At 46.1% G+C, this 138439-nt stretch overlaps 15 protein-coding genes and 1 long non-coding RNA gene across 20 annotated transcripts in view; 9 read left to right on the forward strand and 7 right to left on the reverse strand.

The window, feature by feature from the left end:
* Positions 1-3200, forward strand: part of plekhh2 (pleckstrin homology domain containing, family H (with MyTH4 domain) member 2) — an 18421-nt gene extending 15221 nt beyond the window's left edge. For 2 of the 3 annotated variants that reach the window (XM_062463857.1, XM_062463858.1), the window contains exons 25-30: positions 99-240; positions 365-510; positions 719-848; positions 1767-1853; positions 1995-2144; positions 2316-3200. In XM_062463857.1, the coding sequence (XP_062319841.1) occupies positions 99-240; positions 365-510; positions 719-848; positions 1767-1853; positions 1995-2144; positions 2316-2501 (841 nt within the window). In that variant the 3' untranslated portion in view covers positions 2502-3200. Of the gene's footprint in view, positions 1-98; positions 241-364; positions 511-718; positions 849-1766; positions 1854-1994; positions 2145-2315 lie in introns of those variants that run through there. The other variant, XR_009930639.1, reaches the window with a different exon arrangement.
* A 2155-nt stretch (positions 3201-5355) lies between these two features.
* Positions 5356-8173, reverse strand: epcam (epithelial cell adhesion molecule). The gene is made up of 9 exons (XM_062463859.1): positions 7798-8173; positions 7167-7271; positions 6790-7054; positions 6612-6677; positions 6449-6512; positions 6260-6358; positions 5955-6152; positions 5786-5830; positions 5356-5667 (listed from the first exon to the last, which is right to left on the reverse strand). Exons 1-9 carry the CDS (start codon positions 7856-7858, stop codon positions 5632-5634), a joined length of 939 nt encoding a protein of 312 aa, XP_062319843.1. The 5' UTR covers positions 7859-8173; the 3' UTR covers positions 5356-5631.
* Positions 8174-10607: 2434 nt separating this feature from the next.
* On the forward strand, positions 10608-23420 carry LOC134022777 (mucin-like protein). Its single transcript, XM_062464526.1, has 16 exons — positions 10608-10742; positions 13491-13546; positions 13630-15714; positions 16000-16122; positions 18638-18771; positions 19022-19189; positions 19296-19475; positions 19877-20477; positions 20578-20727; positions 21006-21220; positions 21401-21476; positions 21673-21960; positions 22169-22402; positions 22565-22717; positions 22867-23045; positions 23244-23420. The coding sequence occupies exons 1-16, from the start codon at positions 10738-10740 to the stop codon at positions 23418-23420; spliced, it is 4824 nt and encodes a 1607-aa protein (XP_062320510.1). The 5' UTR covers positions 10608-10737.
* LOC134022388 (fibrillin-3-like) lies at positions 23219-26393 on the forward strand. Its single transcript, XM_062463869.1, has 9 exons — positions 23219-23412; positions 23661-23780; positions 23901-24020; positions 24218-24238; positions 24344-24411; positions 24503-24695; positions 24901-25023; positions 25134-25302; positions 25920-26393. The coding sequence occupies exons 2-9, from the start codon at positions 23699-23701 to the stop codon at positions 26068-26070; spliced, it is 927 nt and encodes a 308-aa protein (XP_062319853.1). The 5' UTR covers positions 23219-23412; positions 23661-23698; the 3' UTR covers positions 26071-26393.
* A 4532-nt stretch (positions 26394-30925) lies between these two features.
* On the forward strand, positions 30926-34886 carry calm2a (calmodulin 2a (phosphorylase kinase, delta)). Its single transcript, XM_062463872.1, has 6 exons — positions 30926-31057; positions 32092-32122; positions 33528-33671; positions 33764-33870; positions 33971-34106; positions 34209-34886. Exons 1-6 carry the CDS (start codon positions 31055-31057, stop codon positions 34235-34237), a joined length of 450 nt encoding a protein of 149 aa, XP_062319856.1. The 5' UTR covers positions 30926-31054; the 3' UTR covers positions 34238-34886.
* A 1684-nt stretch (positions 34887-36570) lies between these two features.
* stpg4 (sperm-tail PG-rich repeat containing 4) lies at positions 36571-41080 on the forward strand. Its single transcript, XM_062464634.1, has 7 exons — positions 36571-36811; positions 36997-37053; positions 37226-37480; positions 37797-37861; positions 38087-38132; positions 40558-40662; positions 40834-41080. The coding sequence occupies exons 1-7, from the start codon at positions 36737-36739 to the stop codon at positions 40942-40944; spliced, it is 714 nt and encodes a 237-aa protein (XP_062320618.1). The 5' UTR covers positions 36571-36736; the 3' UTR covers positions 40945-41080.
* A 5992-nt stretch (positions 41081-47072) lies between these two features.
* Positions 47073-73570, reverse strand: ttc7a (tetratricopeptide repeat domain 7A). The gene is given in 26 exon segments (XM_062463874.1): positions 47073-47317; positions 53759-53961; positions 55342-55420; positions 55468-55523; positions 55797-55906; positions 56187-56303; positions 60023-60039; positions 60042-60185; positions 60346-60418; positions 60570-60627; positions 61145-61259; positions 62719-62741; positions 62744-62822; positions 63829-63875; positions 63878-63911; positions 64377-64514; positions 65574-65637; positions 66364-66533; positions 66657-66735; positions 67231-67353; positions 67503-67548; positions 67551-67634; positions 69833-70001; positions 70167-70330; positions 71546-71729; positions 73166-73570. Coding segments are annotated over 26 exon segments (2652 nt in total). The 5' UTR covers positions 73223-73570; the 3' UTR covers positions 47073-47098.
* On the forward strand, positions 73461-75761 carry mcfd2 (multiple coagulation factor deficiency 2, ER cargo receptor complex subunit). The gene is made up of 4 exons (XM_062463871.1): positions 73461-73483; positions 73935-74119; positions 74400-74559; positions 74725-75761. Exons 2-4 carry the CDS (start codon positions 73950-73952, stop codon positions 74854-74856), a joined length of 462 nt encoding a protein of 153 aa, XP_062319855.1. The 5' UTR covers positions 73461-73483; positions 73935-73949; the 3' UTR covers positions 74857-75761.
* On the reverse strand, positions 75757-77618 carry prop1 (PROP paired-like homeobox 1). Its single transcript, XM_062463870.1, has 3 exons — positions 77511-77618; positions 76590-76819; positions 75757-76400 (listed from the first exon to the last, which is right to left on the reverse strand). The coding sequence occupies exons 1-3, from the start codon at positions 77602-77604 to the stop codon at positions 76011-76013; spliced, it is 714 nt and encodes a 237-aa protein (XP_062319854.1). The 5' UTR covers positions 77605-77618; the 3' UTR covers positions 75757-76010.
* Positions 77619-88579: 10961 nt separating this feature from the next.
* Positions 88580-90481, reverse strand: LOC134022382 (uncharacterized). The gene is made up of 2 exons (XR_009930640.1): positions 90099-90481; positions 88580-89963 (listed from the first exon to the last, which is right to left on the reverse strand). It is a non-coding gene; the product is annotated as an uncharacterized LOC134022382 (long non-coding RNA).
* A 21-nt stretch (positions 90482-90502) lies between these two features.
* socs5b (suppressor of cytokine signaling 5b) lies at positions 90503-101111 on the reverse strand. The gene is made up of 2 exons (XM_062463861.1): positions 100720-101111; positions 90503-95665 (listed from the first exon to the last, which is right to left on the reverse strand). Exon 2 carries the CDS (start codon positions 95646-95648, stop codon positions 93966-93968), a length of 1683 nt encoding a protein of 560 aa, XP_062319845.1. The 5' UTR covers positions 95649-95665; positions 100720-101111; the 3' UTR covers positions 90503-93965.
* Positions 101112-104243: 3132 nt separating this feature from the next.
* LOC134022383 (GTP cyclohydrolase 1-like) lies at positions 104244-107053 on the forward strand. The gene is made up of 5 exons (XM_062463862.1): positions 104244-104883; positions 105242-105351; positions 105492-105579; positions 105806-105890; positions 106280-107053. The coding sequence occupies exons 1-5, from the start codon at positions 104610-104612 to the stop codon at positions 106407-106409; spliced, it is 687 nt and encodes a 228-aa protein (XP_062319846.1). The 5' UTR covers positions 104244-104609; the 3' UTR covers positions 106410-107053.
* A 605-nt stretch (positions 107054-107658) lies between these two features.
* On the reverse strand, positions 107659-115516 carry LOC134022384 (rho-related GTP-binding protein RhoQ). Its single transcript, XM_062463863.1, has 5 exons — positions 114908-115516; positions 114454-114512; positions 110284-110448; positions 109296-109391; positions 107659-109130 (listed from the first exon to the last, which is right to left on the reverse strand). The coding sequence occupies exons 1-5, from the start codon at positions 115047-115049 to the stop codon at positions 108969-108971; spliced, it is 624 nt and encodes a 207-aa protein (XP_062319847.1). The 5' UTR covers positions 115050-115516; the 3' UTR covers positions 107659-108968.
* A 6625-nt stretch (positions 115517-122141) lies between these two features.
* On the forward strand, positions 122142-124917 carry tmem254 (transmembrane protein 254). The gene is made up of 4 exons (XM_062463866.1): positions 122142-122289; positions 123291-123394; positions 123784-123843; positions 124097-124917. Exons 1-4 carry the CDS (start codon positions 122203-122205, stop codon positions 124215-124217), a joined length of 372 nt encoding a protein of 123 aa, XP_062319850.1. The 5' UTR covers positions 122142-122202; the 3' UTR covers positions 124218-124917.
* A 1401-nt stretch (positions 124918-126318) lies between these two features.
* Positions 126319-132412, reverse strand: LOC134022385 (L-threonine ammonia-lyase). 2 transcript variants are annotated; one of them, XM_062463864.1, is made up of 12 exons: positions 132121-132412; positions 131560-131662; positions 129731-130076; positions 129412-129528; positions 129006-129247; positions 128667-128832; positions 128422-128521; positions 128262-128337; positions 127894-128019; positions 127520-127687; positions 126948-127005; positions 126319-126501 (listed from the first exon to the last, which is right to left on the reverse strand). In XM_062463864.1, exons 1-12 carry the CDS (start codon positions 132182-132184, stop codon positions 126403-126405), a joined length of 1665 nt encoding a protein of 554 aa, XP_062319848.1. In that variant the 5' UTR covers positions 132185-132412; the 3' UTR covers positions 126319-126402. The 2 variants fall into 2 exon arrangements, with proteins under 2 accessions (XP_062319848.1, XP_062319849.1); XM_062463865.1 differs by lacking the exon at positions 131560-131662 and having other exon boundaries at positions 132121-132411.
* Positions 132413-134670: 2258 nt separating this feature from the next.
* The window catches only part of LOC134022392 (placenta-specific protein 9-like), a 4478-nt gene continuing 709 nt past the window's right edge, over positions 134671-138439 (forward strand). For both annotated transcript variants that reach the window (XR_009930641.1, XM_062463873.1), the window contains exons 1-3: positions 134671-134908; positions 135011-135099; positions 138227-138321. Coding sequence is in view for 1 of the 2 variants with exons in the window: in XM_062463873.1 (XP_062319857.1) it covers positions 135036-135099; positions 138227-138321 (159 nt within the window). In the remaining variant the exon portion in view is untranslated. The remainder of the gene's footprint in view (positions 134909-135010; positions 135100-138226; positions 138322-138439) is intronic.

The raw sequence follows: 138439 nt of genomic DNA on the forward strand, positions 1-138439 counted from the left end.
GGAAGTCCTCATGGCCCACACAGTGCATTCCTACTATGGCCCTGTTTGGTTCTTGCCTGACTGTCTCTTTGTCTGCCTGTCTCGCTGCCTGGGTGCAGACTGTATTTCTCTCTCCAGGTGAGGGGGGAGTCGGAGAGGGAGAGACTCCTCCTGGCCTTCCAGGCCAACGAGGCCATCGTTGCTGGACACTTTCCTGTCAACAAGGAGCTGGCTCTAGAGATGTCTGCCCTGCTTGCACAGGTCTACCAGAGAACATGGACTCTTTTCTCTTATGAGTTTAATTGTGTTGGGTGGTCCTGTGAAGTCAGTTTGTTACGGAGTCGTTATTCCTCAAGATACCTTTTCTCTTTGTTGTGTCACTGAGGTGGAATTTGGAGACTTTGAGCGTCCCTTCTCCACCCCGACCAACCCCAGCTCAGCCAAGACAAAGTCTACTCAGACTCTCAAACAGGTTCTTGAGCGGTTCTACCCCAGACATTACCGTAGGACCTCCACAGAGGATCAGCTCAGGTAAAACATGTTGACATGGTGACTTTCACTTTAATGTTGACACATACAGTATTTCCCACCATTGTGATAATCTAACCAATCATTTTTGGGCTTCCCACACATTTCCCACACATTTCCCACAACCTCTCTCCCTCGCTCCCTCCTTCCCTCCCTCCCTCTCTCTCTCTTTCTCACTCCGTCCCTCTCCCTCTCTCCCTCCGTCCATCAGACAGCTGCGCCAGCGCCTGTCAACCCGCTGGGCCTCCCTCAGGGGTCGGAGTTCATCTGAGTGTGTTAGGATCTACCTGACTGTGGCCAGGAAGTGGCCCTTCTTTGGAGCCAAGCTATTCGAGGCAGAGGTGTGTGTGCGTTTGTGCATGTGTGAATGCAAGTTAATGGTTACATTTTCTCCCATCACAACAACAAGCAACTCTCTCTCTCTGCCAGCTGAGTGGTGTTTAGAGCCATGGCAGCACACAAGGCTGGGGGCTATGTCCCAATGCTCCACTGATCACAGCCATACAGGCTTTTCCCCTAGTGCCTTGTTCACTATGGGCGTTATCAGACTGACCTTGACCCTCAACAAATCCCCAGAAAAGCAAGGTACTGTAGGTCTCCACCATGCACCCGTGCCCTAACGCTAGGCTGTTCTCTGATTGCTCTAGTGAGTCAGTGGCCCTGGGCTGATTATATAAGTGCCTGTACAAACTCTCTCTCTCTCTCTCTCTCTCTCTCTCTCTCTCTCTCTCTCTCTCTCTCTCTCTCTCTCTCTTCTCTCTCTGTCTTTCAATATCACTGTATTTCTCTCTCTATCTCTCCATCTCTCCTTTTCCATTGTTCCCTTGGCCTTCCTCCCTTTCTCCTCCTCTCTCTCATTCCCTCGTCCCCTCTCATTTTGGAGTCTGTCTTCCTCCACTTTCTGTTCTCTCCCCGTGCTGTGTCTCTCCTCTGACCCCCCTCTCACCCCTCCCTCCCTCCCCACAAACCCCTCACATGTCCTGGCAAAGACATCAACTGCACCTACCCAGTCCCGAGGTCTCTCTGCTTCCTGCTGTATCTTGTTTTGACAGAGACTTCCTGGATAGAGGAGGAGTCTGGCTGGATATCACCTCAGGATGTGAAAAGACGTGACCTCTCTCTCTCTCTCTCTCTCTCTCTCTCTCTCTCTCTCTCTCTCTCTCTCTCTCTCTCTCTCTCTCTCATTGTCTGTCTGTCTCTCTCTCTCTCTCTCTCTCTCTCTCTCTCCATCTCTTTATTCCTGCCTCTGTACTCCACAGTCCATCAGCCCATATCCAGAGCAGGGAGCCAGGGTGTGGCTGGCTGTGCATGAGGATGGTATCAGCGTGCTGGAGCACAACTCTATTGTAAGTGTTTCTGTCTGGACCACAGATCCATGTGATACAACCTCATAGCTGCCTGGGGGTTCTGCTTGAGCTCAACAAGACTTGTCACGCATCATGTCTGTTGACCTGTCTGTCAACCTGTCTGTCTGTCTGTCTGTGTAGAAACTACTGGTGTCCCACTCCTATAAGAACTTGATGACGTTTGGAGGCTGTAGGCAGGACTTCATGCTGGTGGTGGGTCAGAGTATCGGCAGCAACGCTACCAAAGACAAGCCCACAGAGAAGCACCTGTTTACCATGGCTACTTCCAAGGTGTGTGTTTGAGCTGACCAACATACAGTTTTACACACTTTCAGGTTTAGGTTACATGTAAAGACTCAAACACAGTTTCACATTATTTCCCTATTCTCTATTTTAGAGGCTCAGTCTCATTTTGTGCTCATCAATATTTGCATATTTATGTGAAGTGCTTCTGTTTGGCAGATCAGAGAGATTACCCTCCTCATTGCCAGCTACATTAACAGTGCCCATCAGCAGAAAGCCGCCGCCCACCATCTCTCTGCCCCAGCCTTACTGGTGGCTCAGCCTGTCAATCTCAAAAGCAAGGAGCTCAGGAGCAAATCACCTCCAGCAATGGGCCGACCCAGTAAGGCTCCTACTCTGCTGTGAGCACCCCCCCCCCCCTTCAGGCTGGATGGACAGCTACACCTGACATGACTGGGGCTGTTCAAAATACATGGTACTGGGCGTATTCCATTCTAGAAGTTTCTTCCCCTGTATTCTCTTTACATAGGATGTATGGATAGGGTGGTGGCTGACAACTTCCTGGAATGGAAAGCAACCTTGGTCACATGACTAGGAACTGACAAACTCCAGTGTAATGATTTATATCACTGTGCCGTAACCTGTGAGAAATTACCTTTTGACTCACACAGATACCAAATATCTACCAAAGTCAAATACCAATACCAAAGAGAAATGTCAGATTTATTTATTAAATACCTTGCGCTTCAGGCTCCACGATCCTCTGTAGTTTAAATTAATCTATGTGTTTTTTTAAATGTTTTTTTATGTTTTAAAATGCTTCTAAAGTTGCTAGCCAGATGCCATTCACAAAGTTGACGTGCCTTTAAATAGCTTTTTATGTTCTACGATTACAAAAAGGTTGGGTATGTAACTTTATTTTAAAAAGCTCCTAAAATGACTGCTGTGCTCCCCCTTAAGGAAGTCGAGTATGAGTATTTACTAGAGAGTTGGGCCTGTTTATCTTGCACATTAATGGGCAGAGATAAATGAAAGCATTGTTCTGAGTATTGGTTCACTTGGGTGTGTTGGGAAAGACGTTGGTATTAAAGAGCTGGTCAGGCACTGCTTCTTCTTGGTTACTGAATACCCTGGGGGCACTGAACCATTTCCAGTATGAAAATTAGATTTTTACAGTGAGGATAGCTAGAAGGCTTTGTTTCAGGGGAGAGAGGAGAGGGGTGGAGCAGGGGGGAAAGAGGGAGACAGAACATGTGACAAAAGCGTAGGTGGCATGTTTGGGCAAGAGACAGGAAGGTTGGGTGTGTGGAGGAGGGATTTGACCTGGATTAAAGGATGATACCACCACATTACCCTTTACCTAAGAATGAGTCATGTTATACTGGTAGTTCTCAAATATATTTAAGAACGGTTTTAGAAGTGTTAGGTATTGTATTTGGTACTGTATTTATTTTGAATTATATTGTATTGAAAGACCTTCATGTAAACATATTTGCAGTTTTCATTAACATATGTTTAATTAAATGACTTTGGAAAACTTAAACCCTTTTTAGTTCTGTTCTAAACAGACTTAAAGAAAATCCCAATGAAGAAAAGACAGTTGTAACGTTGTCATCTTTCAGATATGTTCACACAGGAATCTTGTCTTAGATTTTTTTACGGTTACACAAGCGGACAAGGAGACAGATGACTCGACCTAACCAAAAGGAACAACAACATTAACACAAAAATAATGCATCCCTTAATATCTACCTTTACTCACAACATTACTGACATACTTACCTGTCCTCCTGTGCTGATTGGTTACTTTGTGACTGACGTTCTGAAACCATGCATAGAAACGATGGAGGTATGAAACTCCGGGGACTGACACACCTAGTTCCAGGTATGGTGAGGGGGGAAGGGATGACACACTACACCTGCCCAAACAAGTCTGAGCCAGAGGGGTTTTACGAAGGGTGGCGTAATAGAGCATAGCATTGGTTTGTGTCATTTCATTTCAGTTCAGGTAAAACCGACGCAACAACAAGAAACGTAAGGCACTGAGTGAAAGAAAAACATCATTCGAATTTTGGAATTCGATAAGAATCAATTTACTGCTTCACTCACTAGTTTCTGGTCTTCAAAAGAACAAATATACAGCATTCCAGAAACAGGAGTTTGAAAAAGCAGTGTTCAATCGTCTTCTTGATGATAAAATAACATGTACACGACTGTATAAAATACAACTGGGGATGCTTCTTGAGTCTTCCTCTTGGTTCTTCAGTTGATAAATTGCCTTTGGGGTTCTCTCTCACACTTAAAATAACTATCATTCCATCAGCTTATCTCCTTTGACCTCCATTTTGTAGTAAACACTGGTTACTATCCAGTTGAGGTGAGCCTACAGGGTAGAAGCAGCATAGCTCAGTAGGGAACACAGCACAGACGTAAACCTGAGAAACAGGTTGGACATGAAAGTTTCAGCCGCCTTGTGAAAGTTTCCGCTTCCAAACAGGTGTTGTCATGGTACCAACACAAGTCTAGTCAACTGGACAGAAAACCCTATGGCTCGTAACTACTTGATTTGTTTCTTGCGTTAGCAATGAGATATATACAATACAACTCAATAAATATTCATAAGTTAAAATGGAAAAGCAAACATGCAGAAATGCCAAAACCTTATGTTCAGAATACAGGGCATTTTCGCAAAAACCCACGAGGTGAAATCAGCATTCAGATTGCACAAAACTTACCTTTGTAACTTACAAATAGACACTCCCAGCCAGTTTGACTTATGTGACTTATGGGACAGAGACCTCAAGTGTTAGTGGAAACTAAATAAAACACTCCCTAGAGTGCATAGTATTGTTGTAGTGTTAAACACAGGTTATCAGAAGTATAGATCCAACACTGATGGGTCAACAATCTCTGGGCTTCCCGTTTCTAGACATCTGTGGGAAACTGTTTTACTAAGGCTTGAAAAAGTATAAATATATCCCTTCAAAACAGAAGTGCAAGTTAAGAATCGCATTGTACGAGACAGTCACAAAAGAAATGTGTCCCATATTGGCTGACCTAGCAAAGTCATCTTGGCTTCATCACACTATGCATAGTTCACCAGTTTTGTGTTACCCCACCCACCCAGATTCGACACAGTACTTTTCCATCAACACAACCCTAACCAAAAAGATCTGTCATTTTCAAGGGCAATCATCCATTGGTTGTGCAACTCACCATCAGGGACCAATCAAGTGACTGAATAAAAATAAGGACATGCTTATTTTAAAACAACTTTTATTAAAAATAATCCAACAGAACAAAGAAACTGTACAATCCAAGACTCAATCTAGTTGATGACTAGTAAAATGTAAGCGATATTTCAGCATTAAAAAGACATGCACAGGATCAACCATTTATAAATAAATCTGCTGGTTGGTAACCGTATCAATTTTAAAAATGGCATACACCATACAAATAAGCAAGCATCAAAAAGCAATATACAAGAAGCAAATCAATTTCATTTTCCAGCAAAGAACCTGCTTGCACAGCTTGGTTAGTTAGTCGTCTGAATGGCATCCATCTCCCTATGCTGAAAAACAAAAAGGCAGCAAATGTCAGCAAAACTGGTTTACACCTCAAACAGTGACTCATTTCCAGAAAAAAAAAAAAAGGATTAATGAATGACGTCCATGTGTCTGAACACTCACATCAGCCTTGCTGTACTTCTGCTGCTCCCGTCTCCTGGCAAAGAACTGGAGGAAAGGAAGAAACCATCAGGATCATGACAACACATCTAGAAACACTGGACCCAACTAGAAACGTGTGTATACACACACACAAAATGACCCAGGTTCAAAACCAGTCAACTCCACTCACCAGGACCAGCAGACCGGCGAGCACGGCCAGGATGACCACCACGATGACGGCAATGACTCCCGCGGTCAGCCTCTTCATGGTGAAGGTGGGGGCCTCCTCATCCACGTAGTACACCAGGATGTTCTCCATCTCCAGCTTCTGGCCATTCACCACTGGCTCAAACTTGGTCTGATCCTTGAACAGAGGCAGGACCTTCACCTGGAAGTGGGAAAGACAAAAATGGTGAACACACTCCTCCACAACCTTGAGGGCAAATGGTGAAACAGTGATTGCGCGGGGTAAGATGGCGGCTGCGTTGTACGTACATCCTTCTCCATGTAGTAAGCCAAGCCAGACATGTCTGTGCCACGCTCTCCCTTCTTCTTTTTCACATCGACCACAATCAGACGCGCCTCTGGGTCATACTAAGACAAATGTTTTTAGTATACACACACGCTAAAAACAATGCAGAATAATATGGGGTAGATAAGGAAATCTTTTTTGATATGACTCACCTTAATCTCCTCCACAAGGTTCTTATCAAACTTGTAGCGATTCTGGATGGCTGTGCCAATGGCACTACACAGGGAAGATGTCATTAGATGTAAAGTATTTACAAACAAACTGGCATAGATGTAAAAGGGTATGGTTTTGACCATTGACAGCTGTAGTACATGCCTCTTTAGCTGTTCTTTGTCGACGCTAGTGGACACTTCCTTGTGCTTCAGCTGCAGACGAATCCAACTGAGGAAATGAATAACAAGGGTTTTATTTGAAGTGATGGCAAAATTCAAACGTGTCATCTGGCCAAAGCCACAGATCGATTAACGAAGTTCTGAGAAAGTACACTACTCACTAGGTCTCAACCAGCTTCTCACACTTAATGTCCTTGTCCCCCTTGTCACTTCTGCGGACACCAGCACTGTTGACACACCAACAGTCCTCGGTGCCATTACACTGCTTTGCCTTGAACTTCCCATCATTCTCACATTCTGGATCATAAATGCCATCATTATCCACAAAGGCAGTCTCAACAGGCTTTCCTCCAATTCCAGTTCGGGTGGAAAGGCCTTTCCTGGATCTGTACATCTCCGCCTTCATCAGGAAGCACTTTGGAATCACTAACGAGACAAAAAAGACACCACCGTTTAACAGCAACTAACCTAGGCACTATATACATTGCTTAAGGTTAATCTTCTGTTTGGTACCTCCATAGTAGAGTACCATACTTACATTTGTCACATGTCAGAGGTTGCTTCACATCATCACCAAAGATAATGGTGCACTGGCATGGGGGTCCATCACAGGTTGCCCACTTCAGACTTTCACATGATTCGGCTGTAAATGTGAAATTGTACAGTTAGACATCTTTACAGTGCTTGAATCGCAAAGAGCCTTTCATGGGACAGGAGTGTCGTCCGACTAACAGGTGTATTCAACAGGGCGTTGGTTACACCAAATACCGAGATCAACCAACTGGGAGCCAATCCTCTCCTATACCCAACCCCCACTCCCGCTTTTCTAACAAGGAAATTTGCCTAGCGAACAATAAAACCGACAGTTGTTGCATGGCAGATAACTGATTTATCATGATTACACACACGGTAATATAATGGATTCAAAACCATTTAGTCGTGTTTTTGTTTCATTGGCAATTAAAGGCGGTGGCTTGCATATGACTTCCTCAAAAATGCCCTCTAAAATATACCACAATCAATACTAAGCCAAACAGTATCACGAAAGTGCAAAAATTGGTCTAAAGTAGAATGAAACATGGCCCATTAGCGTTTCAATCGAAAATAGTGTGACTTAAGGAACATTAAATATTTTCTAAACATATATTTATATATTTTTTTAAACTTACGACATTGCGCATACGCTCCAACTGCGTAAGCCACGAGAAGAGCAGCAATCCAAAGCTTCATAGTTAAAAGTAGGGTTAACCTTAATATCAACGATTAAAAGAAAATCTTCGTTGGCTTTGTGTCCGTTCAGCACAAAGCACCGATTAGAATGAACACCTGAGTTTCACCGCCTTCCTTTTTCTTCCCTCAGGTGCGGTCTCGTCCAACCAGTTTCGAGAGACTCAAATGAGATCTCGTTCACTAACCAAGGAGTGTAACGAATAGGTGAGCAATAGGCCTACGGTTGCTGCTGTTAAGGCTGCTTACTTAAAATGTTAATTATTGACCAATTCGAATATGACTGGTTTGCTGTTTTTCCTAAACTGAAAGCAAATCATAGGCCTACCAATTATATCTGATCGGGTAGAGAATCAGTTCCTTTACGTCATTCTACTTTAAGCGGTGGGGGAGGGGTGTATAGCGATTTCCTTAGACTCACCTTTTTTCCGCCAATGGCCATATTTGGACTTCAGGGTGGGGTGTGTTAAAAAGCAAAAAACAACAACGTACTGTTTGTAAAACACCACGACCGAAACTCCAAAACAGAGAATGACTGATTGTGTGAGTCAAAGGTTTGCAGTTTACGTGTGTCATTCGGTAAATTCCACAGCTCATTCTAAAATGTATATCACATCGATATGATAAATAGCTCCCCGTGAACTATAGCCTACGTTTACAAGCTAACATTGTAATTAGCTACACTGTAATGCTATGTAAGGCATTCAAATAAGCTCAGACTGAATGCCATCTGAGAACCAACTAGACTCAGAGGAAAACTAACCATGAGATCAACTGTCAGATCAATAGTTTGTTTACCAATATCAAAAGGGGTCGACTCTAAGGGCCATCCTCCCATTTGATGGTTACATTTGGTCCACCATTGTTAATTGCAAAAGTACACCAACCACATACTCTACAGCCCCAGAAGATACACTATCGATCAATTCACAAGAGGACATAGGCTTTAAGTCGCAGGTAGCAGACTGATTTAATTACCCAATAGGAGTCAATAAACCTCCCTTATCTCATATGAAATATTACATTATCTCAGACATAGGTGTTTACTAGACAATATAATCTTTATGATATGCCATAAAGCATGGATTGTTTGGATATGCACTACCCTGTTTCACCAGTGGAGGGGGCTGACAGCCCAGACAGGTCATTGTCTGGGCTGACAGCCCAGACAGGTCATTGTCTGGGCTGTATTTATTAACTAGAAAGCCTCTACTTTGTCACTGCACTGCTTGTTAGTCTAAGTACAAGGAATCGCAATTCAATAGTTAGAGTTTAACTGGATTAATAGCACGATAAAGAGGTTGAGCCATGTGATGGAATTATTTCATATATTCCATTAGGTTTTGAAAAGTAATGTTTAACCATATACTACTTCATTGTATTCTGTTATAAAGGTTTATTGAAGTTAGTGATATACTGTGCCATCACTTGTGGAAAGTGTTTCCTGAGTCGGAAGGACGGGAGGTTGATCTCAGGGGAAGAGTGTCAGAAATATTAATATATCAAGTATTGCACAGTCAGTCGGTGAAGAAGTTAAGAAAGCTTTATCAACCCTGGTTGAAACACAATAGCAGAATCTTCGGTCCTGGTGTCGTAAAAGCTCCTCCTTATACTGTAGGTGTCAAGCAAATGGTCACCAGACCTCGGGTCTCCATCTAGCCCTTGTCAAACAGTATCTCCTTAAAACAAACAAACCCCCAACATCTTCTAGTGTAATGCTCACCCTTCCCCCAGGGTAATAAGGAAAGGGGGCTCTCTTATCTGCAGACAAGGAATGCTGAACACAGTATAATTTTTATACAGAATAAAGAGTTTCATCTTTAACTTTTCTGATAAAGAGATAGCCAACATATGTCACCTCTGACCTGTGCAGACAGTGGACATTGTGGTGACATGTTTAGATTAATAATGGAAACAGATGTGAAGTTGGTCACTTGAGATAGTGATCAATCCATTGTGGGGGCATCAGAACTTGTGAGATGCTGTTTGGGCGTACACTACTTCTGATCCCATCTGATTCATGGCCAGATGTTTTTGTGTTATTGTCTTATGTTTGTGTGTTGAAGATGGTTGTTTCTGTGTTCAATTGTTTGTTCGATAATAAATACGTATTTGAAAGATATCTAACCAGTTTTGATTACGCATTGATTGGTCCAATTACCACAACTAATTGTTCCTTTCTGAAACCATAGTGAATAACTGACTACTATTGAGCGACCATATCAATCTGGCAATCCAGATTTTAATTTATATTTGTTGATCTAGATCTGGACTGTTCATCAAAATCTAAATAATTGCCAACCATAATTATTAAATGGGTTGAGGAAAAACCTTGTAAGTGCACTTAGTGCAGTAGAGTTAGGATAGTTTAGTTATTAAGATGTCCTATGTTTTATAGTTCTTTCCTCACAAATACATAACATGTATTTTTGTTTGCTGTTTGTTTTCTGTTTGTTTTTAGTAGTCATACAGTAATCAGTGTGTAGAATCACCCTTTAGTTGACTAAGTACTAGTGCTGCAACACACAGATTAATCAGTCTCTTGTCTGTTTTTAACAGTGAGGAGGACAAACCATGTCCCCAGGACATCGTCCGGGTATTGTGCGAAGGAAGATACATAATAGACATAAATATGGGTGTTCCCCTTCTCAGCGGATTAAGGTGTCACAAAACTGTAGGTATGGTCGGTGGACCATAGTGTCCCCAAGGAGAGACAACAGAAGCAGGCGGCGAAGCTGGTACTGCCTGGCTTAGGACAGCTGGAACCTTCACACAGCGGGACAGCGAGACAGGAAGAGAAGGATCTGGAGACAGACACAGTGAGGAACCCTCACCCCCAGCCCCAATGAAAGCCCCCTAGACCTCAGAGAAGACTGGGAAATATGCGGTGAGTTATAAAAAACAGGACTTATGAGATCTGACTACCTTTCATTGGCTTTTTGGTCACACTCCAGTGTCTCAAGTTGACTATATGCTGGACTGTGATTGACTATGAGATATCACGGTGGAACAGTGTGTTATCGTCAACGTCAGTTCTTTATGATATCATTTGATTTAGACATTTTTCTTTCTTCTTCATTTCATTTCAATCAAACTTTATTTAAATGATGAACACAGTGACTGTGGGGGACTGTATTGACACATTAGCCTCAAGATGGAAAAACAGAATAGAAACGTGTACTGTAAATCCCTTTTCATTCTACAAGTTTCCTCCCCTTTAGTCTTCATTAGTCTAATTTGTGGAATATGTTTGGTTTTCATCAAACTCATGTTGTTTTCACAAACATTTGGTTAAATATCGGAGTGACTGATGTATTTTAAAGCTCTCTAAGTGCACTTACACAAGACTATGTGAGATCCATTCCTCTGCTATGGTCTAATCTAAATCATGACCATGTGACTAAACAATCAGGATACAATCACAACCTACATTACACACGATGATGGAATGTGATCGAATATTACCAAGGGTTTCAAATAAAATTACATTGCATTTGTATTAGGGGTGGGGGAAAAAATCCATTCACATTTGAATCGCGATTCAGTCTTATAGCGATTCACAAATGTAAAAAATCGATTTTTCAATTTTTTTGTAATGTTAGTATTATTTTTGATCATTTTTGTAATATATAAAAAAAAATGGTGATAAAAGATCGCAAAAAATCGTGAATCGATTTTTAATCGATTCATGACCCCAAGAATCGAATCGTGAGGTACCAAAAGATTCCCACCCCTAATTTGTATGGACCTTTTCTTAAATCTTTTTAACAACCAATGTCATGGCTTCAACATTACTCAAAGATTAACGGTGACATCCAACATAAAACCTCAGAGAATGCAACACAAAACTCATACATAACTGTTAGTATTAGTAGCAAGTATTAGTAGTATTAGTAGCAATTGTTGTCAGAGAGACAGAGGAGTTCACCTCCAGTTACCACACTAGGGTAGAGAAGGCTCACGGGAAGCCATGGCATTTAAAGGAGACGGGCTCTACCACAATGATTCACCAACCCCCACACCTATTGCACATGCACAGCCCTACCTCTCCACACACATAGACAATGGCTAGGCCTGGCCTGGAGGTAGGATTAACATTTAGCATGGAACCTCAACATGGGCGTTGCTAGACCCTTTTTACTGGGGCGCGTGCCCCAGTATAAATCTCAAATTTAAGTTTTAACAATTTACTCTATTAGTCAGTGCATTAATTTAGATTGATAATCCCAGAAAAAAAGAAATGCAGTATCCCAATCAATGCTTGTAAAATCAAAGCAGTTGAACCGAAAACACAAACTGATGCATGCCCGCAGAATTCCATATCCATGCGTTCTTCTGGGCTTGCTATAATAGCCACTGCAGCGCTCACACAGAAGTCCAGGTGTTGGCAAGTCAGAATTGAGGTAGGCTAAGAAAACATTCAGAAACTAAAGACGTTTCTAAATAATAGGCCTACCGATCATTTTATTTAGACTCAAACATAACAATATTACCATCCATCCATCATCTTCCGCTTATCCGGGGGTCGGGTCACGGGGGCAGCAACCTAAGCAGGGAGGCCCAGACTTTCCTCTCCCCGGCCACTTCCACCAGCTCTTCCTGGGGGACCCCGAGGCGTTCCCAGGCCAGCCGAGAGACATAGTCCCTCCAGCGTGTCCTGGGTCTTCCCCGGGGCCTCTTCCCAGTGGGACGTGCCCAGAACACCTCACCAGGGAGGCGTCCAGGAGGCATCCTTATCAAATGCCCGAGCCACCTCAACTGGCCCCTCTCGACGCGGAGGAGCAGCGGTTCTACTCTGAGCCCCTCCCGGATGACCGAGCTTCTCACCCTATCTCTAAGGGAGAGCCCGGACACCCTGCGGAGAGAACTCATTTCGGCCGCTTGTATTCGTGATCTCGTTCTTTCGGTCACTACCCACAACAACAATATTACATGAAGCTCAAAAACGTTATTTTCGCTCCAATTAATGCGAGAAAATGGGCATGTGCTCACATTTACTATTGATGTCCTGGCAAAGCTGATATCAATGCTGATATACTATATATATTGGGTGTCTAAAACTCACAGCATGTGGTAACTTTTATAAAAGTTGTTGTTTACCATGTCATCTTTGGATCATCTTTGGCATATCCAAACAGCATATAGTGAAGGATTGCTGTGTTAAACTTTAACATTCAAATTCTAATAATATATATTTCTTACTGTTAATAATTTAATTGAGTTCAAACTCAGTCATTCATAACTGACCTAAAATGGGAACTGATTCAATAAGGTATATGTTAAGGTAACTGTAACAGTAGACCCCTGGCAACTGTTAATGATTGAATTGAGTTCAAACTCAATCATTCATAACTGACCTAAAATGGGAACTGACTCAATAAGGTATATGTTAAGGTAACTGTAACAGTAGACCCCTGGCCATTGTTAAGTATGGGAGTGGGTTACGGAACCAGAGAAGATTGTAGATCCTAGAGATTGTACTCCAGAGGAGTAACAATAAGTACTGTAGAATAACATGAAGGACTTTTAAGACGTACCTACTTTCCCATGCAGTGACTGTAACTGTGCCTTGACTGTAACATATCCTTAACAGAAGTGTGTGTGTGTGTGTTTTTGCACTTTTCTTCTCTCAAAGGTTACCACTGCTATGGCTGGGGTGTTTGTGTGCAGTGCTGGGACATGGCTCTGCATGTGAGTCGACCAAAAATAAAACGGCAACCTTCTTTAACTCGAATTCAAGTATCTCAGTTTGATAACCGACTCTTTCCTTGTAGTTACGGACCCCCTTGAATGTGCGTCGCGTGGCAGCCCCTGTCACGTCAACGCAGACTGCCACAAGATCAAGGACAACACCTTCATGTGCGTGTGCCGCATCGGCTACAATGGCGACGGGCTGCAGTGCACAGACATCGACGAGTGCGCCATGGGTCTGCACGGCTGCCACGGCAACGCCCGCTGCAACAACACGCTGGGGAGCTACAGCTGCGTCTGCGTGGAGGGCTACCACGGAGACGGCGTCAAGTGTCAGGACATCAACGAGTGCCAGACGGAGAACGGGGGCTGCCACGGCAACGCCGTCTGCACCAACCGGGATGGCGGGCGCAGCTGCCAGTGCAGAGGAGGCTTCACGGGGAACGGTTTCCAGTGTGCCGACATAGATGAGTGCACACAGCGGGGCATATGCCACTGGAACGCCACCTGTGCCAACAACCCTGGCTCCTATGTGTGCACCTGCAACAACGGCTACAAAGGCAACGGGAACTACCTGTGTCTGGACATAGACGAGTGTTCGGAGACTCCCGGGGTGTGTTCAGCCTCGCTTGGCTACAGGGGCTGTAAGAACCTTCCGGGCAGCTACCACTGCATCTGCAGCAGTGGTTACCAGAGCAACGGACAGACGTGTCAGGACATTGACGAGTGTGCGGACAACACCTGCAGCCTGTTTGCAAGCTGTGTGAACACCGTCGGCTCCTTCCAGTGTACCTGTTCTCCTGGATTCCTAGGGAACGGACAGACCTGTGTTGATGTTAACGAGTGTAACAGGCAGGATGCTTGTCACCCCAACGCGGTGTGTATCAACTTGTTAGGCAGCTATGAGTGCTCGTGTCGAGGCGGTTTCCTCGGAAATGGGAGGACCTGCACGGACATCAACGAGTGCCTCGCGCCCGCCATCTGCCCGGCGTCCGCCGAGTGCGTGAACACGGGCGGATCGTACTACTGCGACTGTGGCACGGGATACGTCTTCAACGCCTCCGAGTGCATCGACCTGGACGAGTGTGCCGTCGGCCGCTGCAGTCCGTACGCCGCCTGCGCCAACTTCCCGGGCTCCTTCTCCTGCGAGTGCCGCCCGGGGTACACAGGCAACGGCATCAACTGCGCGGACGTGGACGAATGCTCCTTGGCGCAGCAGTGCCACTCCAATGCCCTCTGCCTCAACCTGCCTGGCACGTACAACTGCAGCTGCCAGCGGGGCTACAGTGGAGACGGCATGACGCAGTGCAGCGACGTGAACGAGTGTTTTGCGGACAACGGCGGCTGCAGGAACGGAGCCACCTGCGCTAACAGCAGGGGCTCCTTCTCCTGTCTCTGTCCGGCAGGCTTCACCTTGATCAACCGGACCACGTGCCGAGACGTCAACGAGTGCGAGCAGATGCAGAACCCCTGCAGGGTGAACGAGATGTGCGTCAACACGGAGGGGGCGTTCCAGTGCCTGTGCAAGGTCGGCTTTGCCCGGCCCACGCCGACCATGGACTGCGCGGATGTGGACGAGTGCAAGGCGGGCAAGCCGTGCCACGTCAACGCCACCTGTCTGAACGTGGTCGGCTCGCACGTGTGCACGTGCAAGCTGGGCTTCACCGGGAACGGCACCAAGTGCGAGGATGTGGACGAGTGCGCGGCCGTCGGCACGTGCCACAGAAGGGCGATCTGTGCCAATGTGCCAGGGGACTTCTCCTGCACGTGCCAGCCGGGTTTCAGGGGGGATGGCTTCTCGTGCCAGGATGTCAACGAGTGTGACCTCTCCAATGCCACCTGTCCCTCCTTCTCCGAGTGTGTCAACTCCCCCGGAGCCTACGTCTGTTCCTGTCTGAATGGGACAGTGGCGAGGAACCGGACCTGTGTGTCACCCAGCCCCATGTGCTTTCCCACATGCCACCCTCATGGGCTGTGCCACCTCTCACCCGTCGGGTATCAGTGTGTGTGTGACACAGGCTTCGAGGGGGATGGGCTTACATGCTCGGACATAGATGAATGCCAGCAGAAAGTGTGCCCTCAGAATGATACAGACTGTGTGAATAAACCAGGGTCCTACGCCTGTGTCTGCAAACCTGGCTACGAACAGAACGGCACCATGTGTGTTGGTGAGTTAGTCACGACAAGATCTTGTCAGCGTTGACTCACTGAGAGCGAATGCTAACTTCACATTACACTATGCTTATTAAGCTCATTTGATAGTTAGATCCTTCATGTTCATACTGGTATTTCTCATCATCTCATGTTGACATGATGTAGGATTTATATACGAGTTAGATCCACTTGATTAGGATCCCCATTGTTGGATCCTGTGACTACACAGTGATTCATTGTATTTCTTGGCCTTTTCTCTCTCTGGCTCCATCCCTTCATCCCTCTTTCCCTTCTCCCAGACGTGAACGAGTGTGAGACAGGAGAAGATGAGTGCAGTGAGTTTGCCCAGTGTGTGAACACGGTGGGGGGTCACCTCTGCTTCTGTCTGAGTGGCTTCACGGGCAATGGCAGGAACTGCTCTGGTGAGAACCTTACCTTTAACATTCACATACATCCACATCCTCCAGGAATGTTGTACCGCGTTTTGTGTGGACTGTCTTTGTCTGAGTTTTGTTTTAGCCGTCCTTTGGGCCTGTTTCCCTGACACTGTGCCATTTTGGATGACTTATAGACATTGATGAATGCCAGTACAAAAACGGAGGATGCCACCCTGTTGCCAGCTGCTTAAACACACCAGGATCCTTCAACTGTACGTGCCCGCCGGGCACTCAGGGCACAGGCTTTACGTGCATGGATGTGGACGAGTGTGCCTTTAACTCCACCCAGCCCCACAACTGCAGTCGGCTCGCCCAATGTCGAAACACCAACGGGTCTTACCTGTGCCAGTGCCAAAATGGTTACCAAGGAAACGGCTTTGTCTGTGAGGATGTCGATGAGTGCCAGTCGCCTGGCTCGTGTGCGGCGAACATGACGTGCCACAACAGCCCCGGCTCGTACGCCTGTACCTGCATCCTCGGCCTGGCGTATGACGAGGGCGTGTGCGTGAGCAAGAAGATTTGCTTCAACGCCAGCCGTGCGTGCCACCCTAACGCCATTTGCCACCCCTCCAATGGATCCTACTACTGTCAATGTCAGGACGGCTACCATGGTAACGGGACGGTTTGCTGGGACACAGATGAGTGTGCGAGCAGCCCATTGGTGACAGGGCTTTCACAATGCTCGGAGTACTCCGACTGCCTCAACACCCAGGGCTCCTACTACTGCAACTGCTGGGACGGTTACCATGGAAACGGGACCCACTGCCAGGACGTTGACGAATGCGCGGTGGGGAATTTTACCTGTCCTGACAACAGCACCTGCACCAACATAAATGGAAGCTACCACTGTCCCTGTAACCGGGGTTACCATGCCAACAACTCCCTGTGTTTGGACATAGATGAGTGTTTGGTAAGCCCAGCCAAGTGCCCTAACATCTCAGACTGCCAGAACACGGCCGGTTCCTTCATCTGTGCCTGCTGGGACGGATTCCGGAGCAGGAACAATGAATGTGAGGATGTGGATGAATGCCTGTTCAACTCCAGCTGCCCACAGAACAGTATGTGTGTCAACACCTACGGTAGCTACCGCTGTCCCTGCAAGGTGGGATTCTCTGCTAGGAACGGCCAGTGTGAGGACATCAATGAGTGCTCTACGTCTCAACTGGGCCCTCTTTGCACCAACGGGACCTGTGTCAACTCCATCGGCTCCTTCTACTGTGTGTGTAACCCCGGGTTCTGGAGCAACAACACGGAGTGTGTGGATGTGGACGAGTGTTCGTTGAACTCCTCCTCGCCGACGTCTTCTAACTCCTCCCACTGTCAGCCTCACTCCACCTGTGTCAACTTCCCGGGCTCGTACCGCTGTCCCTGTGACAGGGGGTTCGTGCCGAGTGGAGCAGAGTGCCAGGATGTGAATGAGTGTATATCCCCGGGTGACAGCCCGTGCCCAGACCACTCCACGTGTAACAACACGCTGGGTTCCTTCCTGTGCCCGTGCTTGCCCGGGTACCACCCCAAGGGACTGGGCTGTGGAGACATAGACGAGTGTCTGGACAATACCGCTTGCCGTGCCGACCAGGTGTGCACTAACCTGCCCGGAGCGTACCATTGCTCCTGCAGAGGGGGGTACCACGAGGAGGGCGGGGCGTGTGTGGACACTGACGAGTGTACGAACAGTTCGGCGGTGTGTGACCCCCTGGCACGCTGTTGGAACACCCCGGGCTCCTTCTCGTGTCACTGCCCTCTGGGCCACGCGGGCAATGGCTCCTGGTGCGAGGATGTGGACGAGTGCTCCGTCCTGACCTCTCCCTGCCACCCTCGAGCCCGCTGCCACAACACCCCCGGGTCCTTTGTGTGTGTGTGTAACCCAGGCTTAGTGGGCATCGGGCCTCTGTGTGTGGACTTGGATGAGTGCCAACAGGACAACGGAGGGTGCCACCCCGAGGCCACGTGCTCCAACTCTGTGGGAGGGTACCAGTGTCAGTGTGGCAGCAACTGGGTTGCCACCGTTGGCAGAGGGCAGGGGCGAATGGGGTGTGTGGACCAGGATGAGTGTGTGTTGCCTTCGGCATGCCCTGTTGACACCGTGTGTAGGAACCTGGCAGGTTCCTTCAACTGCTCCTGTTCCTCTAACAGCACTGTCTGTAGGGAGCTGGCTAACAAGGGTGGGCTACTCCTTCACTCCTCAATTCAGTTCAGTTCCAAACACATTATTTTTGTCCCAGAGCGGCAATTTGCAGAGGCATGCATAGTGAACTACTAGTGAACAGCACTGACAGCTACTGATATCTAACTTTCCCTAACTGTATTGAGTGAGTGAGTGAGTGAACTGTTACTTCATGCACTACTGTACTCTACACATTAGTATACGACAGAAACTCGTTGACACAGGGTATAGAGTAGCATTTTTGTTTTGCATCTTGGTCTATGTATGGCTGTGTTAGAGCCTGCTGCTGTGACCTAATACTGCTGTGTGACTGAATGTTTGTTCTGTCCACAGAGAGTGATCTTTACCCGTTTGGACCAGAGGTGGGAGACTGGGGAGTGAAGGTCGCCATAGCAGATGGGAACTCTCCCTACATCACCCCGCCTATTGGCTTCCCTTTCATGGGCAAGCTGTATGACAGGGTCTTTGTAAGTGTCCACCAGCAGGACCCAATATATACACCACAATATAGTATATATACTGTATAATTATACACAACAATGGGCTCATGAAATACTATCTCATTCATTTTTCTCCTGCTCTCTCTGACTCTGTCTCTTTCTTTCTCTCTCTCTCTCTCTCTCTCTCTCTCTCTCTCTCTCTCTCTCTCTCTCTCTCTCTCTCTCTCTCTCTCTCTCTCTCTCTCTCTCTCTCTCTCTCTCTCTCTCTGATGGTCAGTTCTCAGATAATGGACTCATCCAGTTCCAAATGGCCTCCGAGAACGAGCAGCTCCTTCTGCCTGTCCCCTTCCCTGAGGGATTTCGCGGCAACGAGAGCCGCTCCATGCTGGCGGTATTCTGGGACGATGTTGACCTTACTCTAGGCAAAGGCAAGCTGCTCTACCAGGTGAGGGGTCAGGGAGAAGGCAAGGTGGAGGGATATTAACTATGACATTGGCTATTTTTATTTGGGTATTAACCTATTCCTCTGTTTTTGTCTGTCTTTGCCTCAGGACTACAGTACACTGAATATGTCAGACATCTACTCCCAGATTGTTTTCAACCGCACAGCGGAAGACGTGAGCCTGTTTGAGGAGCAGAGAAACAGACCTGCCTACATCCCTACCTGGATCCTAAAGATCACCTGGGATCATGTCATGTCTGTGTCTTACCAGAAGATCAATGATTCTGAGGTGAGGGCTCTAGTAGATTGCGTGCTCTGGTTCAAAGACAGATCAAATCTTTTCTTCCAGCAATGATCACTGGCTTCCTCTTCCCCTCCGACAGGGCGGCAGCAATGTCCTTCTCAAGGCTTTTGGTCAAAAACAAGGACACCTGCGTGTCTTTCTTACTGTTAGAAAATTAGGTTAAGGAGGGGGTGGACCTGAACTGGGCTTGGTGTTGTTTGTGTCTGTCCTAGTTCAACAGCTTTTGTTAGCTGTAACGGGAGTCCCTCAAGTGTTAAGAGGAAGAATACACCGGCTTCCTTACTTCTGCCTGTGAAAAAGGAAGAACCTTTTGTCTTTGTGGTGACACCTTGTGCTTTGTGGCGACACCCTGTGCGTTGTGGTAACACCTTGTGTACGTTTTGCAGACCAACACCTTTCAGTGCATCCTGACCACGGATGGCGAGCGCTCCTTTGCCCTGCTGCGTTTCGGGGAGATGCAGTGGGGTCCTGGACAGAGGCTGGTCCAAAGCGCTCTCACTGGCTACACAGACGGGGGGAAGCAATTCCGCAACGAGGTCCCGTCCCCCCCAGACAACCTGTTCGGCCCGGGGGGGCGCTACAGACCCCAGACAGTGATGGGCAACGTGGGCAAGCTAGGACAGCTGGTGTACGACTTGACGGGGCACAAGGGGAACAACATGGACCCTAAGCTGAAGTGCCAGTTGTGGGCCCTGAAGGAGCCCGACCCGGCCCTGTGGAGCGCGAGGGTATCGGCCTGCCCGTGTACCCGCTCGCAGGCTCAGGAGGACCTGGCGTTCGGGCCGGAGACGCTGCCCGATCAGCTGACTGCCCAGGTGAGGCAGCTCCGGGAGCTGCGCTGGGGGGGCGTTGGGGGCCAAGTGTTCCAGTCGATCCTGTCCAACCGCTACGGCTCCGGGAAGAGGTGCGTTTACGACCTCCAGGGGCCGCTGCAAGGCGGGTACAGCGAGAGATACTTCACTGGGGCCTCTCCACAGACACACATGGGTAATGGAGCCATATTGCTGTGTTATTCATTGTCACATTCCGGAGGGTGCATCTGCTGTTCCCGGAACGGACTAAGACACGTGTTCTGTTGTTTTTGCAGATGAAGACCTGCTTCCGTTCCAGTGGTGTTGCATCCAGTCCCCCCTCTGTCACCTCTACCTCGCCAAGAGACCCCTGGACCGTTGCCAGGGTTACGGCTGGCTCAGCCCCGACCGCAGCATCCTAGCTAAGAAGGCAACAGAGGGCATAGGTGAGAACTTTCCAAACATCACCTCTAAAAGACTTACGCTAAATAACCCTTGAGACTATTTATAAAACTCTATATATAGTAACCCTAACCTATAACCATAATCCTGATTTAGCCTATTCAATACACAGGACACCTTGTTACTTGAAATATTCCTATCACTTATGCAGTCTTACAATTCATAGTCTGTGCCTGTACACATACAAATACTGCATGGCGCTCAATGGAGTGTGTTCTGCATGAATCTGACATCCCTCATCCTGTATGTGTTGGCCCTGCAGGCATGGTGTACGGTACCCTCCACTTCATCACCTTCGATGGGACAGAGTACTCCTTCAAGGCCCTGGGGGAGTTTGTTTTGACACGAATCTCCTCCAGCAAGGGCTCCAACATCTTCACCCTGCAGGGGGAGACAGGTCTGCTGTACACCCAGGGACAAGCCAGACAGGTCCCCGCACTTGTGCGCTTGGCTGCCTTTCACCAGGGCATCGGAAAGGTTAGTGTGTGTGTGAGTGTGTGTCTGATTGTGAATGTGTATGTGTGCAGGGGGGGGGGGGGGGGGGGGCAGGGCTGTGGAGGCAGGAGTGTGTCTGTTAAATATTTGATTTCCAAAAATGTCTCATTCCCCTCCTGACCATGTGTGTGTGTGTGTGTGTGTGCATGTGTGTATGTTCAGGTTGAGTGGAGAGTTGCACAGTCAGGAGATGGGCTGAAGGTCCTGGTGGATGATGCGGAAGTCCCCGTCTCTATTGGTATGAAAGAAACATGACATCCAGGCTCCTTGCCTTGACACAAAACAGGATTGTATCACTCTGGCATAAGCAGCTATAATTCTTTTCTTAACATGATATCATTAACATCATTTAAATCTCAGATCGCAATACACACATGCCAATGGTTTACTTCTACCGAATGCGGCTCTAACAGCGCCCCCTACTGCCTGCACAGGTGTAGTCCACATGGGCGAGGAGGGCTTCGCCGTGCGATGCATCTCAGTCAGTCGCTGCGCTGCGGTGTATGCGGGGGGTCTGCATGTGGTGGTGTGGCTGGGGGTGGGGGGACAGCTGTCCGCCCTGGTGGAGGTTCCCCAGACCTTCTACAACCGCACCGTGGGCCTGATGGGCCTGTGGAGCTCCAACCGCACGGACGACTTCCTCATGTCCAACGGGAGGCTCCTCCCGTCGCCTGACAACAACCCACCGTCGGAGGCGAACCTGCGTGTGTTTGGGATGTCCTGTGAGTGACCTGTTACAGCACTCCCTGTCTGGTCACAGAAAAACCTCAAACAAATAAAGCCTCAAACAAAGGTCTTTTTGTCAATAGAAAAACGAAAAAATGACTTCGAAATGAACAGGATGAATGTGTCTGATTCTTCTATCCCATTCTATTCCACTTCTATTCCCTGGTATCCCTGGCTCAATCCCTTTCCCTCGTGTTTCCTCAGGGGTCGTCCCCGTCCCAGAGAGCCTGCTGTTCTCCATCCCTCCCCTGGTCCCGTTCCTGCCAGCCTCCACAGAGCAGGTGCTGGCAGTGAGCCCTGACAGGCTGAAGGAGCAGCGGAGAAGCTGCCAGGGCAGCATGCAGTGTGTCCACGACACCCTGGCATCGGACAACCCAGACCTGGGTCTGGAGAGCCTGCAGGCTGAGCAGCAGTACCACAACCTGGCTCTTGTGTTTGGTGAGCAAAACCTCCTCTCACATGAGCAGAAGAAAGGTTTATTGGTATCACAGGCAATGACATACATACACTCGAGTATTATATATTTTGATGTGTTGAACAATTAAATATGCTGTAGTTATGATATGTTTGTGATGTGTCGGTCTTCTGTGGTGTGTATAGGGAACATGCCACCCATTGTGACAGAGCCCACCGTGATCCGCTGCAAGGTCAACTCCACTGTCAACATGAAGATAGTCGCTCAAGATGCCAACAGAGACCCTGTGTCCTTTTCCCTGCTCTTCCCCAGACCACCCCAAGCCTCTATAGGGACTGGTGAGACGCACACTCACGTACACAAACGTGCATTCAAGCCCATGATCTCTCCCCCTCTCCCCCTCGCTCTCTGTCCTCCTTACGTTCTAACACAGCGTAGTCGACCATCTCTTCATAGATGACCTCTTCCCCTGTGTCCTGGGCTGCAGGTGACGGCTACCTCACCTGGACTCCCCTCAACATCCAGCCCGTGGTCCTCACCATCCGGGTCAGCGACGGCATGTTCAGCTCCTACTTCGCCCCCATCCTGCAGGTGTGCAACTGCCTCAACGGAGGCACCTGCCAGTACAGTAGCATCACAGAGAACCATCTGTTTGGGAAATACCAGGTGAAAACGACAGTCCAATACTGTCATAACAGTAAAAACAGGCAGAGAATGTCACAACAGTCCCACAATAACATTTTGTATATCCTATTTCTTTTCTATTTTTTGGCTATATGCACATCAATTATATTCTGCAACTACTACTATAGTTAACGTCTTTGTGTTGTGGTATCCTAGGTTGTGGGGTGTCTGTGCCCTAAGGGCTTCAGTGGGAAGTTCTGTGGGGATATTGTGGATGTGTGTCGAGGAAATCCATGTTTCCCAGGGGTGGAGTGCCTGTCCCAGCCTGGGCCTGAGCAGTTCACCTGTGGAGAATGCCCCCCTCCCTCTGTCTACCAAGACAAACAAGGATACAAATGCTTTGTGAACGGTCAGTGAGTTTTGTGCTTTGGGTGAATGGGCTTTGGGTGAATGGGCTTTGGGTGAATGGGTTTTGGGTGAACGGGTTTTGGGTGAATGGGTTTTGGGTGAACGGGTTTTGCTTGCTGAATGGATTTGAAATAATAAAAGACATATTAGTTTTCAAATTACAGTGAAGTCAAACTCTTGGTTTAATTTAGTACTATTGAGGATCTGTTCACATTGTTATTCTTGAATGCTTTTATTTCACCTTCCCAGACTTCTGCCTCCCACCTTTCCCCTTCCCCTGCCACAAGATGGCCGACTGCACCAGCAAAGGGTACAGCTACAGCTGCAAGTGTAAGCCAGGCTACACAGGGGACGGACTTAACTGTACAGGTATAACACCACAACCTGAACTACAACCACACACTCTTCTGAACACGTCAATATGTATGAACCACACCACAACTGTATAGAGGGTCTCAATCACGGCGGCAAACCTCTTGTTGACTGTAGACATTGATGAGTGCCTGGACCCATCGGCCTGCCCCAGCGCCAAATATGAGTGTGTGAACACGGTCGGGTCAGTCAGATGCTCCTGCCGCTACCAGAGCACCCCGGAATCAGACAGATGTGGTAGATACACTGCACCGTCACCTGGGCTAATCTAGCCCTCGCTGTGTCACACACACACACAATATTCACACTAAACACACTAAACGTACATGCATGATCCACACATTCCGGATTCATTATTTGGGGTGTAGTTGAATTTTTGGGGGGATACATACGAATAAACACATATTATATTCAATATGTTTCTATCATTTCAGGTGACTCTGCTAATCCACCAGGTGAGGACTCCATGTTGGCCCTGCAGTGCTCTCAGCATGACCACGAATGACATGGCTGCTCTGCTGTCACCATGTTGACCTTGTCGTTGATGTTGTCATTGACAGGGTCTAATGTCTTCACCGTGTCCATGGGCTGGAAGACCCAGAGGGCTGGAGCAGATGGACTCAACCAGGTGAGAGAGAGCGTGTGTGCCCTCTAAAATAAGGAGCTTGAGCCACTCCTATTAATCACTGTCAGTGATTAATGTCTGACCCACTCGGCAGTTGGAGAAGATTCTGGCCATGGGCTTCCAGAACAAGTTCTACAACGCCAGTATGAAGGCTCCGGGGCCAGGGCCGGTGGATGGTCTGAAGGAGTTCAGGATCAACGTGTCCAGCGACACACCACACTGGTACATCAGAGACTACCTGACCCGCGTCAGCAGCTACTATGACATCAAAACAGCAGACGTCGGAGGTAGACCCCCACAGTCAACGCACAACAGCCGCACACAACCATACACACAGGATAGATGACTTAAACAACAGGAAGTTGATGTCTATGTGCAACAGACCCCCTGGTTTACAACCCATGTAAACAGTATGGTGTGAAGATGGTAATGTCCTCACTTTCCTACTGGCATGGCTTCTCTCTCTCTCTCCATCTCGTCTGTCTCTCGCAGACCTGGATGAGTGTCAGGCGAAGGAGGCGGTGTGCGAGTTCCCTGCTCTCTGTGCCAACACCTACGGAGGGTACAGGTGCATGTGCAACGGAACCACTGACGTGGATAAGACTTGCGTTTTTGGTCCGTCTCAACGCGAACAGTACACGTCCACACGCACACATATCCACATCCACATCCACACAGAGAAGGCTTGATATTTTGATGTGTGCGTGTGTTTTTTTTTTATCCAGATCAGAGTGGTGGGAACAGTAGTGGAGTCCCTGAGGCTCTGCGAGCAGAAGATAAGAAGCCCCTAATCCTGGGCCTGGTCCTGGGCATTGGCATCCCACTGCTCCTCCTCCTCCTCCTGGCAGCCCTGGCCTGCTTCTGCTGTTCCCGCAAGAAGACCATCACTGGAGAGTGAGTACCAGCTCATTCATGCACAAACTACATTAACAGTCATGCACTGCAGATGGACCGGAAGGATGTAGGTTCTAAACTCCTACTGTCCGCCGAAGAGAGCTTGACAATGGGACCAAATGACTAACAACAGGAAACGGTACATGTTCACCCCCACATCAGTGTGATGCATGACGTCACCAATGAGTGACCTCTGCTGCTAAACAGAAGTCCATCTGGCATGTGTGTATGCGGGAGTGCGTGTGTTCGCAAGTGTGTGTGCTTGTGTGTGGGCCCCAGTGGGTCTCTATAGGTTGCAGATGTACAGCATCGGGACCAGGTGTTAGTCATCCAGGGAGACTTAATCCCCCTTATCCCCCCCACCCCCCTTAATGTTCACCCTATGGAGAGAATACCATGGGATTAGGCTCTCCGAATGAAAGGATTTTAGAATATCAGTTGCCTTAAGGATACGGTTTAACGCAATGCCCAGTATATACTTGTGTGTGGATGTGTTTGGATTATATCCTGTATGACATAATAGCATGTTTCAGTCTCCACCTATTGAATGTTGTTTATTGTGTTAGATCTCTCTTGTTGTACGTCTCTGATTGGGGTGCTGTTGTTTTTCTACCCAGGATTCCCCACTTGTTGCCTCTCAATTATGCCCAGGAGCAGTTCAACCCTCCTCCGTTCAACTACAACGACCCAGCACTGCACTACAACAGCCACTGCAGCCCACGCATCATAGACAACCTCGCATTCCAGAAACACTATCGCCGCCGATAACACACAGAGGGAACATGTCTTTGAACACACACAAATGTGCATACACACATGGAAATGCACACATGCACACACTTATAGAACTTATTATTTTAAATTGAATAATGTCTTGTGTTTTTATAATAATGAAAATATATATTTAAAAATTTAAGAGTTTGCCTGTGTAGCTGGTCATTGTTGGATGATGCTATACAGTATATATTATATACATTTAACTGTAACTAACTAACTATTTAATATGAGGGACCGGTAATGTCAAATGTGTTCCATCATTCTGACGGTGCAAAAACTAGCAATGAAAAGTAAATCACTACAGCAATGTTAATAACTGAGTCTGTGCTCCTCCTATATATCCTAGAACCATAATAATTATATTATTATATAATGATAAACAATGATGTACTAAAAATGTATTTAACTGCATTTGTGAAGCACATTGTATTATACAGAGTAAAGTCACTATTTTGTGAATGCAATCAATAAATGTGACACTAAAAGATGATTATATTAACCATTTCAATAGAGGAGAACAATTTCTGCCATTTATGTTTGAATTCATGGTATTATGTGGATATATGGTTACTGTGCCATGCATAAAGCTATCAGTAAGATAGCAGCATTTGGGGTACTTCATCATGTTATTTCACCAGGTGCTGTGATACCCTATTTGGCCACTGAGTGTCAGCAGGGAGTCATTTATGCCAGTTTCAAGGTATGATCAAGTAGACTGTTTGTGAGTGGGTTAAGCGGTGCAGCGCACAGCAGACACCTGCTCTGCAGCCCTCATCCCAGAGTGGCCACAGGATGCGGAGTTGTGCCGGTGCTCCCTGCAAGATGAGATCATTTGGGTGCAGCACAGCCTTGCAGGTCCCCAGCACTGCAGAGAGCAAGGACCACACTCCAGGCAGGGTCAAGGGCAGGAAACTGCAATGCACTCTCTCTGAAACCTACTTCCTGGTTGTGGATAGCACACACACATACACACGAACATGCATGGGTTACCTCTGCAGTGCCTCACTTCTGATTATTTTCATCCTGTAGAAAATGATAAACATGGCAAGCGAAAGATTTTGTTGTAATGCTACAGTTACACTGAGCCTTCTTAGGACAGTTGTCAAAGTGGTGGATAAATGACTCAGCAAGCAACACTTCTGACACCTGCAGCAGAAATGCTGATACACAGAGCAGACCTCGTAAACAGAATTAATGAAATTGAATGTGACAACAAAGGGATGAATGGGAGATGAGAAAAATTACTAGAGAGCTTTGGTGTAATTCTTCTGGAAGATTCTCTCAGGCATGGTTTCCTGTGGTTCTGAGGGCTGCAGTGTTTGAACTAGAGTTCCACACTGACTGCAGCAGACACCTGGAGGCAAGCCAGAGAATGAGGGAGGGAGGGAGGGACGAGAAGAGAGAAAGAGAGAGAGGGAGAGAGGCAGAGAGAGAGAGAGAGAGAGAGAGAGAGAGAGAGAGAGAGAGAGAGAGAAAGAGAGAGAGAGAGAGAGAGAGAGAGAGAGAGAGAGAGAGAGAGAGAGAGAGAGAGAGAGAGAGAGAGAGAGAGAGAGAGAGAGAGAGAGAGAGAGAGATAGGCCAGGAGAGTGCTAAAGTTCTATTTGACAGATAGTAAGTGCCGGAGTCCTTCTGATCCCCCTCCGATAAAAGAACTGATGACTCCGGCTACAAAGATACACACAGGCAGGAGGCAGGCAGGAGGCAGGCAGAGGCAAACAGAGAGAGACAGGATTGAAACAACCGAGCCTGCTCACAGTATATCCATTTCATTATAACATGATTGAAATAGCTTGGGAATACTGGCCATGTAAATCCTCTGATCCGATTGGAAGCCATTAATCAGAATCAGAATGTCATTGGAGTCATCATTGGAGTGATGTAATTTTGATAAACATAACCAATGTTCAGTTACAGGTAGAGATGCCAAGGTTATTGGTTTCAGCCAGTTGGTGGACCTTACACTGTTAATGCTTTTATCCCATCCTCCTAAAACCATAAAAGGCTGCCTGTCATAATCACTGGGAGTGCAAAGCTCATTCTTAACTTTGACTAGAGCAGACCTTTGGCCACCTTATGTAGAGAATATCACTGGCAATCAGGAAGTCTCCAAACAGATTGCTCATATCTATGACAAAATGGCTTGCAGTCATAAAAAATACATGTCGACTGTATTGTATCATGAAACCACACCTACCCATAATGGCTACCACACACACACAAACACACACACACACACACACCACTAAAAGCCTTTTTTTCTCAAACTAATTCGCATCCATACCAAACACACAGCACATCTCGTCCATGAAAGAGGATCCTCCCGTCTGGCGTGAGGCTGCCAGGTGCATTACAAAGCCTCATCCATTAATGATGACAATGTCTTCCAGTTACACAGGTAAACATCCTCTCATATTTGTCACCTGCTCTTACCTCTAGGAAGTCATTCCATGCCACTTATACCTGTAAAGTAGTTCCTAATTTTCTGCTACAAGCTTTACTTAAAAACCACAACATACATATAGTCTGATTGTGGCCCAGCCGCTCCTAAGCCTGACCTTTGGCCCTCCATGACACAAACCAAAGGTAGAGTGATCAGAGAACATTCTGAGATGAGAAAGGGGCAAAAATGTGTCATTCTGTAATTCTCTGGGGCAGCGACATATTAACATGTCTAGTACCATTCAGAAGTGGGGATAAAACAAATCAACTTAAAAGAGGTGTGTGCGGCATTGAACATGCTCAGATAAACACATACACTCAAACAATGAACTCAACACTTAAACAAGGACATTCAATCATGAAAGAGTACATGTAACATATCATTTATCAAAATATAGTTTGACATGTTGGGACCAAATCCCTCTAGACTTCCATCTTGGAGATTGGTTTCAGGTTTTATAGACCACCGCATTTTTCTAGGGTTCCAGTCAGACCTATCTATATTAACCTCTAACCTACATTCACCTTTGACCTGGAACAAGTCCCCTGAGACCTGGAGAGCATCTAAGGTCATGACATCAACCATCTTGTTGATTCTGCAATTGAATGAGCGCATCACAAAAATTGAATTGGATGTACCCACAAGTGGGGTTCAATTTGAACTCCAGAACATTCCACAAGGTACTTGATGATGCGATGCCATGTTTACTGTAGTGCAGTAACTTTTGTTATTGTTGTAGTGCAATCTAAATACCATATACTCCATACAAACACAAAAGTAATTACGCCATCCTACATTCGCTCATACACACCAGCTTATCTCGCTCTTGTGACAGGTTTAGGTTTTTGTGCGTCTCCTCCAGTGTTACATAATCTGCAGAGTGAATAAAATCCTGTTGCTGAAAAACAGATTTTAGTGAATAGACTCCAGTGTGTTTGAGATTAGATGGGAAAGCCAGAGTGAAATTGAGCTGCTCACATGATCACACAACACTTCCACAATCAAGGCTCTGTAACCAGAACACAACTTAAAATACAACCTTTATTTGGTGTTTTCTGTTCTGTATGGTGTTGTTGAAATATGATATGGGGTTTGTCCCATTTCTTTTTGGCATCATCATACATGTGTGTTACAGAACACAACAACCAATAGAAAATACTCACTTTTATTTGTCAATAATATCGTGCTATGCTTTTAAAAATACATTACATTTAGTCATTTAGCAGACGCTCTTATCCAGAGCGACTTACAGTAAGTACAGGGAAATTCCCCCCGAGGCAAGTAGGGTGAAGTGCCTTGCCCAAGGACACAACATAATTTGGCATGGCCGGGAATCGAACTGGCAACCTTCTGATTACTAGCCCGATTCCCTCACCGCTCAGCCACCTGACTCCCAAAATACTACACAGAACTTCTGACACCTGATAAAGAGACACTAAAACTGGAAAGTCATGACATTCCGTTTCATTCTCTGTGCTTTTTGCCTCCTCCTCACACTAACAGTTTCCATACTGCCCTTGTGTCTTGTATGGGACAGGGCCAGAGACAGGTGGCCAATGGGGGAGACAGGAGAGCAGTCGAGCATAAGAAATCGGGTTATCAGATACTCCCATCCACACCACCGCTGCAATTAGACCTGAGAATCTACCGTCATCTGACAGCATTGGTGCTGCCGACCCGGTCACGTCTACTGAACACACAAACATCTCCCCACTATTGTGTTTTGCCAGACCTAATAATTTGTGTGTGTGTCACATAAATACTTCCATTGCGTGTATTGCATAAAACGATAGAAGAAATGGTTTAGGGTCTTTCTTACAATGCCTTTTTGTGTAATTATGAACATAAAAGGGAGCATGCGATACATGAAAATTGAGCTAATTATATATAATAGTAGATTTTATAAAATAAAATTATTGATGTCTTATATAAATGCATGCCCATTGCTACTGGGTGGCTATCGAAGTAATCTTATTTTGTATCCAAAAAGATTATGCCTAATGTCCATAGAACACATCAGAACAAGAACTCTCGTCCAATGCCAGTTGGCAATTCCGATTTCTATGGACTAGAATGCAGCGGCAGCGCAGACCAAGGGAGTGACGCATTGCAGGTACAAACACACCAATCAGAGACAGCTATTTCACCCAACTACGTCTTGTGCCGCGCAAGACCTATCGCACACTAGCAGAAATTATATATCCGCAGTTATCTAGTTCTCCTGCTACGTGCAGTTTTTAATTTAAATACGAAATTAACTCTCATTTGTAGGAAATAAAGTAACTTTTTATTAATTTAGTATGCCATAACATGTACCATTTATTCAAAATATGTAATTTTTGTCTATTATTTTAATTGAGGAAAAAGGAAGTTGGCGGAGGGATAACACACGGAGGAGGAGTTATAGTGCAGCCGTTAAAGGCGCGTCAAGTACTTCGTCGGTGCATTCAGCCAGTTGCCATTTGGGGTTATAGTTCTGTCACAGTGTGTTTTGCGGAGTGTCGATCGTAATCCCGTTGCTACATTTTCATCGAAATGGTGAGTGATTCATTTGCACCTGTTATTAGAGATATCATCTTTTTGCAACGAGACAGTTTATACTAGGGAACTGTAAACTTGACTAAGCCAGTAAGATGACATGGTACTTTAGCCATGCTGAAATGAGCTCCCCTGGCACTACGCGGGCGCGGACTCCTAGCAACACAAACCGTAAAGATTGTGTACGCTACTCGCTTAGCGAGTTTTGCAAATCAGACCACACCTTGTAATGCTAGCGAGCTTTAAGCAGTTGGGAACGGTCATGTGCTGGGGACTGTTGCTCGCAATCTAGAAGATCTAGCTAGCTAGGTATATTCACCGTTGTCTCTTAAATTGCATGGTAGTGTCTGCCGTGATGCCATACAGCCACGCTGTATTACTATCGAGACGATAGAAACTTTCCAATCTAGTCTCGGTCGAGGTATTATTGCTAGCTTTGATATTTGTTGGATATTTGCCACTAAAGTATAAACGCAGACGCCAGAAGGTTAGCTAGCTACTGAACAATACCGCAGTACATTTTATTCGGAATACTACGGAAGTCAACTGGTAGGCTGCAGTACTCAACAGATTGAAGTTGCCGTTTTCGTTGCTATCTCATTGCCTAGTACAGTAGCTAGCTTGCATTCGTTTACCGCCATATTCAGGGTCAACTAACGCTCGCTAGCTCATCGTTATGACTTTGTAGCCGATGTGACATTCCTCAGTGATTTCAAATAAGATGGCTAAGTAAATGTTCTTGACAATCTTGCATATGACTGTAATGCTATACTTATGAGTCCCTGACGTTCATTGCGACCCAAACAATGACCAACTGTAGTAAGACAGCAGACCGCATAATTATCAATCTAAAGGCTCTAAAGATGTCTTGATGATAGCAAACCTACTGAAATGTCCGTTAAACAGCTGCCCAGTTTTGTCTGTGGATAATCCGATTTCTTGTAAAGAACTACCTGAAATGGTTTTGTAAAAGACTGAACAATATACTGTAAGTAGTTTAATCAACCCTAACCCCTTGTCTCCCTCTCCCCTAGGCTGATCAGTTGACAGAAGAGCAGATTGCCGGTAAGACATCGTTGCATTGAGCTCCTCAGCCTCCTACGCTGGCACGTGGCCGGCCTTATGGATCCCGCACCCCTCTCGCATTGGATTTATATTTTCGCCTTTTAAGGCTTCCATTGGGACAGCCTCTGGCCATAAAACTGGGACGAATGGCCAGGATGTTACCTGCCTGTTCTAACACTAAAGGACTCCCTCATGGAAACGCTTTGCATTTTTATGATTGCAATGATCGAATCATCTAGTGAGGAGTTCTATTGGTCTTTTGAATAACTTGGTTTCCTGACAGCCTGGCCTGATGCGACCTTTGCCCTGGGTGTGGCCTTGTCGTAAAATGTGTTTATTAGCAAAGTCTAATTGTAGTTCTGATATGATTTATTTGGCACTTAATCTAAAGATGGGTGCCAAATGACAGTTGGGCAGGTTGTAGTTTAATATTTGTGGTTCACTTCAAAAGTTAATGAGGGCATGGCATTTTCAATTTAATGTGATTGGGTTGCTGCCAACAGTTTCAATTTGGGTGTAGTTGGTATTCAGCTTTCAAATTGCTGACTGCTACCTAGACTGTTCTTTAGTGGCAGATTGTACGTTCCTTAGCATCCACTGTTTGCTGACAACAAGCAGCTCTAGGAGAGCGTTTGTTATGACCAACAGTCACATTTCCACTCCACCCTTGATGGCAATTTTTCCCCATGTGTTTTTCCCCCGTAAGTGTAGCGGTCACTTCCCACAGTTGTGGGTAAAGACACTTGTCACTATGGTCATTTGGGTTATGGGTTCTTGACTAGCAAAAGGGATTTCCTGACTTGGGCAGGGTATAATTTGCCAAGCAGCCCCCCTCTTTTAATGAAAGGAAGTTCCCTTGCACGGCTAATGACCCAGGCCCAACTGGAGGCCTTGTTGGGTCTCTCCTGATGTCTACAAGCTGCTGCATGCCACTACTCATTGCAGATGGGTCCATCATTTTACTCAAGGGCCCCTGGCCACCTACTCACACAGCAGCTTGTCATTCATTCTGCTGTCTGACTTTTCCTCTGTCCCATTTACTGTCCACAGATTCTATCCTTGTTTATACAAAAAACAGAGCACTTATTAAATGTGGACTGACTTGTCACTACAGATGGGTTTGTCACAGGAACATGGGTGATTTAACAGCATTAGGGTCATGAGTTTTGTAATGCATCGGGGGCGTTAGCTTGATGTGAATGCCACGTGGGCTTGGGACAGGAGCATTCTGATTTGATTGCAGGACCTTGTTATTCCATCCTCATGGCTCCTCTACAGTCTAGTTCTGTGGTGCTTATACTGGTGTTGATTAGACTCACGGGCATTGTGCGGTTTGGTCCTCAAAAGGTGTCAAGTGACTCATTCAAACCTCCCTAAAGTTGACTCTCCCGCATCTTCTCTGCAGAGTTCAAAGAGGCGTTCTCGCTCTTTGACAAGGACGGCGATGGAACCATCACCACCAAAGAGCTGGGCACCGTCATGCGCTCGCTGGGTCAGAACCCCACGGAGGCCGAGCTGCAGGACATGATCAACGAGGTGGACGCCGACGGTGAGCAGGGCTTCACGATGACACGATGTCGTTATTAGAAGATGGGTCATCTACAGGCTCTTCTAACCCGTGCCCCTCCCCCCTCCCTGCAGGTAACGGAACGATAGACTTCCCCGAGTTCCTGACCATGATGGCCAGGAAGATGAAGGACACGGACAGCGAGGAGGAGATCAGAGAAGCGTTCCGTGTCTTTGACAAGGTACCGCACCCCACCCCCCTCCCTTTCTGCTGGTCCCCTCTGAGGTGTGCTCATTTTGGCAGCTGGCCGCTCACTTAACGCCCACACGGGTCCTCTGCAGGATGGCAACGGTTACATCAGCGCTGCCGAGCTGCGTCACGTGATGACAAACCTCGGGGAGAAGCTGACAGATGAGGAGGTGGATGAGATGATCAGAGAAGCAGATATCGATGGAGACGGCCAGGTTAACTACGAAGGTTGGTAGAGGTTTCTAATGGGGATTTGCAAATCACGGTGGCCAGTTTTTTGAGATTGTGTGAGATCATACTGACCTCTGCTTGTTCTCTCTTCCCTTGCAGAGTTCGTACAAATGATGACGGCGAAGTGAAGGCCTTGTACAGATTTTTCTTATAAATAATTTGCCTTTTTTTTTTCTTGTAATTTATCTGTAAAATCTTAATAGCCCCCCCACCCTTCGTCTTTCTCCTGCTGTCCAAAGGAACTGCATGTAAACTGCATAGGCTCTTGAGTCCCCATGTCCCTTTTGCTGTCATCGTGTTTTTGGAGTGACGGGAGCTCGTACTACCAGATGCCCGTCGCGGCCCAGGGGCTGGAGAGCTTAGAACCCTCCCCGTCATGACGGCTCAGCCCCCTCGACGCGTGGCGACATTGGAGACCTGTCAGCTGGTGGTCACTCGACAACACCGTTGGCATGGAAAAGATGTGGAGAAGTTAACTCTGCATGGACTACGGACAAAGTATATATGGAAATCTCTTGGCATTGCACTACTGCAAAAAAAAAACGAAAACGAAAAAAAAAGAAATATTATGACACGGGTGTATCTTCTAGGTACTCGTACAACTTTTTGTATCTGCTGTTCTATACCAGAAAACAACTTTTGTTTTAATCTTACTATGCTTTTTAATGTTTTACTCACATTTCTTTTTTCCTTTTTTTTATGGCCTTCGGTCATGCCTCAAATAATCCATTCCAAGTTGTATATTTGTTTTCCAATAAAATTTACAATTTACCCAGATTTGGAAGATTTGTCTTGTTTTTCTCTGCTATGACGGCCCACTCAGTGTAATGGATCCCATTTTTTTAAATTGAGAATCTTCCTTTTGATAACATGCCATGCTCTGCTTGTAAACAAATCCTCATGAAAGATGTTTACCTAACTCAAGTGACCCTGTAAAATTCCCAAGCACTGAAGTTCATCAGCCAATGCCTCCTAGCTTTCAGCTTAACCCGGATCAAATCTATTACTGTCATTGAAATAAAAGCACTGAGTGGGATCAAAGGTTTCTATTTTGAAGTGCTCATGATAGGACTTGACATTAGATTCCCTCTCTTCTGTCCAGCCCCTGTGTCACCTGGTACATATCTGATCATATTGGCTCAGCACCAGAAAGTTTGCTGTCTTGGCGTAAGCCCCATTCAGTACAGGTGTCAGGTTATTGTACATCATTGACGTAAATGGTATTGTACCCACTTAGTTTCTCTTCATTTCTAAGTATTTGAGTTAGTTACAGTATCTTGCAGAGACACTTATTTTGATGAATGATGAAATAAAGCTAACTGTTGACCACCTTCATGCCTCATGTTCCTTTGTGTGCCAACCGCCTGACCTGCCGTCAAACTGGCAAGTCATTCAGGAACAGGGCCCAGTCAGCAGACTAGAAGAATGACTGTATTGTATTCCTGTCTCTGGTAGTTCTTTGTGTCAGTACTATCAGATGGCACATTTACATTGCACAGCGATGCAAGGCTAGAAAGTATGCCAGACAAAAGGATAGCAGTGAGTGGCATAAATTTACATTCAGATGTCAGTGAAACTATTCTGATAGAAGTCATTTACAACTCTGTTGTTTTATCTGATTTTAGATGATTCTCGGGCCCCCCATCAGTGTCAAAAACGGACAAAAGTAGACTGATGTCAGAAATTGTCATCATGACATAACTAAATCACTGTTTTCTCTGCAAGTATCTGCTTAAACAGAAGAGGGCACACAGGAGCACCTCTTTGACAGTGTAAACAACCTCAATTCCTTCCTCCAAAGATTGTAGTTCCCATGTAGCCTAGCAACATGGCAGAACCTTCAGGACTGCTCCCAGAGAGAGATCTCAGTGGGCTCTGGATGATGGTCTTTAGTTCCAGTTCACAGTGTGTGCGCTTAACAGCACCTATCTACATCACTCAGCTGCCTTCTGAGGGAAGAAGAACCCATAGAAGCAACTAATATGCCACTAGAGACAGGAACTTGAGGGAGGTGTGCTTTCTGTAGGCCCATTTCAGAGGATCACTCAGAAAATAGTGTAATGTATGGTATAGGGCAACTGGTTAGCATACATGGTTTTGTGTATGATTTTATGGGATGACACATTTATAAGTAGTGTATGATGCAACAAAAAACATCTTCTGATTTAGATGTTAGATAGTTGGAGGTTGGGGATAAAGGAAGAATATCACTGTAGAATTTGTGGTGGCGTGTTATGTAGTCAGCTGTGAGCTGCATGTCTCACAAATTATGACCAATAGATAGCCATGCCATAATTCAAAACACCATGACATCTTTCCATTGTGATATATGAATAGGGATTTTGACACAATTGTGAATTCTAAACATACACTGTATGTCATCATAAAGGAACCTACAACTGTTGGACTATAAAACATTGTGATTATCTCCTAACTGACCACCTAGGTTCAACCTGAATCTGACCAAAGGCTAAATATAGACCTACACACTGGATGCTTGCTGAAAAATTGATCAATTGTGAGGTTGCTAGTGGAAACAGTCACAGGCCAATAGAGTGTGTCTGTAACTGGAGCTCTGGGTCCAAACAGTAGACGTTCCAAACAGACGACTGCTAGAGTGTAGGAAAATGGCCCCAGGGAAAACTAAAGACATATCCAAAGGTAGCAAAATAACAAAAGAAGATGATAGATCTGACCAAAAGGTAAGTGACTGTTCAATTTGTGTCATCATCATACACAAACTTGACATTTCTCTGTACTCCTTCTCAATGTAAGTGTGGACAGACAAGACAGTATTGCCCACTGTTGTAGCCTTAATTTTGAAAAGCAAATATTGCTGCACCATCTCCATGGTCAACACGTCACACCCATGTCTTTTTATGTGTAGGGCAATGTCAAACCAGACCTGTGTGACCGAGGAGGCTGGTGGATGGGAACGCTTAAAGTAAGTAGATCAAAACAAAGCCTCACAATCTCAAAATGGTGCTTTCAAACACAAACACTTTCGAAATATCTTTTTATCGTCAAGCTGGATCCAGTTCCATAGTAATCGCTGATATTGCAGCCAATGGCTTGGGCCCACTTTCTTTTCCTTTTTTGACCCGTCTCCCCTCCAGGACACGCCCATCCCAGGTAGCTACCACATCCGGGACTTCCTTGAGGAGGCAAGTCTGAACCCGGTGGGGAAGACGTATGGCTTCAAGGCTCGGGGCAGGGAGATTCAGCTGCTGTATGTGCGTAAGGGAGACCTGCTGCTGCCTGGTGCCTACAGCTTCACAGACTCCATCCAGGAAGCGCTCCTTCGCAAGACCAGCTACTCCTTCAAGAACTGCCCTCGCCCCCTTAACTACACCCTGGGCATTAGGGACAAGGTGGGGTAAAACAGGGGCTGGCAGGATGCTCAGGGGTAGTGTTGAGGGAGGAGGTGAACGTGGAGGGGGAGAAGGGTAAAAGGAAGCGTGTATGGAATGCTCGACACATCCATAATGTATGAGTGTATTATTGTTTGAATGTCACATTAATTTTTCCAAAAATATCAGATACTTGAAACTATTTGTTTCTGAATGTTTTGCAATAAACCCAAATAAGGTTAGACAAAAACTTATGATATGTAAGAAAATGTTGCCAAGTAATATTTGGATTGTGCTACTTTATCCTGGGTCTTAATCTGAAATGCGTCTATTCTAGGAGATAGACCTTTCACCTTGTCACTACAATGTGATAGACAAGCCAGTGCCCAAGACACCTTGCAAGTAAGATTCAGTCCAACAATACATTTTGTACATTTACATGTCTGTCAGTACATTCCCAGTATCCATCGCACACAGTTAAATCATCTGTTGAATCACAGCAAGATGGCATCCTCTGAATCATAACTTCAGCTCTCTGAATCATCCTCTTCACCTGCTCAATTTTTGCTCTTTCTCTCCTCTCTTTCTCTCCTCTCTCTCATGATTGTCTTTCTTCTTTCCTTGCAGGCATGGAATATTCCGTTCAGCAGTTCAGCGTGTCAGCTTTCTTCCTGTGAGTATCTAGTCACCAGTACTTGTGACTAAAACGTCTTCCGCTGTGAACATGCTATGTATGTACAGTATCCAGGTTGGGTGGTTGACTACTATTTGATGAGCTAAGCTCCAGAAATAATGGGTTGTTACTATTGGTCTGTTGGGACCTCCATGATGATCTTTTTGATTTTATTTGGTTGACTGACTGACAACTCAGGTTTGGTTGCAGCATGCAGGAGCTGTGAGTTCGGAGTGCGTACTTGATGGACATTTGAGCCATGTAGGCAGCTGCCTAGTATTGACAGAGAAGGAAGGGAGTCAAGAAATCTGAAGGGTGTCATTACTACGACATTGGGAGCTGTTTTTAGTTTTTAGTGGTGGCATGACTAGTCTTAGACAAGTTTATTGTCAAAGGTTAAACAGCTAAACAAATCCTGTGGTGTTTCTATCATGTGGGAGCCATGTAACCCACTGTCTGCTTGAGGAAGAGGCAGGGTTAAAATATAACCAACAGTCAAAGGTCATAGTCTTGAGGGTTCACACTTTGAGAAGAGAATGAGCTGGTTGGCCTTATTTGAAACACTCACATTGAAATTGGAATTAAAGAATTTCAGTTTTTCTGAGAATTGCTAACTCCGAATATGAACTTCATTTCCCACACATTCTCTGAGAAATATCTTCAGGGCTTAGGGGGTTAAAAAAACAAATAGAGAAGGATTGTTTTTTTGTTTGTGTGAGTACTGATTTGACTTAATTTTACTGTCCTCGGGCCGTAACTTGTCCCAGATTTGTTGGTCTAATGTCTGGTGCACGTGCTGCAACTCACGAGAAAAACTATTATTCTTATTCCTTTATGACAAGTCTAATGGACTAAGACAATCGACTGTCTAAATAATCTCCATCGTTAGTTTGTCTGACGTGACCTCCTTGTCAAAGTTCCTGGTAGACCAGCCGGAGCATGTGGTGTTTCAATGAAAATAGCTAAGCACGGGGTGCTGCCGCTTGGCTCGCTGACACCCATAATTAATCAAAGGTCAAAGGTTCATGAGGCATTTGCGGCAGAGGCCAGTTTTCTGTGCCACAGCCCGGGAATGTGGCACTCTGTCAGCGTGGAGGCAAAGTAGGCCACCTTGCACACGGAGGGAGATATCTGCGACGCCATGCCATCTCACGGGGGAGGAGAGAGAGAGACAGAGAGAGAGAGAGAGAGAGAGAGAGGGAGGGAGAGAGGGAGGGAGGGAGGGAGGGAGAGAGAGAGAGAGGGAGGGAGGGAGGGAGGGAGGGAGAGAGGGAGGGAGAGAGAGAGAGAGAGAGAGAGAGAGAGAGGGAGGGAGAGAGAGAGAGAGAGAGAGAGAGAGAGAGAGAGAGAGAGAGAGAGAGAGAGAGAGGAGGGAGAGAGGGGGAGAGAGGGGGAGAGAGAGAGAGAGAGAGAGAGAGAGAGAGAGAGAGAGAGAGAGAGAGAGAGAGAGAGAGAGAGAGAGAGAGAGAGTGAGTGAGTGAGTGAGTGAGTGAGTGAGTGAGTGAGGGAGGGAGGAGGGAGAGAAAGAGACACAAACCGAGAAGGATATAGAGAACTTCCCTCCCCCGTGTCCACTTTAAAAGCTCCTGTGAAATACACCTGCATTAACACCTACCACTGGGATCAGCTCCCACCAGGCTGGGCCAGGAAGGCAAGCAGACAGACAGGAAGACAGACAGACAGACAGACAGACAGACAGACAGACAGACAGACAGACACACTACACAAGACAGATAGAAGTGGATAGAGAGGTGAGCTGGCATATATGGAGCAGGAAACCCACAGAGAGGCAGAGAAAGAAAGACAGACAGACACGCAAAGAGGATCAAGTGAACTTGCCACCAGGACCAACTGCCACGTAGTGCAATAATGCATGCTGCCATTTCAAAAGTTCACAGAGGAGAAGGAAAATCTTTTTTTTTTTTTGCCATTTTTTCTTTTTTTTCTTTCTGTAGTCAGGAAGTACAAGCGAAGTGAAGAGTTATTGGCACAAAGCTGTCTGATATTAAAAAAAGCACTTCATCACGAGGAAGGAGAGAGTGAAGGCGTGGGGGAGGAGGGAGAGGAGGAAGAGGGGAGGGACTGTTCTATTTCAGTCTTGCTGGTGAATATTATGTGTGTTAGTGGGTAGGGGAGATGAGTGGTAACCTATGGTGAATTATATCTAGTCTTATGGTGAATTATATCTAGTCTAAAGGAGTTACAGTAACAAGAGCCAGATGATTTACTACACCATGCCATGTACAGTATGTACAGTGTGACCAATGCAGTAAGTATATGGATCATTGTCTAGTTTTGTGCAGTTGCATTTGCCTGTATATTTATAACGAATAGCCTAGTCAGTCAAATCTTTGAATAATCAGTCTAACATCGTTTGGTATGTGCGCTCGTGTATATATGTGTGATTTGTCATTTCTATGTTTAGAGGGAGGGACCTGCTCCAGGACACTACAATCCAAAGTCCAGCCCCACCAACAGTATAACTTCCTGTTTTAGGTCCACCTTGCCCCGCCTACACAGTGTGCGCTCAGTGAGTGTGAATCATATCCAATCACAGTCTACCACACCATCCACGACAGTGGAGTTATTTTAGGCTGTAAAGCTCCAGCGCTGCTTGAGGCCTTTTATGTTACATTGAAAAAGGGTATACTTCTACATGGATGTATTTTTTTCATTGTGTGTGTGTGTGTGTTTCCGGCAGAGGACCCCCGGACCAGGGACCTACGAGCCCTCCTGGCTGATGGGCCATCGTCTAGGAACAGAGGCCAACATGGCCCGAGCCCACGGCCTCTTCTTCCGCAGTGTGTTCTAGCACCGCATCCCCCAGAAACACCCTGTCCTACTCTGACTACCTAATTCGCTCACCCTCACTGACTGACAGATTGCATGTGACACAGGGTGATGCTGTTTATTTTTCCTTTCAGTAAAAAAAAAAGCCTGTGTGCCTGAAAGAGAAGAGATTTTAGAGTTTGATTTCTTAGACATTCGCCTGCCTCATGGCAGTGACACACGCATCTTTTATCCTGCCAAGGGCACATGGCGAAAGGCATTCGATTTGCCCCATCTGATTTAGTGACACAAAGCAGGGAGGCATAATGATGTTATCTGCAACACAGAGTACTTAGGTTTATCCAAGGGCCTACTTTGGGTCCTACTCTCACACTCTCACTCCCTCCTTCCCTCCCTCCTCTCTCTGTTTATCTCGGCCTCTTGTCCATTCTCTCTCTAATTCCCCTTCACTGTTTCTCTATCTCTCTCCACCCCCCCTCTCCTCCCCCCCTTTCTCTCTCACCCACTCTCTCTCTTCTTTCTCTCTCTCTCTCTCTCTCTCTCTCTCTCTCTCTCTCTCTCTCTCTCTCTCTCTTTCTCTCTTTCATCTGTCTGCTGGCAGTCAGGCTGTTATGCCTCTCCACTATCTGGGCCCGGCTATCCACTCATGAGGGGGAATGTAGCTCAGTCATCCATCACATGCACATAGCTTAGAGTGGCATGCTGCACACTCAGATAACACATCTGACATTATGCACAAGGGGACTGTGGCAATAAAACGACTATTCTTATCACTGTACAATGCATACGCTCTCCGAGAAGCAAAACAAAGCCTGCAAATAGTGTCAGTCAGGTTACACATACACGGCCACAGACTTGATAGGATCGAAGTCAAGGATACAGAGAGGCTTGTAATGTTTGGCTGAGACACACATTGAGTGTGAATATGGGCAAACCATTTTGAACTATCTTTTGAGGTGATTTTTTGAGGCTGTTTTGAGGCACATGAATGGTTTCCTCCACATGAGTTCACAACCTCTGCCTCCTACGCTTTTACCACACACTCCCAAGCATTATCCCAGGCACATCTACGGTGGCCTCGGATTGAATCCCTCGGCACTTGGCCAGGCTGAAGACTGGTTCAAGTGCTTCAAGAGCACCGCTCTCATTCCAACATGTTATTCTACAGGAGACAAAGGATACACTGACATCATGAAAGATAGGGAGGGAGGAAGGGAGAGAGAGGGAGACAGACAGACCCAGGACCTAGAGGGTGGGCTTCTTGAGCTGTGTGCTATCTAAATGCACCAACACATGGCAGGGGTCATTACCAGTCCCTTGTAATCTGTCCCCATCTACCCACACACACACATCTAGCCACACACACACATCTACCCCCCCCCCCACACACACACATATATCAACATACACACATTGCTAAGGCCCCCTGAACTGTGTTGATCTCTGACATATGCCTCATATCGACGGCTTAACACCCTCCATCTCCCAGACCAGCCATGAACCAAAGCCTGATCCCTTTCCCTTTCTCACACGAACAGACACACACGTATACACAAATGCATGCAAACTCTGCACAAACATACAGACACACACACACATACATACACACACACACACACACACCCACACACACACAGTAGCTCTCATCAGTGAGGGAAGGATTACATCAGTGTAACTAGATGATCTCTCTCCCCAAAAGAATGAATAATGACTGTGAAAGCAGGCAAAGCATAAGCAGCCTGCAAGCTGCAAGCAAGACATCCACTGACACGCACATTCATTAAAATGATGAAAATCTTTTTTTTTTTTCAATTGAAATACAGGCTTTTGCAAAAAAGCTCAAAGCTTAACGAGTATATGTGTGTGTCTGTATGTGTGTAAATGTTGTGTGAATGTTTTGTGTGTGTGTGTATGTGGGCGGGGGGGGGGTGTCATTTGACACTTCTGCTGTTGGACAGGCCCAGCAGTAGACACAACCCAAACATGAACCCTTTGTTTCTGCAAACGCTTAATGGATTCAGCTGAAAGTCACAAAGCCACAACCAGTGACAATGCTGCTCTTTGGTAGCTTTCCCCAGTCGGACACCCTCGGCCCTAACCCTGCAGGACAGATAGGTTGGCCCAACTCAACCGGAGATCAAATTAGTGAGTAATTCAGGGACACATGTTGTGAAAGAGTTCCACAATTATCCAAACCTTGAGCTGTTTTCAGATCAGGCATGTACAAACACAACCTAATTTGTCACCAACTCAAGGTTGACAAACATACAACACCACACACAAGGCAACCATTGTCTCATTCACAGAGCATTTGAAACAAAATGGACGTCAAGTCAAAGACAATGCTAATCCTAACCACAACAGTGCTACAGGGTTACATTTTGTGAAATTCCAGCAGACTCAAAAGTGCCCTGTGGACAGAAACATAGTTGGAGGCGTTGTCATGGCCTTCGCACACTGCCCCCCTCAGCAGGAACCACTTGTCCTCTCTCTGCCTCCTACACCCTGGCGATGAGTAGTGGCTAGCGGAATCCAGCAGGGCAGCGTGACACCAAACCGGGTGACCGGGTGTCCTTTTACCCAGCCATTGACAGGCACGATGGCGCGACATAACGTCTCTATTAAATGACATATAAAAGTTTAATGCAGTTGAATGGGCCTCTGTTAGTGAACACGGGGTCATTGTTTTTCCCTGTGATGGGGCTGGCATGATGTCGAGGCTGTGGGACGCGGACCAAGGGCTGTTCTCCAGTGCGATCAGGTGAGGTGGATTGATGAGACGTGACATGAGGGCACTGTGGCTGTTGATTGATCTAACGTCATCGGGCCTTGTTATCTCGTCAGTGTTAAGCTCATACCCCCAGCGCTGTGGAGGGGGGAGACCAGCGCTGTGGAGGGGGGAGACCAGCGCTGTGGAGGGGGGAGACCAGCGCTGTGGAGGGGGGAGACCAGCGCTGTGGAGGGGGAGACGGAGTGAGACGTGGAGCGTTTCGGCGGAGCGTGTCAGTCTGGAGAGAGCTCTTAAAATATACTTTGTTCTCATACAGACTTTTTTTTTTAATATTGGTCCTCGGGACCCCCTGCCCTGCATGTTTTTTGAGATGTTTCCCTCTTCCAACACACCTCGTTCAAATGAATTGGCCGTTCAGCAGAAGCCTGATAACAACATATTCATTTGAATCAGGTGTGCTGGAAGAGGGAAACATCTGAACCGTGCAGGGCAGGGGGTCGCGAGGACCAAGATTAAGAAAGGCTGTATGAGCAGGGTTATGAATTAGCTCCATGGTCCAGACTTATCACCTGGTTTGTATTTTCGGATCACCAAAGGTGACCAATAGTTCCCCCCTGGCAGCTGTCCCATTGGCGAACAAGGCCCTTTCCTGCTGTTACCCCCTTGTGGTCGGCTACCAGTAAATGCCTTCCTTGTCCTAAATGCCAGCCCACATTCTGTAGTTGGCCATTAGCCCTGGCATGTCCTGCCCTCTGCCACTCTCCTATTTACCTGCAAAGGATCCCAGTCCAACACCCAACTAATCAGTCACACCGTTTTATCGAGGGGTGCGGGCTTATCGTGGATGTAACTGGGCCTGGAAACACGATATCTAACCCCAACACACTCCCAAGCACAGCACCACTGCACTCCCCGGAGTTGAGGTGAAGCTGGCGGCATAGCGACCTGGGGGTAACCAGAGAGCAGCTCCAGGGTCGAGTGGCATCACAATGACGCAGAGCTGACCCACTGTGGACCCACGCAGCCGCCGTGACCCGCCTGCTCAGGGGAGTCGACTCACCTTTGGGAGCCCTTTCGAGGGAGAGATGGCGCACCGTCGTGTCTGTAATACACACACACACACTTTGTGTTGTATTCATTTAGCTGATTTTCATCCCAAGCGTACCACACACACACACGTCTAGTCCAAGTGTGTACCTCAGACTGAGAAGCACCGTGGACTGAGAGCGACAGTAAGATTAAGGTCCCGTTTTGTTGCTGAGCTGTGTTATGACCTCTTGTTCTAGAGGCTTCTGTGAAATGCAATAAGAAATTGAATGATTTGAACCTGAAACCTCTCGATCGGCAGTCAAATGCTCAACCAGTGAGTAAAACCTTTGTTTGTAAAATCTTTATCAGTTTGTACATATCATAGAAGCCTCTACAACTGGAAGCGCAGCATAACACATCTCAACAACCAAACAGGACCTTTATCTTACTGTTCTCAGTCTGAGGTACACACTTGGACTGGACGTGTGTGTGTGGCTAATTATTCAGAGCAGGCCCGGGCGATGAATGAAGCTGGCCTGAGCCCTTCATCAGCTGATGTCATCTTGAGAGGCTTTGCTACAGGCGAAGCCATTCATTAATCAGCTTCCTTTTACCAGTCCTGTCACGACCTTACCCCAGCACCACTGTTATAGATCGCTCCTCGTCGGCCGGGAACACGCCGTTCGTCTGCCACACAGACACACACACACTGCAGCTAATGAGAAAGAGAATAGAGGGAGAGAGATAGAGAGCAAGGAGGCTCAGGAGAGAGTGGAGGTAAAGATAGATGTCGGAGGGGAATGGTGGCAGGGATAAATGATGTCAGCATTAGTCAATGTGTGGATTGGCTCCTTGGGTTGTGGTGTGGAGCATGGGTCTATACTGAGAAGAGAGGGAGGAGTTTGAACGTTCAAGTTCACCTGGGTGTGTGTGAAGGGGTTAATAAACAGGGTTTGCAGAGAGTGAGTTGGGGTAGGGTTCTTCCCATAACGAAAATCAATTCACACCAGAGAACCATTGATTACAGTAGGCAGACCACACAGGGTGACAGCTGACATCAAACAGACTCTGTCAAGACCATAAAGGAGCACAACATTACATTACATTTAATCATTTAGCAGACGCTCTTATCCAGAGCGACTTACAGTAAGTACAGGGACATTCGCCCCGAGGCAAGTAGGGTGAAGTGCCTTGCCCAAGGACACAACGTCAGTTGGCATGACCGGGAATCGAACTGGCAACCTTCGGATTACCAGCCCAATTCCCTCACCGCTCAGCCACCTGACTCCCCCAACAGGGGTATTATCTGCCTGTGTGTGTCTGGGACTTTGTGTGTGTGTCCGTGTGTGTGTTTCTCGGCAGACTAGATATTTCTCCGCTTCCCCAGTTACTCAAACAAGGCAAGGCTGCTAGGCAACCAAGCCACATCACATCACATCAGGCAGGCGAGGAGGAGAGAGCGAGAGAAAAGGAGAGAGAGAGAAATAGAGGGAGAGAGAGACACAATGAGAGAAGTGAGTCGGTTGGGGGGCAGAAACAGCCCTGGCAGTATTACATAAGCTCACGGCTCCAGTCCCACTCCTCATATTAACATGGTTAGGCACTCGGAAGTGATGTCCATTAGCCACAAATCACAAGACAGATGAAGACACACGTGAAGCTGGAGTTTGTGTTTCAAAATATTGTTTATGGGAATAATTATGGGCGAATTAGTCAAAAAACACAGAAAAAAACACACAAACACACGCGATGAATCACTTACAATACAATCCGACCAGTGATTTTCAACACCACAGACGGAGTCATTTCAACCACATACACACAGTACATATAGGTCTCAGTGACGTGGAATGAGTCAATGGTTGGACGTGATTTGAAATGGAACGATATAATAACAGGATTCCTGAGAGAACAGGTGCAAAGTCCGGACATCAGTGAGTATGTGTGCGTTGTGCATGTGGTGTGTGTGTGTGTGTCGTGTGTACGTGTATTAGATCTCATGGTGTGGTGTGTGTGTGTGTGTGTGTGGGGGGGGGGGCGGGGCGGGGAGTGTGTGTATGAGCATGTGCAAGAGAGAGACGGAGATCAAAGAGAGAGAAACAGAGAAAGAAAGAGTTGGTATGGTACATGCTTGTGTGATTAAAATGAATCAGTGTTTGTGTGTGTGTGTGTGTGTGTGCGTGTGTTAATGTAGGTATGCATGTGCAAATGAATATGCTAATGTGAGACATGCACCCCATCCACATCGCAGCTCCAGATTGCCTCCAGCCCCCCCCCCCCCTCCACCCCACCCCCATCCAGAAATACCCATCTCCATTCACCCACCCGCTTCCACCCCCCACCTCCATGCCCATCCACCCACCCATCCCCTATCCTCCGCCGGCTGGGCCCTCCTCCTCCTCCCCCTCCCCCCTGCTCAGAGCTCGCGGGGGATGATGGAGAAGGGCCGTATGGGGCAGGAGGCCTCCAGCTCCAGAGCGGTGAGGAAGCAGTCGGGGGCCTGGCTGTTCCCCTGGGTCTGCAGGGCCTCCCCCAGGCCGCTCCACGCCTCGTGGGCCATGCTCTGGGCCTGCACGGCGTCTCGCAGAACCTTCTCCCCCAGGCCCGCCCGCCCCGTCTGCACCAGCAGCTGACCCTGAGGGGAAGGGCAGGGTGTCAGTCTGGAGCACAGAATGTCAGGCAACTGGCCCAGTTTAGGAAGGGTTCGTGGGCGGTTGGGGGGGTTGTCTCGAGAGTAAATAAGACAGGAAAGGAGTTCTGATGTTCTCTTTATTGTTCTCTTCACCACTCAACCATATGTTGTTGGTTACAAAGGACGCTTTGACCAGAACAATTGGAGAGAAGATGATAAAGGCTAGAGAGAGCTTTGGCTTTGTGTTGTGGAAAAAGACCCTAGTGAACCCTGCCTTGGACAAACATTACGTGTCGGGAAGGCCCCACATGCACACATGCAGACACTACAAATAAAAACATGCGCACACACACACACACACACACACACACAGGGACTGCCACGTCCAGCGTCTTACAGAGATGAGATGTTGCTAGTTAAAGCTCTTATTGGTCCAAACAGTTCATTTGCACTGGCGTGTTTGGTGATTAGAGCCAAGGGCACTCCCAGAGAGGAGGGTGTGTGCATGCCATGAAGAGCTTACCCGTGTGTGTGTCAGTGTGTGTCTGTGTGTGTATTTGTCTCAGTGTTTGTTTGTGTGTGTGTATTTGTCTATGTTTGTGTATTTGTCTGTGTGTGTATCTGTGTATATGCGTGTCTATGTGTGAGCGGGAGTCGGGGCGGAGTCCGAGCGAGAGAGGAAAGTGTGTGCATGAGTGGATGGAACTGTGTGTGCAGCTTTAACAGTGTGTGAGGGGGCAGTGGTCAGCGCAGCGTGACATGTCTGTTTGGAGCTTCTCTCAGTGTGTGTCTCCAGAGTCAAGCAGGATAGAGGATCACGCAAATGACCAACGGCATGAAGCCCAGAGATGTCACACACATGGCCTCCAGAGCGCGAGCTTGCCTGAGGTCAGACAGACGAGTCTTGTTATGCAGGCTCTGCTCACAAGCTTCAGATTAATTGGGCTGAAATTCACCGAGCTGTCTGGAGCTCTGACGCAGCCTCCAATGAGGATGCACCCTCTGTCTCTCAGTCCCCCCTCTCTCTCTCTCTCTGCTCATCTCTCTCTCTCTAGGCCCTTCCTCTACTCTACCCCCTCCATCCTTCCTCTCTTCTTCTATGGACAAGAAACGGAGAGATCTAAGGTGGAGCGCAGACAAACGAAGACACGCGTTACAAGTGTGTGCGAACTGCTCCGGTATTGCCGAGGCTCGAACATCCTCTCTGATGTATTCTCTGTCATCCCTGTGGCTTCCTGTCGGCAGCGGCTTACACAGCGAGAGTGATGGGATAGCTTCTCTGGAGACACTCTGCTGGGTTACATTCTTCAACCCCGACTGGCCTAAATACGCGCCACCACGGATGGACCACCTTCACTCACACACGCACACACACACACACACGCATGCACGCACAAACACACACACAAACACACATACTTCTTCCCTCCAGACTGCTGTTCCTCTGTACCAATCACGCTGCTGGTAACCACGGAAAACTCCTCTGGTCGGGTCAGTAGTTCAATCAAATAAACTCCCGGACTTCAGACTACAGACGTAAACACAAGAGAACCAACACTAACTCTTGTTTCTCTTCTTATTTCTGAGGAAGAAAAGGGCAGGGAGAGGCAGAGACAGACACAGAATGCCGGACAGGGACATAGGGAAATATAGACAGACCAGCACACACACGCATACACACACACACATGCAGCAGAAGGCAGACAGTCAGGTAGAGTGCCCATTTGGTAGTGTGTCTGACCCGGCCCTAACCCCGTGTCCGGCCCCTGCCAAGGGTAGCTGTGTCCGGGCTGTGACCCCAGAGGTCGAGAGGCTGACCCCAACCTGAGCCTTCTAATCCCATCAACACGGGGGTGTTATCCCAGCACTGAACATGGGAGGAGCTACCCTGACGAACCTGATTGTCATCCCTCCATACCCGTGTAACTGGTTTTATATTGGCCAAACAACCAAAACGATGTCCCTTGACCCTTGATCAACTGGAAGAGAGGCAAACTGGACAGTGTGGTAACCATATATGCTGGAATCTTGCCGTTTTTTGACCCGGTGTTTACTTAGAGCAAGAATGATTTAACCCTCCTGTTGTGTTCGTTTCTTGTTCACTACTTTTGTGTTCCCGGTCAAAAGTGACCGCCCCATTGTAGCTGACTATAACTCCATAATAATACATATATTATTAACTAATGTTGTGTTACATCTTTTTAGCAGCTTAAGTTCTTGCAAACATTACAAGTTTTAGACTTCTGTTTGCCATTTATGGCCTGTAGGCCTCATTGACACAAGCCTATGCAACTCGTTTTTGAGTGAAAGAAGCCTAATATATGGATTATTTTGAATATGTTTGCTTGGATGTTGGTCCGGTGTATCTCCTTCCAGTTGTCTTTGTAAACACGTCTACCCTCCAAGTTAGTCATGTTTATGACTATGGTTTCAATGGACTCTGTCAGGAACAGTTTGAAGCAGGATTTTATGTCATTAACCCAGGAGATGGCATATCTGGTTGGCCCTGGGGTCATCCTGGTGACATTTTCAGTAGACAGTCGACCTCTCCACTCAAGTGGTGATGAAGAACAAACCACAAACTCCCATTGGACAGGAATGTCACAACAACCTCAGCAGGGCCCTCTTCCTCATCACTAGATTGTTCAACATCGGTTGTCTCTTCGTCTGGATCATAGTCTGTGTGTGTATGTATGTGTGTGCATATGTGTACTCAAACACCATGCATGTTGGGTCTGGGAGGGTAAGAGTATCCATCTGTTGTATGGGTGTGTGCCTGAACAAAATGTTATTAAAAAAATTTAGTCTTACCCACTCATTTGAATGACCGGTCATTTTTGACCGGGAACACCACAGGTGTACAAAAGTTAAATAAAACACCCACATTTTTATGAAATTCTGTATTTTTTGGGGGGGCTATTTAGATACCCTGTGTGGACAAAGTCATGGAACCTTATGGCAATCTGAATAAATTAACTACAATTTTTCAGGGAGAAAACTTGTAAATCGGTCACTTTTGACCGGAACACAACAGGAGGGTTAAGGAAAGTGAAATGAAAATGATATGTAATAAGATAAAATGAATGAAATCAATTACAAGGCAAACATGTTTCAAAATGAAGGTATTAAATCTTACCCAGTTTACTGTGATTATTGTAAATGGGAGAGAGAAACTGCTGGAAGAAGAGAGCGAGGAGAAGTAGCAGCTTGAGAGGAGAAGCTAGAGAACAAAGCTCTACATTCCCTCTTCTACCCAACCATCATCTTGTAAGAACAACCAATCAGACCTCAACACTTACTTATCAACATGACTACCAATACAACAGGAAGTCACACGAGGAGGTGTCCAGAAATTCAAGATTAGCATATGAGAGGTGGGAGCAGGCTGTCTCCCAGCCTACACCAGCCCCTCACCTTGGTTCTGCCCCTGCTCTAAGCTCTGGTTCTGGTTCAACCCCTATCCTGGGCGCAGTCCCTGGTTCTAACCTAGCTGTGGCCCTGCTCCTGACATTCTCTCAGCTCAGCACCGCCCAAGATAGAAGAGACTTTACGACAGTCAATAACAAATACACTAATCCAATCAGTCGCCACCACACCCACCATTTAGATATGGCGAGAAGGAGGAGGGAGGTGAAGATGGAAGTTGAGTGTGAGAGGGGAAAAGATGGAGAGAGAGAAGGTAGAGGAAAGAGATGAAGAAGAAGAATTGCAAGGAGAGTGGGAGAGAGAAAGAGACTAGAGAGAAGAAAAGATGAGCACATATGGGCGTTGCTTTCTATCTCCCCCTGTCTTTTTTTCTCTCTCTCTCTCTCTCTCTCTCTCTCTCTCTCTCTCTCTCTCTCTCTCTCTCTCTCTCTCTCTCTCTCTCTCTCTCTCTCTCTCTCTCTCTCTCTCTCTCTCTCTCTCTCTCTCTCTCTCTCTCTCTCTCTCTCTCTCTCTCTCTCTCTCTCTCTCTCTCTCTCTTTCTGTCTTTCCGGTTATCAGAGGGCTTGCTCAATAGAATATATTTCCCTGGTTGCTAGGCAATCTCATAAAGCGCGGAGAAGAAGCGAAGTGTTATAAATAATGTATTTGCATTATCTAATCAGCTGGCAGCCACCCCCATCCAGGGAGAGAGACAGAGAGACAGAGAGAGAGGGAGAGAGAGAAGGACAGAAAGAAAAAGAGAGAAAGAGAAATAGAGAGGTAAAGAGATGGGGGAGACATTTGATCATTTGAACTGCGATAAATTCTATAAGTCTTTATGTGTGTGTATGAATGTTCAGTATGAGTGAACATGCATGCATTTGAGAGACACCGATGAAGACGTTCTGTATCAGTGTATATGTGTGAGTGGAGCCTCCCAAGTGTGTGTGTTGGTGTGCATGTTTGTGTGTGTGTGTGTGTCTGACTCACAGCAGCCTGTATGGAGCACAGAGCAGAGGTGATGGAATGTGGAGGATGTTGAGAGTGGTTAGAATCATTTAACACTACAGCCAAGAGGGAGAATAGGCTAGGCAGGGCCAGGCAAGGCCACAGCTCTCTCTACATACACACATGTGCACACACACAGATACAGGCACACACACACACACACACACACACACACACACACACAAACTCCACTGGCTTCCCAGCCATCATCCACCCTCCCCTTCCTGGCCAAAAATACCCCAACCAGCTGGTCACGGCTATGACTCACTGCTCACACTACAGCCTCTCATATCACACACACACACACACACACCACACACACACACACACACAAACAGCGTGCCACACTGTGCACACATACAGAAAGTGATTAAGAGAGAGGGAGTACAAAACTCTTTTGTGCGTCAAAAAAGTGATCTCAGACTGCCTCCTCCCAGGCTCCTGGGCTGGGATAGACTGGGCTGGCCTTAGCTGGGCTGGGCTTAGCTGGGCAGGGTGAGACTGGGCTGAGGTTTAGACTGGGCTTGGTTTGCTTGGGCTGGGCTGGTTTAGACTGGGCTGGCTATTTACATTTAATCATTTAGCAGACGCTCTTATCCAGAGCGACTTACAGTAAGTACAGGGACATTCCCCCGAGGCAAGTAGGGTGAAGTGCCTTGCCCAAGGACACAACGTCAGTTGGCATGACCGGGAATCGAACTGGCAACCTTCGGATTACTAGTCCGACTCCCTCACCGCTCAGCCACCTGACTCCCTATGATATGGCTATGATAAACTGGGCTAGGCTGAGCTTACCTGGGCTGGGCTTGCCTGGAATAGGTTAGCCTGGGCTAGGCTGGGCTGGGCTGGGATGAACTGGATTGGACAATAGAAGCATTGTTGCTAGGGTTAGGCAGCCCGGGCTTAGAGAAGCGAGGGGCAGCTGGGAGGGAGCTCACTAACACACTCAGGGATCTGAATGCCTCTGCCCTCGTCAGAGATAACAGGGCCGAGGAACACATGGACATCAGGATGGGACACACTCCAAATGACACGCTGTTCCACTTACACAGCAGGACAGACACACACCCTGGCACGCACTCATAGGAGTCTTCCACAGGCACGTATATGCACACACACACACACATGCACACACGCACGCACATCTGTCCTATGACTGGCCCGTAGAAAACAGTGCCAGCTGGCCGTGTTTCAAATCCTCACCCCCAGGGATTGATACTCCCACTGGCCAAATATGGAAGAGACACACTCCCCCATGGGGAGTGTGTGCGCACACACACAGTACGTACACACAAAGACGCACACACACACACACTCGATGCCTTATGTGGTAACACTGCGGCCAGAAGCATTTACCGGTGCACGAGAGATCTATGGTCACTATGGCGACGGGAGTCTGTGTGCGGAAAAGTGGGAGTCTTGGATTTGAGGAATATCCCTCCGTGGTCTCTCTTCGCCATGACAACAGAGAGAGGTCAGAGGGGAAAGCTGCTGTGGTTAATCTGGAGGATCAGCAGGAGGATGAGAAGAGAGGAAGAGAGAGGGCAATCTAGGGAGCGGAGGAGTCGAAGAAAGAGAGATTTCAACAGAAGATGAGAGGGTGTGTGTGTGAGAGAGAGACAGAGAGATAGAGAGCGAGAGACAGAGAGATAGAGAGATAGAGACAAAGAGAAAGACAGACAGAAAGAGAGACAGAGAAACAGAGAGAGAGCGAGAGAGAGAGATCAGTCCAGATGAGAGGAGTGAGAGAGAGTGGGAGAGCCAGATCTGAAGAGAGCAGAGAAGTGTGAATTTGTCAGTTTGTCTTAATCTGAGGCACTTTAAGGACAATACCCATTTTAGACCATTCTTTATTAGCAACAGACAGGCAGGTGTCATAGTCTAGGTGCATGTGTGTGTGTGTGTGTTAGTGTGTGTGTACGCATTTACCTCCACCAAGCCTGTGTCTTTTACAGAGTCTCTGCGTGACCATGCATTATGTATGTGTTGATGGCGTGTGTGTTAGTGTGTTTGTGTGTGAGTGCCTCTCACCAGGTGCACCAGGATGCTGATTCCGGTGGGGTGGATGGCCAGGGCCTCGTCGTACAGCCCCTTGGCCTCGTCCAGGTTCCCCCGAAGGTGGGCCAGTCGGCCCCGCAGCAGCAGCACGCTGGGGGAGGCCGGGAACAGGGAGCCTGCCTCCGCCATGCAGCACTGGGCCTCCTTCCCACGCCCCTCCGCCAGGAACAACTCCCCTACCATGAGAGAGAGAGAGAGAGAGAGAGAGAGAGAGAGAGAGAGAGAGAGAGAGAGAGTAGGGGGTAGAGAGAGAGAGTAGGGGGATGGTGATAGCGAGGGAGAGGAGAGAGGGTGGAGGGAGAGGTGGGGTGGTGAAAGGATGGGAGAGAAGAGAATCATTGGCGCACAGCCTGTTTGACGTGATTCGTTTAGTGGTATTTAAGGAAGAGACACAGCAGGGCCAGAAAAAAAAGGCATTCCTATGCCTGCTAATGCTGTGTTGTTCACATCATTATCTTGAGCGTAACACATTGTAAAGGGAGAACACACACACACAAACACAGAGACAGAGGGCCAGCCAGAATGCAGTGCCTGGGAAGTAATGAGCCTGTTGCCTAAATAAGGGCATTGCAAGCTGGCTGCTTCAGCCTCTGCTGGGGGCCCAAGACAAACCCCAGGCCAACACACACGAGCACACCTCACGGGCCAATCACAGGCCAGTCTCAGGATTGCCTACTGCACCCTCCCTCTGGTCAGCGATGACCAATGGTGACCGGAGTCAGTGAGAGCGCCGTCGCTTGGGAGGACTGGACTGGACAGCGATTGACGCACCGACTATGAGAAACTGGTCAAATGGTCACAAGCCTGCATACAGCTCTTGTTAGAGTGCGTGCGTGCATGTAAAACACACACAGGAGATTCCGTAATTGTTCTATGAACCGACTGACACAAATGATAATTTGAGGAGACAACAGATCCAGTTACATAAACTGGTTTTTCTTGTTCTTCAGCTAGAGCTTTCATAGAATTGCAGAATAACTGGAATTCACGGGTGCCTGTGAATGTGTGTCCTCTCTGTGGTTATACATCAGTTTCATGGTTGTGGCTCTGCGTGTGTGTGGGTGGGCGTGCGTGCGTGTGTGTGTGTGTCTGCTTGTGTGTGTGTTCTGCTATTTGGGTGATGAGGATGTGAGATTGGAGGCAGGAAGTGACCCGCGACAGAAGGAATGCAGGAAAAGAAAGGAGAGGAGGAGAGGAGGAGAAGAGGAGACACACCCCTAGGTCACACAGTCCAGTCCCTCTGAACCCTGGCTGTCTTTGGCCTGGGTTAAGGAGCACCATCTCCACAGTGTACAAGCCCAGGGCAGAGCAGTGAGCTCTTCTGTGGTGAAGGTTTACTTTTTTCAGGCTTGATTCCGAATATTCTCATCAGGGAACTGTTTAGGGGTCACGGGTTCATTGGCAAAAAATAACCTCCTATTAAAGTCTGGCCTCGGGGACACGACCCCATGTCAAACACTGGTAAGTGATTGCTGCTCGGTGCAGTATGTTAACCCACTCCCCGGTCCCATCCACTTGTGTTTTGGGTGCACATTTTCTTGTTCCCTCCTCTTCACCTGCCTGCAGCCAGATGCGCTCCAGGGTGGTCCAGATGTAGGCAGGGCCGTGGCGCTGGGCGGAGCTGATGGCCGACACCTCCGACATGGCCTGCTCCAGCGCTGGGCGGAGCTGATGGCCGACACCTCCGACATGGCCTGCTCCAACCGAGAGGCTGCTACAGAATGGCTGCTCTGAGAACCTAAGCAAGAGAGTGTGGTTAGACAGAGAGCTCACACACACACACACACATACACACCTATACAAATCTCTAGAACACACATTGGCAGTAATGTATTGTAAAAGGCCTGGTGTAAGACTTCACACAAAACAAATACAAACCAGTACAATCTCTGTTTTTAAGATACAATATATCAATGACACACCTCTATTTATCTACAACATTGGTCTAGTTAGCGTGCTGTGGTGCGTAGAGTGTACACTAGCTAGTGCAGCGGGCAGCGTAGAAGGTTACCAGTGTTTGCCTCTAGGAAGTCAGGCAGGTAGAGGTGAACGAGGCTGGTCTTGCGTACGGTCGGTGGTGCCGGCTCCGCTGGTGGTACACTACTGTTGTCATCCCCCTCGCTGTAACAGTACACCACAGCTAATCAATAAACCACATACTAGTAGACATCCCCCACTGACCACACACACAAACACGCACATACACAAAATCAATTTCTGTAATGGTTACAGTAATGGACTTGGGCAGGCAGAGAAGACAGACACACACACACAAACGAACATGCTTGACAGACAAAAAGACCTTGTGTAACGATTTGATATGCTTGCACATAAACACACACGCACGCACACACACACACACACACACACCTCTATGTCAACTTATTACAGACACACACACCTGACACGGTTCACGTCGTATCGTTGTTGCCATAGCTGCAGCATGTCTTCACAGGTCTGAAGGGCAACACTCGGCCCAAACAGAGCCTCCTCCAGCTTCACCTTAGTAAACAGCAGACTGGAGCAACCACACACAGACACGTACGCACACACACACACACGTACACACAAACACACAAACATACACACCTCATTTTAAAATATAATATAATACACTGGATATACAACAATGTCAGCCCCCCAGCAACTAAAACCCATCCTACATAGATGTGATCATGATCAGTGTGTATCATGCCTGGCATCCTGTCCTGTCTATGGTCAGGCCTCGCTGGTGTGGGCACCAAGGATGACAATGTGTGATGTACTGTAGGAGGATCGGTGGGACAGCAGCTCTGCTCAACAAAGGGACCACGGTGCTAGAGTTGTGTGTGTGTGCGCGCCAGAGGGGCTTCTCAGAAGAGGCACTCTGTCAGGGGCATCACTCATCCATGAGCACTGAGAGAGAGAGAGAGAGAGAGAGAGAGAGAGAGAGAGAGAGAGAGAGAGAGAGAGAGAGAGAGAGAGAGAGAGAGAGAGAGAGAGAGAGAGAGAGAGAGAGAGAGAGAAGAGAGAGAGAGAGAGAGAGAGAGAGCGAGAGAGAGAGAGGAGAGAGAGAGAGAGAGAAGAGAGAGAGAGAGAGAGAGGAGAGAGAGACCCCCTAAATCTGACGCCTGTCCGCCTGTCCGATCCTCAGTGTAAGGCTCCTCCAATTATTCTGCAATCTCCTGTCAGAGAGAGAGAGAGAGGAAGCGAGGGAGAGACGGAGGGAGGGAGAGATGGATCAATAGCGCAGCGAGATGGCCGCGCCGGGGGACAAACTCCTGGTGAAATGTGGCTCGTTACCGGCTCAGGGGTGGGGGCCTGCGGGGGGAGGAAGAAGGAATGAAGAAAAGAAAGAAAAAGACAGAAAGAGAGAGAGGGGGGGAGTGTGGTTGGGGGGGTTTCCTGCTGGATCGTCTGACAGGAGGATGACAACCGCTGCTGAGGGATTGGGCGTTAAGGACACGCCTGTCGGGTGTGTTTGTGTGTGTTTTTGCGTCTGCTAGCTAGCGGGTGCTGTTTAGAGGTGTTGTGTGTGTGAAACTGGGTGTGAAACCGTGTGTTGAGGTGTTGTTCTGTTGGTTATTTGCGGGCATCCTGTACAGTATGAGAGGAGAGGAGTGATGCTGCTCGAAGGAAGTTGCGCTCTGGAGTTCTCTGTTTTCAACGTGAATTCCAGTTTTATGTCAACTTACACTGACATTCAGTTGCAGATACAGTGCGACTGACGTAACGTGCTTAAGCCAACGCCCCCCCCCCCCTATATCTTTCCATCTCACCATCTTATCCCTTTCTCTGCACATCTCTAATTTTTTTCCTGATATCTCGGATGTCACCCGATATTTTGGGATGTCTCTGTTTCTTTCGCTCTCACTCTCTCTCCCCGGCACCTCTCTCTCCACTGTCGGTCTCCGTCATGCGAGGTGAGTGTTGCTGTTGAGGCAGCAGGTGAGCAGGCTGCTGAGGTAACCCTCTCTCCTGCCAGCAGCTCTGAGCCCTGCTCTAAACTCCATATATAAATAGAACATAATGCTCACTTGAAAAAGTGGCCCATCTATTACTCATGGCTCACTCCCACAGAGAAGTGTACTCACTCCACGCACACACACACGCGCGCGTGCGCACGCACACACGCAAAAACACGCTTATACATGCACACGCACGCACGCTCACTTGCTCGTTCTGCAACATCCCGTCAGATGAATGCAGAATCAAAGGCTGGGATTAATCACTCTCTTTAGTACAAACTGCAGCACCATGCTCACACTTTGTCTCTCTCTCCCTTCTTCTCTCAACCCCTCCATCTTTCCCTCCCTCCCTCAAACCCTCCCTTTCTCTCTATAACCCTCCATCCCTCGCTTTCAAACTCTCCCTCTCTCAAACCCTCCCTCCCTCTCTCTCAAATCCTCTCTTCCCGTGTCTTCCCCTATCCTCCCTTCCCCCTCTCCTCTCCTCTCTTCTTCTCTCCTCTCAGCTGCCTCTATAGAATCCCTTTTCACGTTGACATGCATGCCTGTTTACTGCCTGATTACAATTTAAAAAAAAAGAGAGAGACGGAGAGATGGATAAAGAGGGGGAGAGAACGGGAGGGAAGGGGAGAGCGAGAGAACTGAGGGAATGAACAAGTATTTCTTGCGCTTCAACACGTTGACAGTCTGCAACGGCTGTGGCGCAGAGATCCCATTGCTAACAAGAATCACAAGCACACAGGCACACACACACATACACACTCCCAAGCGCACGGAGAAAGAGATGAGAGAGAGAGAGAGGGAGAGAGAGAGAGAGAGAGAGAGAGAGAGAGAGAGAGAGAGAGAGAGAGAGAGAGAGAGAGAGAGAGAGAGAGCGCACACACAAACAGAATGCCGTCTGGGGATACCTAGAATCCAACGCTGCCCTATTCAATCTCCTGACATAAACACGATCCAAACACGCTCCAAACACGCTCACACAGACAAACGTGAGCACACTTCCCTGATCAGGACGTGCTATGTGCTATACTCTCCCTCTCTCAATAACAACGGCCTAAAACAACAACTGATGTTGATTCTCTACCCATATGACCTCATGGTTACCGGGGTGATGGGGATTCCTAGCGCAGAGGTGGGCTGTGATTGGCTGAGCACGTCAAATAGCTCTTAAATGGGTCAAAGCAGTCAAGTGTCTCAATGGAGCCGCGAGTTGTGTTTTTGTGTTTTGTGTGTGCATGTCTGTGGTCTGGGAGTGAGAGAGAGAGAGATAGAAACAGAGAGAGTAAGAGACAGAGAGAGTCAGAGACAGAGAGGCAGAGAGAGAAAGCGATATGACCATTTCCAACGCTACCAAAGATGTAAATAATCCTCGATGAAATGCAAAAGGAACATTTGCTTTTCTCCAACTCCACATCTCATCACTTCCTCCATCCCATCCCTCCCTTCCTCCTTTCTCGACCGGGTCCTCTGAGTTCCAAGCTGTTTTCTCTGGCTGCTTGTGCTCCTTCCTCTCCCCGCTTGGAGACCGGGGAGTCCAACAGTGACCCCAAATGGCCAGGCAGTGAAATGTGTATCTGGGTGCTCGTCAAATGATTGGGAAGTAATCGGGTAAAGTGGCAGCGAAACAAACACTTGTATTTATAATAACGGTGCTGGTAACCAACAGTGACAGATAGCGATGCACATTGAATGATTCTGAATAGCAAGGCAACCAAAACATCCGTATGGATGCATTTGCGTGAGTGTGTGTGTGTGTGTGTGTGTGTGTATGAGTACAGTATGTGTCTGTTTGTCTGTACATCATCATTGGGTCGAGCAGCACACTGTCGGAGCTCACACACAACGTGTGAGGGTGGAAGCACCGCAATGCAGACACCCGGTTTGGCACGTCTAAATAAGGAGTGTGTGTGTGTGTGCGTGCATGTGTGTGTGTGTGACCCTTTGCTGCTGTGCAGAGACATCCTATCCCCACCGAGAGGTCTGGGTCTGGAGTTGAGTCTTACAGCACCTGGCTAGGTGACACACACCCCGGAGCTAGTCTTACACAGTCACACACACACACACACAAGTGTGGAAGGAGAGAGGCTGTCACAGAAGCATGCCCACTCGCCACTGATTGACTGGGACTTGCGCCAGGGCACCTGGCACAGCATCGACCACACTGACAGAAGGAACCAGATGAATTGTGGTCGTTCTCTCTCGCAGTATATCTGAAGTAGGTCAGGAAAGACATAAGAGGGAACTGTGTGTAGGACGGAAGTGAGGCGAGGAGCGTGTATGTGTGTCCTACTTGAAGTTGTCGGGGTGTGCTGGCTGAGGGCCAGGGTGAGGGTGTCCAGGGCGTGCTGGAGGTGCTTCTGGGCACTGAGGAGGAGGGCCAACAGGTGGAGGGAGTGCAGGTCGTCGCCACGCAGAGACAGCGCCGCCTGCAGAGGTTCATGGCTGCCGCTAGCCTGCACCCACACACACATGCAGGCACACACACACACACACACACACACACAGTGACGGCCAGGATAGAAACTCCAATACGACACAGTGACCACAACAGAAAATGGAGGACATAATGTAGGGCAGTGCGGAGTGAGGAGTGTGTGTGTGTGTGTTGCTGACCTGTCGAACGAGAGCCAGCTGGAGGGACAGGTAGAGAGCTACCTGAGGATCCTGGGGGTCCAGAGCATGAGCTCTGTGGTGGAGAGGAGAGACAGTGACTGATAATGCTGAAGAACACAACACACACACACAACTGAAGGTTTACTCGCATCATTTATGCAGCCACAAACACACAAGGTCATGGTAGACATGAGCTGCTGTAGAGAGGGAGGGGGGCACCCTACTTATGGAGAGCTTGTAGTGCTCGTTTGTTGAACTCATCCCGGTCAGCTTTCAGGGTGGCTGAAGAGAGAGGGCCATTATAGAGAGAGAGAGAGACATTATAGACAGACAGAGAGAAGGCAGAGAGAGAGAGGGAAAGACAGAAATAGAGAGGGGGATTAAGGTTTAGACAGAATCATAATCCATCCCCAGTGTAATAACATCCTTTAGGTAAAGCCTAGACAACTCACATACAGTTAGCAACTCTTACCGGTGTCTCATATCATATTCATAGGCGGGTGTCAGTCCAACTTTGCCAGGCTGAAGATAATATATAAGGGTGGGTGGTGGTGGTGGATTCCTACCAAGGGTTCTCAAAAATGTGGGGTACAACTATGGGGGGGGGGGGTGGTCAAATGATGCAGGGTGGCCGGAGGAGATAAAAGGATAAGTATATGACCATAGGAAGAGGATCAGATTATTATATGGGGGGGTCTGGGGGGGGGGGTCTGTCTACTTGTAAAGAGTGGCAGCTTGGAGTGGGACGCCTCGGGGGGGTATTTGAGTGTGTGTGGGGGGGGGGGCGGGGTCTCCTCACCGGTCAGAAGCCTGCAGGCTGCAGCACAGCCCAGGGCCAGTAGGCTCTGGGGAGAACTCTGCTGCCTCTTCCCCATCGACACCACACTCTGGGACAAGGCCTCCGCCTCCTCCAGCTGACACACACACACACACACATGCACACATGCAGGCATGTACACACATACACAGACGTGCACACACACACAGGCATGTACACACACATGCACACACACACACACCCACATTAAAAAAGGGGTTATCATTCCAGACTTGGATCTGATTGACTGTAATTGTGTAACCGTCTGTTGAGCACCACAACAGTGAGACAGTGTATGAGGCAATGTGTTGATCGATGACACTGTCTGAAGGCTGAATCAATGCTATCGAATGGTGTGACAACGCTGGTGTGGGTTAGAGTGGGGCCAGATGAAGTAGATTTCAGTTGAGGGCGGCCCAGTGCTAGTTGAAGGACAGAACACACAAACTTTCTAATAAACACAAACTCAGCGGGCTGCCGCAGTGTGTGTCGGAGCTGAGCAGAAGGTAATAGTGTGTCGCTCTGTGTGGTATGTGGGGAGGGGGGGGCGGGAGGGGGGCTTGGGGGGGGGGGGGGTCATCAGCAGAAACAGCAGGACAGCTGCTTCCAAAAAAAAAAAAAACGCCAAACCTGTATAGCCTGCACATCCTTCACTTTCTCTGACATCTCTTCCCCTCTTCTCTCCCTCTCCCTCCCTCTCCTTCTCTCTCTCTCCCTCCGTCCCTGTACGAGTTCAGACCTGAGCACCATGGGAAGCCCCTGCAGAGTTGATAATGCAGACCCTGACCCCTGGATCTGACAGGGATTAGGATCTCTGTCCTGTGAACATCAACTACATACCCTCCATGCTGCCTCCCATACGCCAGCTGTGGATTGGTGGAGCCCAGAGGCTCAGAGGCCTCCCAATCTCTCCATTCACAGCACAATCCTGCGGATCCCAGAAGTCACGGTATGGGTGGCTCAGTTTCTCCTCTTTCCCTCAATCGCCACTCTCTCTCTCTCTCTCTCTCTCTCTCTCTCTCTCTCTCTCTCTCTCTCTCTCTCTCTCTCTCTCATCTCTCTCTCTCTCTCTCTCTCTCTCTCTTCTCTCTCTCTCTCTCTCTCTCTCTCTCTCTCATCTCTCTCTCTCTCTCTCTCTCTCTCTCTCTCTCTCTCTGGGGTCGGATAATGGTGGCTCCAGCTTTATGTAATGCTGTGCTCTATGGCCATAGTGTCCTATTGTGATTACGGCTGTAAGCTCCTTACTGTCTCCAGCAGGCTATGATCTCTCCCGCTGCTGACAGATGTGCCTGGGCCATCGCTGTGCCCTCTAATCTGACTCTCAACCCCCCTACTTGCCCTGCCAGGATCATCAACCCGCCACGAGCAGTGAGTGTGTGTGTGTGTGTCAGAGTGTGTGTGTGTGGCGGGCGTCTAAATACTGCGAAAATGTATTGGAGTGCACTGTAGAATTGTATAGAAGCAATACAGTTGCCTTTCCGAACATTCTCATTTGTTTGCTATGAACATGTTTCAATGTGAATTGTGTTCATAATGTGTGTGTGTGTCCTCTTCACCCAGTGCAGCTGACCAATGCAGACTTGGCTGCCAACAGGGGCAGCGAGGGGTCCTCGGGTCTCATCCTGGCACACTCTTTGAGCACAGACACAGCACCAACACCCTGGAATGCACACACACACACACACACGAAAAGTCAGTGACACACAGAAAAAGAACAGCCACGCACACCCTGACACATTGCTTACTGCTTAAGCGCAGCACACCTGATAGATCACACAGGCGTACAGAGGACATGAACAGTAAACACACACACGCACGCACGTCCACTGTTACTGTTTCGTATGCCGAGCTGATCTACAGTGGGGAGACACGGCGCTGAAGATGGTTCATATAGGTCAATCATAGATGCAGCGCTCCGTTTTAACACACACGCACGCACACACGCACACACACATGCACACACACGGCCCTAAATAGAAGCGGATCTGACGACAGCGAGGCGGCCCCCCTCTCCTTCTAGGGAGCAGCTATTTCTAGAACCCTCCATTGATCTGCAGTGTCACCCCATCCGCAAGAGACATCCATTTTCTGTCACACGCACGGCCACGCACACACAGTCGCACACGGGCAGACACACACACACACACACACGGCAACACACACTTCTCCGAGGCATCTGGCCCTGCGTCTGCCTACTATTCTGGCTCCTTCGGAGGATTCCAGATCTTTCTGTGTCAGACTACTCATACACTCCAGCAATCAGGTGGCAGCTCTGGTTCAGTCAGCTCATGAATATCCAGTAGAGTGCTTCCTCATATCCGTACTATGTGTGGCATATATCGGTAGTAGCACGGCCACAGAAAAATTGTTTTAAGGCCCTTTTAGGTACTTATGCCTGTTTTACATTGATTGGATTGACACTCACTCAGTGGTCGACGTCCTACGCCAGCCATTGTTCTCCAAATAAAGACCAAATCAGGTCTGTATCAGGCAGGTTGAACTGGCTAGATAGACAGTTGTATTTATGCTTATTTATACCGGGAAGGGTTGTGTGTGTGTGTGTCTGCATGATTGTGCATGTGTGTAGGTGTGTGTCTGCGGGTGTGTGTGTGTGTGCATGCGCGTGTGTGGTAGAATGAAATGTAGAGTTATGCGGATGATCTCACCTTCCCAGACGCCATGAGCGACAGGCCCAACTGGTGCCAGAGGTGAACTCATTAAAGGAAAACTTCATGGCCCGCTCCAAACACTGGAGAACACACACACACACACAGCCGGGGTGAAACCACAAGACTGTTGTGGGCTCGGAGGTTAAAGTTCAAGGGTTAGAGGTTGATTTGACTGGCTATAACCAGTAGCCAGTGAGGATGTTAATGGGCAGGACACCTCCATCACTGAGTAGACAACAAGGCCAGAGGAACGACTACATTTGATTTCTTTTAAGGGAGAGAGTGAGAGTAGAAGCAAGAAGGTTGGGAGAGATAATTACGTCCGACAGAAAAGGAGAGAAGGAATCGCAGAGAGAGAGAGAGAGAGAGAGAGAGAGAGGAGAGAGAGAGAGAGAGAGAGAGAGAGAGAGAGAGAGAGAGAGAGAGAGAGGCACGTAATCTAACTCAGAGGGCCCTGCAGGGGTGTTTATTAAAAATTTGGCAAAGGCAAAGCTGTCCCCTAACTCCCTTTCTGCCATTCCGAGTTGGCGCTAGCCCGTCCTCACCTCAGACAGCATGGCATACTGCCCCCTCCTGGCCATGCCGATGCTCAGCAGGTCGTACACCGAGGTGGCATCCTGCAGACTGGCCTCCCTCGCCTCCTTTTGGTCGGGCGCCCGGCTGATGACGGCGTCTCCGCTGGCCTGTGGGGGAGATGGAGAGCAGGGGCTCTCAGGAGGGAGCTTGTACGGACAGGAGGGAGGAAGTCAGAGAGCCTGGGGAGGGAAGGAAGGCACACCTGAAGCCCTACTATAAACATTCTCGGAATGATGTCTATACTTGTTTTCCCTTGCTAGATTATCTGTGAGTCAAGTGCTGCAGTTGTGCGGTTAAAGACCTGGGCTCAGCCAGGGCTTGTTACCCATTACTTCTCAGCGTGAAAAAATGGTTGAAATGCGTGAGTCTCACGGTGAATGAGTAAGACTAAAGACCCCTGCCCAGGGCAAGCATGAACATGCATTATGACTGTATCTAGGAGCCCTCATAGTGAGATGTCATCTCGGTCAGTGGATTAGCTGGAAGAGCGCATGAGTGCAAGAAATGAGGCATGTGAGTTTCTCAAGAAAGACAGAGGAAGAGACAGAAAGAGAGATATTGCAAAATAGAAAGAGGGATAAAGAGAGAGAGGTAAAAGACACCCAGGCAGCCAGACAGACAGCCAGTCAGCCAGCCAGCCAGTCATCCAGAAAGACAGACAGTAAGACAGCCAGACAGCCAGTCATCCAGAAAGACAGTCAGCCATCCAGTCAGCCAGCCAGTCATCCAGAAAGACAGTCAGCCAACCAGTCGCCAGCCAGAAAAACAGACAGTCAGACTGCCAGCCATTCATCCAGATAGAAAATCAGCCAAAAGGTCAGACAGACAGTCAGACAGACTGTTGGGGCGGCTGTGGCTCAGGGGGTGAGAGAGGGTCGTCTGTTAATCGCAAGGTTGGCGGTTCGATCCCGATTCCTCCCAGGCCATGTGCTGAAGTATCCTTGAGCAAGACTCTGAACCCCAAGTTGCTCCCGATGGGCAGGCTGGCACCTTGCATGGTAGCTCGCTGCCGTCGGTGTGTGAGTATGAATGGGTGAATGAGAGGCAAACATTGTAAAGTGCTTTGAGTGCTGCTAAGGTAGAAAAGCGCTATATAAATGCAGTCCATTTACCATTTACAGTCATTCAGAAGACAGACAGACAGCCGGCAGACAGACAAGTCTCACCATGGATTCAGAGATGAGCAGCAGGAGCACGGCCTCCTCCACCACGTCCTGGGGGCAGAAGCAGCTGCGGGGAAACAGGAAGTGACACAAACACGTAAGAGCCCCATCCTGTGGGAGATCACGGTGCAGTGTCCCTGTTTCAGCCTCACCTGTAATACCAGCCTGACCACTCTGGGGTATCACAGCACTCTCCTCAAGTGTCCTGTGCGCACCGCACACACACACACAAACAGACACACACAAGTATACACGCACGCACAAAACACACACAGTGAGCCCTGCTTGGCCACACATACACACACCCAGTAGGTTTCACCTTACCTCCACCCTCTCTCCTCAACTATTTACAAGCTTTATCTTGGTACCTCGGCTTCATTCTGGGCACCTCCACCTTTACTGCTGTTCACTCTCACCTTCATCCCTCCTTCTCTCTGTCTCTGGTTCTTGGTTCCTTTAGCAGGCTTCCTGTGCCTGTATGGTATTGGCTAACTACAATACAATTACAGACACCTTCTGGGTCCTGTTTTAACGTGCGCAGGACAAGACAGGGCAAACTTCAAACAACAGCTGTGCATTACCGCTAGCTGTTTTCCTGTCTTAGTTCCGCTGGAATGTTTTACCCTGACTCAACATGTACGATGATAAAAATGCATTGGAGGGCAGAGAGAGAGAGAGAGAGAGAGAGAGAGAGAGAGAGAGAGAGAGAGAGAGAGAGAGAGAGAGAGAGAGAGAGAGAGAGAGAGAGAGAGAGAGAGAGAGAAGAGAGAGAGCGAGAGAGAACTAAACGTACCCTTCAATGCTGTAGCGCTGCGGGGGTTTGGAGGAGGGGTAGATGGCATCTTTGGGGGTGGCGGAGCCCTCTCTGTGGAGCCAAGCGGAGGGTGGGGGGCCGGAGGGGGCCCAGTAGCTGTCCTCACTGACCGAGCTGAGCAACACCTCAGCTAGCTTCCTCGTTGCACCCTGACACACATTCCACATGTACTAGGTCTGACCACGTGCAATGTGAGTAACGTAGTATTTGTACTTCCACATAATATATACATTGTGTGTGTGTGTGTGTGTGTGAGGGGGGGGGGTGAGCACCTTTCTGAATTGTTGGGAGCCCCGAGACTCGACCACCCTGAGGACCCTGCGGAGCTGATGGGCACCCTGAGCCAGGTGACTAAAATACACACACACACACACACACACACACACACACATACAAGCACATTGCAGTATGAAGTCGGAGTTGAACACAAAGAATAGGATACAGAAACTGACTGTGGTGTGAACAAGGCTAGTATGTAGGTATAGAAAACATAGAAAGGTAGATAACAGATGTGGCAGATATCAGATAGGGTTGACACGCATTCCCAAGTGTTGCTCTGTGGTGTTTAGACTGCTCTCCCTCTGTTGCCGAGGCTACAGTTTACAGTAGAATAAGTAACTACTGCAATACATGATCTACAATCACTGCAGCACTGGACACACTGACTAGTCTTATGAAGAGCCACAGTGACACCTGCTGACACAAACTAAACTGCCACAGAAATACCCCATTTTAGCCTCGGCAATATCCATACATTAGTACCTATCATAGCTCAAAAGTGACATCCATAGCTATAACTATCCTATATATCGGTTACTACGACTAGAACATCAGCTCAAGACTGACCCTCTGTGCAGCAGACACAGGTAGGCACTCTGGAGTGCTGCCTGTTGGAAGAAGCCCAGGTCCATGTCCAACGGTGGAGGAGCCAGGCTGGCCTGGCCATCTTGGAGCCGGGAGTGACACAGCCTGCCAACCCACGCCAAGAGAAGGTGGAGCAGTAAATACATGCTGCTACTGCTGCCTTCATTATCACTTATAACAACCAATTCTACGGGACAACGGTGTTGAGGTAAGACAGCTACAAATGTACACCCACACACACACAACACACACACACTTTGTCGAGCTCCTGCAGGTAAAGGAGGCCGGCATCACAGCCTTCAGGTAGCAGGACAGACACTCCTCCTCCCTCTCCGACAGACGGACACGAGAAGCACCGGAGGAAGACTGGTGATCCAGAGACAGACCTGAGAAAGAGAGAGAGAGAGAGCAGGAGAGAGAGAGCAGGAGAGAGAGAGGCAGGAGAGAGAGAGCAGGAGAGAGAGAGAGAGCAGGAGGAGAGAGAGAGCAGGAGAGAGAGAGAGCAGGAGAGAGAGAGAGAGAGAGAGAGAGAGAGAGAGAGAGAGAGAGAGAGAGAGAGAGAGAGAGAGAGAGAGAGAGAGAGAGAGAGAGAGAGAGAGAGAGAGAGAGAGAGAGAGAGAGAGAGACAGACACCGCTGTCACTGAAATGCAAAAAGCCTGTGGGAGAGCATTAGCTGCCTTAGTGTAGATACCATTTCCTGTGTATGGGAGTGTAAGCCAGGCAGGACCATGGACACATGTCTATGGAGGGGTAGTAGGTTACTGGTATAAATAAATAGAGAACTGAGACCTCCTAGACAGCAGGAAGTGCGGACAGGACAGGAACAGGGCCAGACGCCAGCCACAATCAAATAAACCCCAGTCGCCAATGGACAAGACATCATCAACCAAATATTCCTATCTCGTATCTCTCTCAAAACAATCTGCACTGAACTAAACACACAAAACCTGAGGGTGCAAAACTATACAATGTCATAACAGTCCACATTCTCTAATTTCAGCAAATCTGTATAATTCCCACAGTGTGGCAATACACTTTCCTAAACTAAATTCCTCACCGGATTGAGTTAAGCTCAATTCTTCTTTCACTTGGCAAATCCCTATTTGCAAGTGTTTAGTGTTTTACAATGGTCTAACGTGTATTGCTTGGTACAAATTATTAAAATTTGAAATGATTCTATCAATTTCGAATTGGATAGTAAGCAATGGGAGTGTCTTCTGCTGAAGGAATGATGACATATGTAAACAAATACATCATCCCCGGACCAGACAAGCTGAGGATGACATCCTGCCATCAACCAGGAAGTGGCGAGTCTAATGATGATGATGAGGATTGATACTCAATTATGGCATGGATGGTTGCTGCTGTGGACAATGCCTTGTTACACTCACTGAACCTAGTGTACTGTGGTGAGAGGAACCATGTGTGTTCCTCTCAGGTCACATGACAGACAAAGTCAAGTGATTATGTTCGAAGAGGAACTTTTTTAATGTCATTATTGTGCTCCCTCAGAGCAGATGTGTGTGTGTTAGTGTCTGTCTGTGTGATTGGAAAAATCTCACTTTACTAAAACATGCCAACAAGTCAGAAGAGTGACAACCATCACCCTTGAAAAAGCATCTGAATGGAAAACTACCTAAAACAACCAACATTATTCCATTGCATCTATATATAGAGGAGTCTTCTGAAACACTGCAGTTCAAGGTCATTCTGAACCAGCTCCAATTTTAGTATGTCACCACCAAAAACCTGAACTCATTTTCCCTCAATTATAAGTGAAATAGAAATACACTATCAACCACTGCTCAATGGATTGGAACCAGCTTCATTCCCACATAGATGAGGTATGAAGATACTGATCTCCCAATCAAGTTCTTCCAGAGGTTTCCCAGCCAGGCACATTGCAGTCCATTTCCCTGATTGCATTTCTACAGCCAAGACAGGGTCACTGCTGGACCCATACAAGGACATGGTCCTATTAAGCTTATAATAACTTCTACCATGGGGATTAGTAACTACATTATTAAGAACATTTATGCAGGGGTCTGTTCAAACATGGTGGTAACATGCCAGAAGGCTTGGGCTCCTGTTTGTCTAGTGGTTCATTTGTGTGTGTGTTTGTGTGTTTGTGTGTGTTTATGTGAGAAAGAGAGAGAGAGAGAGAGAGAGAGAGAGAGAGAGAGAGAGAGAGAGAGAGAGAGAGAGAGAGAGAGAGAGAGAGAGAGAGAGAGAGAGAGAGAGAAAGAAAGAGGCAATGAGAGATGCCTGTTTTTGTAAAGTCAACCATCACCTTAACCTTGACCAGAATAGGAAAAAAAACACTATGTGGCTTGGAATGACCCCACCGCCCCTCCCTTCAGGATACCAAGAATCAGTTACTTTCTCCCTCCAAGTCCCTCACTGAGATACATTCTGTAGTCCTCAGTTATAAATGTCTGACCCTGTCTATTCATCCAGCTATGGGACACAATGTTCCTTTAGGGAATCTGTTTTTGCTTAAACAAATGGTCACATGACACCATAACCACACACATTGAATATGATTTGCCTTAAAAACCCATTTGGGAGCGCTTGATGCGGCACCTTTGATGACGTAAGCCTCAGCGAGCAGGCGCAGGTGGTACACAGGCTGCTCATCCCGTGTCAGCTCGTCGATGTCCACCCTGGCACACATTCCCTGGGCGTCACGGTAACGGCCCTGCACGTAGTGGACTTTGGCCATGAGAAGCAGAGCCTCGTTCAGATACCTGGGCTGTGGACACACATACACCCCCCCCACACACACACACACACACACACAAACACACACACACACATGACAGACGCGAGATAGTGAGGCTTTGAGAAAGATGAGGGAAGATGTTTGAAGTGTTTGCGTAGAGGGAGGAAAAGGCGGGGGAGAGGTTTAGACACTGACCCCTAGTCGACCCTTGCTCAAGACTGAGTTGAGGTGGCCCTTGGCCCGGCACAGTTTGGGCTGCGACTTGTCCATCAGGGCCGTGGAGCTCCGTAATAGGCTCATATTATCCAGTAAGCACTCCTCCAGCAGGGTCTCAGCCAATACCAGGGACCCATAGTCATCTGAAGGAAGGCAAACAGAGTTAGGACGCTGTAGACATACAAAGAGTAAAACTAATAGAGGGGGGGTCAGTACATGGGTTGATGACGGGAAAAGAGCACATAGAGAGAGAGAGAGCTTAGGGTCAGAGGTCAGCTGAGTACAGTGCCAGTAAAGTCTCTCATAGCATCATTCCCCACCAGTCTGAAAGCAGAGAGAAAACCAAGGAGAGCAGGCAAAGTTTCAAGTCGTGGGATGGTAATAAAAATCACTTATGTACACATTCTCTATTAAGGGTCTTCCTGTTTGCTTCAGTACTCATTCCTTCCCTGTCTGTGGTGGCGTGATTCGGACACCAGGCCTGAGACAGACTGTGACAAGTGTTTATCGTCTTGTTTATGTCCTAACGTATCTGACACTCCGTCATGTTTATTGGAATTTCTCCAACCGTGATTACCAGTGAGTAGGAGGTGGAAGGATAGCGCCAAATGCGTAGCCGGTAACTTTGCTAAATAGACTATCACTGTGTTTGAATCTCGAGCTTCAAAGTTTCTTTTGTAATCTTTCACCCTTGACATTCACTGCAACCACTGTTTTTTATTGGCCAACTATGTCCCTCCACCCTGCAGAGTCAACTCTGGGCAAGCTAGGATTTAACTACATCACAAAGACCGGCATGCACGCACGCACGCACGCGCACACACATTTATTTTAGTTTTCAGTATTCAAGACAGTTCACCACTCTATCCTCATTGGTCATATGACATCTGATTTAGTCATTATTGACAGAACAACAGTGAAGCATCAAGGTCATGAGATTATCACCTTGCCTCATGTTTAACTTCACTGTACCAAGGTGAGGGTAGGATAGAGGGGAGTACATTACCCGCTTAACAGACAAGGTAAACACACAGCCTAGTGCTGATAATGTGTTGGTGTGTAGAGTAGGAGAACCAATAGTATTAACACGTGCGTGAACATGTCCAGTTCAACAGGAATTCTGTTTACAAAGCCTGTGCAACACGAACATTGAGTTTCTATTTTTGGTATCACACAAATCTTTACTTGAATGGAGTCTAATTTGTAGGCAACCGCCGCAACGAAAATACTGTGTTGTAGTGCAGTTGCAGTAGCTCTTGTCATTGAGTTTACAGTGCAAAGTCCATGCGGAACAGCAGTCTATTCAGTGAAACTTTAGGCACAACTTAAATTCAACAGGTGCACTCTACACAACTCACCGTCATCGTGAATTCGTGCGGCTAGGAGTTGCTCTATGAGGGCTGGTATCTTGTCCCACTGACATTCTGCTCGGTAGCGCTCAATCTCCGCTTCCAGTCGGTATTGTGAGAAGGAGACCCTGGATGCCATTCCCGCTCTGTCTCGGTGACTGTACTCTCCTGACACGATGGGAGTAACTGCGGACTACAAACAACCGGGGAAAATATTATGTGAACTTATCTACGAGCATGTGCGGCTGCTTCAGCCCATTCTATGATCAAATATAAACGATTGGACTCTTGAAGACATTTTCAAACGTAATATTTTTTTTTTTTTTAACATTTCTTGGGAATTTAAAACGAGAATCAAATGTACAGGGCTACAGTGTAGTGAGATTTTAACTCATGTCTAATTTGAATAGCAGTGATCTTGTCATTACGCATCTAATTCATCACTGATTCAAATCGTGTAATTCATCGTAGTACTACCGGCTATCGCTGGCCCAACAAAACCATTTTCATAAAAAAAACGTGTCAGACAAAAACAGTCGGGTAGGCCTACATGAAATATAAACAAAAGAATGTAATGACATTATAATATTTACAATAATTTGAAACAACACTTAATCTGTTTAAGCCTAGACCATACCCATCGGTATATGATGGTCTACTGTCAATATTTTATGGAAATATTTCAAGTATGGCATGGTGACAGAAATCGCTTTGAATAGAATTGAATCTACAGGGAAGAGAATATTTGGCTTAGTACTAGTTAGTCGCCGATGTCCTCAATCTTTCTCATTAACCCTTTTAATTGCTTAACTGGATCAATTACAGGGATAAGCTCTAATACAAGAGTGAATACGAATTAAATGTATGACCTACGCATAAAACAGCAAAGTCGAATATTTGGAATTTACACAATGTTTTATTTTAAATCTTTAGGTTATAACTGCCCAATTTCCAATAGAAGTTGCTTGCCAACGGGCACTGATTAAAATAGGTTTAGCCTTGGCTTATGAGGTTTGCACCTGCAGGAAGAAACTGGGTCATGCATTTGTCGTTTTATACCAGTCAACTTGACTCAGTTACAAAGTAACAATATATCATTCACTTGTAACAATGTCAAATATTTTCTCAACCTGAAATACAAATCGGAGATAATAAACCTGAGCGCACTCTTTGCTTAGGAAAGGGGCAGAGTATAATAAGCAGCGCAAGACAAGCAAAGCGGTTCTTAATTTAAACGAAACCGTAACAGGGCAAAATACTGTACGAGTCAAAGAACAATGTGAAGAAAATGACATGAATATGACAACTACAATTACTTTGTCAACAAGCATGAGCATTTGTCTTTACAGTTTCGAGGCAAAAACTACCTTGACATAGTAGTAAAGCACAACACATTGAGAGTCTTCCAAGAGCTCAAGTTTTCACTCCAGTCCAGCTTATTAAGAAACTAGATAACAATAAGGTACAATGTATCCAGGTGTGGACTAGTTAATTATTTGATGCCAGCTTGTTACAATTGTAGCTATATAACTAATCTCATTGTAGTCAGGGTAGACAACTACAAACAGCTACCACTGTACGACATGGTTCTACACACAGTACCGCTATTCCGATTAATGATAAAAGAACCTCAAGTCTTCGGAAAAGAGTTTTGGCGGCTTCATTTTCTCTATGAAAGCCTGACATTAGCTTGTTACAAAGAAAAAGAAAATATTCAACTGCAATGACATCAATGCGAGACTGTCAGCGTCAAGGTGGAATATGTTTTGTGAGTGGATTAATGGAGTGCACAGATTGGCTGGTAAAAAACTCTGACGGTTTCTGTAGACATCCAATCAGAAATAAGATGTCGTGTCCATGAGTTGAAAGGTGATTACGGGAAGCAGCTCTGTCCAAAAATACTCAGACAGTACGTAGTAGGAACAGTAAGACAACGACTGTAGAAAGGTGAGTCTGTTATGTTAACGTTTAAAAAACATAAAGAATTCCACTATTATGATCATGTAATTATAATCATGGTTACAAAGTGACGATTATCTAGAAAAGAAAGCCTCTGCTTGGTTAGAATGTTAATGCAACCACAGCTAATCATCTGTAACAATCTCTAGCTTTGTAGCTCTAGCTAGCTAACGGATGTTTTCTACATCTTGAAGCCTGTCAGTTACGATATCAAAATTATTAGAAATTATTCCAAGCATTGTCAATCTTAGTACTGCGACGTATAATTGAGCAGCAATAAATTGTCACAGCTTTTTCAATATACAAGAACAATATTGGTCAGGCAACATTTGAAATTTGGGATTTCAAACACAACAAGCATTTTTACTTAAATATATTTAAATTGTGTACGATGAACGTTTCGTCTGTGTGTCTGCTTGTCACCTGCTGGTCTGTCCAGCTTCAGTATAAAACAATGGTGTCGATAAGAATGAGAGTCAGATGGAGAGTTTCCTGGTCCTGTCTGCTCCTGGTCTCCAGCTGTCTGCTATACGTCCATTCTGACGAGCAGCAACAGCAACCAGAGACCACAGAGGGTCACCATGCCCACCATGGCCTGGACAAAAACATGGTGCAGGACAAAGAGTGAGTACTCCAAAGTTGAATGCTCTCCTCTGATAAAGACTGATAGTCCCGTTGAGCATATTTGCATGGAGCAGTGATCTTTGATCACTTTGTTTGCAGTATGTTGTACCCACCAAAGAAAAATTGAAAACTTTAGTTCTGTTTACTTTGACGTATACAAGGACAATCCGTTCGGTGACAGTAAATTTAGTTGCATAGCTTGACCTACCCATAACACAAAATCGTTTACAAGGCAGGCAACGCAAGCACTGACACCTTGCTCCTGTCTCCTGTGTCTCAGTCACATCATGGAGCATCTGGAGGGAGTGATAGACAAGCCAGAAAACGACATGTCCCCCCAGGAGCTCCAGCTGCACTACTTTAAGATGCACGACTACGATGGAAACAACCTGTTGGATGGCTTGGAGCTGGCCACAGCCATCACACACGTTCACAAAGAGGTGTGCGTGTGTGTACGCGTGTGCGCGTGTGTGTGTGTGTTGAACTTGTATGCTTGATAAATGCAAGCATTGTCTTTTTTAAATGATCGATACACAATTTTGTAATCATAAAATGTACACTAACCCATACACACCCTCGTGTTTGCTTTTAACCCCATTCTACAGGAGAGAGGAGAGGACAGCCAACCAATGAAAGAAGAAGACCTCATAAGCCTTATTGATGATGTTCTCAGGGATGATGATAAAAACGATGACGGCTACATAGACTATGCAGAGTTTGCGAAGTCGCTAGAGTAAAGGAAACACTGTTTGTATTCTCTGGGTTACAGCTGAGAACACACCTCACTCAACCACATGCCCCTTACTGACACTTCAGACACTCAACTAACCAGTGGTGCAATGTTTGATCCGTCATGCCAGCAGTGGACAAATGGACAATTAGTACTCCGCCAAGTGGTTTAATCAGTAGCACCTCTGCCTTTAATATAATGGACCAAAAGATGAATCCAATTGCATTAATGGAGGTCAATCTTTAACTTTGAAGTGACCTTTAGTATTGACCGAGAGGAAGTTTATTACAACCTGCGTAGCCTATATGTACAACAGGCTAAAGTAGCAGATGTTAGGCTAACAATGTATTAGAAAGATTTGCCTCTTGACCCAATAGAGAATTCTGTATTTGGGCAAGAAAACAAGTATATGTACATTTACATACTTTTCAGTAACCTGAATGCACAACTTCAGTATGCTCACAAGAAGACTAAAACTTGAGATGAATCTGTTGGTACAGACTCTCCTTGTAAACAAGTGAGCCATGTTGTGCTTTATTTCTTCAGCACTGGAGTAAAACTTGACTCGCAGCACAGTAAGACCACTGGATAGTTAGCAGCATACTCAAGTTTATTTCCTTTTACAAAAATATACACATACTGTAGAGTACAGGGTTCTGCTCTGGAGAGATTCATTTGAGCTGTTTGTTGAAGTGGTAACACCATGTACACTCTTCTCTTGCGGTTGAGATACATGTCTGTTCAAGCCCAGACAAAGTTCAAATGTTATCTGATAAGTTATTTGTTACAAGAGTTCTATTTTCATGCAGTGTTGCTTGCTTGGGTAATTGATCAATCAGGTTATTGTATTGCAAGTGTGTTAATGATCCAACTTGGTTGTCTCTGTATATAATAAATGCATATTTGACAGTCCACTCTGGGTTCTACTTAAACATTTTTACATGTAAAAAAACGAGGACATATATAGACATAGAAAGCTACCTGTTAGAAAGGAGGTACAGAGGTGGGAACAAGATACAATTTCCTCACTGTCCATGCTCCTCCTATCACTGCACAACTGCAATCAGCTCAAAGAAATAATCTAATCTAGAGTCCAGTTACCAACTGTATGTCTTGCGTCATCAAACCATCTGTCTACAGTCAGATGTCAGTAGAGTGTCTCTAGCTCCAGTGAGAGGCAGGGTCTAGAGCAGGCATGGCAGCCAAGGAGAACACAGGCGTGGCAAGGTTGGTGGGCGGGGCTCCGATGGTCCTCAAGGAGTTGTACCACTCGTCGTGCTGGCGGGGGGGAGCCGGCTGAGGTGGGACTGTGGGGCAGGGACACTGGTTGGCAGCACCCGGGTGGTGGGAGAAACCACCAGGGGGCAGCATGGAGGCAAAGCGGGGGATGTGCGCCAGAGAGTGGGGGTAGTACTGCCGACCAACCCCTGTGGACTGCACACACATCCCCCCCAGCAGTGCCCCGTGCCCTGGCATCATGCCCATTGGCAGGAGCTTCTGGGATGCCCGCTCGTGTTTGCGCTGTTTGGCACGGCGGTTTTGGAACCACACCTGTTAAGCAAGACAGATATGTCATTTACTAAAACTTAACAATAATGCAGTTTTCCTTTTTGTATATCATGTATTGATCTATTTATAGATATTTGTATATCTATAATTCCATAAGTAAATGCCATACTGTACACTGGCTGATTCTACAATATAAGACCTATGTGGCCATAAAAATAGGTCTTTACTCACCTGTACACGTGCCTCATTGAGTTTGGTGAGGCGCGCCAGCTCTTCCCGACAGTAGATGTCTGGGTAGTGGTTCTGGCTAAACGCCTGCTCCAGCTGCTCCAGTTGTTTGTGACTGAAGGTGGTGCGATGGCGTCTGCGGGCCAGGGGCGGGTGGACCCTGCCACCACGCCTACTCAGACCCACCACCTGCACCCGGTCACACAAGCCTTTCCTGGCTGGCTCTCCAATGTCTAAGAAGAGAAAGAACTGAATTTGAAAGGCTCCTGGCATTCACTGAATGGGATTAAAAAGGGGGTTGTTTCCTGACTGGACTTTTCTGTCTACAGGTCCTCCAAGCCTACTTGTATTTCCCCAGATAGCCGTCACATAAGAAATGGCTTACATTTGTAAGAGCAAATTTCACTGATGACTGTCCCTTCAGAAAGAGGGATTATAATGAGTTTGTGGTTCCCACCAACATGGAGCAACCTAATAGCAAGGAGGCTTTGCTGTCCAAATTCAACCTCGTGTGACAGAGATACCAGAGACTTAGGGATCAGACCAAGCTTAGGTCAGCAATAACTAACAAAGTGACTAATTAAAAAAATTGGTTGACCATACTGACAAGCATTGTTTACGTTACTGTGGTACTATGGGAGACCCATTGGAGGAGATCACTGAAAACTATGACTTAGTACCAGAATGGTATTTTTAAACAGTTTTCAGTAAAACCTAACCATTTTAAAATATTTTATTACAATGCTCATGTGGCATTAATCAATTTAGTTCATTTTAATCTCCCATTGTAAAAACCTATAGCTATATAAAGAAAAATGCTATTTGCAGGTTAACCTGTTTCGATTAATACAGCACATAACGGTACAGTAAGTGATTAATTTGCAAAAAGTAAGTTCTTGTAAAAAAAGAAACAGTTTGACTCACCTACACTGGAGCTGACTGTGGCTATGTCAGAGTACATCTCAGCACAGGTGTGCAGGCTGTTCTCGGGGTCCACTGATAGCTTTCCCTGGGCCATGTCTCTGTGCTCTGGTCTCTTCTGCTCTGGGATGTGACAGACAGCAGCACTTTGTCCTCAGGGAGACAACACCATGACATCACCTTCCTATTCCCACACGCCCACCCACCTACCTGCTTTACACCTACGTGTCTGTCTGTCTGTTTGTTTCTCTGTCTGTCTGTCTGTCTGTCTGTCTCTGTCTCTCTGTCTGTCTTCCTCCATCTGTCTGTCTGTCTGTCTGTCTGTCTGTCTCTCTCTCTCTCTGTCTGTCTTCCTCCATCTGTCTGCCTGTCTGTCTGGCCCCAGGGCTGAGCTCTGACAATAGTTTCAGTGATAGCAGTGTTCCTTGATGTACTTATTACTTTTGCATTTTATTGTACATGCTTTCATGACAAAAAAGGCACTTGCAAGTGCATGTACTGTTATACATTCTCCCACCAGGTGGCGACAGAATCCCCAGGCTGTGAAAGAGTTGAACCCAGTTGTCTGGCATCACCAGAAGTCAAACCATCATGTCCTCTTGTGCCCTTGTAAAAAGCATGTAGGTGGATAATTAAGGGTTGAGCACACTCACAGCACATAACTTGACACGAGTAACCTGCGCTTCCTTCCACTGCTGTGTCAGCTCATCTCTCTGAACATGTTCACTCAATTGACCATGCTCCCTTTTTTCAATGTATTCACTTGAACTCTTTTGGTGTCATGGGAGTGTAGCCAGTATCTTAGTGTTGGCTGCCATTCCCATGTTGCTAAACTGAGCCTGGGCTAGTTCCGAAGAATGGCCTTCCTTGTCACACTAGTGGACACTGGGCTATCTGAGTCATCACTGGAGTCAAACTATTTGTTTAACCATTGTACTGGCAATGTAATGCCATCTTATGAGTAGATGTATAGCATGTTAGTCTGATATATGTTAATATGTAAATGTTAATGGGTTATAATAAGTGAAAAGAACATGTGTCATCAGTGTGTGTGTGTGTGTGCGCGCGCGTGTGTGTGCATGCTTGTGTGTGTGTGTGTGTGCGTGTGTATTCAAGAGAATGAGGTTCCAAGTAATCCCCCTCCCTGATTTGTACTTGTAATAGTGCTGTCATAGGACATTTGATCTGGCTGACAAGTGCCTGCCCAGAGACAGTAAATCAAAAGATCAAACAGAAGCAGTAGGGAGAGCTATACTCTTCTACAACACAGTGGTACATACAGGTATTTTAAACTCTTCCTCATACGGTAGTACGTACAGCTCTTCCAAATTCTTCTACAATACTATAGTATGTACAGGTCTTCTAGACTCTTCTACGATCCTTTAGCACACTGCTCTTCTATACTCTACAACTGAACCATACAGAATATACAGCTCTTCATCTAGAAACACTTCATTTCATGACCCAAAGATTGCAAAACATCAAATCACTTACTCAATTGCACACAACTCAGTGATTGAGGTTAGCTGTCTCACAGATGTTCATATTAAATTGCCAAATAATTACACTTTAGATTGAATTTGCTTATTGTGGATGTCTGGAAAAATCCCTTCCCTTGTTCAAATGCAAGCTCCCTACGTAAAGAGCACTAATTTGATTCCTCATGACACATAGTTAGTTTGTGAAGGCCAGAAGCTATCTATCTGTCCTGTAGATGACTCACTGGGCTTGAGCGCATGTCACTTCCTCTACATATCTCCCATTCATCTCTCCAGATCCCAGCTCCCAGTAAGAACTAGCACTGACTTAAGCAGAAATCCTCCAGTCAGTTTGTCGGTAAGTAGGTTGGTCAGTTGTTCTGTCGGTCAGTCAGTCTTGTGAAATGATGTGCAGCATCTCTGTAGGCAGGTTCTTCTTCTGAGAGTGAGGCCTTAACCTGAGCCAGGTAGGTTATGTGCCCTTCCCCAGCAGAGGAGACAAGCTAAATCTGTCTTCAACTGCCCCTAATGGGGAATAGAGGGGGAATGGATTGGAGCTAGGTTAGTAGCTATATTTGGTTTTCCAGAGTAGATGTAGTAGGCTTGGTTTTAGTCCTTTTCAAAACAAACGCACACACTCACACACATGGGCGCATGTGTACACACACACATGACAGAAAACACACATGCATGTGGATACATTCACATACTGCTCTGTGGTTGTGGTCTTGTCCAGTATGGACACACAGAGGACATTCTTCCCTCCCAGTTTCTGGGGACTGAACTGGGAGTGACCTGCCTGGCAGACGCGCAGCTCCGATGGAAGGAATGTAACCCAACTCCCCTCTCTCCTCCTTTTCTCCTCCTCCTCTCCTGCCTGCTGGCCGGCGTGTGTGTGTGTGAGGCAGAGATGAAGAATGAAAACAAGAGAGAGGAAAAAGAGGAAAGCTGAAAGGATGAGAGGAGAGGGTTTGACACCATAGGTCTACATGGGTCACGATCACATTCTCATGCACTGTTCGTGTCCTCGCAACGTATCCAACGGTCCGACACATTTACATTTAGTCATTTTAGCAGACGCTTTTATCCAGAGCGACTTACAGTAAGTAAGTAAGACACATCCAACGGTCACACAACTTCTCCTTCCCCTCTGCCGCCTACTGTATTGAGTGGATGCACAAGTTGGATGAAACCGCGTTCAGGATGGCCAAATGGGCATTCAGGTTCATCCTCGATGAAACTAGGCCATGAATCCTCCGGTCACCACTGGGCATGTCTAGAGGTGTCTACGTTATCATTCTGTAACCTGGTGTCTGTGTCACTTAGTTTATGGTATAAAGATATATTTGGTTCCGGGGGCTCGTTTTGGGACCCAATGAAGATATGCTTTACCAGCAGAGATGAACTAGTTAGTAAGAATAAGTAAGTGTGGATGAAGAGGTGTTGATAAGGAGCCATGTCAACTATTCTATGGTGCTGTGATACACATGGGCCGGTGCAACTGACACCAATGCTGGTACAGGATCATAACGGGGCCTGCCAGGGTTGTGACGACTCCTTGTAGCCTTGAGGAATCAAGCACACGGACAGAGTTCATGAGAGCAGGAGGGAGGGAGAGAGAGAGAGACAGGGAGAGAGAGAGGTACCAGGTGCCCATCCCGTCTGTCTGCCTCTACAGTTGAGTGCAGGGAGGGGTGGGGTATCAGGGTGTTGTTGAGGAGTGACTGGAAGGACCACAGGTGGTCAGGGGAGGCGGTTCAGCAAGCCGGGGGTGGGAAAGAGGACACCACCAGGGGAGTCTGGACAGGGGAGGCATCCAGACAACAGCTCTGCAAATCCTCCAGCCCTGTCCTGCCAACAGCTGAACATCGAAACCCCAGTGCAAACGGGACGCCACACGCCACATTCAGTCGCTCTCCGTTTCTCTGCGTCTCCCCCTCCTCCGTTTCCTCCTCTCCCGCTCTCGCTTTCTCTCCCCCCCTCACATTTTTCCGTCTTCATTCGTACCTACATTTTTATTTGTGTTGTGCGAAGGGAAGGAAGTCTCACTTTCTGCAGCGAAAATGACGCCCACGGGTTTCAAAGTACTTTTTTTTTCTTTCTTTTAACAGTTTTCGGAGGTGGGACGTGTATCAACACCTTGGCGCCGGTCGCCATGGTTACAGCACCTGTTCCAAGAGAACTGTGTAGCGTGCTGCCAGTGCCGTTTCTACGTGCTACGTTCAGTCATGTCATGGCCGCCAAGTATCTCGAGCAGTCCCACCCCCATGCGGTTGCCTCTGGCCTTTCTGATGAGACCCCTCGTTCCTCAGGAAGGAATCAAGGGGTCACACAACATGACACAACATTTCTTGTTCTGTTGACTCCTTTATCTGTAACGCGTATGTCGGCCTCCTCTCCCTCACATACATGGACACCTTGGCTGACATTGCACGCAAGTACAATCACATCGTGTACAAGATATGATCCTCAACACACTCTCACACACAGAAGCAGTCGATGTATGCACTGTGCACTCTTCCACACATCAGAGCATGTTGACTCCTATTGTATGACTTCTTTAATTACACCCACCCCAGAGTGAAGGTCATCAGGAACGCTGCAATCAAGAAAGGACTTCTTTTTTGTTGTTGTAATAATCGGAGTAGAACAGATCATTGAAAAAAGGTTATCGGTGTCATTCTCTTCCGAGAAAATGGTGCATCATAAATCCAACGAATCAAATAGACTATACATTATATAATGACAGGAGCAATGTCCCAACATGTCTGTCATGTATTGTCAAGTCCTTGGCATGAGTGTGTTGGGTTTAACTGGTCACTTCATAAGAATTGGCTGTATATCTTCCATGTAATAGCTGACGTATGGACACCTATAAAATAGGCCATTACTCAGCCATGTTACCCTGAGCGGGCCTGTTGCCACTTCAATCTCACACACACACAAAAACATACAAATACAAATACACAGCACACACACACACACACACACATAAATACAGCAGACATACAAACATAAGGCATCCACAGTAACATTTTCAAGTAACATTTAACATTTTCTCATATTCTAACAGCACCATACGTGTAGCAGATATACACCCTTACGCACACACAAATTGAGGTGAACTCAACTGTAAAATATCACAACACTGTTTTTGATCATTCAAGTTAGGGAGAATGTGTTGTGCATCTGCCATGACCAAAATCATTCATTCACAGATGGTGAGAAAGGATGATTGAATAGTGTATTTTCCCCTGGAGCCAGTGAATGTCAGGTTGTATCCATTACGAGGGGATGCATACAATCTGGAGAAATGTGAGAATCAAGCTGTGTACATGATGCTTAGCGATCATTATCATGATGGTCGCAATCTGAAACACTAGCAAAGTTCTGTTTGTGCATACACAATTAGACCACTGTATAAATGTGTACTTTATATAGGTATGTACATCATCAGATCTTGATTCTACATGTCCTACTTGTAGAAGGGTCACATCCTAAATCTATCTTTATTGTGCCTCACCAGTGTCTATAGTATGCGAGTGTGTGTGTCTGTGTGTTTGAGCAAACGTGGAGCCGACTGGAGAAAACCTCTCCCACTGTGGTCTCAGGTCAGCAAGTCAGCTCATGAGCAAGACTTCCCAAAGTTTGTAGACATTTCCCATCATGCCAATGCCCAGCATCACCACACCCTTGCAGCTGGGTACGGGTACAGAAACACACAGCCGGGGGGGGGGGGGGGGGGGGACAGCGTGTCAACAAAGCTTAGTAACACAGACACAACATGGAAATAGGTTGGACATGTTTGAAAAACACATTGTATAAATGTCTGGTTAATACCTCTGATAATTGGATATACTGTATTCAGGGTTTGACTGCAGATTTGTAAACATATTATGACTCAGACGGGTCATGGTGTAAAAGACCCTTCTGTGTGGGAATGGGAACAATGGGACCATTTATAGAATGAATGCAATAGCCTGTAACCAGGACCCTTAACATATTAGCCATGTGACCCACTTGAGCTCAGACAAGTGTTCCATGTCTAGCAGAACCCCTTAAACCCAGCCCCCACTTAACTCCCCAACACATACAGTAAAGACACACATGCAGTATAGATAGAAGCATGCACACATGTGCACACACACTCACATACTGTGAAACACACAAAATAATCAGAGAAATAAAGTACTGTTCTCTCAGAGCTGGCTTGATTGTGTGTGTTTCTTCCTTCCCTGACTCCCAGGTGAACCCCCCAAGCTGCAGGGCCAGAGCCTGGCCCCTGAGGACTTGTGTCCCACAGAGGCCATAATGTCACCCCAGCGGAGGACAGGCAGTGCTGGAAAGGCAGCCTTAAAGAAAAAAACACAGTCCAGTGGAATAATTATATGAGAGAGGGAGTGAATCAGGAAATAGCTTTTGGTTTGGGAAACTCAACGAGAGGGAGCTTGCCATATGTTAAATGAAAACAGGATTTGAAAATGAGAGAAAGGGTAAGAGAGACAGAGAGAGAGAGAGAGAGAGAGAGAGAGAGAGAGACAGAGAGAGAGACAGAGAGAGAGAAGAAATAGTCCAAGTGGGAACTCAGAATTTGATGTTTTTTGAGGGTTTTTTGCAGTGGTACCAAGGTAACCAATGATGGTATCCCTCCATTTCCTTTCTACGTTCTCTCATTCTCTCATTTTCCCTAATCCCCCTTCTTCCTCACCCACCCCTCTCCTCCTCCTCCTCCTCTGTGCAGTTCAACTGGCACGCTTGCAGCTCTTTCCTCACACTTTTTAATGGGTATCTTCCCAATCAGGTTTTACTGCAGGAAATTTCAGCACACCACATTGCGTGAGCCGAAGGAGTGCTCCATTCTTAGCTCGGCACTGCGGAGTGCCAGGGTGAGTTGGCTTGCCAGGGGGGAAGGGGGTGGGGGGGTGGGGGGGGCGAAGGAGGAGTAGCAGCGAGTGTTGGGGGGAAGGGGGTAGCGGTGTCAGTTTGGTGCCAGCAGTACAGTTCTGGAAGCCGTTTTTCCCCTCCTCTTCTCAACAGTACCAGAGTCAAAGAGGAAAGCTTACTAGACCACTGAGGAAAAGCAAAACAAACCAGTCACAATAACACACACACACACGCATGTCGGACACGAAGGATGCTGGGAAAGCACGCACGCATGCAGGCAGGCTGTCTTTACGTGGTCAGTGATGGCTTGGCTAATGGGATTTCTTTCTTTACTTCCCTACTTGGTTTGGTTGTCTTTGTGAGAGATCCATCTTTTTCGATCTGTTTTTAACTTTTCTCCCCCTTTTTCCTAAGGTTTCCTTGTGTCTCCTTGGATTTTCCCTGAAAGATGGTGGTGTAGTAGGCATGTGGTTTAATTGAAATAATATTTGCTGTACTTCACAGGTTCCCCAGTCCAACACTGATTCTCCCTCAACAACGGCATTATTTTTAGCCTCGCCGCTGAGTTCTGTCATTTCCTGTTGGAGGTTCAGTGCCTGTTCCTTCAGTTCAGCCCACAAGCAGCCTGACACACAGTGTCTGCACTTGGCTTTGACAGTAACGCCGTTCTGAACAACGAACGTTATAGCTTACATTTATATCCCCTTCTGAAGAAGGATTCCGTTCCACAGCATTAAAAAGTACAGTCACCCCCACATGATAATGACAACAATGCACTCATTGCGATTGAATTCTGTCTATTGTGTGGTTTAACGTATCCCTTTCTAGACTTTGAACAAAGAGAAGTGAAGAATGTGTCTCATCGTTCATCTGGCCTGGGACTGAGAAAGTAGTCCGAGATGACTAACACGGAATCTGCTAGATTCTTTCTTCACAGCAAAGCCTAAGAATGTCTTCCCTTTTTGGGGACCAAAAAACAAAGTGTTACAGATTTCCACTCCGACACATTAGAGAGAATAGCCGCGTTAACCTCCGTGAGAAGTGTGGAGATGGTGGCGGGCGTGTTGCTGACAGCTCTGTGAGTCACCGAGGCCCCCTGGGGCTGCGCTGAGAGCTAGAACAGAGGATGAGAAGGGCAGGCTCTGGGCCACTCACTGCGGTCTCTCTCTCTCTCCCTCTGATTCATCCTGGCTGCTGGGAAACAGAGCCGAGGAAGGAAAGCATAAGCGGCCTGGTCTCCGTCTTAATACTGTCTTTTAGATCGTATCCCTGACTGAAAATGCCATTCGAAGATGGTAATACTATTTTATACATGAAAAGCACTAATATGTTGAGTCTACTGCTTCACTACAGGGTCCATCCGATCCAACACTGTTACACTGCTCCATGTTCAACTCCTTCACACACTATATCCTTCTAGACCTTCACAGCACCACACAAGGGCCCTCACAGTTCCTCTAAAGAGCCCTTATGGCTCCACCACAAAGCCCATAGCTCTACCACAGGGACCGTTGCAACCACTCAGAGCCCTCAGCTCCACCACAGGGCCCTCGCAGCTCCATCACAGGGCCCGTAGCTCTAGTTAAAGGCCTGCTCTGCTCCTTCACAGGGACCTTGCTTTTCTAAGGACAGAGGGATTAGATATAATGTTGGCATGTTAAGTCTGCAACTCAAGACTGGGAGCGAGGAGGAAGGAATTTGTCAGAAGTCTATAAACACATGTATAGAGCAGGACCCTGATGCCAGCGCTGGGAGTTTGTATTTTCCAGAGCCTGTGAGAGACGAAGAACCTGAGGGAGAGAGTGAGCAGAGCTTCTGGATCGGGGTTTACAGGAAGGGCAACCAAGGAACAGCACACTCGGAGAAGAGGGGGACAGAGATAAAGAGGGAGGGGTGTTGGGGGGGTGGGGGGGCAAGCACAAAGTAGGTTTGTAGAGAGGCGCTCAAAGCCCTACGAACAGAATGTGGAGGTGCGGGTTTGCACACTGTAGAGAATGAGATGGCTGCACCGTGAGAGCTCCCAAGACAAAAAGAAAGAGGGAAGGAGGGAGGTGGGAAGATAGAGGAACGAAAGGAAGGACATGCCCGCGGAACATTTTCCAGCCTCTCTGCCAAAAGCAGAAAATAGGTTAGTCCAGATGCTCACTATTCCCATGTGGTCCAACTCTTGAGAAAAGGAAGGGAGGTGGGGCGATGAAGATGAAGGAGATGATGTTAGAGAGGTGAGGGAGAGGGGAGCAAGCCGATGGTTTCTGACTGACTGTCAGCCATAGTGGGGTATGTGGAAGGAGGGACAGGGTGAAGGGGCTGTGGGAGAATTGGGAATTGATTGCCAGATGGTACACAGGTGGGAACCTCGTTTCTCTCTGGGGGTTGAAGATGTCAGAGTAGGGAGGTCAGTGGGCTAAGCTATGACAGTAGCTCTCCTCAATATTACAGTCATGCTGAGAAAGAGAGAGAAAGTCAAATAAAGTGGAAAGGTTGATCCTCCGTAGACACACCAAGTAAAACAGAGGAAAATTTTGTTTTGGATGTTTATCCTTGCAGTCCCCTGTCCTCTTCCCTGTTCTCGCGATGACTGTACACTTGGTGTGTTGCTCTTGGGTTGGGGCTCCCTGGCTGTGGCCCAGAGGGCCTCCTGCTTAAGCCCAGCCCCCTCTTGCAGCCACTGGGAGGTGATTTCTGGAGCGGGTGTAAAATACTGTCAAGGGGATATATTTCTGGTATGAAGTATGGATGGGAGCCTATGTGTGTGTGTGTGTGTGTGTCTGCGTGAGGTGAGCGAGAGGTCACCGCTAACTTTGCCGCCACAGACTTGGCGACGGTCCAATGCTTGAGAAGTGACAGCAGAATAGCCTCTCTCTCTCTATCCCCACCTCCCTTTTTCCAACTCGAGTTGCGTGCAGATTACATGCAAGCAACCATATGGTGTGTGTCTGAGTTGGAACCTGGGCCTAACACTGTGTGCGGGGGAAAGAGTGGGCTATGAGCTTAGGTGAGGGAGTCCAGAGGGAAGGAAATGAAAGCATACACAGGCTGGTGCTGTACTGGGATCAGATTCGGACCAACAACATATTCTATAGAGAGGAAGAGCATATTAAGTTGATAGAAGTACAATGTAGGTAAAGTAGTGATACAATGTTACATAGGACTCCCGACATAACCATGATCTGCAACTTAAAATGACAATTTCAAGCCCGTCTTCCCATGTTCCCTCGAGCTCCAGCGAAATTGATTTGTTTTATGACCAACATTTTCTCAGCTGGTTGTGACTTTCAAATGGCAGACAAGTTCAACAATCACCTCCATCTTGATATGTGCCCAGATGTTCTTATCTTTGATGGTACTGCCAACAATAACAGCTTATTCAGGCTTAATGTGCTGGGGAGAGATATAACAGTGTGTACTGTTGAGGACCACGGTGTCTTGAAGATAAGGAGGTGTCTCAGACTGCATGAAACTCAACAAGCTGACATTGCTGTGGCTCAGACCCAGACATTTCAGTCCTGCACTTGCAGAACCATGACCTTGATCCAGCTCATTTTGAAAACTTGATAGAAATTCCCAGAATGCCTGGGGGTATGGCTGGAGTTTGGGAGTGTGTGATTGAATGTGAGTGGAGTTGTGTTGAAGAGTTAAGGGAATATACTGAAGGGTTACAGGAGCTTGTTGTTGAGATGTGGACAACTGTTGAATGTAAGCCAGCAGAAGTTTTCTTCGAAGACACACCCTACAGGCCCTATAGAATGCTTCCTGCTCAGTGTGCTTTCTCACCCTCTCTCTCCCTCTTTCTGGGCGAGCGTCAATTATTTATAAGCTTCGGGTAGCTAACTTGAAACCGATAACCCACATGCTATTTATACTTCATTTCAAAGGAACAAATACTAAACTGTCGGGTTCCAGGCAGCTTGGCAGTGCCTACATCTCCAGCCAGCTCCTGGTCCAGGACAGCAGCCTCACCGGGGGGAGGGCAGCACAGAAGTCCAGCCATCGAATATATTTAACCATGCCGCTAAATAGAACAGAGACATACATATTCCAATTTCCAAAGAAATCTATAATCTTGATTGAAGGACTTATGTCATGGTTTCTAAACTACCAATGTAACTTGTGCATTTAAATCCACTAGAAGGGCTCTGGGGGACTGTCGGTGGTTGGGCTTTGGGGTATGTAGGTGGGAATCTGGGGTAGGTGGTGGGGGCTCTGGGGTATGTGGGTGGGGGCTCTGGGGTATGTGGGTGGGGGCTCTGGGGTAGGTGGTGGGGGCTGTGGGGTAGGTGGTGGGGGCTCTGGGGTATGTGGGTGGGGGCTCTGGGGTAGGTGGGTGGGAATCTGGGGTAGGTGGTGGGGGCTGTGGGGTATGTGGGTGGGGGCTCTGGGGTATGTGGGTGGGGGCTCTGGGGTATGTGGGTGGGGGCTCTGGGGTATTTAGGTGGGAATCTGTGGTAGGTGGTAGGGGCTCTGGGGTATGTGGCTGGAATTCAGCAATGCAGAGCTCAGGGCAGAGGAGAGAGGGCTTCAAATCCTCCCACTGATCCCTGCCTGACTGCCCATTTAGCCTGACAGTCAGACCCCTACCTTCCAGCCCTAAACCAGATCCCTCCATGGTCAGGGCAGCTGCATTTCCACAGAACACACTATAGATCATTAAATTGTATCAAATATTTATGTAGAGGACAATTAGTTGGACATGACAATGGGACAGCCCAATGTGGTTTACACTTAACAGTTTTTTTATTTGGAATATTAAGACAATGAAGCATAAGCCAAGCACCAAGAGTGACAACTACAAGTGTCGCATCATTCGTCTCTTTTAAATGAACAGGTTACACTGGAAAGAAACGGCTGTTTTGAATGGTGAAGCAGATACACAGAAGAACAAAGACACTGAAATGTGAACATGGTTACGTCGTTGTACAACTTTTCGAATCCTTTTTGACAGCAGTAAAAAAAAAAAAAAAAAAAAAAAGGGGGAGATAAGAAGAAAAATAATAATAATTGGAACAGCGATATTCGTCTGACGAGAGTTTGGTTAGCCCATGGCAGTGGCTGCAGCCCCGGATTTGAGGAGCTCTTGTGATTGGTCAGAACGAATAAGGCAGTCTGGGAACACAACGGTGCTGTATAATGACAACCATTAGTCCCCATCATTGTCAAGTCCTGTATCCACAGCACACACATTCACACAGCAACCAATGTGCACATACAGCATTAAAGTGACAGGGATTGCAACCATTGTTACAGTACACTCCATTGCATATTAGGGAGAATAATGAAAAATTATATTTATTTTTTAGGCATACATCTTTTCTTTTTGCATATAGCATCAACTCAGCTTTCCGAACAAAATATGGGAAAGATGAGAATAAAACTCTTTAGGAGAAAACCAAAAAATATTTCCTAATTCCTCATAAGAGGCAAAAGCGTGACCCTACACAGGAACATGTAGACGTTGCAGGGGGTCGTGCTAGGGTGGACTAGGAGAGCTGCTGGCGTGACCTGCCTGTACCTCACCAGATCACAATCTGATTCACCTTAAATGAAATGAAATGTGAGTGCAGCAAATCAGTCTGGTTTATCAGCTAAGCCTGTCTCAGCACCCAAGGGGTCCCCTCATCCAACAAGGCGTTCACAGTGCAGCTAATAGTGTGTTCTACCACTGATATAGTTCAAAATCGTTTCTTTTTTTTCCTTTTTTTCTTTTCTTTCTTCAACATAGATCAGAATATACATGTAAACACCTTTCTTTGTTTCCCTTTGTGGGAGTCACAGAGGGGTGGTGCTGGAAAATACGTGGTCCTTATTTAGACGTCCCTGGTGTTGGGCAGGTGAGTGTCTAATGTGGGGTTAGTGTAAGGGACCAAGTGACAGGGGGTGTATGTGTTTATGCATGTGTTTTTTTTCTCTCGAAACGGTCAATGCGCCACAAAAAAATAAAATAAAAAACTCTTTCTCCAGACTCTTCTTCATACAATGGGTACAGTATTTACTCTACAGGTTATATGGCATAAGTGCTACTGTAACTGTCACAGATATTTCCCATGGGGAAAACTGAAGAGAGAAGATCCTGGAACAAGCCTCCCCATCGGCCTGCCTGAGAATAGAGGGACAAGAGGCTTTGTTCATAGGGGTCGCCACTGGACACCCCTCACAGGTGACTCCACATCCCCCCTCCAAAAAGGACCCCTTTGTGGGCCTCTGTCCACACACGCACTCACACAACATTTACCTGGGAGTCTGCAGCGCAGCAGAGATCTGCTGGGGTTCGTTTGTTGGGCCTCCAACATCACTTTTGCCTGGAAAACCAGAGGAGATACTCCAGGACCACCAGTCTCCAAACACACACACCAACTGAATCTTGCACCAATACACACAATTAAAGTGCCAATTACTTTAACATCTCCCCTACACATGATCCCACCCCCCCCCTCCCCCCCCCCCCTCTCTGCACCCAGTTTCCACAGCAGGAAGCTGGGCTACTCAATGGGACATTGTGTGTGACTGGGGCAGGCCCTCTCTGTACTGCTAACTTTAACTTTAGCCCCTAGAGCATGGGTGTGGAGGCGGGGGGGGGGGGGGGGGGGGGCACAAACACTCCACTCTCCACTCCACCTATCCCAGCATCAGCTCCACCTATCCCAGCATCAGCAGGGACATGTTGAGGATGTGGTCAAAGAATAGAGAGAAAGAGAAAAAAGGGGGTGGGGGTTAAAAAAAGAGAGCACCAAAAATAAAAAATAAACTCTCCCTCACCAAGTCACACAGCACCCATTAGAAAACACAGAGTGGCCCTTTTAGTGCCTGGTAAATTTAGCTCCCAGAGAGGTAAATTTAGCCCATGATTAGTGCCCGTGGGTGGGGAGGGGCAGTGCCAGGAGTAGCTAGCTAGTACTAAACGGTAGCATAGTAGACAGGTGGCATAGAGGAAGAGAGGGTGTCTGTGTTTGAATGTTAGAACAGAAACCCCATGTAAGTCGTCATCTCTCTCTACTCCACCAGCCCTTCTGTCATTCCATCATGAGCACTAATTTGCGGTCGACATGCAATATTCAAGCTTTCTAAAAATAAAATAAAATAAAAGTGCAAGATGGGAAAGGTTTTCTGACTGAATGTGGGTTTGGTATGACTGAACTCAGAACACATATGGGAGGATTTATGAGACATTAGCTGATTTGAGCCATTGCAACACATCCAATAATGAAAACAGTCAAATCAGAACTTCCATTTTCCCTTCAAAACCCCCCCAAAATAAATAACAATCTCTCACTTGGTGACAGACCAGAGCGCTATTATAGGCTTGGCAGAGACGATTGGTTGGTAAAAGCTGTTCTGGGTTTGAGGTGGTGATGAGGAAGGGGGGGGGGAGGGGGGTGGGTGGGTGGTATGTAATGTCTGTTCTTTTAGACCTGTCCTAGACAACCAGGCACATCTCTTCTAATGCTCCAGTCGGCTGTTATTGAAATGTTTGTTCAGTTGTTGAGAACATCCTACAGATTGCTGACACCGTGGCAAGCTTCACTACATCAGCTCCTGTGTGCAACGCCTTCCAACTACAGAGCTTTGGTCACAGATACTCAGACGCTTCACTTTATGAACGCCCTTCAAAAAGGCATTGCACATTTTCATTTATGGTTCTCTCTCTCTCTGATGAGGCTGAACACAGCCCACCCTCAACACACACACACCCACATTCCACACACAGTAGCTTTGATTGGTTGCGGGTAGTTAAAATAAACAGCTCTACAGTATAAATCAGAGACAGGAGCTGAGATTAGGTCTTTCCAAACCAGGATTAAAAAAAATCATGGGCATCACATATTAGTTAGAACTATATTAGTATACATTGCTTACAGATAGGATTCTCAAACATGTTCTTTGCAGGTTCCCCCATATTTTGTGAAGTTGCACATGGGGTTTACAGACGCAAGCCTGTGTGTCTCTATAGCTGTGCCGTTACAGACACTGTGTCTGTAGGCCAGTTCCTGACACCGCCCTGCCCCATCACTACCACCTCCAGTCTTGCGTTTCAATAGAAACATTATTACCTGGACGCCTTTGAAATGAATCTTTTTCCATTCGGAAATGATGTTTACTCTTGATAGTTAAGATCTTCAGGGTACAATGGACGAGACCAGACCAGGATTGCTAGTTCCTCTGAGATTCAGCACCAGGACAAAGGGAATAGTGCCAGGTAGGACGGGGAAGCATGCTACCTAAAGTGGAGGACACAGCTATGACTAGGTTCCAGATGTACTAATCAACACAGAAGGGGGGTGGGGGTGGGGGAATAGCACCACTGCCAAACGCGCCACCAGATTTCCCCAGATAACGAGTGTGCAGCACCTTGAACGTTAGAGAGAGCGCGAGCTCAGAGCTCTTAATCCCCCCCCCCTTCCTCATCCTCAGCCTCTTTAGAGAGCGTCAGAATAGAAAACACTGGAACATTTCATGCACCAGGCTCAGACAGAAGAGAAACAGGCTGCCTCATTCAACGTGACAGTTGAGGCTCTCTGAAAAAAGGCACAGAGGTCACACTTTTGTTTGTCTAATTTTCTTCCTCACGCAAGCTTTCACAATGTAGGCCTACTCGTTTGTGGACATGGCTAGCAGTCTGGGTTACGTAGCCCAAGTAAACAGAGTTCACCGAGCGGAGGGATAATGGTGGTGTCGTTATGCAAGGAAGGGGAAAGAGGGGGAGGATTTTGAGATAACAGTGTGCGGAACATCAATGGAGGGTGGAGGGTGCTGACTGTGCAGATATTTAGCCCCCCGCACACAAACGACCGCTAGCAAACCAGCACGCGCACACGCACACAGGGAGCAGAGTAGAGTATTCTTAGGGGTCAATGGGTGACTAAACATTAGTCATGAATCATTTAGAGTGAGCAGCATGGAGTCTGCTAAATGAATAAATGTAATGGAGGATGCCACTGAGATGGGCCCAGGCGGGATGTGGGGGGAGACAGCCTCTCAGACACCGTAAAGCAGCTTCGTAAAGAAACCAGTCAGATTGTAACTGGCTAACGCAATCGCACACCTGAAGCATCTGTGGACTGAGTATGTTTTTGTGTGTGTGTGTGTGTATGTAAAGGTACACGACCACACTGCATGCACACAATTAAAGTGCCTGTTGCCAGTTGTGAACCACTGACGAGACTGCTGTGAGCACGAAAACAAATATTTGTTCATTGAAAACAGTGTCCCTATACCGTCCATGGGGGCGGGGCATGGCCATTGGCCTATGCTTCAAGAAAGTGTTGAGAAAACTAAATGTAGGCCTGCAAGATCAGTACCCTGCAATATAGGCGACCGTTAACACTAACACACACCTGTGTATGCCTCGCTCTCTGTGAGAGGGGAGAGAAGCCAAGCTTGAAAGAAGCCGTCATCGGCTACAAACCTCTCCCTCCAGACCTGTGAGCCATGGCTGGTGATATGACTTCAAGCTTCTGAAACACGGTGGCTAGGTACGTGTTCATACGATAAGGAGGAGTCACGGGCTGAGCCTTGAGGGAGTTTGGAACTTTGTAGTAAAAGAGTTAAGCCAGAGTGGAAACCCTGTTCTCGTCTCACCAACCCCTCTAGACTGCTCTTCTTGGTGCGTAATCCAGTAGGAGAAGTGAATGGGTGAGAGAGTGGACTGTACAGCACAGCTAACCCTGTGGGCCGAAGTGGAGGCAGGGGGAGGGGGGGGGGGGCAGGCAGGTCAACAGGCAGGGTAATGCTGTTGGGATCAGGCAGACACAAAGAACCAAAAGAGAAAGAGAGATAAAAGAGGGAGTGGGAGGCCAAGCATACTTGCTTCCCTCTCCCTTTCCATAAAAACCTGTTCAACGCTAAAAACCATGTGCTTGCCAGACAGCGTTATACTGAATATAATCATACGTATGTATTCCATGTGACGTAAGTAATAACTAAAACAATAAGAGATTAGAATGAATCTGGTATAGCTCATTTTCACCTAAACTCCTCCCCCCTGCCTGATGGAGAGCCATGCCAGTGTCGGCCTCTCCGGGTGGCTGATGGGAAGGTTCTCTAGTCTGGACTCCTCCAGCCCCATGAGTGCGCCCGGGCAGGCCGCGGGCGACCCCCCACGCTATTTGACCTTGAGTGGGGGCTCCCTCTCCAGCCAGCGCACGCGCACTTTCTGTTTGTAGTGATACTCCTTGAGGAAGTCCTGCAGGGCCGGGGGCAGCGGCAGGCCGCCGATGCCGTCGTAAGTGGTCTGGCGGCAGATGGCGGCCCTGGCCAGGTGCTGCAGGCCGAAGGGGAAGGTCCGGTGGAGCGGCGCCGTGAGCAGCGGCTCGAAGAACATGCAGGCGCTGGGGTCTTTGTAGTGCTCCAGGAGGCCCGTGACGGTGGACGAGTGGAACACGCAGGGGTCGTGGGCGTCGAAGCTGAAGTTGTGGTTCCACTGCTCGATGCGGGCGTGCAGCGAGCGGTTGTAGCGGCGGAAGCTGACGGAGAAGAGGTAGTCCTCCTGAGCCGAGTCGCGCAGCAGGAAGGTGCCCTCGGGGCGGCCGTCCAGCAGCGCTTCAGCCTCGTAGCGGTCCATCACGCCCCAGTAGCAGGGCAGCGCTGTGATCTGCAGCAGGTCGGGCACCAGGCAGTGGATGTAGTCGATCTGGGTGTGCACCTTCCAGGGCCCCGGCTGGCTGCGGCTCAGGTGACCCTCCCCGGAGGCGTGGCGCTGCTTGGGCCGGCGGGCCTGCAGGCAGAGGGTGGTGGAGTCCTCCTCCGAGTCGCAGTCCAGAGACGACGCCCCGCCGAGCACCTGCAACGACGACCCCGACGCTGTGGACCCTGCCGATGAGCTGGCCCCGCGGGCCTCCCCCGAGGCCTCGGCCGTGCAGGGGGCCATCTTTGGTCCCAGTTTGTACAGAGAGGAGCCCTGCACGGAGGCCTCCAGGGTGTGGATCTGGGCGTTGGGCGGCGGGTCCACGCCCTCCTCGATGCTGAGCCTGCGGCGCTCGCGCAGGCGCTCTTCTTCGTCCTCCGGGGAGGGGTGGGCCGGATCGAAGGCGTCCAGCAGCGCGGTGGAGGAATGCGGGCTGACGGGCGCCGTGTGCTGCTTGATGAGGTGCCACTTGTGGGCGAGGTCCGAGCCCGGCGGGAAGGGACAGGTCTCCAACATCAGCTCCGTCAGGTGGATCTTGCGTTTGGAGGCCACCGGGATCTTGGAGGAGCGGGAGCGCCGGCGGGGGGGCAGGGGGAGGCACAGGCCCACCGTCTCGCTCAGACGCTGCCGCAGAGAGCGGGCGCTGAGGCTGCGGCCCCCGGCCCCTGAGTCAGCCATCTCCTGGATGGAGCTCACGCCGTAGCGCCGGTCCCTGCGGCTGGACGCCCCCCGGGAGCGCCCCGACCGCCGGTCCGCCTCGAGGGAACTCTGGGTCTTAGTGGAACACGAGTGTTTTTTCTTGCCCCCCCAAGGTGCGTGCCGAGAGTAAGAGTCTCTCCGGGCCAGAGGGACCCCCCCAGGGCTCCCCCTCACATCCTCGCTGTCCTTGTCTATAGTGATCTCCACGATCTGAGGGATGTCTGACACACAGTTGTGACGGCGGCCCGCCGTCACCAGAGGGAGAGGCAGGAGGCTCCGAGACGGGCTGGAGGCCCGGGAAGCCTGGGACTCGCCTGCGGTGCCTCCCCGACCGAGGTCGACCACGCAGTGGACACCATCCACCTCCACGCTGCTCTCGCTGCTAGGTCCCGCACCATCGCTGTGGAAGAGGGTCTGGCATCTGCTCCTCAGGTTGCTCCACATCTTGCCCACTTTCTCCATGGATAGGAGGCCAAGACCTGCGAGACACAACCAACATCTCAGAATAAGCTACTGGAGAGGCAATTTCACATACTGCATTGAATGAGGCAACAATCTACATTAAAGCGAAACACCCAACTCCTTAGTATGGTGGTTACAAACTTCTGCTCTGCGTGATAACAATGAACCTCGATTTAGGTAAATGTAGGTTAGTGTAAAGGAGGGTATCATTGACACAGAATATGTGAGAGAGCATGAGAGTGTAAAGGAGAGAGAGAGAGAGAGCGAGAGAGAGAGAGAGTTGCCAGGCAGACGTGCAGGGACACAAGGCCATGGCTATAAATGAACCCAGTGATCTGCTCCCAGCTGATCTGCTGGTATGTACTGTATTACAGAGCCAGTCTGGGCCTGACCAACAACTTTCCCTGTCACGACAGCAGACAGCCAACACACACACCAAAACCGGAAGAAATTATTCTTCCAACATGTTGGGGTTAAAAACACTTTGAAGCAGTGCCACCAGCAGCTCTTCTTCTCTCCATGTAAAACAAAGCCACTATAGAAGGCCTTTAACTAAATTCATAGAATAAACTTCTAAATGAACTTGAGTACTTCTAAATAAACTTGCAGTACTTCTAATGTCGGCCATGTATCACTCATGTTCACCCTTCCCACAATGTATCCCTAATAATGAAATGAAGTGAGCAGTGCTCGTTTACAAACCATCTTACAGAATAAGCGGTGATAGTGTATATTCATGGTGTTATTGGGAAAAGATCCCTTTAAAAGCCAATTTCCACAGATAACATTTGACCCTTTAAAATGAGATACAGTGAGTATGGCTACCTTACTCACCAAATGTTGGCACGCACAGTTACACCTTGATTGTCTTAAAGCTAGCAAGATCTGCAATGTCAGCAGCAACAGGCATCAAACGCTAAGGAATCAGGCTTGAGGGAGATACCGGCAGACAGCCACATGACTGATTAAGTTGATTTAGAACACCACGGTCTCTCCTCCTTGGAGCAGCCAATCACGAAACCAACTGATGACATCCGGGCCAGGGCTCCTGCTGTTTCCCCTCAGTGACCACAGATATCATCCTACATTGTACAGGTGATCAGCTGGGACCTTGTTAGCTAGAACGGCTAAATAACCATGAGGATTAGAAGTCATTAAATGTTGTTATATATGCATTTAACAGTTTTTATGTATGCAGCTGTGTGCAAACACAGAGAAACGGCACAATTTAAATATTTCTCATGCAGGTCTCTAGGCACCATGGAGACTAAAGCTGCATTTCCACAGGAATCAGGGTCTAAATTGGAGTTCAGGGGAACAAAAATTCGGAACAATTAAGTCCCTGCTCCGGTACTCCAAAATACAGGAACTTTTAGGGGCGGTGCTTGCCGCGCCATTTTTGTAAAAATTCTGCAGCAGCAAACAAGTAGTTCTGTGTCTGCAGCTGGACACTTCTCGCTGCAAACACATCGTTACCATAGAGAAGAGGATACGATAGATGGATCAACGACAAAGTCCAGGCCTAATTAGTCTGAGCTTGACATCCAGCTGCAATTGGATTTGGCAACATGCAATGACAGTGTATTCTAAAATCTCTTAACCCTCGTGCTGCCTTCGGGTCACATGACCCAAAGGTTCATAACGAACCATCGTTGTGTTTACCCAATTTTACCCAATACAAAAACAAATTAAAATAATTTTCTTTTAACCTTTGCAATGTGGGGGGTCTGAGACAGCCCAACGGTTAAAAGAAAATGCTTCACTTTGTCTTTGTATGCGGTAAATCTGTCGCAATACGACGGTGGGTCACAATGACTGATGGGTCAGAATGACCCGAAGATAACACAAGGGTTAAGCGAGCTGAATATCTCACTCTCATTTTTTTTTTTTTTTACCTGAACACTGATGCCAGATTTGTCTTCCAAGTTTAAAACCAAATATTAATATTGCAGATGTTGATTGTTTACTGTGTGCAGATGACAGCAAATGCATAGGATTGAACACTTCCGCCTGCTCGAGTCCTCTTAAGGTGCAACCACAGATTAGAATTCAATTGTAAGCAGCACTTGCAACTCCTGTTCTACTAACAATGTTTAGGATGCACAGTTGTCAAATTGTACTGAACTAAAATAATAAACCACAGATGTATGTGGTAACATGCATGCCTAATACATTATTTTACTGGATCCTTATGTTCCCCTTCAACCCACATCCCTGTGCTGCATGACCCCTGAGCTTTTGTTCATGGCCCTGGCCCCCAAAATATATTTCTACTATGATACAAGTAAGGGATCACTTTACATATTTTTCCATTAGTACTTCTGCAGTGTCCTGATGTTGCTACCATTTTAACTACCTAAATTTAGTTTGAGCTAATTCAGGTCCATAGCTTACTATTCCTACTTTCTCCATGCCTATGTTTAGGACCCTTCTCTCTATGTGTAAACTACTTTGCATGTTTGTAAATATGGTAATACTCTCATCCCAGAATGTGAATGGGGCCTTTCAGAAGCATTGATGGGGTTAAAAAAGAAAAGAAAACCCTGTCCAGTCCACCTGCTTTATTTTGAGACAATGCGGCTTACAGCCAACATAATAATATAACAGCCTGGGCTGTATTAAACGTGTGAGAAACTTAGCTAAACCAAGGATATTCAGACACACCACCCCTGTCTTTTTAGATGAACTGGTAATATGAAACTACATCAGGAACATCTTGGAAGGCAGGATTTTTTCCCATGTGGGTTGGTGTGCATTATCCTCCTTATGCTTGCTAATCACCTCCAAAAATACAAAAAAAAGACAGCAAAGTAACAAATTAAGAATACAGGAACTTGGTACCATTTAAAAAGGTATCAAGACATTTAAGAAACATTTGTAGAGAGTATTGTAAAGAGCCCCCTCTCCAACCTACCAGGTCATAAAGACTAGAGTGGTATTCACACATCATGGCTCTCAAATTGTGTTCTGCTCAGAAAGCATGACAAGGGAGACATGACGAACGCCGTCAGTTAGCTAATCTGTCTCCACCCTTGCCTAATTAGCATGGCTCCATTCTGATTAGACATCAAACGGAACTCGAAGAGAGCTCCAAAAGTGGAACACAAAATGAGATGGCAGATGTGGGCAAGATCTATCCATAGAATACATATCATTCCAAGGCGTTTAATGCCCAGCTAACAATAAGAGATAGTTTGTTTAAGGCTGGAGAAAGACGGACTTCTGCCAAGAGCAACAAACCCAACACAAATGTACGCCTTCATACCAGAAGCACCATCTTTTACTTTTTTTGTTGTTGTTGTTTAAACTCCTGCAACTGCAAGCTTAATTATAGCTATGGATGTAAAAGTGGAGCATTAGAGGTAATTGCACTCTGTACAGTACAGGCAATTCAACTAAAATGTCAAATGTACTAATTCACTACGACGGACATATCTGACAATGACTGACTCCCAACCCAATTTGAGGTCTGCCTTTAACAGAACTGGACTTCTTCTGCTCTTTGACAGCTCAACACACCCATCCCCTGGGGATCCCAGTGATCTAAGAGATGGCTGGAGTGCAGACAAGATTAAGGGAGGAAGCCTTCTCTCTGCACAAACCAGAATGGGCTAAATGAGATATTTGTGGTGTCTCGCTTTTAGAAAGATGTGTGGGATGGCAGGGAGCCTAACAAGCCCCCCCCCCCCCCCCCCCCCCCCCCCAGATCAACCAAATGTTGACAAGATAGTTACTGGTTGTGCAGAGTTGTCTATTATAAGATTCTGATCAAGCAATCCGGAATTGGTAGAGTCATCTGACAGTGAATGTGCATACATTCAATGTTTCAAAAACATTTGATAACTATGACCATAGACGATCAAACTACTTGTCATTGGTAGAACACTGCATGGCTTGCAGAATGGTCATAAATCAGAAGAACGATTAATTGTATTTCGTTTAAAATGAAAAATCGACAACATGAAAACGAAGTAGATTGCAGATGTTACGTGAATATTTTGGCCCTTTCCACGTGACGAATTTCTAATCATCTTGTCATTGGTCAGCCCATTTCTAATACCAACTGGTTACACTGGTAGGCTATTCATTTGGAAGAGGCCATTGCCAATTTTCGCACGCGAATGTGAGCGCACTACCAGAATGGGGGAGGCAGCCTACTAATGTTTTTAAACTGATGCAGAATCGGCCTTGGTCTAGCTATGTGATGTGCAGGCCTTATCCTTGGTCAGGCTGCAAACATGTTAGCAAGCTAACTTAAAGAACATTGCCCAGGGAGCTAGCTAGTCTCGTTAACGTTACATCATGGCCGGTGAATAAAGATCTAGCAGTCAAGACATTTAGAGCAAAAATGCTGGTGCTGTACACATAACGACACATTTATCACACGAGGACAGAAAATAACTCAGAACGTCATCACCCGACAGAACATTAGATCTCCGGTCTTTCTCTGGAAAGCTAGCTAGTGCTAGCTTCCTAAGCGCTACAGCAGACCCACTCGTTCTGGTTACATTGGATGATGGACAGTCATGGGGTCGGACAAATTATGTGGTCAGAGGCTCGCTCAGAAGAGCACACTACTCGTGGCTGGTTAGCCAACTGTGAAACTAGAGGTTATGACGCATCTTTCTAAAATTTAACCTACATTATTATTATTTTTAAACAGCTAACGTTTTATATACAGCATGGTACATTAATGTCGTTCTTGCTGAACATAAGAGGATATAAAGCAGCAAATTAAGATTGACTATCTAGTCCGCACACAGTGAAATTGGCTTATTGTTTGAATGGGTTTAATATTGAAAGTAGGCATTAGTTTTTGATCCTTGTAGGAAACTGACAACCCAGTACAGCGCAGGGCTTTTCATGGTGTGTTAAACGAAGAGACCCATTCAGTTGGTTATCCTAGCACAGTATAACGACTTAGTTAGGCTAGCTAGCTACGTATTAGCTAGCTACAGTATGCTGGAAATTACAGACACTTAAGTACATTGCTTCTATTTACTAACAAAAAGTAGAAAAATAGAATATGCATTACATTATAAATTTATAGTACAAATAATTCGAAGCTTACCCTTTTGTCTTTAGGAACCGCTACTCAACCGCTCTCTTTGTCTGCAAAAAATGGCTATCAAAAGAAGTCAGGCTTATCCCCCTTGCGGTCCACGGTGTCGGACGAAACAGCAAATGTATGCGGGACGTTTTCAATATCATTCCGAAAGCTTTTGATTTTCAAATGCCTAAAAACCATAATCTGTTTTTAATTTTGACTTCTGAAAGTACCGCGAACAACAGAAAATCGCATATTTTTTCTCATGGCCGAAACTGCATCAAGCCCGTGGTCGTTTCTGTTCCTGACAGCCAATATGACGGTCGCTAAGCAAAGCCGAGAGAAGAATTGAAGAGGCGTTCAGTGGATTGCTGGCGGGTAAAGAATGGCATCATTGAAGTCCAATGGGAAAAGCAGGACGGTGGCGAATTTCCGATGGTGGATACGGATAGGGAAAACCTACAGGGTATGATAGGCACCACATGTCTCCAATGACAGCAGAGACTAGAACCAGATGCTTCTGAGCTGCAATTTGGAAACGTGGAGAGATTAAAATTATACTTTGCTTTACGAAATGAAATACCCTGTAGTTGATCTACACAGTCACACGCTAACACATCCCTCCTGAATTGTGATATATAATTGTGATATACAAAACTGTATGCTATAAATGTAAGTATTGCCTTTCATTATTTATATTCTGTTTATTTGGTCTTAAATTAGACTGTAATTAGTTCTGGGCTTCAAGAGCGGTTTGGGCATGTATTGATTTTGTCCTGATTTCTCCTAATAATAAGCATCATATTGTTTCATTATGTTTATACATCACAAGAAAATACATTTTACACAGCCAAACACACTTTCTTTAATTGAATCTTGAGTTTTATTATACAATGTCATTCAAATGTGCAGTCAAACATAATGACAGGTTAGGTTTAAATATCCATTAAATATCCATTAATCCCTAAAGAATTAACTATCAAATTTGAGATCACCAACAAACTGTCTTCTTGTGACCTCTATAATACATGTAGCTACTAAACACACAAAAAACTCATCCATACACAATCAAAGGTGTCAGGGGAGCTTTCATAATCATACCTTCAGGTGACCATGTATCATGTTTCAATGTGAACAGAAAGTGTTACAGTATGGATAAGTAACAGTGACCCCCACCTCCAGGGGAATCGCCAGCACTCAATTTGTAATGCATTACAAATTGAGTACATTTCACAGCATGTCACTGATCTGATTCATATATTTCCAACAAAGGATATGAAGCATGCAGCAAAGTCCCAGGAGACACTGGTTATGATTTCCTGTTGGACAGCCTATTTCAAATGTTGTAAACAATAATGTGTCTTGTCTGTTCCTTTCAGTCCATTCTGCTTCTATTTATTCAATTAGTTCATAATGTAGCAAGGAAACTGAATTTGTAGGTGCTAGTCTGCTGTGTTTGTGATACAAGAAGTATGTTCTTACAATAGGTGTGCAAAGGGGATAACTGGTAGAACTAGTACGAGTTCTACGTGATCGAATTATATTTGGTAGGAATTTTCGTCTATAATTACCTCATATAAGTTGAATGAAATGCATCTTTTATGGTGGGAAAAGGCTGCCACAAGAAAGTATAATATAGCCTACTTTGTGGTGCAAAATTGTGTTTAATCAAATTACCTCACATGCATCCCCCAGGATACAGAAACCGAACTTCTAAACTTTTCTACTGTCATTTGCATTCATGTTTTTTTGTGTGTGTCAGTTGTAGATTGCTGTGACTTAGTCCACTGTTTAGCGGAGTGCATGTGCGCACCCTTGAGGGAACCTGGGACAGAGGGGAGACTGCCACCTGGTGGAATTAAAATACAAGTACACTAGGACAAAACGGTCATTAACCGGATTCTGATTTTGGATTAGGAAGAGAGAAATCAATTATTCTGTCCAGAAATATTTGACAGTATTTTCAATTCTGAAAATACTGACAATTCTTTATTGTCATACAGTCTCAAGATGGATGTTTATGTGTTGTAAACGAAACAAAGTAAAATATAGTTTAGCCTCAGATATCTTAGATTATATTAATAAGGTACTTAACAGTATACAATGTTCACTATATTTCCTCCGATGAAACCTTTTCTAAAAATCTAAGGTGCACTGTTGGAAACAAACCATTAAACATGCACCAGCTCATATCCAACTCTACAGTGGTTTGGATCTTCACAGGGGGCAAGCAGGAGAAATAGCTCTCCATGCAAATCCATTAAACGAGAATACATTACTTCCAATTTAATTCCCAAATGCTATTTATTTTAATCTAGCCTTTTAAAACTTCTATCAGTTTATTATACATACAGTGTTGCATAAAAATGACATTCTCAACCTTAACTTCATATTGTTTGTTTCTTTGTTAGTAGTTAGTGGCTCCTTTATTATAGGCTTTATTATAGGCTATGTTAAGAATATAGGAGTCAGGTGGCTGAGCGGTTAGGGAATCGGGCTAGTAATCTGAAGGTTGCCAGTTCGATTCCCGGCCGTGCTAAATGACGTTGTGTCCTTGGGCAAAGCACTTCACCCTACTTGCCTCGGGGGAATGTCCCTGTACTTACTGTAAGTCGCTCTGGATAAGAACGTCTGCTAAATGACTAAAATGTAAATGTAAAAATGCTACATTGTAGTGTGCATATTTGGCACTCAAGGATTTTGAAGCAGCCTGCTGAGTTTAATCTATTCGAATATCAGCTTCTGACACTCATGTGACTGTTCAGCTGAAAATGAATGATTTTCTCTGGCCCCCTCCCCAGCTGTGGCAAAATGCCTTTTGTCATAGTCCTCTTGACATTTAACCTTTTCGGGGATATTTAAAAAAAAAGAGACAAACTATGAGAGATGGGATGATCTATCTATTCTTGACAAATCTGTCAAGATAATTCAGAAATGTTTGCATGAAGAGTTGAATAATTGTTGTGATGCACCTTTGAGTGATCTGTGTTACAAACGAAAGACCAGAATCACTGTAAGAAGATCCAAGTGTTGCGATTTTACATTTAATACTCCTCAACATATGACTTGCTTAACTTGTTTATTTAATTCAACCAGGTGGCATTTAACTCTGTATAACCCGAACAACTATCAACTGGGCAGTAAACTTCCCTCCGTATGCCTGCGCCTCGTCCATTAAGTGTATATAGCGGGACAAGTTATCCCTGTACTTTCCAACGTGAAAATACAAGGTGTTGCATGAAAGCGCGAGAAATTATTGAAATGCGTGAGTCGCACGGCGAATGCGTGGGACTTGAGAGCCCTGCAACAATCTTAACTGCACAAAGAAATTATACTGAATGCTACACAGTGTGTGCATACTCATTTGCAGTTTAATGCACATGGGCCAATGACTCAGCATTATGTCCTATCAATATCACATTTATATCACATATGTCAAGGATTTTCTCAAAGTCATGTGAGCCGTATGCGGCCACCCTACACGAGGCAAGAAGCAGGAATCACACGAGATTCACTCACGAGATTGTCTCACTAGCCCAACGTTTTCTTAGAATGATTTGTCACAAAACGATTTAGGCTGCTGTTCGCCTGGTCTCCAAAAATTGATTTATAGTTAATGTTCCATTTAGTTGCACTTTCAAAAAGTCACTCCTTACCAATGGACCAAAGGCGTGACGAAATATTTATAACTGATGTGCTATGCTTATGGTTCACGGTTAAAGGTAAGCTACTCCCATAAATAGGGTTTAGGATAAAACCATCCCATCCGTCTGCTCTTAGCGAAAATCTCTGCATTCTTCCAGAAAATATCAGAGCCTGCATATCAATCTCTCCATCACTCAACCGAGAAATATTGTTGTTTTTTTTTAATCAATTGACCAAAACCCAGTTTCTAGTACCAAAAAGCTTAAAAAATGAACAGTGTCAGTAATGGAAAAAAAGTCCCAGAACATCTCAACGGATTGAACAAAAGAATCGTTGAGTTCCAATTATCAGAAGGGCGCATACCTGTAAAATCCCACAAGGATTCGGAAGATGTGTCCATGCTTTCTGCCATAGAAGGGGCTTACACTACTGTCCTTAGAGAGCTGGGCGAGGACACCGAACGCGAGGGCCTTTTACGCACACCATTGCGCGCAGCAAAGGCTATGCAGTTCCTTACTAAAGGCTACCATGAGACTGTACAAGGTGAGACGTTTTTATTAACTAGCCTGGAAACATTAATTCAAGAGATTGATCGATCACAAATCAACAGTCAATGAGAGCTTTGTTTTAATCTTCGTTGTAGTAGCATACTGTGTACTATATTACTGTATAATGCATTAGTCAGGCTATCACATCCAACAAAGCCGCTTTCTGAACCTTAAAATGCATTCAAAATTAAGCAAACATGCCTTATACGTAGATGAACAAGCTGCATGAGAACTATTCAGTAGTCTAAAGTATAAAACCACTATTTTTCTCAGAAGTAATAAAAAATGATTTACACTTGTTCAAGTCACCTCAGGGTATATATGTTTAACCAGTTTTACCTTTCCTTTCTCAGACATCCTGAATGATGCCATCTTCGATGAGAACCACAGTGAGATGGTAATAGTGAAGGACATCGACATGTTCTCCCTCTGTGAGCATCACCTGGTGCCCTTCTTTGGCAGGGTAAAACAACATTGCAATGTTAACAAATAATGATAAGAATAAAGATATTTCACTATTTGATCATGGCTGGCTTTTGAAACCATCCTATTACTTGATAACCAATGAATCATTACATATATTGTTTTCCTTCACTGCTATAGGTTCACATAGGATACATTCCAAACAATAAAGTAGTTGGTCTCAGTAAACTAGCAAGAATTGTTGAAATCTACAGCAGAAGACTTCAAGGTATGTCTGCTCTTGAACTATATCCCATTTATTTTTACATTTACATGTATTCATTTAGCAGACGCTTTTATCCAAAGCGACTTCCAAGAGATAGCTTTACAAAAGTGCATAGGTCAATGATCATATTCACATCATGATCACATTTTTGAGTTAGCATGCTGATGACTAATGCCAACAGTTAATCCCTTCAAACCAGGTCTATGTAATAACATGTTTTTTTTTTCAGTTCAGGAGCGTCTAACCAGACAGATTGCTACTGCTATCTCAGAGGCATTGGAGCCAAAGGGTGTTGCAGTCATTATTGAGGCAGGGTAAGTGGCATGCCATGGTCATATTCTTCCTGGATGTTTTGTATATTATGTTTCAAGAAGAAAATATTCCATGGCAGTGTAAATTCCACATGCTAAACATATAGTTTGTTTTTAACTAAATGTCACAGTAAGGGAGAGAGAAAGTAGTCTACATTGAAACTACACCAGTATTACAACCTTTATATTTTTTTTAAACAGAAAAACTATGCCCGGGTATAGTTTGTCAAACTATTACATATCTTTCTGTGCTTTAAAATTTAAGTTTAACTAACTTAAAGTTAATATAAGTTTGAATTTGAACATGTATCAAACATATTTGTCAGTTCGTTCAATGAATTACAACTATTAACTGAAGATGGTACTCTAATCTTTTATATTATGTGTTTCAGTCATATGTGCATGGTGATGAGAGGTGTCCAGAAAATAAATAGCAGAACTGCAACCAGCGTCATGATCGGAGTGTTTCAGGAGGATCCCAAGACTCGCGAGGAGTTTCTGTCTCTGATCAAGAGGAACTGACACGATCAAACTATCTGTGGGGCTTTCCAAGCAAAGCCTTTTTCTTTTCTTTCCTCCCCGTATTATGTATCTCACTGACAGTCTTAGTTGATGTCAAGCATTCTCCTCTGTAGTTTCCCCCCTGAATAAGAGACTCTGTAGGGCTGAACTGGTGCTGCTGCATTTATAGAATTATTGTCCAATGATTGGTGCAAAAAAACGAACAGGGGCCCATTATCATTATTAAGGGTCACCATCATTTATACATGTTTATGAGTGTTATATATGTGATATCATAAGTAGTCCTGAGGTTGTGACAATGTTGATATGACACCATTGTTACTGTTGCGTACATCTGTATATCATGTACATGTACACAGCAAAAAACAACAACACATTTATACAATAGCAAGTGCTGCCAATCTAGAGTTGAGGGGACTTAACCCTTAATCTAATGGTGATAATACTACATACATATGTTCCACAAACACACCTCCATAACCTTCAATTATGACAATGTTTCTGAGACTATGAAGAACCGATCAAATTCATGTCAAATAAATAAAGGTTTCGTTGGTTTGACAATTTCAAGAAGGCTTGTGTAATCTCTAATTCCAGGAATCTGTTTGTGTCTGTGTGTCCATGGCTCGATTATTTTTGCAAACCAGGCACTCAATAAAAATCGGCAGGTGTCTTGCTCAGGACACAAGATGGTAAAGTATCGTCTCTAATGTTTTTTGAGAAGCTATTTTCACGGAAAAGAAAAAAAGGCCTAACAGTCAGGTGGCTGAGCGGTTAGGGAATTGGGCTAGTAATCAGAAGATTGCCAGTTCGATTCCCGGCTGTGCAAAATTACGTTGTGTCCTTGGGCAAGGCACTTCACCCTACTTGCCTCGGGGGAATGTCCCTGTACTTACTGTAAAGTCGCTCTGGATAAGAGCGTCTGCTAAATGACTAAATGTAAATGTAACAAGTCAGACATGTTGCATCACAGGCACTTTATGGAAAAACTCAAATGAGGTCTTGCTCGACAACATTTCAATTGACAATTTAAAAATACATTTTTTGAAGGGTGCCCTCTTTTTACATTTTTTTTGTGTGGAAACGTTTTGATTGGGAGAAAATTGGACAGCAGAGGATGCTCAAGAACCAGAGATGGATATTTTATCAGTACCCATTCATTTGAAACAGCAGTGTTCTCACCTGCTTGTGGCTTAATGCCTCTTTCAGTGGTAAACCTGCTCATTTCTGAATAAGACCCCAAAATAGATTAAGACAGTAATCACATTTATTCAGAATAGAGAAAGTTGAATGGGAAGAGGCTACACTGGTGTCTGTAGTACTCAGGATGACCTGAGGCATTAACCTCAACAGCATGTGTTCAGGCTCAACATTCCCTGTTCAGGGAGAGAAGGTTAACTCCTTAATGTGCTGGGGAATTAACACAAATAATAAAATGCAAGTTTGGGCAGAAAAGGAGCACCGTTACCATTAAAGCTTTTTATAAACATGTTAAAATAAAAATAAAACCTATAAGATCAGTCATTTATAATTAAGTTGGCACCTTTATACATCAATATAAATGAATAAACGTTCAAATATCAATCCTGATGATCTTTCAGTTTAGCTGACAAATATTCGAGGTCTTTTCCTTCTAACTTGGATAGGGTATGGGAGAGTAGGAGGTTTGAAAGAGGGAGTGTATGAGGAGGGGGTAGAGGGTCAAACTGGGTTTAAGTGTGCAAGTTGAGGGGATATTGTGGTTGGGTAGGGGAGTTGTGCTCAAACTAATACTCTGTGCTCCAGTCCTTGGCATTAGAAGCCAGAGTGAGTAAGGAGGTTGTCTAGAGACTGTGCTTGGATGGGGAATAGGGATAAGACATAGTATGTGCTTAATTGAAATGGACATATTGGGTTGTCTCATCCCCATTAACATCCATTCTATACAGTCACATTCAGTTCTTTGGGCATAAACCCAGGTTCATGTTATATTTGCACTGCAAGTCAAACCATATAGAGCTTATAGTGTTTTCTTAACAAAGGATAGGTGGAGGAGTCATTCTTCAAACACGAATATTCCCTCTTTATACTAAAGGGATTCCATTCTGTTTCTTAAAGAAAATTGAAGAAAAAGATGAGGTTGACTTCCAAGCTCATGTAAAGCTCCTGGATGAAAGGTACAGAATGCAATACAACACATTCCATCTTCCTCTATAACTATGAATGATATTAGAAAACAATTACTCAAAACTTAAAAATGCATACTTTTTTCCTTACAGTTTATAATGTAAGTTTGTACAAGTAAAAGGATTAAAAAACGGTTAAAAAAGAAGGTACTTTGGGAGGCCTATACAGTCTTGCTGAGGAGATTGACTTGGGTCTGCTCCTTTGGTTGTAAAACTGCAATATCACCCCGCAGACAGCAGGAAAAACATTAAGCTTTTGAGGTGCCCAAATCTAAGATGGTTTCCTCTTATATCAATTTCAGTCTTTCGGTCACTCTCTCCCCTGTTTATGACGTCTCTGTCCTTAGTTCAGAGGTGTATTCAGGTTGGTTGTTGGCTTTGCCTGTGCCTTGCATCACGTGATAAGACAGCAATTAATACATCGCGGCCCCAATCTTCTCTTCAGGGCTCCTTTCTTCCTCTTGGGGGTAAGGATGGCGATGATGGCCTCGTCAAACACAGTCTTCAGTCCCTTCTGTGTCAGGGCAGAGCACTCCACGTAACAACATGCTCCAATCTGGGAAGAGAAACGACGCCCAGGCCGTCAAACACAGACTGATCAGTAGACACAAATGAGAATTCATCAAAATTCGAACCAGACCAGAAGGAGTTCTATCACTCTCCTGCTCAGTGAGCTCCCCTCTCAAATCGCAGTCTCTCCCCACTGCTAACAGCAGTGTACCTCTTTGGCCAGCCTCTGGCCCTGCTCAGTGGTGATTGGCTTCTCCTTCATGTCATTCAGCTTGGATATGGTCTTTGGGTCATCACGCAGGTCAATCTGAAATGAATGGAGATAACGCAGCAGGCTTCCTGTCAGCAGATACACAACTCAGCTGGGAAGGATCAAAGATAAACTGCACCTTCAAGCAAAGTCTTGAGTTTTGCATTCTATTATATGAGAATACAGTTGTACAAGGATGAATGTATCAGGGAAGCCTGCTTGCTGTGTGGCATTCTTATATTAAATCTACTTCCCTTACCCTAATCTATTTTTTGTCATGGAATTAATAGTAGGCCTATTAGTCCCTTCATCTACTGTGCACACATTCATTTAAAAGCAAAGCACATAGACCCCATGTAAAAAAACTTTAATGAAAGTACTTTAATGAATGCACTTATAAAACACACACTCCCCATGCATAACTTAAGTACATATAGTACTTTCAGACATAGCAAGTCCCGTTGAGGCTAGCACAGTGTGCACCGATTGGCAGTTATGTGGCTCCGGTCTCATGTCTGAGCCTATGGACCTACATTAGCATGCAACTCAGGCAACCGACTGATTCATTGACAAGGGATAAAAGACTAGTAAATATCAGCTGACAGTACAATAAATCAAACGTCTACAATGCTAACCTCTCCACCACTGTGCCCATGCTCTGCTGCTGCTTGTCAGGGAACACGAACAGAGTTATGAACAATTGTGGATTTGATGTGTAGACTAGCCAGTTCTTATCATGGAGATGGTCCTCAATATGAATACATCTGAGAGCTCTAAATAGTTCAAAGTGAGTGTAATCTGTGTGAGGTGTTTGGTAGTAGCATTTTATAGGCACCAGTGATATCAATAAAGCGTGAATGACTTCTAATGTACACTGTATACACTTGGTTGGTCTCACCCGGGTTCCTCCTAACAGGTAGGGGACACTAGCTGCATCGACCACACTCACCTGGGTTCCTATGAGCAGGTAGGGGACAGTAGGTGCATATTCCTGCAATTCCGGCACCCACTCCTCCCTAACGTTCTGGAAGCTGGCTGGGTTAACCACAGAGAAGCAGATGAGGAAGACATCGGTCATGGGGTAGGACAGGGGCCGGAGGCGGTCATAGTCCTCCTGGGAAAGTGTGTGTTTGAGAGGTGGAGAGACAGGAGAGGAAGAGGTTCGATGATCTTGCAGCCTCCCTTTCATCGCATGTACGGAATTATCATTCATTAATTATTCAATTGTAAGAAAAATGAGTCCAGCGAATGTACAGTCATCCTTTTAAAAAGTGAGAGACCGCATGAGAGAGAGACTACACTGCTATGCTTACAGTATCTGCTGGGTTCTTCCAAGCTACTAGGCTCTTTTATGAGAGCAGTGAGCAGTTTTATGACAGGAGCGATGAGCATAAAAAATTAGCCATTCCAGCAATAAGTTATAAAATGAAGGAATGTGCAGATTCTACCAGATGACCTCTGTCTTTCAATATTTCGCTTTTTCTCTGTCACAATTTGCCACAAGGGATTTCTTCACATTTGCAGCACTTCACAGAAATCAAGAAGAAAGGCATGAGACCTTTTTCGCCACTGCAACTGCCATCTCCGATATGTCTCAAACTATTGCACAGTGGCATAACCAAAGGATTTCCTTACCAACAGCGATCCCAAACTCTCTTGCCTGTCACTGATAAATGCCTTTGGCTGCTTGTTACTGTATGTGCACAGAATTAAATATATGTGTATATTAGGTCTGGTGTCTGGTGGCACTTTTGGTGTTCATGACCCATCCCTCTGAATGATGTGGACGTATAGTGATGTATGATTTGAGTGGGGTCATACAAATGAAAAGCCTAATCAGCCCAATCCAGTCAAAATAATTTAATCCATCAACATCCCTCTGTCCGGAAGATAAAATGTTACAATATAAATTGCCACCATCGTGTCTTATTTCAGTCTCTCACTGTCACAACATTCACACTTTGGTGCAGTGCTACTTTAAAGTTTATTGAGAGAGGAGCACTCTGGCATCTGATTCAAGTCATTTACATATAAATCTATTGAGGAAAATAAATCTGTATGCTAATGAATTATATAGCTTGTCTATGACTTTGTATATGACTTTTATATTATGTACATATTCGATTAGAAGTTGGGCAGATATACTGCTGAGTTGTAGACAGTTTCTGAAGGAACTGACATTATCAGCCCTCCTGGAAACATGACCAGATCACATAGAAAAAGGGCTGAGATGTCTCAAGATGTCTTGTGTAAGATCATGTGAGTGTTTGTGTCTGTACTGGTCTGTGAGAGAGTGAGTGTATTTGTGTGTGTGTGTACAGAAGCAACATTCATCCCCCAGCATACGTGCAGAACACACAGTCTTGCCGTCGTCTCAGCAGCTTACTGTAAACACAGCAGCTTCTCAGGTTGTACCACGACAGCTGCCGTAGAGCCCTAACAGCCGTAGATCTCTCTGATTACCACACTGTTTCTTTACTACATACCTACCTTATGTCATGTATGTAAATGTCACCTTTACATCACGTGTGTATATCAAGTAGTATGAGAGAGATGAGTGCCGGTGAAGGAAAGACAGAGAGACAGAGGTGTAAAGAGTGAGAGATTAGTAGAGTGAGATAGAGACAGATAGAGCACAGGGGTGTGTTTGGAGTGCTAATAAGCAGGGTATATGCATACCACCTCTCCTGTACATGTCTATACATTTCTGTGAGGGTGAGGCTTTGCATGGCATGCCCACTGTGTGTGTTGTTGAGTCAGTGACATATGAGAGCTATGATATCAGTGAGTCATTCCTCCTCCCCCTCATCCTCCATAGTCACTTTGGCTGGCGGTGTCAGAGACAGACGCCTGTTCAAACATGGCCGCTGGCTAGGAAAACAAGCGCAAGGAGACGCTTCTGAGTTCTATCTATGGGTTATTATTGGACATGAGGTTAGGCAATACCTTGAGGCCAACCACATGGATGCTGTTCAATGGAGAGGAAATTCTTCTTTAAGTACTCCTTCTGTTTGCAATCACGGTCCGTGATGAACAAGCTTCAATGCTCATCAACAGCAGACAGCTTAAGAGTTCAGAAGGGGCATCTAGCTACATAAGGCTACAGCTCAGTAAAGATGGCCCTTATGGCTGAGTAAAGCCCACTTACTGCCCCCCCCCCTGCTGTGATGTCTGGGGGTCACTGGGCCACATTAGGGCTATGAGTCAAAAAACTGTACCAAAAAAGGCTGGCTATGGGATGAGTAAATGTAGCAAAGTAGTGAAGTAGTAGAAATGTAGGAATGAGTAAGGCGGATTCTGGGGGAGGGAAGCGGGATGGCGGCGGTTGGGCAGTGTTGCCATGGGTACAGCAGCACTTGATATCCACTTCCTGTTTCCTCCACCAGAACAGTGATGCTGCTAGTTTCACATTAGAGCAGCAACAGCAGGATGAATAAATAAATAAAGACTTGTTCCTCAATTCTGCATCTATACGTTCAAGAGCTAATAGAATGGGCTACATGTCTGGATACATGTAGTATGTCCGGATGGGACAGCATACAAAAACACAGTCAGAGCACAATAACTTACCCTTATTACTGGTCTGGTATAATTATGTTACCCTGGTATCTTTTTCTGATGTTATTGTTACATTGGGTCACAGGGTTGTACATGACTCTCCATCATGTGCAAATGGGTCAGTGATATACTCTGAAACAACAAAGAATTGTGGGAGCTCCAGCACCCTGCCAGGGATATAAATATTAAAAAGGTCCTTGGAGCCAATAAAACATGTGTAATGCAGAGTCAGAGGTGGAGACTACGGAGGGAGAGGGGGAATTGGTGTCTGTGGCTTGGTGGTTTGCACTAACAGAGACAGAGGGAGAGAAAATGTACAAAGGGTTAGTTTATCCACATTCTGGGTCACCTCTATGGGCCGAATTAGCGGTCTGAAAAGCTGCTTTCGTTTTATCTCTCTCACCCACACCCCCTCCTTTCTGTCTCTCTGTCTTCCTCTTTCCCTGTCTCTCCCTCTTCCTCCCTCTCTAATTCGCCCTCCCCTTCTCTCTCTATCCAGCACTCAGTCTTTGATCAGATGCTGAAGCTATAAACATTACCAGCTGGCCTTGTGCTCTGCATAAAGAGGTCAGATGAGGTGGGGGCGAAGGGGCTGTGTAGGCTGAGAAGTAACTCTACTCTCTGTGGCCTCGGCACCCACACTCGACATCTGGGTAACTTCTCAATTTCACAAATGCTTTGAATCAGCTAAAAACAAATATGCTGCTTCTGACACACATTTGCAATCATAGGAACAAACACAAAGTTGTACGCCTGGGTCCCTTGGCAACTGATTTACAACCACATGTTTCTTCATAAGCATATCATAGGTCTGTATGTTTCATTGTTGGGGCTTTGATTCTGTACTGACTCTGAAGAGACAGAAGGTTGCTCCTGGAATTGATTTTCTAACCATGAACAATGGACTCCCTGAATATTTCCAAGCCGTCCTCTTGGCGCTCGTCACCTTTCCGGCGAGCGGGTTGGGTTTCAGCTCAGGACACATTTGGACTTCACACAGTTAAATCTGGTCCTGAGAAGTGTGAACTATTCTTTGCTGTGTGTCACTTGCCACTTTTAGATGGCGGAAAAACTATTGGGGAGAGTGGAGGGCCACGGAAAGGGGCCGTGTTTATATGTGCGCCGTGTGAGAGTGTGAAACATTACAGTATGTGTGTGAATACACATGTTTCAGTGTGCGCACAGTGGGAGTTGAACTAAACTCTTGTAACATAATGCTACATTGTAAAGACAAAGCCTAAGCATTGGCCAGTCCCATTAAGATGGTGACATCACTACTGGACATAGGACCCCTGTTCTCCACATAATAGACCTATTGAGACCACTCACTACCAGCACTGTCAATCACACACAGCAGACTCTGGCATTACAGCCATGTGTGAAAACCATCACCTGTTGCAGCTTAACTTCCAAACTGAAATTTGTGGGTGTGTTTAGAGCAACGTTGTTTGGTTACCAGTCCACGAGACAAATGGGATCGACAGAGAAAGAGAGAGACAGAGAAATTATGTCCTTGGACGTGGCATGCTTGGCACTGAGCCAGAGTTAAAATAAACTGTACCTGACCAGCTGTGTCGTACAATCCCAATAAGTACTGCTTCCCGCCAACATTGACACTCACTGCAAAGCAATCACAAAGGCTGGATGAGAACGACACAGAGAGAGAGCTACAGAGAGAGAGAGCTAGAGAGTGAGAGAGCTAGAGAAAGAGCGCTATGGGGAGAAAGGGTTGTCTAATCCCCTCCTCCCCCTAATAAAATGAAGGCAAACAAGTGGTTTGGATTAGATGCAAGCCAATGTAATTTGAGGAATATTATGAAACTACGGTTGTTTTCTAAATAAATGTTTAGGCTACACATTCCAGGGATATCATTTTACTAGCTAGTTGACATCCTTTTAACAACTTTTGCTAGACAGTCGTTTATGCAATTTGAGTGCAAGCATAGGGATTATGCAATCACTAATGGTTAGGGTCATAGATAAATGTTTAGGTTTAAAGTAAAAACTACCCATACCTGCATAGTGGTCAAACACAGTGGGCACATACTCCTCGGGAAAGGCGTCATTGGCATAGCTCATTAACAGACATGTTTTACCCACAGCACCGTCACCAACTACAACGCATTTCAACATAATAGTACCGGTTCCGTTTGCCATGATCCGGACATAACCATAATCCTCCGACGCCCTGTTTTCCTGAGCTGCACGGTGATCCCCAATCGACAGGCATCACCAGCGTCTGAGTCCAATTGCGCGACGCACCGAGATCAATTGGAATTGCATCTCTCCCACCGTCCACGTTTAACAAATTTGCCAGTAAATATGAAGGGGGTTTCCTCTCGCTCCGCATATACAGACGAAACAAACAATGCAGGTTTCACTACTTCTTATTCAGAAATGGATTAACTCGGTGACAAGATCTCTCTGTCCCCCGCCCAGGTCTGTCGGTACAGTCTGCAATACGCGAGCGTGGAAGTCACGGCGCCTGTTCCCCAGCTCGCCCCTTGGCTCTCGGTCCCTTGCTTCGTTTAGGTTGGCAGTAGCCTATAGACAAGGTGGGTTCGCTTGCTGGAGAGGCGGGGCTAGAACTTGAGACCAAGGGGCTCTAGTCAAACTCCACAAGTGGTATCCTAATTTTGTCCACAATTGCGTGTTCCGTGCGTTTTTCTCCCGATTATCACTTCAGGATAATAGCCGTAGCCTCCAGGAGTTGAAACAGCACTGACTCAAACATAGTTCTACAGTCATCTCAGTTGAAACAGAACAGTTTGCAGTAGTCTAAAGATCTTTAAATACATCATGTGACTTTATCATAAAGTTTGAAATGCATGATAACTTTTCCATTCATTTCATAAAATTGTGGAGGGGGAGGGGCATAGCCTCCAGAAAGAGAGATTATTTTGCATAGCTAAGGCCTATTAGAATTGAGCTGACATCCTGAATATGTTATTCAGACTTTATTAAGTATATTACCCTATTATCTTATTTTATATGTTAAACTAAAGACAGTGGGTTTTCAATAAGTGCAAAATGTGTGTCTACTCGCTACCTTGTACTTTCATCTCTTATCAACTGTATTTGACGATGTTCCCTAGCCAGATGTTAGTGGTCCAATCGGCTCGAAGGGGCGTGACCATGCAAGCAGCAGGAGAAGTGCGCTGAGGATGCGCCGCCGCTCCGACCGTCCTGGTAGCGCTGTCATCACATTTGACAGTTGCTGCAGCTGTCACGTGACCAAACAATTACCTCATCCTTGCCGTCAAAATCATGTTGCACTGTAGGTGTTGTATATATTACTTATAGTAGCTATGCAGTAGTTGAAGGCCAAGGAACATTTGAAATCACAGAACTAGACGCTGGGTATTTGTAAATGAACTGTTGCGTATGGCAATTCTTAGTACATTTCTGTACCCCTGCTCCACAACTTAAAGTGTGTATCGACTTTGTTGTTGACAGGTAGGTCTGGTCAGCTGCATGAGTTCATTAGTGGGCTGCTGGCCTTATTTCCTAGTGGGTGACATTTAATACCAACTGGCTATTTCTGTAACACGACTACTTTAATGGTGAGTATATAAATATATACACAGTGTTCAGACTATTTTTTTATTACATTTTGCTACATTACAGCCTACAGTAAATTGACTACACACAATGACCCATATTGACAATGCAAATTGTATTATCCTAACTCTATAAAAAAAAACTATGTGCACATTTATTTATACAGTGGTACAATGGTCTAATACCACATTTAACATTTGATGGAAGAATTGAAGACTGAGAAAGCCAAACAGACATTGCAAGAAGCTTTTTGAAAAAATGTCATGCTGGAATAGCATGGGTTATCACATTTTTTACAAATTTGTGGAGTTCTTAAGATATTCATAAATTAATATAAATAGAACTTAGATTAAACTTTTCACTCAAACTGCACTATATATCTATCATGTTCTGCAATAAAAAATGAAGTAATCCACAGTCTGCATACTACATTGCATCTGTGGTAGTCTCACTGCTCTTCTCATTACTACACCCCCCTGTGCACACACACACACACATCTTCAAAAGAGCATCCGTCATCTGTTGGTCATTTAAAGTGAAGATGCGTAGCACCAAGGCAGAACAGAGTTGTGCAGGCAATCACAAAGCTGAGATGAGCTCCTAAATTAGAGTGTGCAGGGCAGGCTCGCTGGGAGGCTTTGGTTAAATTACAGGCCATGTTTTTAGTGAAGGCTGGGCTCGTCCCCGGACTGGCAGCAGCTGAGGACCATCACTCATACGCCTCTCTTCCTCCGGCTTGTTAGACAGTAGACAAATGAACACTATCTACGAAAAGGATGTGCAAGCATAACACATCTGTGTGTGTGATAAGTCACCCCTCCAGGTGGGAGTCAGGTGGCTGAGCGGTGAGGGAATCCGACTAGTAATCTGAAGGTTGCTGGTTCAATCCCCGGCTCTGCCAAATGACGTTGTGTCCTTGGGCAAGGCACTTCACCCTACTTGATGATAAGATGGAGGGAAAAAGCAGGAGAGGTCATGGGGAGGAAGCCATCTGGTTAGAAGTATTTGTCTGGGGACAGCCATTGAACAGTCATGTCGACATGCCACGGTAACCCTGTCAAATACCATTAAGCAATCTGAAGGTTGAATTGATCCTTTGTATCACCAGTAAAAGAAAATGAATCCACTTGAGTTGGGAGGTATGTTGAAAGGTTAAGAAATCCATTTAACCAGGGTGATTTTAGTTGATAAAGTATAAATTACAATTCTTACCACCATAAATAAAGAATTTACAAAAACTTAAAGGCAGTTGTTGATTTTTTCACGGTTTGTGTATTTACACCACTGAGAAATCCCTCTCAAAAAACTTTTAACTGTGATAGACTAACCTACCTTAGTAGTTGCACAGGGACATCTTGTGGTGCAATAGGATAACTGCAGCTTTCCATTGCTATATTCTCTTTCAGGCTGCGTATAAATGACATGTTCTAACTATGTGAATGCCTCTCACATTGTCTCTGTTGTTAACAGTTTGAAACCCTTCCTTAGTCGCACTGTAAAGATGGAACACAAGAAAGAAGGCAGGGTTCTCTACTGCCTTGTCTGTATCATGTTTGTTCTGGAGATTAATCTGCACAAGAAAATGAACAAATGAAGCTCACATCCTAGTTTGAAACCAATTCAGTACAAACAGAGTCCAAAGATAACAAATGTGCATCCATGTGCGGAAAAAAACAAGCCAAGCATCCTGTCCTATCTTGTGTTTTCGTAACTTTGTGTTTGAAATAGAAAAAGTGTTAGAATCACCAGTCTGGAGAACTGATACAGACCTGATAACCAAAGGATTTTGATAAAGATGAAAGACTTTAACTCCCCTTTAGACACATGTTTGTTTTTCTGTTTCATAATCTGGACAATTTTCTCTGGTGTGCCACAACAGAAAAATATATTTTAAAAAAATTATAATAAAATAAGCAAACTTGTTGAATATGATTAATTTATTATGATACAAGTGCAATAAATAATAAATAGATAAATAAATCAACAAAACTGGATTGGGATTTAAAAAGCAGTGACAGTCCTACAAACACAATCCAAATAGAGTCCTGTACAAGGCAATGAAGAGATCACCAAAATAATCAAATATTCTTAGTAAACACTAGTGTCCTCAGATGTGGTAAGGTCCAGACGGTCTCCCTCCCACCACTCTCCCTCAAGTACTCCTAGGATCTCCTGCAAGGATAGGGCAGGGAGCTCAGGCAGTGAGGTGTGCTGATGCAGGTCCTGCCCTGGGTGGCTAGACATCAGATAAGACTCTGGAGAGGCTCTGCTCCAGGGACCATCCAACTGGCAGTACTGACCCGCCATAGGTGAGGAGTTCTCCTGGCCCACCTCCCAGCAGCCAGAGTCAGGGGTGGATGGAGCCTGGCCCTTGGACATGGGCTCTCCACAGGCCATGTAGAAGGGCTGTTGCTGCTTTGATGATCCTGGGTAAAGCAAACCTTGGCTGGAGCCTGAGCTGTAGCTGCTCCCCTCCAGAGGACTCCACGTGGACGGCAGTGGGGATGGCTGCTCTCCCATTTGGGGCCAGCCTCCTGGGACCATCTGGTAACCAGGTTTCCTAACTGCATGGCTGGAGCTGGCGGCCAGTAGAATACTATGGTGAAGGCCAAACATGGAGCTGTAGTGGCTAGTGTCCTTTGGGGTAGAGTAAGCTGGTGGGCAAGTGCCATAGAAGCAGTCTGCCTCCACTTCCTGCTTTACCTGTGCTGGGTAGGGTGGCGGTGAGCACTGGGAGGGCAGAGGGGTGGTGCTAGGCTGAGTTCCACCGGTGCTCATGGGGAGTGGATCCGGGGTAGTGGTCTCTGACTGCCACAGGGCCTTCTTGGCTCCCTTACACTTCAGTGTCCGAGCTCGTCTGTTCTGGAACCATACCTAAAGAAGAAAGGGACTTTGTGTCAGATATTTGCAAGGATATACTGTTGATGTTATCGCTGTTGACTAAGATAGTCTGCTTCGCTTTGTGTTTTTGTTAATTATTTTCGTAGTTTACCAACAAACACATGGAGAAAATAGTGAAAGACTGGCTCTTATCTAGGTGGTATCTGCTCTGTTTGCAGTAAGTGTTGTACATTCTACAAGTCAATACAAATAAAACCAAGCAGATAAAAAGTGCTTGCTTCATCTTAATGATGAAACAGATAAACTAAAAAGCCTGATTGCAGTATCAACAGTTCTGACCCATAGGCTATTTGAACATAAAGCCCTGTTTATCACAACAATCCCCTGCATGTTGTCTTCTATGTTGTCATATTGTATGTGTGTATATGTGTGTGTGTGTGTGTTTGTGCGCATGCATATTTGCATGAAAATCAGTGACCTGCCAGTAAATACAAAAGATGATGATGCGAGGTTCCATCTTGGCCATGTTCTTACCTGGATGCGAGACTCCGGCAGGCCAGTGGTCTGGGACAGGCTCTCTCTCAAGCTGATGCCAGGGTAAGGGTCTGTCTCGAAGGTAATGCGCAGGAGCTCTACGTGCTCCTTGGAGAAGCTGGTTCTCTTCCTGCGGCTGGCGCTCCGGGATGGGCCTCCAGAGGTGGAGGTCACCTGTCTGGGGGCCTCTAGGGGGAAAACACAGGACAGGGACTGTGTCAGACATCGCTCCAGGGCAGGACAGTGGGTTGCGGGGGAGTTCTTATCCTGGGCTTGTATACAACACTGTTCCTCACTAAAATAGCCCTATATTGGAAGACTTGTGGTGAACAATGTTACAATACTAGAGTTAAACCAAACAGGAAACACAGTTATGCAAAGATGCTGTGTAATGGTAGAACATCAACAAGCAAGCAAACTCGAGTCCCTGCAATGTGTTTATGTTGTCTTTGACACATGCAGTATGATAAATACATCTGAGACATATATACACATCTAGGCATTTACAGAAGAAACCAGGCCATTCATTCTACATTCAGACAGAAAGCTGCAAATTACATTCAGTGTCAGCCAATGACATCTCCTTACCAATGCTGGTGTCTTTCCACATAATTCTGTGAGGTCTCTGGTTCCTTCGGTTCTTCTGAGTGTAGGTAAGTGAAGATGCTCCTGCGCCGAAATCTGAGTAGCTTTGTTTCCTGAAGGCAACAGGGGCCTATTTATATGAATCACCTGAGATCCCAGGCCCACCTTAGCACCCCTCCCATCAGAGGTGCTGATTGTGCAGTGTCATCTTATTGGTGACAGTTTGTTTTGAAGGAGCAAATGAGAGAATGGGGGATGGGGGTGTGTATGCTGTCTTTACAATACTAAAGTTAAGATCATCTGACCAACCCACACACCCCAACACAGAACCAACCATAGCAGTCCCCATCAAGTACATGCAAGATCAGTGGCATCTTTCATACAGTACTATGTTACAAATATATTTGGAATGTGAAAATGTTCTTTGAATATCTGTTAAAATAAGCAATTGGTTTAAAAGTACAATAACAATTTAAAAGTCTTTTATTTACATATCTGTTTGATTTTTGACAAATAAGTTTGAGTGATTTCAATACTAGTCACTAAAAGGTGGTTTCTGAAAGTCTTTTAATAGCATATGCAAAATAACAGAGCTTAATCAGTAAACAATACACTTGAAAATGGTTACCTCACATGACTAACAGGATAAGCAAAATTCAAAAGAAACTTTTGCAACTGATTTCTTTTCAAATGCAAAACAGTGAGTATACTTGGGAAAACTGGGATTGTTAATTGTTTAATGATTAATTGGACCACTATCTCCCTATTTAGATAGAGTAGAGCCATTCGACTGAATGGGCTAGCCTGTGCCCACTACTGAGTTCTTAGGACAACTTGACATGTCCAGGCCTTGTGAGGGTGACCTTTCACCTCCATGACATCACTTCTTCTTTCATATGGATGCAAAAAAAGGTTAATACAATATACATTTACTGTGTACCTAGCTTGCGCATACATGGAGTCCAGTGGAATCGCAACCATGTTATCTACAAATAGAAAGACTTATAATATCAGCATCTACTCTAGAGAGAGGCATTCCTGGTTCCTTCACCCCTTATCTGACTGACTGAGGATCAGTGTCTCAATGGGTTGGGGTCGGCTCCTGAGAGTCCCACTCATTCAGGTCAAAGACGAATGTGGATGTATCATCCAAATCCAATCACATTTTATGCATATACTTATGGCACACTCCAAAATCGGCTTTATATGAATAGAGTGTTTATTTTGTTAAAAGTAGCTTACATTTAGGAATTCGGATACTTCCATGGACTGCACTTTACCTTCAACATTTGAATGCTTCCATTGTGTTTAAAACATAACTCTATATCATTAGTCATAGACTACTTTTGTAATATTTTGAGTCTGCTTCATCTGATTACAGTTTGTCCACACGTTTACATACAATGACCCGTGAGTGAGTGATTAAAGACGACTAATAGTTTGACTACTGGGCTTTTCAACAAATGGATCAAACGGTTGTGTCATTATTGTCATGCAGAAGGATTATCCTGGGTCATTGGCAAGTTTAGAAGGCTGCAGCACTTTTGAGTTCAAACATAACAAAAACTTATTTTGAAATGATCAGTACTGCAACAATATGTTATGTTATTCGAAAATATATGAGTCCTCAATCTCATACCGATTAATGGCACTCTATAAAATAATTTATGGGGAATTTACCGACGATGTAGATTATTAACTACACAAACAGTCAGCAGGGTGAATTTACACTGTGCATTCGTGTTGTGACTGCACATTCAGATTAGAGAAGGGGACCAACCAAGCAACCATGGCAAAAAGTGATGGGTGCGATTATTTTAAGAGGACCAGTCTTTTCTGGATAATTACAGTAACGCTTTCAATGGGATACTTCACCGTAAGTTAACAGAACCCATGTCGTTGTAAAATCGTTTTTTTTTAATGATAAAGTATGTTTTATTTTTCAGTGCCGCCATGTTACTAAAACGTCCAGCAAGCTAACGTGTTACTTCCAATAGGTTCCGGGTAGCTACTGTATAGTACAACAATTCTAAATTCTGAGTTGACAGAGATTAATCAATATTATTGTATGCGTTTATTATATAGCTAGCTGATTTTGTTTTGTGTGGAATCAATTACACAATACCATACTTTAAAATACATTTGATTTTCTATTTTAAGTTAGAGCTAGAGCTACCTTTCTTCAAAATAGCTAGCTAGTTAGCTGCTTGTCAGGTTATCAATCAGTTCAGTCTTGTTGATTAAATGATCTGTTATCAATTTGGGTTATATATTAGCTGGATAAGTATATTTGTCGAGTATGGCAAAAGTCAAGGCTATGCATGTGTTATAGCTGGCCTACATAGTTTACGTAATAGCAATCCAAAACGTCGAGGTTTTTGAGTAAGGCTAGTGGGCATACGTGTGGATAACTAGGCTAGCTAGACTCTATTTATGTGGCAAGCTTGCTATTTCATTCATTATCGAGTTCCCCATTTCTTGCTTCATTATCTAAACTGCTCCCTCTGAGATAAATGTCAGGGTTTGCTAACTGAACGTGCCTAGTTACAATACCACGTTCAAACAAAGACGAAAATGGGTTTGGCCTCATTCAGGGTCAAAGGTGGTGGGTTGGTTCACAATAAACCTTAGTACACAAGCTGGAGGCCCAGTGAGATCTGAATAATAGATGTTTTTGTCAGGTGTGTTGTGTGATCCATGCCTATATTCTAGGATGATACTATGAAACTATGGACTTGACACAGTTTGGGCTAAACTGATTTGGATAATTGAAGGATTGGATAGGCCTTGGGTACCATACAGTAGAATATCTTACAGAATTATCTGTTTTGTTCTGTTGTTCTGAGTTGACAGTTTCTAAATGTTTATGTCTTTCAGTGTGTCGTCTTCATGCCGGAACATGTCCCTTATGACAACCTGGGCCCACTCGGCTCTCTTTCCAAATACCTGGTGCACAACCATCATGATCTCATGGTAAAAGGGTAAGAAACAGTGGACACCCACTAACACAGTATCCAGTACTGACATTAAACCAGGTTACAGACCCATGGTAAGACATTCAGCAAATAGCCTGTAAGTGTGTAAGGGATGAATATTGTTGAATGTTATAGTTTCAATGTAGTGTAGCTTGTGTGATGCTAATGAATTGGAAAGATAGATTATCCATGAATCTTGTCACACATCAATGGATCCTATCGTTATGAAGTGCTAAGTACCCACACAATGCAGATAATTAGTCATCTTAATCAACGTTAGCCTTTTCCTTGCCATTTCAGAACAGCTGATAATGGCCCTGTTAATCAATCACAATGACCCATTTGGTAGCATAAGAACGGAGCTGTAACATTCACATCCTTCTGCCCTGTTTCAGTTGGTGGGCAGCCTGGGCCATCCATGTGTTTGAAGCTCTTGTTGCCATGAGGATCTGTAGGTGAGTAAAACTACCTCTTGCATCCCCTAGGGGTCACTGTAGTTCTGCAGCAGCTCTCCTCACAATGCATTGCCACACCCATTGTGTACACAAGTACAAATGTTGCACAAGATGATAAACTCTGTAGTCACTGTTGGAGAATGGGGTGGAGATTGTTTCAAACCATATGGTATGTGTCAAATTGTAGACTACACTTGTATTTAGAAATGTGGTATTGAAATGTGGTATTGAAATCGCTGCCATGTCTTTGCAGAGCAAAAGGGATTGCCGGACCAACGACACGCTTTCTTTGGTTTGTCCAAACAATACTGTTTGGCTTTGCTTCGCTGGGCCTGCTCATCAAGTACAAGCCTGACCGGCTCAAACACCAATGAGTCCTCCCGGATGAGACTCCAAGTACCACAATGCTGTACTTTAGTAAAAGGGTACATGGGTTAAAGCAGCTTCTAAATTGGGCCAGTATCGAGTGTCTATGAATACGTTTGCTGTGAATCCCTGAAACCTTTTTTGGGTTGCAATTTTTGATAACCATGGAATTCTAATAACTCATTATGAATTTAGGTACCTAACTTTTTCGTTGTTAGTATATTACTATAGTAACAAGAGAAATACACTCTCTGAACTTGAGGCCTTCTGAACAACTGTGAGGTTAGAAATTTAACAACAGTTGTTTACAGTAAATAATACATTAGATATAAAGTAGATAATACACATTCCTCCCAAAGGAATGGGTCTACTTTGTCAGATTATTTCTAAAATATAATTAGCAATGTTTACAATAGATTATGAACCATGTTTATCTGGAACATAATTTGGGATTATGACAAATCATTGTCTGATTTATGCAATTAAGACTTGTAAGGGCATTAAATAATTGTTGCTTCAGCTGGAATCAATAGTTTTGAAGGATGATAATATAATTTTTTCAAAAGAGAAGCCACAAATCAGCATCAGATGTTTTTTTAATGCCCACGTTTGCCTTTAAAATTAAATTGCTGGACCAATTTTGTCATACAAGATAAGAGTTCTTTTAATATGTAAAGTGTGAGCAATAAAGTTTAATGAACACATTTATACATTTTCACGCAGTCTCTTATCCTTAGCTCAAACAGGAACAATATCATAACAAAGAAGCTTGTTTTACTTCTGACTGAGCAGCACCAGCTACAAACCTGACTAGTGTCACAGATGGCTGATCATCTCCCTCAGGAAGCCTGTCAGCCTCCAGCAGGTGAGGATGGTTTACTGGGCTGTTATGAACTGTGATTTAAGGTTAGGGAGTCAAACTGAGCCTGTCCTGGATACTGCACTGATCTACAGGGAAAATACACAGCATGTCTTTAGTATTCAGTGGGTCAGTCTTTTGCATCATATCCGTGAGTTACTGGATAAGTTACTCAACAGATACTCACCCAGCATTGTGGAGGATGGAGACACCATCTGCATAAACCCTCTCAATAAGTTCCATTCCCACAGGATGGTAGACGGCCTACTACTATGGTCAAAGCCAAAGAAGCACACTGGGGTCAGATCGTCCTCTGCTAACGAACTTAGAGAATTAGACACACTTAATCGTCTGTCTCTCTGGTGCTGTCTCTATTCGTTAATCAAGCGGATGACATCTTCTGGACAACTTTCATATGCAGAAATCTCATTTGTTAGATTTATACAACTGTAAACAAGCGGAACTTTTGGCCGATTGGCCAATTGAATGGATGCACCAGCACAGATGTGGCCAATCGTACTTCCGTTACTGGCTGTCAAGAGACACTTTCAATGCAGGTGTTGAATTGTTCTTGACTTCACTCTATACTCAGTTTACGTTTGAACATTTTAAATATAAACAAACAAACTTTAGAATATACATTTGTTTTATTTCCTGAGATGTTTTTTTATATACAATCTACAAATTTAGATCTACATTATACATACATTGTATAATGTATTATATATTGTACATTATAAGTATAGAAATATATACATCAGTTCAAAAACAATCTGCTTTGAAAATAAGTTAATATCTCTCAATACAACAGTACAATAGCTGGCTATTTGTAAAGGAACCACTACATACTGGGTTCTGTAACCTATAGGTTAACCATGTGAAATAGCTAAATCATACTAATACATATGCATACATTAGATGTACAAGACGGTTCTCAAGCATTGTTAAGTATCAATATATCACAATAAGATTATCCTTCAGCTTCTTAACTGCAGAACTGTTGGTTGAAGACCTCAACCTCTTTATTCAACTGAACATGTTCAAAAGGCTTTTCTGTACTCGTAATCATCTTTATTTAACAGCTGCAGCAAATGCCTTCAAATATTGTTGCAGCAGAGTTCATCTACAATGTGTGTTTTGTGTGTTCTGTTTCACTAAGGATCTGTAGATGCAGTCCAGTGTGTCGATCTTCTCTGTACTGTATGTGCTTTCTGCTTAGTATTGTCTTGTGATGCATTGCTGTGTGTGTGTGTGTGTGCGTCTATTTATGTATGCTTGTGTGTGTGCGTGTGCACATTGAAGGTGAGAGAAGCTGACAGCGTGTATCCGTCCGCTCACCGGTCCAGCCAGCGTAGTGTTGGATAGCGCTCAGACAGGGTTCTGCGGAGCTGGCCGGCCTGGCTCTTATCCCTGGTTTCCACCACACACTCCACCTGTCAGGACATGCACACAGTTAACCCCTGCCACCCATGACATCACCACGCACACGTGCGCTGAACTAAGCTAATTACACATGAAGATTGACCCTCAGTGTCTGTCTGGTTAGATAGTTACTGGATATATAGCATCCCATGGGGGTAAATTGTTCCTCTTAGGATTTCCCTCTCTTTTAAAAAATGTATGTGTGTCCGATGAGAACCTGCTGCTAATAGAAAAACGTGCCCAAATACCTCCATGCAGTTCATTTAGTATCACAGACTGCACTGTAATGTAAGTATGTTTGTTGTACTCGATCCAGAATGCACCACTTATCCTGCAAAACCCCCAGTGGTGCCTGAGCCAAGGTTACCATGGTGATGCTGGTGCAAGGAGGAGCTGTTTAATGGAATGGAGGAGGGAGGGGGGGAAGAGGAAGAGGGGGGGGGGAAGTTATGCGTACCTGAACCTTGAAGAGATCTGCTCTGTCACCGTGGCTCCTGTGGCAAACATCCAACAACCTGAGACAGGAAGAGAGAGAGTGAGTGAGAGAGACAAGCACAGAGTCACATCAACACGACACACACAAAGAACACTGTACTGCACATGGGGAAGGATAGGGAAAATAAGTGGGAAGAAAGGGAACTTAATTTGAGCATTTCTCCCCATCCCGTCAGAGGAGCTGTCGTGCCAGCTAAAGCCTCCTGTGGCTTATTCTGCTAGATCGGATATGAGGAGAACCGGGTCAGTAGCATTACTGGGAGAAGCCTAACTATACACACTCATCTCTCCAGCCACATCAACCACACATTAAGACAGAGGCCAATGATTCACTGTGGCAGTACAAGGTTAGGGGCAACCTCAACTTGCAAACTCACTTTGGATTAAGTGTTTGTCTGGTCCATGTGTGCATTTGTGTGTGGATATGTTTTCATTTATAATCCATTAACCCACTTCTTAATCTCATCGGGCCTGGCATGTGCCACAGTCCATTTCCACCTCCCTCCCACCCTGCTCCCATTGTGTCCAGCTCACCTGACATCCTCTCGGGCCAGCATGTCCAGGAGCTTGGCCATGTCTCCTGGGAAGTCTCCCAACTGCACTGTAAACTTGCTGACCCGGTCATCCAGAACCAGCGCCCGGTCCACACACTGCCGGACCAGGTCCAGCTCCATGTTGGCGCTGCTCACCACCACAGCAACCCTAAATTGACAAAAAGGATTTAGTACTCACGTTGATAGCAAGGATAAACTGTGTTTTTGCTCAAAAGTAGATTAAAATGATTTAGTACTTAACATCAAAACGATACCAAAAAGCATAGTATAGTAAAACTATGCGATAAATGTTTTGGGTCTAAACAAACAGAATATGTGTATGTTTAAGTTTGTGCCTGGCTGTGTTGATCTCACTTTTTGCCCTTCAGCTCAGGTAGTTGGCCGGCCAAAATGGCCGCCAGTCCCATGGCTCCCTCTGTGTCCACAGTGGCACGCTCAAACTCCTGGAACCTCAGCATGGCTACCAGGGAGTCCTCCTCGCTATGAGGCGACAGAGGCAGGAATCACTGACCACAGGACAATAACAGGTGCTATTCCTTGCTCCAGGGAATGTGTAAATCCCTTGTGTGGATATAGTCCCGTACACATGCTGCCCATTGTACATTTACTTGGATGGATTGATTTAATAGACTCTTTTATCTAAAACAACATCAAACTGTATTTCAGCAGTTGGGGCCAAGGAAAGATCTGTATTGTAACCAAGTGCAACTGTTCAACCATACCTGACTGAGATGACTTTATCCACTAGTTTCTTAGCCAGCTGGAAGTTGTGGGTACCCAGTGAGTGTTCAACCAGGTCTGCAGTGAGAGAGAAGGTTGATATCACAGTCTGGCCGAGGGACAATGAATGAACAAAGGGAAAAGACTAGAGACATAGTTTACCTCCATAGAGTTTATTGTTGGGAGTGATGTGCATGTCTTTGACTGGACCGTCTATTTTAAGGGATTGTAGTAGAAGAGGATATCCTTCTGGTTCCACTCCCTGTCAAAGTGACATTTGGGACAATATGCTTCAGCTACTCATTCAGACCTGCATCATTCAGTAATATATTTTGGAAGTATTTAGTCGTATTAAATGGTAGTAGTTTGGAAATATTAGAGTTAGGGATCAGTTAGAGGTCACTTACAATGACCATGATGCGTGAGTTGAGGTGTTTGATGGCGACCGCTGTGCCAGCCAGTAAGCCACACTGCCCACCAGCAGGCACAATGACAGCATCTAGTTTGGGCACCTGCTCATGGATCTCCATGCCCATTGTTCCCAGACCTGCCAGGTACACAGCACTGTCATCCCTGCACACCACAGAGAGAAAAAAAACAACATTCCATTGAATACATTAGGGTTTGTGTAGTGCAGGCTGTACCACCAGTGTCTCATGTCCATCAAACTGCAGGATGTATCATGCAAGGAAAGCTGGAAGATTCAGTAGAATCAGAAAGGTCAGGTCAGGCCCAGTGTGACTCACTCTTCCAGACAGAGGTATCCGTTCTCCTTGGCCAGGTGGCGAGCATGGTTGAAGGAATCCCTGGCCGTGCTGCCGTACGAGATGACCATGGCACCGTAGTCTCTGTAGGTCCTGAGGCGCGGTGGGGAACAGCTGGCCGGCATGATGACGAACACGGGGATCTTCAGCTCCACGGCGTGGTGGGCCACGGCCATGGAGAAGTTACAGTCTGTGGCCACGATCACACCCTTCTTCTGTTTCTCCTGGGGGGGTGGGGGTGGGGGGGAGGGTGGCAGGGGTAGGTATGTGTCACACACACACACACACACACAGACACACAGACACACACGCATGGATGCAATGATTAATGGACGCACCCGCAGACATACACACGCACGCATTAAGTCGTTTGGGAGGGGTCAGTTACCAGTGTGAGGGAGGAGAGAAGGTAGAGCACTCCTCTCTCCTTGGCTGAGCCCGTGTAGTGGAGGTGTTCCTTCTTCAGGTAGATCTCCATCCCATACTGTTTGGATAGTCTGGAGTACTAGGAGCACAAACAACAACACTTTCTCATCCTGGCCATCTCTATGCTGTGGTGCCCAAAGTCGGCAAAATTCTACGACAGTTTTTTTCAGTGACACAGGATGTTAGCTTTCAATACATGGAGATATCTGATCTATGGGAGCTTTCATGCTTCGGAGACACAGTACATCAGGTGTTCTTTGCTCTGTGAGGGGCTGGCATACCGTGCAGGGGGTCTTCTGTATCCCCGACTGTATTTTGAAGGCAGCAGCACTAATGTCCTCAAAGCGGAGGTACTCGGATGTAGGCTTGGGGACAGCTGTGCTTCCGCTGTCTCTCTTCTTGCTGGTTTTGGGGGGGTCCTTCAGTTGAATCTCCGGGGTGCCTTCAACCTTGGTCTCCCAGGTCTTCACGTCGCCGTTCAGGAGATCCTCTTCCCCAAAGTCCTTGAGGCGCTCTGGCTCGATGAGCGTGGTGCGGCGGCTCAGGGCGCCGTTGCAGACGTGGCTGGTCTTGCTTGAGGTGGGGCCCTTTGTGCTGGACCTCCTGGCGCCCCGGCGCTCCTCCTCACTGGGGGGGGGGGGGGGGGAGAGAAGGAGAAAAGGAGAGCGAGAGAAGAGAAGAGATGATGAGCCCTCTAGACGTGCAGCCATATCTTTTCTCTGTGGCTTTTCGGTACACAAAGCAGCGAATATGAAGGAGCTTTGTGGAAGTGAAATGAGGAGAGGCACCCAAGTTAGATGAGAAGAGAAATATATTTTGTTTGTGTGCGTGTGAGCACATGTCTATGTGTGTTTGTGCATGTGGATGTGTACAGTATATGTGTACGTGTGCGCCTGTGATCCTGTTGACAGGTAAGCCTTGTCTATTGTGTGGACATGAACAGAGTCGACCTTGGTCTGTGGACAATGGAGGATAATCCACACAGATCGTTCTCAGGGTAGGTACAACTGCCTCATGACAACAAAAATAGGACCAGTTCATCACCTGTTAATTGACTGTCGTCCCTAAACACATGCACCCACACACGGCCCATCCGGATTGAATGATAGACGGATTAATTTGATTAGACTACATGTTGTCTTTCTTTAGTTGAATTGGTGACAGATGTATGTTTTTAATGATTTACTGAGGTATTTCAGCTCTGCTACTGGCACGCAGCATTTAAACATAGTCATCTGAGAGAATCGGATTATCTATAACAATCTGACAGACGATGGAATACAAACTGTGTTTTGGATTTGGAAAAATGTGTCCAAACTTTTGACTGGTACTGTATATATATATATTTTTTTCATTTATTAATAAAGTAAAGTATATTAAACTGAGACGATGAATATACAAACCATTCAGATACTAATGCAGCCACATACGCTTCGTCATCACGCAAACTCATGAATAGATCTCCACAACTACACACCTACTAAGTAACTTTGTCTTGTCATGAATGTAAAAGGTCACAATAGTCTCTCACAATTCTAATATCTCTACTGTCAAATCAAATGTAATTAATAGCATTTCAAACTGTCTGCTTTGACGAATTAAACTTTCCACAATTTCCCATTAACGGTTGAATTTGATGAATACCAGATGAGTACTGAGCCCTGAGGCATTTCTCCAGTGAAGACACGTTCTCATGTTACCATCACGTTCATGTCACACACAAAGGAACAGGAGACCAGTAGATGGAGATATCAGCCCAAACTAGGATTTTTCAGTCACTTTGCCAGCCAACGTCCCCTGACTGGAGATCCCGACCGATGCTAATAATATCATCAGCTAAGCCACAAACACTTCTCTAACCTCTGACCTTATTCCCTGGTCTGACCTTGTGACGCATGTGCTGCTTCACACCATGCCCTCTCTACCTCCCCTGGTAATACCTCACCTTTTGTTTTCTCTAACCATGTAGCCGAGTTTTGAAATAGCCAATTATCTTTCTCTATGTCTGCGTCAGTCTCTGTTTGTCTTTCTCTCTCTTTCTCTCACTCCTCCTTTCTTCATCCCTCATCCCATTTTTCCCATGGGGATTCGATCTGTCCATTTTGATTACCTGGCTCTAGGGAGCATGAAGAGGATGAAGGAGACAAGGAGGCGGAGAAAGTAGTATGCCAGAGCGAAGAAGGCAGGCAGGAGAGCTTTATTTCTCCCAGGGTCTGAAAAGGGTTTCAGGGGGTCATGAGCAGAGGCAGGGGGGTTCCACACTACTTCTACCATTTCGGATTGGGCTGGGGAGTCTGGAAGATCGAGAGGAGATGTAGATAAAGCTTTGGATGTGGGGACAGTCGTTGTCGAGTGGGCTGCGAAAGACGTGGTGGAAGTTTTTGCTTGAGGTGAGAGAGGAGGAGAGGGAGTTGGGAGAATGGAGGACACTGGAGCCTTCAGAGAGGGACGACTGTGGGGAGATGGAGGGGGTGCAGGAGAAGGAGGGGGAAGGACAAGAGGAGGATCAGCGAGAGGAGGCCAAACTGGTGGCAGTTCAGCTTTAGGAGGTACAGCCTGAGTCCTAGCCTCCTCAGGATGGGGGTTCTCTCCTGCTGGGGTGGGGGGTCCCTCCTCCTCTACAGGAGGGCTTTGGGAAGGGGTGGGGGTCTCAGGGTCCCTGGTATCCCACCTCTGCCAGAAGGGGTCAGACTCCTCTCCGTCGCGGGACCCCAGTTCCTTTGGTGAGAAGCCATCGCTCAAGTAGTTGGCGTAGAAAAACTGGGCCGCAAAGTTCATCGTCGTTGGCAGACCTCCACTGCAGCGCTTTAGTCCCAGACTGCTCACCGTCCCTCTGCCGCTCGCCCCTGTTCCTCCCCGGGTCTGTGACGAACGAGCCCTCTCAAGGTGGAATACAGGAATACAGGGATACAGACTCAGAGCGCTCCCACGGTCACAATGCGCTGACCGCTCTCTCTCTCGTCGGGGCTATTTAAGGAGGGATTACTCGGGCCACATGATCTCCAGACCAGCAGCCTGCTACCCGCCCCTGGGGCCCCGCCCAGATGCTCTATTCCGGTCGCAGACCTGGATTAAACCCCCCCCCCTCCCTGTGACGTGTTCTAATCAGAAGCTCTAAAAGGATAGCTACAGACTTAAGGTTTATCTAAGGAGCAATGATCTGAAGGGTGGAGGTAGGAGCCGGCGGACAGGGAGGCTGGGTGGGAGATGAGACTGTGGTCTGCACCGGATGGAGGAGCATATGGGGTGATAAGTAGGTGAAAGGGAGAGAGGGGAGTTGAGAGAAAAAGAGAGTAGGCCTGAGACATTGTGGGGTGGGTCAAGAGCCAGAGAGAAAACGATAGACAGACAGGAAGAGAGAGAAAGAGACAGAAGCAAGGGGGTGAGGTGTTGGGTAATGACCCAGCATGCAGATAGTACTCACATCCTGAGGCAGATCAGAGGACAGAAGTCTCCCCCAACTCTGAACTTTGACCTAGCTAACAAGGACGCTAAGCGCTTCCACAAAGTCACAAGACCAATGGACACGAGACAGTGATCCCCTCTATTCCTTAGACTTTAGTCTTTGACTTAACCCACTTAAGAGAACAAAGTCCTTCAGGATGTGTCAGTAATGTTGGAGACTACTGAAAGAAGAACGTTTCCTAAAACTGTTGATTGGCCATCAATTGACTGACCACAGACCCTTTCATTCTGTCAGGTGTGTGTGTGCTTATATGTGTGTGTACTTTTTCAATGTCCAGATCCAAGACCAGGTCAGTGTGCGCTCTCTTTTAGACGGTGACCTTTGACTTAAATCTTGGCTGGTAGGCACACCTCCTTTATAAAGTATACTAAGAACAATTAAACAACATTAGTGGCATGAGGCTCTTACGTAGCTTCTGCTTGGGATTGGCTTTGGCAGAATAGCCAAGGTAGGGAGCCAGGAGAGAAAACAAAGAGAAAAGTCACTCACTGCTGAAGGTCATGAAGACATTCTAAATGCTTTCAACTAGAAGGTTATTAAGAAGACGTTAGAAGATGAGGATAACAGGGAGGCTAATCCTCTTTCTGTCTCTCCCCCTTCTCTGTTTATTGTTTGGGTTAGGGTCTCTCACTCTCTCTCTCTCTCTCTCTCTCTCTCTCTCTCTCTCTCTCTCTCTCTCTCTCTCTCTCTCTCTCTCTCTCTCTCTCTCTCTCTCTCTCTCTCTCTCTCTCTCTCTGTATCTGTGCTTGGCTCTCTTTCTCCCAATCGTTCCAATGTTCCAATGTTGTTGCAGGAATGACCATGGGAAAATGCTGTCCTGTGTGTGTATTTGTGTGTGGTTGTTTGAAAGAGTGACAGGATGATCCCTTCACCTCTGTCTCTCCAATGGAGGGCCAAGCAATCTGTGACACTGCAGGTCAGCGTGACAGAGGATGGACACTGGCTGGGGGCCAGTGTCTGAAAGGTTTGTGTTCGTGCAGGCGTGGGTATGTGTTTGTGTGTATTTCTGCATTTATTCCCAAAATTGTTATCATATTACCTACAGAATGTATGAAGTGGAATACAAATTTCACTTAATGTATAGAATCCACCTCCATCCATTTTTCTTAAGATGGAGCAGGACTGTCAGTGTATGTTTCTAGATACATGCACACCTTATATTTTTAAGGTTATTGGAAGGATACATTTTAGAAAGCTCCTGTTCTGTGTGTTCTTTTTTTATCATCCACTTAGATAACTGTTATCCCTCTCCTCGTGTCCTTTATCTGTGTATTTACTGTAACATGGATCCAAGGACAAGGAGAGCAAAGGTCTCATCCTGTCCTTCTCTCTTCTCCTTCCCCCTTGTTTGATCCCCTCACTTGCTTTTCCCCCACTTTCTCATCGTGCTTAACCCTCCATAGATCTTCTTAAGTGGCCAGACAGTGACCACCTGACCAAGCCAAAGGCTAGTCTAGCTTACTGAAGATAACCATGTGTAGTACATAAGACTCTCTGGGGTGTGTGTGTCTCTGTGGTGTTTGTGTGTGGACTGGACACTTGAGTATTTATGTGAATGGTGTGTGTGTGTGTGTGCATTATGTCAGCACATCCCAATAACAATTTACAAACAGTTCACAAACAGACATTCTTCTGCTCTTTATCAGTGGTTTACTATTGGCTCACAGTGTTCACTGTAAACAGGCAGTCTAGAATCTGTAGAGTCCTGCTCCTACCCCAGAATGTCCCTCCCTCCCTCGCTCCCTCCCTTGCTACCTCCCTCGCTCCTTCTCTCGTTCCCTCCTTCCACCTCTAGCCCCCTCCCAGATAGAGAGCTTTTGTTCTGCATTTAATGTTTTCATTAGGAAACTGGGCGCAACCCAGTGAGAAGGGGAGAGGGAAAGGGTGAATGTGGGGCACAGACTGACAGAGGAGAGTGAGCGAGAGCGAGGGGGGAAAAGAGCTTGTTTCAGACTAGTTATAAATCAGGAATTCTGTGAGCCCTGAAAACATTGTAAGTAGTTCTGCTTCCGTGTCCCTCTCTCTGCCGTACCCACTTCTACCTATTTCTATCCGTGCGAGCGAAGGTTACAGGTTCTGCTCTCTCTCTCTCCAGCTGGACTCCAGGCTTCCTGTCCACCATGACCCGCCCCTTCACCTCCACCCTCGGGCTCCTTATGCTCCTCATTGGCTTTGCAGTGGCAGGTAAGTGACACGTTTGGGTGTGGCAGGGCGCAGAGGTCAGGGTGGAGAGTTCAGTGGACACGGAGGCTTGTGTCAACAAGCCATGAGTAGATGACAGGCTGCGATGGAGATGTGTGCTTTATCATCATTGGGGGATTGTTTTGGGAGCAGCTTTGTTGGACCGAAAACAAGTCGACATTTAATTGTGTCCTTGTACGTGACCATGTCACAATTTCTCTGTAAATGCTCATATCTTTTGTTTTCAGTCTAAATCTGTTTTTCTGAGTTGCATGCAGCTTTCAATCTTCATGTACTGTAAGAGTGTCTTCCCAATGTTGTGTATGTGTTACACATGTGTCTGAAAGAATGGAGTACCTTACGGGGGTGATGGTTGGATGAAAATGTGTGCTAAATGTGTGTGTGTGTGCATGTGCATATCTACTAAGCACATCTGTTTCTTATTGTACTGAAGCTCTTGCATTGCTTCAAGTAACTCTGTCAGAACAATCTAATATTTCTTGACAAAAAATCTTCCTCAAGCATGCCATCGGCCATTTCCATCTTATTAACAGGCTTTCATAAAAACTCATAAAAATGTTGGCTGTCCATACATAAGCAGCTCTGTGTAACATCACTGAGGGTTGAGAAACCACTTGTGATTAGGCCCGTTTGTAAATGTGAATGACTTCACACTGCAGGAATGACCAACTGCAGAACACACACACACACACGCACACGCACACACACACACACACACACACACACACACACACACACACACACACACACACTGGTTTCCCAACACCGTATTGATCCAGGATCATTTGGGAAAACAAGGGAAGTGTTGTCTTTCCCATCGCCAGAGCATGAAGACAGCCTGTGGGGAGGATCACTGCTGTCCTGACCTCATGTTTTGGCCCAAGCTAGCTTTTCAATTACATATCCCACTGAGTTCCCTGTCTGCCCTCCTGCAGAGTGGAACATTAGGACATACACTTACAGGGCCAACAAAAGACACAGGTAACAGCATAAAAACCACACAAACACACGCAGAAACAATCACACGCACACAAACTACGCATTACCGGTAAGGGCCAGTTCACAGGGAGGATTGTGTGTGTTCCTATCTGCGATGCTGTGTGTTTTTTTTCCTATGGTCTGTTTCCTCTGAGTGTGCTGGTCAATTTGTCTTAACCCCCTGCTGCAACTGGGACATAATACACACAGGACTGTTCATTCATCACACACATCATCATCAATTTCTAACCTGCTCTCTTGCCCCCACTTTCAAGCACTGTACACACATGCACACACACTCCCTTGACACACACACACACACACATTCCCATGAACCCCCTTCCCCATACACACCACACACTCTCCCTTGACAGGGTTTACTGTCTGTGGTCTTTTGGTGCCCCTCTACAGTGATGGCCAAACCAGAAGTCAGAACAATAGGGAATACTGGCATGCAACAACAAACCACCTCACTCCAATTACAGATGCTAGACTGTAGTGGAATCAGAAAATTCAAGCATTTCCCATTTTAAGAAAGAGTCTTCCTGTGTTGACGTGGATGATCATCGATCATCTGATTGATTTTCTTACACTTTACTTGATCTGCTCGCGACAAATTGATATTTTTTACAGTTATGAGAAACCTAGTTTCCAAGAATAGCTTCCCTTGCAATCGAGCTTTGCCAAATAGCTCATAGGCTAACCCCCGAACTGAAAGGACACACAGACAGTCCTCTGTCTGGAAATATGCTGAAAAGCTGAATCCGACATCTGGTGTGTTTGATACGTTCATTGAGAGAAATCTAAAGCAAAGCTCCTATCTCATGACCATTTGCAGATCTGCTTGGCTCCTCTCCTGGACATATTTGGCATGTCACGGGCCTGTGTGTAATGGAGCTTATTAAACGGTTCTGTGGGATAGCTCTATAAAAACAACAGAGTCGGTGCTAACTCACCACTGCTCTTGGCAGGGCACTGGAGGGCCGTCGGAGGCCTTCAGAAAAACTCAAGTTCCTTATCTGCTGTTTATACTGTACTTCCAGACAGGCAGGCGAGAGATTCATCTTGATACTGTGGACCGTTACATGAACAGTGTGTTGTATTCTGAATACTGTTGTTGTTAGTATGAGTTTAGGAGAGATGTAAAAAGGTGAAATGGAGGCTGTTGGCATGTAGAGGGTAGAGGAGAAGTGTGTACCAGTCCTGTGATGATGTAAAAACAGGAAGTGGAAGTATGCAGTGGAGAAAACACAGGACTAGATACATGATGTAGCATTTAATTTTATTTAACCTTTATTTAACCAGGAAAGGGTCCTTGACAAGTTAACAAAATAATCAACACAGTCAGTTGAAGGAATAAATGTAGCATATTCTGGCCTCTCTCTGGAATGACTGTCCTCCACGCCAGACACGATTGCATGCAAAACTTTTGAAAACAAACTTCAGCCTGGAGAGAGAGAACAAACTGTGAGCCTCAAAGGGGAAGGATAATTGGTCACATAAAAACTTTACAGTCAAAAGAAATAGGTGGAACAATGTATGGAGTCAGTCTCCACCCAGCAACCAACAGCAATTAAAAAGCACTTTGGTTACAGCTGACCACCTCATGGTTCGTGAGAGCTGGCGTCCTCCGCACAGTGTGTGCACTGACTACATCAGACATCTGAAAGGATGTCAGTGAATCAGGATGTGCGGACATTGCTCTAGACTTCAGTCTCTGGAACAGCTGCATCTTCTCTTCATTTATTCTCAGGTCACTGAAGGCCTGGCCTTATCTGATCCCAGTTCAGTTTGCAGGATCGCTGTGTCAGCAGAAAACAAAGGCCTGGTCCAGGGATGTGGTGTATTGAGTGGCTGGCTTGCAGACTGCCTGACTGCAGAGATGCAGAGGGTAGCTAATAGGAAACACATGGAGTGAGCAGTGAAGATTAAAGGGAGGGAGGCAGAGAGGGATAAAGGGAGGGAGGGAGATGGGAGGGAGATGGAAGAGAGATAACATTTGTGTATGAGAAAGACATTCAAAATGAGTCTGAAAGTTTGACTTAATGGTACTGCACTCTAATGGTACACTTTGTAATGTGCCATGGAATAATGTATGTGATGACCCTGGAACTGTATTCTTCTGTTTTAGGACCTGCTGAGTCTAACCCCCTGCCTAGGACTGTCCGGGCAAGTGCCTGTCAAGAACATGGATCTCTCCATAACAGACTGGATGTAGTCGAGAAGGTGAATTCAAATTTGAATGAGCCTTTTATAGAAATGCGAGTCGTTTACAAAGATTTTAGATCCCATTTAGACCCATCAGTGTTTATCCCTGAACATAAACTCCCGTGGCACACTGTTG

The sequence above is a fragment of the Osmerus eperlanus genome, chromosome 6, assembly GCF_963692335.1.
Source record: "Osmerus eperlanus chromosome 6, fOsmEpe2.1, whole genome shotgun sequence".
In the NCBI taxonomy this organism is placed as follows: domain Eukaryota; kingdom Metazoa; phylum Chordata; class Actinopteri; order Osmeriformes; family Osmeridae; genus Osmerus; species Osmerus eperlanus.

Coding starts and splice junctions, on each gene's coding strand:
- LOC134022384 (XM_062463863.1), bottom strand. CDS start 115,049: ATGGCAAACGGAACCGGTACTATTATGTTGAAATGCGTTGTAGTTGGT. Junction 110,449..114,453: donor TGTACGACACAGCTGGTCAG/GTACAGTTTATT, acceptor ACACTTTCCCAG/GAGGACTATGACCGCCTCCG. Junction 109,392..110,283: donor ACCTGCTCATAGGAACCCAG/GTGAGTGTGGTC, acceptor CATTCATTTCAG/ATTGACCTGCGTGATGACCC.
- LOC134022383 (XM_062463862.1), top strand. CDS start 104,610: ATGAACAGTGTCAGTAATGGAAAAAAAGTCCCAGAACATCTCAACGGA. Junction 105,352..105,491: donor TGGTGCCCTTCTTTGGCAGG/GTAAAACAACAT, acceptor TCACTGCTATAG/GTTCACATAGGATACATTCC. Junction 105,580..105,805: donor CTACAGCAGAAGACTTCAAG/GTATGTCTGCTC, acceptor TTTTTTTTTCAG/TTCAGGAGCGTCTAACCAGA.
- LOC134022777 (XM_062464526.1), top strand. Junction 22,403..22,564: donor CAACCTGGCTCTTGTGTTTG/GTGAGCAAAACC, acceptor TGGTGTGTATAG/GGAACATGCCACCCATTGTG. Junction 23,046..23,243: donor ATCTGTTTGGGAAATACCAG/GTGAAAACGACA, acceptor CTGTGCCCTAAG/GGCTTCAGTGGGAAGTTCTG.
- tmem254 (XM_062463866.1), top strand. CDS start 122,203: ATGGCAAAAAGTGATGGGTGCGATTATTTTAAGAGGACCAGTCTTTTC. Junction 123,395..123,783: donor CATGATCTCATGGTAAAAGG/GTAAGAAACAGT, acceptor GCCCTGTTTCAG/TTGGTGGGCAGCCTGGGCCA. Junction 123,844..124,096: donor GTTGCCATGAGGATCTGTAG/GTGAGTAAAACT, acceptor ATGTCTTTGCAG/AGCAAAAGGGATTGCCGGAC.
- LOC134022388 (XM_062463869.1), top strand. CDS start 23,699: ATGGCCGACTGCACCAGCAAAGGGTACAGCTACAGCTGCAAGTGTAAG. Junction 23,781..23,900: donor GGACGGACTTAACTGTACAG/GTATAACACCAC, acceptor TGTTGACTGTAG/ACATTGATGAGTGCCTGGAC. Junction 25,024..25,133: donor GGATAAGACTTGCGTTTTTG/GTCCGTCTCAAC, acceptor TTTTTTATCCAG/ATCAGAGTGGTGGGAACAGT.
- epcam (XM_062463859.1), bottom strand. CDS start 7,858: ATGAAGCTTTGGATTGCTGCTCTTCTCGTGGCTTACGCAGTTGGAGCG. Junction 5,831..5,954: donor TCGCCGGTCTGCTGGTCCTG/GTGAGTGGAGTT, acceptor CCTTTCCTCCAG/TTCTTTGCCAGGAGACGGGA. Junction 5,668..5,785: donor AGAAGTACAGCAAGGCTGAT/GTGAGTGTTCAG, acceptor TTTGTTTTTCAG/CATAGGGAGATGGATGCCAT.
- mcfd2 (XM_062463871.1), top strand. CDS start 73,950: ATGGTGTCGATAAGAATGAGAGTCAGATGGAGAGTTTCCTGGTCCTGT. Junction 74,120..74,399: donor AACATGGTGCAGGACAAAGA/GTGAGTACTCCA, acceptor CCTGTGTCTCAG/TCACATCATGGAGCATCTGG. Junction 74,560..74,724: donor TCACACACGTTCACAAAGAG/GTGTGCGTGTGT, acceptor CCCATTCTACAG/GAGAGAGGAGAGGACAGCCA.
- prop1 (XM_062463870.1), bottom strand. CDS start 77,604: ATGGCCCAGGGAAAGCTATCAGTGGACCCCGAGAACAGCCTGCACACC. Junction 76,820..77,510: donor CACAGTCAGCTCCAGTGTAG/GTGAGTCAAACT, acceptor TTCTCTTCTTAG/ACATTGGAGAGCCAGCCAGG. Junction 76,401..76,589: donor TCAATGAGGCACGTGTACAG/GTGAGTAAAGAC, acceptor CTTGCTTAACAG/GTGTGGTTCCAAAACCGCCG.
- stpg4 (XM_062464634.1), top strand. CDS start 36,737: ATGGCCCCAGGGAAAACTAAAGACATATCCAAAGGTAGCAAAATAACA. Junction 37,481..37,796: donor CCCTGGGCATTAGGGACAAG/GTGGGGTAAAAC, acceptor CGTCTATTCTAG/GAGATAGACCTTTCACCTTG. Junction 38,133..40,557: donor AGCGTGTCAGCTTTCTTCCT/GTGAGTATCTAG, acceptor TTCTATGTTTAG/AGGGAGGGACCTGCTCCAGG.
- socs5b (XM_062463861.1), bottom strand. CDS start 95,648: ATGGAGAAAGTGGGCAAGATGTGGAGCAACCTGAGGAGCAGATGCCAG.
- calm2a (XM_062463872.1), top strand. Junction 32,123..33,527: donor GACAGAAGAGCAGATTGCCG/GTAAGACATCGT, acceptor TCTTCTCTGCAG/AGTTCAAAGAGGCGTTCTCG. Junction 34,107..34,208: donor CGGCCAGGTTAACTACGAAG/GTTGGTAGAGGT, acceptor CTTCCCTTGCAG/AGTTCGTACAAATGATGACG.
- LOC134022385 (XM_062463864.1), bottom strand. CDS start 132,184: ATGGCTTCTCACCAAAGGAACTGGGGTCCCGCGACGGAGAGGAGTCTG. Junction 130,077..131,559: donor TTCATGCTCCCTAGAGCCAG/GTAATCAAAATG, acceptor CCCCCCCCCCAG/TGAGGAGGAGCGCCGGGGCG. Junction 127,006..127,519: donor CTGGCCCGAGAGGATGTCAG/GTGAGCTGGACA, acceptor TTCCTGTCTCAG/GTTGTTGGATGTTTGCCACA.